The 144179-nt window shown below is 35.7% G+C and overlaps 3 protein-coding genes and 1 long non-coding RNA gene across 18 annotated transcripts in view; 2 read left to right on the forward strand and 2 right to left on the reverse strand.

Annotated features, from left to right (window-relative positions):
• Nucleotides 1-36454: 36454 nt before the first annotated feature.
• Nucleotides 36455-42559, forward strand: LOC122568819. The gene is made up of 2 exons (XM_043729014.1): nucleotides 36455-36551; nucleotides 41596-42559. Coding segments are annotated over exons 1-2 (381 nt in total). The 5' UTR covers nucleotides 36455-36550; the 3' UTR covers nucleotides 41976-42559.
• Nucleotides 42560-46109: 3550 nt separating this feature from the next.
• On the reverse strand, nucleotides 46110-83348 carry LOC122568027 (unconventional myosin-IXAa-like). Of its 10 annotated transcripts, none has more exons than XR_006316950.1 (16): nucleotides 81314-83348; nucleotides 80189-81083; nucleotides 79800-80101; nucleotides 79087-79704; nucleotides 78711-79009; nucleotides 78384-78643; nucleotides 78004-78311; nucleotides 77583-77920; nucleotides 77424-77484; nucleotides 76146-76472; nucleotides 73971-74894; nucleotides 73807-73884; nucleotides 71492-73737; nucleotides 70417-71424; nucleotides 69838-70096; nucleotides 46110-46126 (listed from the first exon to the last, which is right to left on the reverse strand). XR_006316950.1 is itself a non-coding variant. In XM_043727309.1 (16 exons), the coding sequence occupies exons 4-16, from the start codon at nucleotides 80090-80092 to the stop codon at nucleotides 69999-70001; spliced, it is 6858 nt and encodes a 2285-aa protein (XP_043583244.1). In that variant the 5' UTR covers nucleotides 80093-80101; nucleotides 80189-81083; nucleotides 81314-81701; nucleotides 81853-83348; the 3' UTR covers nucleotides 61620-69998. The 10 variants fall into 10 exon arrangements, 8 of the variants coding, with proteins under 8 accessions (XP_043583244.1, XP_043583245.1, XP_043583242.1 ...); XR_006316949.1 differs by lacking the exon at nucleotides 46110-46126 and adding an exon at nucleotides 58711-59823; XM_043727309.1 differs by lacking the exon at nucleotides 46110-46126 and having other exon boundaries at nucleotides 61620-70096; nucleotides 81314-81701; nucleotides 81853-83348.
• LOC122568028 lies at nucleotides 55347-61487 on the forward strand. 2 transcript variants are annotated; one of them, XR_006316952.1, is made up of 3 exons: nucleotides 55347-58125; nucleotides 58231-58342; nucleotides 60418-61487. It is a non-coding gene; the product is annotated as an uncharacterized LOC122568028 (long non-coding RNA). The 2 variants fall into 2 exon arrangements; XR_006316951.1 differs by lacking the exon at nucleotides 60418-61487 and adding an exon at nucleotides 58693-58823.
• A 4952-nt stretch (nucleotides 83349-88300) lies between the features above and the next one.
• The window catches only part of LOC122568091 (potassium voltage-gated channel subfamily KQT member 1), an 83466-nt gene continuing 27587 nt past the window's right edge, over nucleotides 88301-144179 (reverse strand). For 2 of the 5 annotated variants that reach the window (XM_043727442.1, XM_043727446.1), the window contains exons 3-14: nucleotides 138892-138982; nucleotides 133180-133306; nucleotides 131181-131356; nucleotides 130773-130913; nucleotides 127513-127623; nucleotides 126697-126903; nucleotides 122818-122838; nucleotides 117695-117942; nucleotides 115231-115323; nucleotides 111130-111286; nucleotides 105151-105273; nucleotides 88301-104264 (exon numbers count right to left, since the gene is read on the reverse strand). In XM_043727442.1, the coding sequence (XP_043583377.1) occupies nucleotides 104163-104264; nucleotides 105151-105273; nucleotides 111130-111286; nucleotides 115231-115323; nucleotides 117695-117942; nucleotides 122818-122838; nucleotides 126697-126903; nucleotides 127513-127623; nucleotides 130773-130913; nucleotides 131181-131356; nucleotides 133180-133306; nucleotides 138892-138982 (1597 nt within the window). In that variant the 3' untranslated portion in view covers nucleotides 88301-104162. The remainder of the gene's footprint in view (nucleotides 104265-105150; nucleotides 105274-111129; nucleotides 111287-115230; nucleotides 115324-117694; nucleotides 117943-122817; nucleotides 122839-126696; nucleotides 126904-127512; nucleotides 127624-130772; nucleotides 130914-131180; nucleotides 131357-133179; nucleotides 133307-138891; nucleotides 138983-144179) is intronic. The other 3 variants (XM_043727443.1, XM_043727445.1, XM_043727444.1) reach the window with 3 other exon arrangements.

Below are 144179 nucleotides of genomic sequence, written 5' to 3' on the forward strand. Positions count from 1 at the left end.
TCCGCACGGAAAGAAAAATCGTCGTATTCGTCATTGGAGTGTCTGCGCGAGTACGCTGCCGGCGATTTATGGATGTCGTCGTGCCGCTGTCGGAGCAGATTTTCCATTCGACAATTTTGTCGTTTTTAGCAAAGCAGAAAGAGTGATTGATCGATTTTTACGATTTAAACTATTTTATACCGATAATAACTACGACTACGAACGTTTATGTAAAATCCAGATTTTTATGGATACCAACGAAGGAATGCGTTCGGAATAGTGATTTGTTTCACTCGCTAAATTTTATATCGTGTATAGTGGCTGCTCGATAATACAATTGCGAATGATACTCCGAAGAAATTGCGACGGTACTCGTAAAATGTGATAAACAGCGTCGTATAATATGGTATAAGTAGATAATTCTAACAGATTTGATTCTCTAGGGAAATTAATAATTGTAAAGGATATAATAGTTTACCTTTTATATCTGAATTGATTTATATTATAATTCATGTAGCTCGTGTAACACGGTCCCTGATAATTAATTTACTTTGTACTTAGAAATTTATACATTTTCGTATATTATATATCTATGTTCTGTTATATTTAATTTCGTATAAATGCAACAAACATCTGTAATTTAATAACAGTGTATACGACTGACCAAAAAAGTCGATTAAAAATTCTACAGTTTTGCATAATGTTTTGGTTAAACATCTATCGAAATAGAGGAATTGATAAAGACTATCGAAAGATTCAATTTATATAGACCTGATAAATCATTCCACGTTTTTGGCCATTAATGTTACATGATTTTTTTTTATTATTTTCCAGACGATAATGATTAATTTATGAAATTCTATTACATTGTTATTCTTACATCTTTAATTCTATTAAGAGTTCCTTTTATAACGTCTAATACATGTTCTACAATTCGTTAAACGTTAATATTCTGTACGACAAGGCTATATAAATGGTTTCTGTAGATTTAGCCGAAGGAATTAATGGGTAGATGAGAACTTGTAACTAAGATAGCAGTTAATGGAAGGATTTCTAATCCTGGTAAGTAATAGAACAGTGAAATACGATATAACTTAAGATTATTATAAATTCTACCGGCTCTGGAAATAGCTGTCGACATTGTACAGAATATTTATTAAATCGTTAAACAGATTAATAGTCTCGTCTGGAAGTTGAATTTCTATAAAAGCATTTGTCACGTTGATTTCCAAAGATCGGTGACCGATTATGATAAATATCGAACTTGTACAAATTGGAAATTCTTTCAACATCCAAACGTCTTCCTATCTAAGGCAGGATTTGCCAGATAAGCTTTACTGATGAGTTCAACTGGGAAATCCCGGACGGAAAGGAAACTTTCTTTCCTCTTTCCTTGCCATCAAATAGGAATTTTTCCACTTGCTCTTACAATTCACCGAAAATAGAAATTCATATTTCAACGATAACGTGGAATTACATTATGTATTGTCGTAATAAATAGGAAAGATTACGACGTGAATAAAAACAGAGGAGTTGAAGCTACCGTGCTTTGAAAACGTTATCTTCGTTACGATTCCTCCGTTTACTGGCGTTAATTGCAGCTTCGTAGTCGACGATCGTACAACTAATCGTAAGTTACTTGTATCTGGCGCAATATTAATTCTCCCATGTTCCCGATACTTGTTTATTATCGAGTGTAACGCGTTCTCGTTTACTTAATTGACCTGCTAATCGCTGTATTGATCACCGGTCGTTAAACGTTCTAACTTTATGCGCTGTATTTTATACGTGTATCGATACTATCGATACGTCATTTGTACGTCAACTTCGTTAAACCCTAATTATCGCTTTTTCGTCTCTCAACTTCTATTTTTCTACATTCCAACGATCAATCACCGTTTTACTCGATTATACGTGGAAACTGAATATTCGTTAATTTATGATGTATAATCACGTGAGCTGATGTGGGCTGCGGAATATAAATTTTTAGTTGGAACCCATTTGTTTAACATCGATATACAGTCGTGTCGAACCGCGTTTAATTGATTCATAACGAATTGATTGCAAACTACTCACTTTTTATCTCAGTTTTCTCACAATGTTCATTGCAAGACTCTCTCTCTCTCTCTCTCTCAACAATTTTACTTCTCCAATTATTTTTCGATATTGATTAATAACGATAACACGAGCTTTTCGATACATCGTACACAGTGCACTCGCTTTAAATCAATTGGCATACTAAGTTAACTACCCTAAAATTTCTATCTAAATATGCCTGCGTTTAAAACAGCGTGAACATTTTTCAATGAAATACATCTGATACTCCATACTACAATAGTATACCATCTAACGATAGAACGTCTCGAACCGAGAGCTAAACGGCAAATCTTCAAATCGTAGAAGAATCTGGTTACTCCCCGCGAATCTCAATGTCTGATAAACGAACGATCTCGGTGTAGTTCTTCACGAGAGCCAACAGCTTGGTTAAGCAGATACTTATTGCCGTATAGATCGTTCAGTTCGATCTTGGTACAATGCAAATCGCCCGACCAGCTACTTTCGAGGCAATAAAAACGATCTTACCGATCCCGCGGAGCTCGCTAACGACCATCGCCAATTCTTTTCATCCATTCAATTTTTCTTCCCCCACCACTCCCGCGTCCACGGTAAATGAGACACGAATGATGTGAAGAGAGGTCGTTTGACCCATATCCGGGGCGAGGCTGCCGGTTAATGAGTTTCGGTACCGCGACGACAACGTCGAGTTCGCGTACGTTCCCTCAGCTCGTGCCACATTTTTCTCTTCTTTTTTTTCTGCAGTGGCATCGACCGTCATGTCGATACGAATTTTAGTTATTTACGGCGTCGGGGTTCGGCAGTTACCTCGCCGGTGCTGGCATGATCGCCGCTTGAAATTCGCAAAGGCAAATGGACAGAGAAGTTATGATAAACGGGATCGTGCGAAGAATCGCGAGATACGCTGCGACGCTTTCACGGAAAACCGGGAACCGATGCTCCGAGATAATGTTGCGAGTGCTATAGTCTGACGTTGCTGTTTAAGCACCCTCGTCTCAAATCGATATGTATAGAGAGGACTCGTGCAGGGAAAAAGGAGAAAGAAGGCGCGGAGAGTAGGGATGCGACTGAGAAGTGTTGGGAAAAAAGAGCAGGTGAAGAAGAAAGGTAATGATAACGAGAGAAAGAGAGGAGCAGAGTATAAGGAGAGTAAGGGAAGAAAAAGTTGACGATAGATGAGGTATAAGGGGAAAGAAATAAGAGAAGAATGGAATAAAGAGCGGAATATATGAAATCATTTGTTGGAAGATAAACGATCTGTTGGATGATGCTCGTATCTAGAATTTGATTTCTACTCCAGTCTATCTGGTTCGGATAAGTTTAACCATATTGATCGGTCTGGATGGTGAACGAGAAGGCAAATAGCGAAGCGTGATAACATCTGTACCGGAAGCCTCCGCAGTTGATGGATGTCGCGCGGAATACGCAACCTCGCCAAGTCAAGTATCGTGTTTCAAAGACAGAAGAAACTACATAAAGGTACTTTATCGAAAAGAAAGTTGATAACGAGTTCTCGTTTTCTTTATTATTTAACTGGAAATTTCTAGTGGTTGTCAATTTGTAGCTACCGCTCCTCCTTAAATGCGATGATCCAAGAGAGAAAGCACGTATTACAGAATATCTATTGAAGCAACCGAAACTCTTAAAAGTACCACAACCACATTTCACAGGTCAATTTTCTCTTATACATTACTTCAGCCTTCACGAAATGTCCACTCTCGCTTTTACCGCATGAGCGCACCCTAAACGAATCCTCCGACATCGTTTAAAGCTATACGTGCAAGACTGTAGACAATCTCAGATCAAATTTACCTTTGCCCACTAAAATATTAAGCTGCCCTCTGTACAAAGTACTTACAAAGTTAATTAACTAATTCGAAACAGCACTGCATTACGTATATACAAGTATTATCGCACTTAAAAAATACATCGTTCCTTATTCTTCAATGAAGAAAAACGCAAGTACGTAGAAGTAGTGAATTATTCGAGATTTTATATATCGTTCTTCGTTGTATTTTATGGTACGGCTATTTGTATATCAAGGTGGTTTTTAATACCAGGATCGGTAAAACTTTGTCTTCTTGAGAAGGATTCTTATCTATACGAGGGAAGATTATTACCATCATTTCAATGTGCACGAGCTGTAACGTTGGTATGCTATCACGTGACGTTTATTAAAGCATTACGGCATGCTTTATTTCATCTCCACGGTTAACCATGGTTTTTATCGAACCCTTCTATTCTCCCTTGTTCACGGTATGCAAATGAAGCTGACCGTTAATATCGTCCCGATAAAATCGTTAGATAGCACTGCATGGAGATTTACTCCCCGTTTTCGGTTCAAAGAGGTAAAAAGGGGCGATACGCGTCGTATATCCAAGGTACCTTCAACCTTGCTTAGTATAGGCACGCACTTGGGAAAAATAATTTGCACCAAAGTGTCGAACATAAATCCATCTTTACTGTCGTTATTTCGTAAGATATTGTAATACCGTGAGAGCTACGAAAAATAACGCGTAGATTATTGGCGTATTACCGGCGTAAAGTTTTATGGAAAGTTTTTGGTATATCGCTACGTATTTTACGTTTTCAATCGTCGCTTAAGGTGGCCTTTTTAACCGAGAGCAGAGCACCTTATGTTAACAGTATGATAAAACGAAGAATTCACAGAATGAAAGGTTTGGAAAGTACAAAGTATTTCTGCTTCGTCAAGATTTTTTCATTTCTGACAACAAATATGGAAGATATATGTGCTTTCCGTTGTCTATAATAAATAAATATCGCTAGAACGAACATAATTGGTTCTGGAATTTTCTTTGCTATAGCATTTATCCGATCGTTTTAATATATATTGGAATATTCTATGTAGAAATAATTCGTTCACAGATCCAGTTTATATAAACGAATTATCGGAAAAATGACAAAGTAAGATTTATTGATTCGATGTAGAACATTGTATTATTCCTAGAGCTTTCTTTTTAAATAATATTCGCGATACAGAAGTATTTGAAGTTTTCAGGGAAAAATCGTTTTATAGAGAAAATGGCGAACATAAGGCGAGCTGAAAGCATATCTCGCGCCATCATTTTATGCAACACATCCTCAAGCTTAATTTTCAGTTTATGAAGAGGATCTATCTTCAACGATACTCTATTACGAGCTTGTTAATTTAAATAACCTTATCGTGTAAATTATCGAACTTACTTTAGAAGCGATTAATACTTCGCCAACTAAAAGACCATCTATAATAAAAATTCAAAGTAGGTAATAACATGTAAACGACGACAAAGGCAGTAGATTTAATAATAAAACATTGCGCGTATTAATTAAAAATTCTAATCGTAATCTGTCGTGTCCGCAATTAGATCGCAGAGCTTGTTAATTTAAATCTCAGTAGAAGCTAAATTTGAAAAACTAATTTTTATTAATATTAACTAAGTTATTAAGAACGACTATTTTCCCTTTATTTAACACGAATAATACAACATTTTAAAAAATATTAAATTTAATGCACGTCATAATAATTATTTATTCCTCCTATTCTCGTCTCTAAATTTCAAGAATTAATTCTACCACTGTTAAAAACGCCTGCGTTTTCACTTGATACGAATAGCAACGTTACTCTGTACAATGTTAAATCTAATTCACGCCATAATAAACTTCTCTTCCTCTTAATTTCCTTCCTTTCCTCTCTTTTCCTTATTAAATTACCAACACCTATGCTACCTTATTTTACGCTCGGTATCGGTACCTACCCTATTCCGGACTCAAATTAACTTTCTCTCTCTCTCTCTCTCTTCTTCAGCCACTAATTCAGTCTGTTGACTTGCAGTTAGATATCAAAACCCTTACCTCCTTCTTTCCTATTTATTCTACTCGCAGAAAAACAGACGTTATCTCCACGCATTTCCTCCGCTAAGAACCTATCTGCAGAAACGTCGTATCCAAAAAAACATCCGTCCCTCGACTTTGTCCGACGAAACTAAGAATACACGATGGGAAGTTCGTGGAGATTTTCGAGTCGTGCGGAGGAGCGAACGCGCACCAATTAATGACGTTTCCCCGATCACTTGCCAGCGAGTTACGATCGAGGAGGGTTCGGAAAACTCATGCGGGTGAACTACCGTTAAACAGAAAGTAGAAGTCATTATCCACAAATTACCGAACACCCGAGGCTCGGTGCTCGTTTCAAGAGGCCACTAAAGCGGTATTAAAACTTTTTTATTTATGGATTTCTCCGGAAGAGTGTTTCTTGGCCCAAGGACTCCTTGCACAAGCTACACGGTCTGTTTAATTTAACATTTTAAGGCGCGTGGAATCACCACGCCGCGCTGACTGCACGGACGATTTTTGTTGTTTTTTTTTAATGCATCATTAAACGCACACCGCCACGATGATAAGAAGAAGAGAAGCTTGCGAACGGAAAACGGAAGATCGAGCGTAATATTGCAACACTGCGTGGACGAGTGCATAGAGAGAGAATAAAAAACAGAGTGGAGACTTAGCCAAGTACGGAACGTTGCGATTGTATTGTATATGCGCGTTTGCATAAATAATCCTCCGTTTTCCACCATTTTGTTTTTATCGAGAGATGTTCTCTCCCTTTTCCTTTATTCCTTCCTATTTCACAAATTCTGTTCCCTCCTCTGCTTTCACTCTTTTGTAACGTTTTATCGTTAAGTTGATTTATCGTTCGTTTAATATTCCAAACGAAGGCGACGGCAGTTTCTTTTCCATTCGACAAGTAAATACACGTACACAAGCAAACCAGGTGCCGGCCTTTGAACTCTTTATGTACCTTAAAGACTTTAAGGCATATCTCGTAATACCTGGCAGGTGATAATTACACGGTTGCGAAATATATTAACGTGTATTAAAAAAGCGTTTAAAAAAAAGGATGAGAAGGTGACAAAACATTCTGCACTGAAATTTTCTGAAGAAAATTCCGATATGATTGCATTGAAAATCCCATAGAAAAAGAAACGGAACAATATTGTAAGTGAGAAATCTTTTTCTCGTTCCGTTTGACGGAAAGTTTAACGCGAGGTTGGAAGACGTTTTAACGCAGGGGCCAAAAAGTATTCGCCATCTTGACACTAGCAAAACGGTTCATTAATTATCGACGGAAGCGCCAGGTTGTCTTTCGTCGACGAACCCCACGGCGAAAAATCGAATCGGACGCACAACCAGCGACCTGTCAACGTCAACCGGCTGAATCACCAATAAAATACGAGCTGAGCTCGGAATAGCCAGAGGGTTCTTTCCAAACAACTGTACGGTTAACGCGGGCCTCGCAGTAAAAGATAAAAATAAAATAACTCTAGCGGCGAAGCCGATCCGTTGTTTCGTCATCGATACTCGGTTTCGTCGATGAAAATATCATTCGAGTGGTATACCATGGCGATTCTTCGTTGACTCGCTCCATCGAACTTCCTCTGGCTACCGCTGTATATCTCTTTCTTCGCTCGAACAAGTAAAAGAGAAAGACAGAAAAAGACGAGTAAAAGAAGGAACACGTTGATTTTGTAGTAGTACGTGACCGACCTACGGTTAAATAGTCACGCTCTAAAATCGCCCTTTTCATACTGACCGGTTGGCCATCGATCCCGTGTAAGCGAAAGGAATTAGGCCAACCGACGATGACATAGCCTCGTATCCCTCTCGATCATTCCTCGTATGCCGAGTAATTATTCGTGTATCAGCCAACTACTATTCTGTTCGAGTTCCAACCTTCCCATCCTTCGCTCGTCTCTCTCCTTCTCTTAGAGATAGAAAACCCATCTTATGACTTTCATAATCGTATTCACCTCGTAACTGGTCGCTGGCAACCAATGTAAATTTATAGTCCAAGGGACTCATGGTACGAAAACGTGACGCGTGCTCGTTACTCTTCGCTTCCATGACACGTGCGTAAATCGTTACGCGTGGAGACGAAGCGAACGATCCGGGACTCAGCCATTTGTCGACGTCCTCGTTGCGGTAAAGATGGAATTGCAGTTAGGCCACTAGTCCTGCTATCTTCTAAACCAACTCCCTTCCTCGTTACCTGCTCTTTCACCACTCCCAGAGCCCTCCTTCGCTATGCCCCCCTTGTAGAACTTGTATTCCCGTCACGGAAGCGAGGTCGCGAGTATTCTCGACACGGAAACGAAAGGTAACGATGTCTTTGCGGGAAACGACATCGACGTGATATCACACGTGATTCCCAGTGTAGCTACATGCGGTACATGCTACACGCCGAGGCTTCCTGCTGTTCTCACCTAAACTCGTATTCGGCCGAAGCGATACCAAGACTTGATACAATTTGCTTCCGTTGTGTTTGATCGATCCATTAATAAATAATCGAGCCCCTTCTCTCTGTCGTCCTGATATATCGTCGTACGATTCACTCGATTACGTTAATCACCGGATGGATGATTCGACTCATTTCTTGATGGAGCAACGCGTGCTCGTTTCACCAATGGAACTGCCAAGGATAGGGAGAACCGTGTAGTCGTTTCAGGGTCCGAAATTGATAAGGACTTTGGACAGAGACAAAAGAAGGGACATTAGTTAAGGTTGGGAGGAAATCAGGTCGATTTTTATGGTTGCGTAGATGTTCGCTTGTGTTAACCCTTTCAGCGTGTTACTGTGACGAAGGACGTGGGAGGAATGCTGTGAAAAATGTGCTTTGCTTGTTTATCGTCCACATTAGTTGTCTGTCTCTAGTGAATTTTAATAATTGTTTCGGTTTTAGAACGATAGGAAATTTTAAGATGTTCAAATGCCAAAAACGTAATAGACAAAAATGTGCAAAAGTGTAATACTCATTAAATACCATAAAAAATTGTTTTAAGTTGAAGCGAAACAAACCTATGCGTAAATTCCATCCCCTTCGATGTGTTCGTAAAAATATAAATTTGCACAAATATTCGCAGTTAGTTTAATAACATAATTTGAATATAATTTCTTTGTTACTCAATTTCTTATTACGCCAGACTTATTAGCGAGGGGACTAACTTACCGAGAGTGTTTTTTGAAATCGATAAATCATTGTAAATGCTAAAAGTTGCTATTCCTCAAAGCATATTTGATAAGCGTATAAGAAGTATACCGAGTGTATGCATAAAAAGCAATATGGTTGCTCTGATATCAATCCTCTGCAATATTCTCGGAAGAAAGTCGTCGTATATTCCTTTTGATGGAAACAAACATGGAAAGTAAGTCGCCTAGAAACGTTAAAAGTGTCATCGGGCTCTTCGATCCGTTTTCCTGTTGCTATGGTTTACGACATATCGATGTAAAACTTCGACCTTACGTTGTAATTTCTCACATTTACGAATCACGATCCTCCATTTCTATAATTTATTCCTTCTTTCTCATTACCCTACTTGGCACCAAAAATTATATTTCTCTCCTGAGGGATTCGTGTAAACAGGTGTATCTCGAACCGGTTGGATTTGCTAGCTGCAAATTTGATCCCTGTGCTGATGTTTCGACAGGAGTTGGCTCGCACAGCATCTATATCCCCTATGGTGCGTGTTCCAGAGGGTTGACCACAGGGATAAGTTGTACAATCTCACGCATCAACACCCGGTCATCTGACAAATTCATGCAATGCTACTGTCTAAGATTTATTGAAACTAGTATGATACAGGCAACGTACAATAAGAACTCTTCATTAGAAAATTGATCCTCGTTGCCAACTATGATTTTTCGTTCGTATAACGCTAAATGCATACATTTTGCCGTGCGATCTCGCTACGATCATGTATCTCTCTTTGTTTCCCTGTTAAGAACAATAAGGACAGACATGATCTGCGCGATATCGCACGTTAAAATTTCGCTGGTGGAGTCCCCGCATAATAATTCACGTTCAGATAAGTGGATTAAACTGCTAGAAATTCATCTCATTGGACATTAACTAGAATTTCGTTTAAATAAATGAAGCTCGCATAAATGGAGTTTTACTGCACAATGTTGAAACTAAATGAAGATAATGTTTGGCGAAATCTTTAATGAGATCGTATAAGGATTTTACCTCTATTATTTTATAATTCTTGTAATTAACAACTTTGTAATTAAAACACTTTGATAATTTCACAATAGAGAAATTTTCTGGAAGGGGCTCCCATAAGACAAAACGAATCATTTATTCGTTCGAATTGATAATTATAATGGCTTCTAAACAATTTTCATCTTTATATTTCTCCCGATTAAACAAAATATTCATAAAACGCTTCAGCTATATACCGACTATAAATTACACGTGGCGCCTATACATTTACCACAGACCTATTTTCTTTTTCAGGAAGCTCGTCAATTTAATAATTAATGGCCAATGGAAAATTATTAATTTTCCTTTGAGGCATCGTATTTATTCGGGCAAATGCAACACGCGATGTTCCACATCATTATTACGTAAAATCAATGTGGTATATTCGACCAATTACTAGATATACACGTCGTCATTAAACACAATGATAGATAGCATCGAACCATCATTGTTGCTAAATTACCTCGTTAAAATCGAATCGTTAAAATGTTATTTAAACCTCGACATTTGTTATCGTTATCACTGTGCTTTTGTTCTTGTTTCAACAAACGTTAGATCTGTTTATCCGGTTGGCATATTCACTGTCTCGTTGTGTCGAAAATTAAACGGTGATCACACACGAGAATATTACAATTTTTTACGGAATTTTATGGTAAATGTTAACATCGACGACAGAACAAATATACACAATGTCTCTGATGGATAAACGAAGAGCGCGAGTTCAGGGGAACAGTTCATCGCCGAGCGATTACGAGCTGTCCATCGGCTTGAACGTCTAACACATTTATTGTAAAGGTGTATCGATAATCCCTTGACAAGGTTCGGCCGAGGCTGCATTTACCCCTGACAGCGTAGCACGTGACCTCTTGATCCCCCGAATCCCATTTTTCTTCCGTCGTTCCGCGTTCACCACCGTATCGCTTCATCTTTTTCTCTCAACAGCTGTTCCTGTCTTCCAGTTCTTTCTGCTCGTTCACGTAACTACCAGTCTTTTTAGTTACGGCAGTCAATCCTTCCGTAAATTTCCGGGAACGAGCAGAGACCGTTTCTATTCGCTCTTCGTTCGCTTTTCTATTTCTCTGTTTCTCGCTCTGTTAAAATCTTAATTCTTTGGAGTTTTTAATGATGTGGAAACTGTTGGTAATTACCTGATTCAGTTCTATTTCTTAGAGAATAAAAGTATCCTTAGGAAGCAGGTTTTTACCTTTAGACAAATTAGAATTCGCCCTTTATATTTTTCTGCCTCCTTATCGAAATATTAATTTTCCGCAGCTTTATTATGATATGCCAAGTGATGGTAGTTATTTGGCTATTTCGTATTCTTAAGTGAACGGCTGCTTTTAGGTAAGTTTGAGTTCGTTCTTTCTATTTCTTTGCTCCTGTATTTTATTTCTGTGGAGCTTTGTATTATATGACGACTATCGCTGGTTCACTTAGCTTTCTCCTGACTGAATCCTATTAATTGTCATTAACACTAGAACTACCACACCAGTCAAATTGACCGGTTTCACAATTTTATTATAAAATTTTTACTTCTACTGTTATATCTTTTTCCGCAATGATATAATGACTATCGCAACGATAACTAAAAGAATAATATAATGAATCTTATTTTGTTTTTTATGTATTTAAACTCAAAATAATTTTGTATCAAGGCTACTTATATCAATACCAGTCAAAATTACTGGTACTTTTCAAAGTGTAAAAGGCTCCTGCAATGTATTTATCGAACCCAAATTAACCAGTTTCCTCGTTTTGTGCAACTTCCCACACGTTTTTTAAATTTTTACCGCGTATCATTCAATATGATGATATCAGTTATTAGGAAAATTCCGGATCGATCGCTAGATCGCTAGATGCTAACACTAAAAATATCACACCAGTCAAAATGACTGGTTCTACAATTTTATAAATGTGTCAACCCTCATTTAGGGATCATGGTCCCAGATCGATTAATAATACGAAAAATGCACTACATAATATGGCATTCCTTCTGTAAGAAAGTAATAAATCAATAAATATACAAATATTTTATTATTACGTATCTTTTAAAGACCAGTCATTTTGATTGTTTTTGGTAGAAATAGCTTCGTGTTAACTATCGGTAGTTCTAGTGTTAATGTATTCACATTATTTTCATCAGAAAAATCTTTATCAGAAATAATAATATCTGTTTATTACACTACTCGTTATTTTGTTCATCTTCTTTAATCATTTTTACGTGACATACAAATTAATTATAATTAGAATCTAACGAATTTATATTAATGCAAGTGATGATTATCTATCTCCTATGATATGTTTTCCTCATGTCGATTGAATATTCGAAGAGGCAATGGTCCCACCTCCCATTCATCTTTCATGAGGATGGAGGATATACAAAATTCTTGTTCCTGATAGGCACTTGGATTTTAATCAATCGGGAATTAGCAGAATTCTCGAGCATTAGCAATGATTATGAATAATTGGTTATCATGAAAATACCAACGCGATGCATGCCTCATTTGATTTAGGCAAAATTCAGGATAATAGTATCGATCGCTTTTGATAGTAGAACTTAAAATTGCATAAGTTTTTCACACATTGATCGCTATTGCTAATTATATCCTATTGCGCAATTATTTACTAGATATTATTTATTAATGGTCAATATTAGCGAATTGATAAATTATAAGCGATAGGTTGTAGATATCCAGCGAATAATTTTATAGATTTACTTCAAATAATATAATCAGACGATTAATGATTTGTCGAGATTTGTAAAACTTTCGTTACTACAGTTATAACTGTTATACAGGAGAATTTATTAATACCGGTAACCCGTAATTTGTCAGTTGTTAAATCTCGCTAAATTGAACATCAAACGCGTATTGAAGTCTTAATCTCAAAAACAACGAAAGAATCGCAACTTCAATCAATACGTTAATTACTCCTAAGACTATTTTTCTCCACTGCATTTACTTACAACCAGCGTCGAATAATGGCAACGGATATCTGTTTAATTCCGATTTTCCTGTGTATTGTTTCGGCTTTACATAATTAATAACCATCGCGAGGCGCGATTTCGTATGCGATTTAATTTCCCATTGTATCGCGATCGTCGGGTTCCAATTACTGCGGTTCAATTTGTACACGGTTTGCACGAAGAAAAAAGAAGAGAAAGGGTTTCTCCCTCGTCGATTCCATACACGCCGACGGCGTACATCGTTTGTTGTAACGCAATTTGCAGGCTGCTTTTTTTTCGATAAAGATCGATTCATCGTACATGCGATTACCCGCGATATCGCGTAATCGTATTAACCAGGGCATCAGCGAGCACGTCATTTATTGTAATAATGGCCGATATCGGTAATTTGCGATTGGATGCAATCAGGGAACGGGCCGCAGACCATCGTTTCTCTCGTACACGTGTTTATAAAGCGGCGACGTCTGTAACGGAAGAGAAACGATGATTCTCTCTGCAGCAAATTTCTGAATATGTACATATATTATAGAAGCTACAGTTCGCGTAATACAATGACACACGGGGTATGCTTTAGCTTGACATCCGGTCTGATAATTCCAATTCAAAGTCGACACAGTCAGGTGCGTGACTGGGCGAACCCTCCAAGTCTGAGGAGCTCTTCCTTCGCGAGGAAATTTACATAATCGATCAAGTACGTTCCAGCGGAGCAACGTCGATCGTTTCACTTTGCCTCGAAGTATCCAACCGCTTTGCATGATCGCGAAAAAAGCGAGGCTTCCTTTGTATGCCATTCGCCGCATCCTCTTATCCTTCGTCATTCGCCTTCAATCCCCGTCTCGGTCGTTGCTCTCTATTTTCTCACCTAGTTTTCGCACTCCTTCACTCTTTTTACTTCGGACTACGTGCTCATTTCGTTCCTCGTACACATTTGTCTCGTTCAACCTTCGCGTCCTTCCTCCCCTCCATCGTTCCTCTTCTAATCCTTTATCTCTTTCCTTCCTCCATCTCACTAACAGAGCGAATCACTTATTCACTTTCCCGTTTATTTACCGTCTTTCGTATTTTCATTTGCCCTATCTCGAATATTGGCTCACTCTGCTTTGTTAATCGTCCGAATTGCACAGACCATCATTCCTTCCGCTTTTTAGGAATTTTATTACTTGGCTAGCTTTTTAAAACTAAATACACAGAATCGCGCTCAATGTCAATTAATTGTCGTACATATGTATTTTCTATGGGATATACATTTCTCTCTTTATTTCTCTTCTCTTACAGTTCATAAATTTTTATTTCAGTCCAGGTAAATTACCAATATTTCCAGGATACATCCGATCGCGTTCGCAAAGCCTTGGATGATATTTACTTCTCTCATACCTCAACCTCAACTACTTACTATCACTCGCATCTCGAATATTCAAAATTTATAATCATCAAATTAACGCTCGTTTTTCACAAAACCCTGAACCGTATCATTTTTCATTTTATTTTATCAATTAATCCGTATATATTTGAGAACAGTTAAATGTATTAATTCCAAGTTGATTATACAACGCATTAGATAGGATAGACATCTAATATGTCACTACCCTTCTTTTTTCGTATCCTCAAAACGTAATTTCCGTATCATCCATCTTATTTGTATCTGCCATCTACCGACCCGAGCACCTTCGCTCATTTTCAGTAGCAGATAACAAACCCAACCCTCACGTTCCTACAGTCGCAACCATTTTAAAGGAAAAAATGCAATGCGCATCGCATGTTGCATTGCTCCGACCGCGGCCTTAAACATTTTCACGTCTCCTCTAATTCCCCCCCCCCCTACCAAACTATACGTTCTGCCTTCCTGTTTCGTTTGTCATGCCAACTTCAATTCAGACCTGTCCCACTTGTACGTTCCAGTTTACGTATTTCTAAATTGTCCTGGCAATTACATCGTTATGTCTATACTGTTCAATTAAGCCTAGGCCAGACGAGGCAGCCAATTACGCAGGGTGGAGGATTTAATTGCGTCGGCCTGGTCGGCACGCTGCCTCCACGCGGGCAGGTATCACCACCGCCTCCGAGGCCGCCTCTCGCGATGAAGGTATTTTCGTACCGCGTGGTGTACCGTGCCACGGCCGCGGCTTATACCGGAAGTTACCGTCGAACGCCGCCATACCGATGGTCAGACCGGTGATTCTCCCGCGGCAGAATTCACTGCCACGTATAATTGATGTGTGTATGCGACAGGCATAGCGATGCCTACGGTCTCGGTGTTGATACAAATTGCAGAGAAACTTGGAATTATTGCCGTCGCCCGTGACACGAAAGGCTGGTAAAACATTTCAGTACGCCAATTACGCGTGCATATGTAGCGAAATAAAATGTCTACTAGTGCACACATAAAAACAAAAAAGGGAAAAAGAGAGAAGGAGGAGAGGAAAAGGCTAGACGGGCAATTCACTCGCGTCGTTTTACGACAAACTCAAATTTAACGTAGCTTGTCGTGGCTTTTCGCATTTAATGCCGCTACCGTCGCCATGGTCGCGACAACAATTATTTTGTTCGAGATAAATGGCAATCGCTACTATATTCGATCGTTTCAGCTTCTCTCTTTTTTCGTAGCTCCTTTTATGAATTGTACAAATATATAACGATGATTTAAAGCAAATAGATAACGTTGAGTTTCACCGCGTCGCGTTCTATTTGTCACGCATACTTTCCTTCCCCTTCAGCTACGTACCATCTTTCTATTTTTTCGGCTTTTTCCCCTGCTTTCGGTACAACATACTAAATAAGGTTGCGTATAAATATTCTGCTTTAATTAAAGCGCCGTGTACACAAAGCGCGTCGCTGCGTGTACAAAATAAAATGAAATCAACATTAATGCTTTCGCGAACGCACAATCTCGCATTCATTAGGACGTAAAGCCGAGCACAAATCTGAGACGGGGTGAGAGGTAAGGGAGGGAATGCTAAGAGAGAATGAGAGAGAAAGATGGGGAGAGAGAGGGGAAAAAGAACTCGAAACAGAGAGCCGGTTAAAATACAATTAGTACAGCATGGTTTCCAACAGGATGGCAGTCGGACTTATTGCTACAATCATTCTCCGGTTACGCAATATTGCTAAACACCAGACTCCGCAGCCAGCGTGGTCGAAATGAAGCGCGTTCGTTATACTCCCGGAACGAACTAATAAAGCGAACCAACTATGAATTATTCCTATTCAATTCCCGTTTCGCTTAATTAATACGTAACCCAACTTTCATTGAACTTCCGTCCTTGGATCTCGCTTCTCCTTCGAAGACACGCGGTCCAGGATAGCGCGTTACCTAACGTCGCGACGTTATTCTACAACGATGCTACGCTAGATGCTCGTTCATCCTTCCTTATTTTTCTGCTACTCTCTTGGTGAAAATTTCAATTTTCCAAAGTTTTGAATGGCACAGAAAACTATTGGTAATTGTTCGTCTGTATTTCCGAGTAGATAAATGCTCCCCTAGGGCGCAGTTCTATTTTTATACGAGTTCATGTTTATCCTCTACTATTTCATCGTTCATCCCGTTTTGTTAAAATCCTCTCCTCTTAGAGCTTTGAATGATACAGCAACTATTATCTCGCTTGTGTACGTATTTCTGAATAATCGTTTCTCTAGGATACAGATCTTCAATCTTCCTATTTCTCTTTTATTAAGATCTTAATTATTTAAATGTTCAATAATACGCCAACTATTTGTAATCGCTTCATTTGTCTCCGTTTCTCAGCGAATTCCACTAATCGTCATTAAGGTCGACAAGTATAAGTTATTCTCGTTCAATTTCCGTTTCGCCAATTTAGTACGTAATCCAGTTTTCATTGACATTTCCCTATGTTCTGTCTAGAAATACGTCCCACGGTTGCATTCGTTATCTAATAGCACGACGCTATTGCCTGATGGTATACATAGTATATACCACTATATGTATATATATAACATCTTCTTTTTTCTTTTTTTTTATTTAATTTGTACTTTACAATTTGTCCAGCTGGATATTTGGTAAATTTTTCTAACTTAATTGCTAAATAACATGTGGATGGCTACCCTCAGCGGGATACCATCTTCGAGTTTGACTATTTTATTTCTTTAGTGAAGTCAATGAGGTGTTATATATATAACGTAACAACCACGATTGGCCCTTCTTTTAAACGTGTTTCTTCGAAAAGTGTTTTCTTCTAGATCCCTTGTAAATATCCACCGCTTTAAATTTCTTTTGCCGGCTGAGACCGCTTATCCGACAGCCAGCCGTGTCTCGGTATCCGTGTCGCGATACCCGTGTCCCGTGGAAGAAGCCTCCGTGCGAAAGGCGTCGGAATTCAGCCACTTAAGTATAGTTAACACGAGTAGGCGAGTTACGTATATCTATACGAGGCTAGATACAGTTACGTAGACTCGCGGTAGCTCAGACGACACCCGGGGAATCCTTATCCCTCTCGCTTCAGCATCCCTTTTCAGTTGCCCTGCCATCATCCGCACCCTTGTCTGCCGTCTGCCTTTCTCCAATGTTACGCGCGACTCTCTTGCTCTTAACGTTCTCTATCCTTTCTACGCCAGCCTGCAGTCGCCTCTCCCTTTCCCTCTTCACAACCACGGACAATCCCTAGTGAGCCACCGGCGCCTCTACTCTCGACGGCGCCCCGGGTCGTAATTAGTTTGTGGCTTCACCGGAGTCCGTCGTCCCCCTACTTTAGCTCGGGTGGAAGAGGGACGACGTTGGCTGGCTTGTTCGCTGGCTGGCTGACTGGCTGGCTGGTTGCCCGCCTGGCCAATCTACGACGGCAGCTGGGAAAGAAACGGACGAGCGGAACGACCGCGACAACGAAGATGACGACGAGGTTATGCACGTTCGACGTTGCGAAGAAACGGCGAGCGCTAAGAACGAGAAGAGCCTCGAGACGAACCTGCGAGAGGGTACTGTCGTTGGAAAATTAATAAATGGAGGGAGAAAGAGGGAGAAGGGAAGGAGGCTCGAGTAGCTCTTGTGAAACAGTAGGGTTGTAAATATTAGGTAGTTCTGAGAGCTACGGAACTCAGTGGAGATTTTGGCGGCATTTATTGTATGCAATTAACCCTTTGATGTTAAACGTTCGGAAAGGAATGTATGCTCGGTTTATTGCATCCTGCATCCAATGAAAGGACGTTTTGTAGAAATGTTGTTCCTTTCCAGTAAGAGGAACAAAAGGAAGTGCACGAGGACAATGATTCGTTTGTTGTGCTAGATGCGTAGTTGAAATCAGAAGTAGAAAAGGAATAAGATATACAGACTGTGATGTATATCTGAAATGACCGAAAACTTGAAGCTTACATAAAGGTTTCTTTTACTTTTTAAGTACTATAACGAGTATTTCGCAGTTTAATTGCGAAGATCTTATCATCAAAGTTAGATACGTACTTTAGATATATGTATGTATATATGTATCTAAAAGCATAATAATCTAACACGTTATAAATATATGAATATATAAAAATATCCGGGATCTGTATTTTCTCGTTATATCTCGAATGTATAGCGAAATCTTTATAAAACGGGCAATTATCGGAACAAATAGAAAGTGCATTTAATTATTTATTCATTCGATGTTCTCGCGGATATTTTCACGTTTGCGAGAGCTTCCCGCAAGTTTCACGAAAGCAGTCGAATTGACCCGTGCGCATAATTATATTTAAGTTTATCGATACGTTCGCCCGTTTCCATCTGGATCGTGTTATTAGAGTTAACCAATAGTTTCTCAAAAGCGTACTTTAAACCAACGATAAAAGCAACTAATTAAAACACAAAAGACCGAGTAACCAGCGGAATATCTAAACGATGCGGCACGCTCGATTTCCTCGTCCCGGAAAACCAGATTCGCAAATTGAACAAAAGGTTAACACCGGCTTTTAACTCTTTCGATCCCGTGCGTTCTCGTGATTTGTCAAAGAGCCGTGTATCTCGCTATTTTAAATACAAATGAATCAAATTAGAAAACCAGGTCCCCATTAAAATCGCTCTAATTAAGTATCTCACGCGATCTGTCATCGATTTCTCGCGGCAACGGGGGTAACGAAGCAACCCTTTCGGCCACGTCTCCGTGTGCGTCACGCAATTTCCGCTATCGGCGTGTGTGCATGCGCGATTATACACAACGGAACGCGATATCAGCCACCAATCAATGCAACGTCGCGTCTCCGTGTGCCTCGTAAGACGTAACAATAACCAGTGGCGCGACGCCTGTTCTCGTAATCAAGAAGGTAGAAAAATATTCCCAAGAACCCGGGGGGAATTGTCGAGGAAGCGTGAGATCGAACAAAGGTATCGATGGTTACCAATACCTCCCAAAGGAGACCCGGGCTAAATTGTTCCCGAAATGCAGCGTCTGTTACTTCAACGTTTTATTTCATCCTCCTTCCACCTTTCGGTCTTTCTTTTGGAGAGAGGACTTTCCTTCCGTTTCTCGTACATCCTCGTCCCGTTGATTCTGTGTGAGTTTAACGATTGTCATTCGGCTCCTACAGTTTAAGAGAGATAGGATGGCGTCGCCTGGCTTACCTAAGCCCTTGGCTAGATACTTGGCCAGCCTCTCTTGCCCTTCGTCCAATGCCGCTCTATCTTAGATATAAACATGTCGCTCGTCGTGTATAGCTATTGTATCTTAACAACAAGATAGAGGATATCCGTGAATCTCTCTTTCAACCCTTTGTGTAATGATGATACATGGAACACCAAGTTACATAAGGTTGTACCTCCAAACAACGGTTTCTCCCCTCAAAATATAAAGAAAAGAGAGCTCGGTAAGAGCTGATAAATCTATTGTAACTTTCCATTTCTGTAACTTTAAGGAGATGACTTTTAGGGTATATTTCTAGACTTTCTTGATTAGGTATCACATCATTTTTCAAATTGAAGCTTTTGCATATTTCTATGATGTTTTTTCGCTGAACGATGGGTAGATAAATTTGGAAATAGGAAAGGTATTTTCGAACTTGCCATGGTAATGCAGCGGATCCAATATTAATGGAACAACGGAAGACATCGATATTACGTGAGATATCACTATTTTTGCATTAGATTCGCCTATCTCTTTTTCAACTGTTTTTGCTTCGTAGCAACGACGTTAAAGTAATTCCTACATTTTATACCTAGAACAAGGCAAGTTAAATACCTAAGACTCCACTTAGACATACAGCTTACATGGAAACGGATAAAACGGATAAAAAGAAGACAGATGTACTGGCTAACTAGTTGAAACTCTAAACTCAGCATAGAAAATAAACTAAAAATCTATAAAACGATAAAACCAATTTGGACGTACGGAATACCACTATGGGGGAGAGCAGCAATGAGCCACATAAATAAACTAGAGTCGCTACAATCGAAGATACTGAGAACAATAGTCAACGCCCCATGCTATGTCAGAAAGAAGGATATACTCAAAGACTTAAAAATACTAACGGTCAAAGCAGAGACCGGCAGGTACGCGGAAAAATACAAGGAAAGAACGGCAACACATCCAAACCAGTTGGTTGCTGAAGCGAGCAAAACTCTCACAGAAAGAAGACCAAAAAGAAAACACCCCACTGACCTCACTAAAGAAATAAAATAGTTAAATTCGAAGATGGTATCCCGCTGGGGTAGCCATCCACATGTTATTTAGCAATTAAGTTAGAAAAATTTACCAAATGCCCAGCTGGATAACTTGTAAAGTACAAATTAAATAATAAAAAAAAGGAAAACATTTTATACCCAAAGTTCCCATTCCTACGTTAGATTCGTCGATTTTTCCCTCTATTCTCGTTGAGCAACAACGGGTTCTGAACGTACACTAAGCATACAAAGGGTAGACATAGTCGGCGGAGATGTTCGCGAATGCGTGATAGTCGCGCGACACCGAAGCACACCGGATCGTACCCCGTGCAAAACAGGATGAAAGTTTGTCGCGTGGCAAGGAGCTAGGACAGGAGAGAGGAAACGAGCGGAAGGCTGAGTTTAGTAGGTAGCAGCGGCAGAGCCGGAGTTGGTTGGTATGGGGTTATATTCATGGCGACAGCGCCAGATGTGCAGTAACGCCGCTTGGACGTTGAACGTCCCGCTGCTTCCAGCAGGATATTTATTGTGCCTCGGACACGTTACTAGCTCCTTGCCGAACGAACGTGCTGGCACGTTCCTACCTTTGCTCCTCGCTGCCTGAATTTTTCGATACCCGTTCGATCTTCTTGCACGATTTGCACGGATTTCACGCTCGGAACGATTGACCGATGACGATCGTTCACGGACCCTTGTACGGCCGAATTATTATACCGTTTTATCGAATGGTCCTCCATTTTAATTGAAATCGACGACAGATATCAATACAATAATAGCGTCGTTTATTCTCTGGCTCACGGTATTCACAGCTTTGAGGAAAATGGCTAAGATATTCAGGGATACGAGTGGGAAACTTGAATAAAATCTTCCTTTCCGTTTTCGAAATACGAAAAGTTTACACTTAGAAATTCTTCATTGTATATTACTTTACGCGCGTTGTTTAAAACGATTCTTTTGTATCTTTATTGCGTAGCAGTTCTAGGATCTATCTTGATCGTCTATATTCAACGATCGTGCGCCATTGTTAATCCACTTATTGTTTTCTGATATGATCGCTAAACATCGATATATTGAAATCAATTGTTACAGAAAGAAATATATTTAATTAATATTTTAGTTTAAAAAAACATAACCGCTGTGCAGAGAACGAATAGCTTCTCAGACTTTAATCAGATCGAGCATTTTGATCTTTACAGTGAAAACTACGATCTCTTAATAAGTCCACTTCTCGACAAAACAAAATCGTATCACAGTCTATATCTTTTTTACTCAAGACAACTTCCCAAACTTATCGACTATGTTCCTCGGTCTCGTTGTGGGGAATGTTCTGTATCTCCTCAAAGTGTTTTCTCTTGAAGTGGTTTTAATGGTATTGGATGTTAATGTTCTGAAAAATCGCATGAGCTGCCCAGCTGTACTCTCTGATATCTTACGCTCGCGCCGTTATTTCATTGGCAAGAAAAAACTTTCTGCTGACTGTGTACAAATAATGAAAGTTATTCTTTCCTCTCGCAGTGGTTCCTAGAAGCTATCGATCAATTCTTAAAAGCTGCTTTTTCGAAAGCGATGTGCTTGAAAAATGAAGAGAAATTTTGAACGTAGTGTCTTCTAGGGTGGTTTATCTTCCCCGTGATCTTAGTGGATTTACGATGCATGGTTCTTGACAATTGTTACCTGCCTTGTATAGAATCCGCTGGGAATATGTACAATGCTTGAATATAGAGTTTCTGTTGCAACGATGCCGTTTTCGCGAGTAAAATGATGCGGCAGAATAGTCAGTGTAACTATAAAATATTATTGGAAACCTCTTATCTTTACGATGTATACAATATTGCAACTGGGATACTAATTTTATGGAATTTGTAATAACGTTACCTTTTGCTATTTGTCGATTTTACTTAAAATTGTCTATTGTTATTTACGTTACTCTATAATATTGTAGTTCGCGCTCCTTTTTCTCCTTTCTGCTTTATCCATTTCCAACTTTCATTTCTTTCGTACTATCATTACGTAATTGGTGCCTCAAAGAATTATCATTATATAAATTCATTTATATTTGTCGATGGATAATCGATACTACCCTGTTAAATTTTCTTTTACGATTAATTAAATATATCGAAGAAGATATTTGTTACGAATCAGGTATATTTGATATTAAGAAAATTTAGACGAAAAATATTAAAATTATGTTATCGAACAACAGAAATAATTAGAATATTCGTGTTATTCTCTTACGTGAATTCCAATTTAAACAAAGTGTCGTGAAAGTTGCTAGAAGTATAATGTTAACGTTTGTGGAAGGTCCATTCTCCAGTATAGTGTATAAATTATTTTGTAAGATACAGTAACAGCACCATTGCAAGAATTTTTGAATTTTAAATTTAGGTAACATAATATTTTGAGGAGCCTACGTGAGGTTGCAGTTTCATTTTAAAAAGTTCCATTTAGTATTTATTCAACCTAACCCGTTCTTACAAAAATAATTAATGTTTTGATTAGATTAATAATATAATTTCAATATTTATATCTTGAAGCGTTTAAGAAGAAATTACGAAACATCGAAGCAGCGATCAAAGAACATTTCTTATTCTTTTATCCTTATTCTTATATTTCAAGTTTATCGTAACTAATATTCATCGCGAAAGAACTCGTTCATCGTATTGTTTGCGTTATCGTTTACATTATATGTCACATCTGAACGTAATTGGCTGCGGGTGCTCGATCGGCATTATTCCGTGGCAGATTTATTTCTGTCGGTAGATTCAATCTGGTTTTCATACCCGCTCCATCAGGGACAGAAATTGCCGCGAACGCAATAATAATTCTATGAACGGTTCCGCAGTTATGCAGTCGAATCTATCGGGATGCGCATTTATTGTTGCCCGCGAGTGCTATCGCGATTCTGGTTTCCTCTAGTTCTGTTTTTCCACCTCTCCCTTTCCATCGCTGTTTTTTTTTTATTTTTTCGTTTTCGTCCGACTAGTTCGATACAGATCGTTCGATCCATATTTTACAATATATTTCGGCGCACAAACAAACGCTATTATTTTTTCTAGCCTCTCGAAATAATCGAGAACACAATTTTAAACTGCGTACAGATTTCTACATACGGTTTGTGAAACATTGTAAGATCGTGTAGAATTTTAACGTATGTATAACGTGGAATTCTAGCTGGAGGCGTTGCACGCTGTTGCATTTATCGAGTTTTCTAAACGTAACAGTTCTCTTTCCCTTTTTTTTTTTTATTGTTTTGGTTATTTTAACGTTAACATCGATGAGTATTATCAGATCGGTTATAAAGAAAATCGATTGCGAATTTTCCGACATTTCGACCGATTTTTCTCCTTGTTGCGTTTTTGCTAGACGGTTAAACAAACGAATTACACGGAATATCTCGCACGACACTTCTTGAAGTTTGATACCTGCAACCAACTCACCGGAAAGTTTTCACTACAGTTACAGGGAATTTGTTACGATTCTCGCGCTCTTTTCCCAGGAAATGAGGTAAACGTTAGGACAACTCTGCACGGTCAGTAGTTTACGACGCGTTTCGATTTACGACGGTGTCGCGAATTTCTTATTGCGGTTCTGGAAAAACTGCAAACGCGCCGCTTCTTAACTCGTACGGAATGACTATTTTAAAGTGACTCGCGTGATGATGTACAAGGAAAATTGTTTCTATACAAAATACTTTGAATATCTTTTCATTTTACTATGATCTTTGCGTTGTGTGCAGAATTATAACAATTATTGTATTTGCAAAAGAAGAAGGACATCAGATAATAAAAAATAGATCTTACGAAGAATGTAGTCTTTTCTTTCGTTATTTAAGCGTATAAACATTTTGTTACCCTCTAGAAGATCTGTCTAAACATTTGTTGTTCATGAAAGAAAAAATAGCTTGATATTGCAAAAAAGATTATTCATTTTATCGTAAATTTGTAGCTTGAAAATTATATTTTTTTAATATCCCAGTTGTATGACTTGTATTGACCTACATTCAATATGATTTAAATTATACCTCGAAACTGCAATTTTATGGCGTTCTACTTTAAATTTTCAATAATTCCGAGTCGAAAATTACGAATGATTTTTTCTGTTATTTTCTATAAACTTGTTTAACGTGGCCTGATGATTGGATAAAGTATTACGGTAAAAATCCATCTCAACGATACTGTATCAGAGTTTATTCGATTTGATTTCCTGTTCTACGTAATATTCACCCTCCCAGAATATACCTTTTTTGTTTATTTTTCAAAATAAATTTGTTTTTCTGTGTTTAATTTATATACTAGAAAATAACGTAGATAATCAAATCTCCAATATCAATATCCTTGGTGACCACACAAGTTCCTCATCCCAAATTACTTTTTGTCTGAAACACTGTGGCCCTACTAGAATCCTTGAAATCTTTATACTTTAATTAATCTTGCCTTCGTTTCAATCGAATATCACACAAAGGCTGATAACGTCTTAGACGATTGTTGATACGAAGTTGAAACGAAGAGAAATCACGCGTATCGATGATTCTTCGAGAAATACAATTCGGTGAGAAATGGTGGAGAAAACGCAATAGGGTTAATACACAGTTCGTAAAGCACGAATCGCGCATAAACGAGTCAAACAAATCGATAGCCCATCAAACAGAAATTCGGCAAACCAACGGCAGAAGGATAGATGCTGGAATTGCTACATTCGACAGCACCGCTTTCAAGAAGTTTCGAATGCAAAGCTGAATACACAGGTGCGGTTTGACGCACTCGCTCGTAATCCGCATCTAACCCACTTTACACCTTCCCATGTAACTTCTGTTTCGAATCACGCATGCATAATCGCATGTTTAATAAGCCACGTCGATGGAGAAAAAAGAACTAAACCAATGCACAGCTCGTTGCTCGTTCGATTTTCTTTAAAGCGTGCTTTTCGTCCTCGTCGCCTTATTTCTACCATCTAACGCGGGTAGTAATCTATGCAAAACCTCGCTGACGACGGCAAATATGAAATTAATGTTTTCTCAGTTCAAACTCATTTGTAGAATAAATCTGAAAAGCGTGCGATCGAATTGGAATTTATAAACAGCGAACAAATGGAGAAAACTGAGCATGCACATGGTTAGAATCCACGTCGACTAACTCGAAAATTGGAATGTAGAGAAAAATGGTTGTATTACAAGCGTTATCTTTCAAATTTATCTGTAAACTTACTATTATTTACATTATCTCTTTACAATAAACGAATTTATGGTAGTCATTTGTTTTTTCAGAATTGAATGCCAATGCTGTACATGGACGATGAAATGGAGAAATTGATAGATGCAAGTTTACGAAATGAAACGGCGATCGTATCGTTGTGAAAATTTCTGTGCCGATATTACGGAATTTGTTTATGGCACACGATGCCATTGGAAAAGGAGAGTGCAGAGTTCTAGAAGCACGTAACACGTGTGAGGTATGTTCGGTTGACAGAGGTGAAGCTGTATAAATCAACCCTGTCGGGTTACGTACGAGGTATTTTGCTCTAACGACGCACGTATCCTACTGATCTTTACTCCGTAAATGTTATACGACGCGAACGGACATGTTAGTTGCGTCAAATTTACTTATTACACGAAGGAATTTATCGTGATACGTAACTATAACATACGACAGTACTACGCTGGCCGAATTCATATCGATTTATTTTACAATTTGGGTGGAGCAATTTTAGCAAATCGAAAGACGAAGAAAAGACGAATAGAGCGATTAATTTAGCTATTTTCTTCTGAAATCAACAGCCTTCAATTATTCGGAATGCCACGGTATTATATCAGTAATACTTGTTTGCGCAAGCGAGCGTTAAAAAAGAAAGGCAAATAATTTATCGGGGGCAGGGACAAATAAAAGTATCGTATACATTCGGCGTTCGATAATAAAAACAAATTGATTCGCGTACGTATTCGCAGTCGAACATGGTTTATATCGTTTGGCCGACCACTTAATATTCCATGCGCAAAACGAAATCGATTTACAAAAATTATCGCGCCGCCGGTGAATAACCAACGAATGCAATGTATCTTTTCGCGTTATCGTTTCCGACGGTGGCGGTACACACGGTTTTCCACGGAACGATTTCAATTTCATGCAATAATTGGCATAAATGGCGCGAATATGGAAATGCATCGTTTTACGCGTAGCCCAAGTTTCGGCCAACTTGGGGAATAGTCGACGGGATAATGACTCCCACCCCATATAGAAAACTCAGTTCCCATCTATTCAACGTCTAGTTCTGGCGCGCGGAGAAAATTCAGGAAACACGCATTGCTTTGCATATATTAAAACTAAGTGTTCAAACGGCGTAGCCTGCATCGCGTTCGTGATATCATAAGTACATGCGGGGCGATGAATCGCTCGTTGGGTTCCGAGAACAAGTCTTCCGTGCCCGGCGAAGTCGTTTAAATTGTGTTATTGCGGCGCGATAAATTACAGACGTGGAAAGAGAGGGAGAGAGCAAGAAGAGGCCACGAACGCCACAAGGTGGGAAAAGAAATTTTTCGTAGCGAACGCGTGAAAACTTCTCTCTCACGGGCGGCGATAACTTTCAACGTTAGGAAAAGTACCGAGCCATCCACCGCCACTGCCGCGCCGCGTCCTGGAATTTAACTTTCGTCCTGATCCACCTGAACCCTGTTTAATCTTCAGTTTACCTTACCTCGATCTCACGAGCCGCCGGTGAACGCCTCGACTTTTCCTTTTTGTAGAAATTTCTTATATCGCTCGTGGAACTCTTGTTTCCTACATCTTACACGTAACACATCGGTCGAGCTGAATTCGTTTCGAAACTGGACGATCAAGCTTCGAGATGGCTACGTATTATATGTGATAAATATGGTGGTGGATGTGTGTACGCTGGTGGCTGAGGGCTGGTATAGGATAACTGTGACCTTTCAGACAGTAATTTCTTAAGCTCCGGATCATATTTTTCTCGAGAACTTGTGCGCGGCTAGAATTTCTTAGGAAACTTTCTCCAGCAAGTTTTCAAGTTAGATTCTCTGAATGGTAATTAATAAATCGTTGGTACACGTGAGAGTAAGGATTGACGATTTGTGACTGCCTTTCTTTTAGCGCTGAATGTGAAATATTGTTGTTTCAAGATTTGGATATTGTAGAACGATATTGGCTACTAAAATCTATTCCATCGTCGATTGATCGTATTAAAGGAAAACGAATTTACTGTAAGTAGGAGAATAAATTTGCTAGATGTGGTCGAGTCGGTAACAGAATGACGATGTGTTTAAACATTGGTTTAAAAATATCTCGTTGTCAGCCATCGTAAACAATGAGGATATTCGTGTGATATTTTTACACGGATTTAAACTTGGCAAAAGCACTGTAAAAGTAGCTGAAGGCATTAATTTAGTTTATCTAGTAAATATAAAAGACAGACATGTAAATGTTAGGGCAGTTTAAAGTAAAGCTATGTTTCGTTAGAAGATGAACCGCGAGGAAGTCTGGAGAATGTCATCGACGTTTGAGATAGTCAAGATATATTACTGGAAATAATTTACGATGAAAAGCAAGAGAAATAGCGTTTCAAGCGAAGGGAAACCATTTTACCATTAAGCAGATTAAAGAAATACGTCAAAGTAACGAAAATGGGCTGCAGAAGCTTAGACGAATGGAGATAACCTTGTTCGATTCCAAAGGAATAAACAGGATTCGTTTTTGAAGCGTATTATCGCTTGTGATGAAAAGTGGATTTTATTCAATTACTGAAAACGTTTGAGATAACATTTTGATAAAGATGAACATGCAAATTTCATGCCAAAACGTTGTTTCGCTCGGAAAGGAAAATAATCGTGACACAATATAGAAATAAAATCTTGTTAATATTAAAATCAATCTCTTAATTCGGTTAATATTCAATTCGTAAATTAAAATAATTACTAGTAAATCGGTGTATGAAAGAGCAGTTTTATTAATTCATTATGACGAATTATAATGAATAATGAAACATCTCAAATACGAATTAAAATTAAATAGATTGTATAAAGTGGAATAAATTTTATCGAAATTACTAATTATTAATTATTATTAAAATTATTATTGAAATTAAAAGGCCGGACAAAATTATTTTTTGCGTATAACATTTGAATATTTAGTTAAAAAATCGTGACAAGTTATTCTCTTGTAATATTCATCGTCCGTATCCTATTCGTTTCCTACAAACCGAGAGCGCAATTATCACAGGAATATATCGTAAACAAACAGATGGAGTTAATAAAGAAATAACCATGCGTTGGCTAACAAATGGAAATTAAACCTGCTGTATTCCTCGTGCATATCGGGAATGATCATACGAAAATTCCAGGAATCAGAATATGAAATATAGTCACATCTCGTCTATATTCTTTTCACGAAAAAAATTTCCAAATTTGCAGTAGAAAATTTGTTAGCATAAAAGTCGTTTCAAAATGAGGGCGCTGTAAAAATAGTATCGCGAATATTTTCATAAAACTGAAGTAACACAATTAATTAGCAATTAAGAAGAGGATATAGAAAATACAATTTGGAAGGTGTACAAAAGATTTATATATAAACATATGCATCAATCTAGCAATAAAAATATAGCATGCAACGTACCGCAGGAAAAGCATAATGTCTTGCAGGGGACCCATTCAAAATCCACTTATAGAACGACGACGTTTTTTTAGCGTTTATACGAGAAATTATTTCAAATTTTCTATTGAAGTTTATTATCATTACAAAGACTGTTCGTCTTTGACTTGTCCAAAAAGACAATTTAGTTGCTAGAAAGACAAAGGCATCATTACATTATTACTAGGATCGACTGAGGAGCTTTCTGACGATCGCATTATTATCAACTTTCTATCTTTGTTATACGATGGAAAAGGACAAAGTGCTGTAAAAGCTGCTATACAATTATCGATTTAAACAGAGGAAATATTAAAAAGCCAGAACTAAAATTTTCAATGCTATAAAATAAAGCATAAAGTTTCTCAATCTCGTTTACCTCGAAGAACGAGCATGAGATAACTTGCAGATAATATTTTTCAATTTCGACCCTGGTATTAATTAAGTTAGTCGAAGATCCCTACATTTCTATATAGATCAGGTATTCCGGTGTCTTGTACTGCACCCAATAAAGATCAATGTATCGTAAAGCCACGACATGCTAATACAGTCGGTAGTTCTGACAAATTTACAACCCTTCAGTCCACTTTCCCTAAAGTTCACCCAGTGTAATACTCTTGCGTAAGAAACTTGCAGGCCACGTACCGCGGTATAAGCCGATGTTGCAATACGGAAAACCTGTTCAACGATAACCATTTCGATCGTGTTATTTCTGTATGATTTGAAATTTGAAGCAGACACAAATGTTGCCGCATCGGTAGCATAAATTGCTCGAGAGCGTACTTGGCGAATTTTCCTCCATAATTTATATGCTGATGTAGCAAAGAATTTCAAAAATATCAGGAGACAGCCAATTAGGTTAAGAGCAAGTAAGAAGAAGCTTTTATATCCGAAGTAAAGTCGCGACAAAACTACACAAATACTACTAGCTGTTTTCTCGTATTGCTCCTATCGTAGATAAGTACAACAATGTATCTGGTATGCTATATCGAGATTAAATTGTTGTAGCCTTATGATAAGAACAAATTATAGGACAATAAGGAAATATATGAAATTTATGACGGCTCATCATTACGGAACGATATGTACTGTAATATTATTTTGTATAATTCATATCCTCATAAATAATACAATGTCACTCATTGTACAACAGCAAAATTGACTATAGTAGCCAGCACGTTGGGTAGTTAGGGAGTAGTTGAATTCATTGCACAATGTATACGCGTTGAACAAGAGTAATTGGACTCCCAGCGAATTTATCGAACGAAAATGCTAGAAAATAATGTATCATTTTCAACGTCGCGTTACAAATTTTAACAAACTACCGGCCAACGGATTTAAAATACTTCACAAACGTGACTGATATACGCATATCCTTTTAACGGAGATATAAAAATATAAAATATGTAGAAACCGCGAAACGACGCCGTAATACCGTAATATCTTTCATAGTCAGAACTCATAATCACCGAATTCCAGGATCTCCATCGCTCAAACACGAAAGATATTTGACCCTTCAAATTAATGAAACGTTAGATATTATCTCAAATAACAACGAAGATAAGGAAAAGAATAAAGAGGATAAAAGATCTCGTCAATGAAAATTTCAAGACCGTCGAAATTACAGGCGCATAGAGCTAGATTGAACGCGCAAGTTGTAGAAAAGAAGATGAGGTCTTACGACTATGGCTACGCGTGAGGTTTCATGACCGAGATCTGTTCGAGTGGTGTCTTACTGGGCAACTTCCCACAAACAACTCGTAGATTCTTATTGGGCAAGATTCCACGATTTCCAGATCTCACTGGCCAAGGTCCATCGATTTCACAGTCTTACCGTGCAAGGTTCAACAGTTTCAGAATGGTCTGAGTCGATGATCTGCGACCTTGGGGTCACATTGAACGAATCAGTACGAATCTAGTATGTTATAGAAGAGGATCTACTTAATTAATTACATAAGAATCTACATAAAAGTTGTATTGAAAAAATTAGAATGAAAGGTACGTGGAAAAAGTACGTAATACAAAGGAAAACACAAAAAGTCTTGATCAATAAATGTCCATAAAGCTGGGAAGAATGCGTCGTTGTAAATTTATAAAGCTCCCGTGAAAAATCATCATTCTGACTACTCTGATAATTCTAGCGTTAATGAACGATATCTCACGACTCCTCGATCTAACTTGGAAATGCATTTTATGTCTGAGTAACACTTTGACTGCCACGTTGGTCATATATGACCAGCCATGGCTTTTCCTGTGATGCCACGGTGGTCATTGGTGACCAGAGCGCTTTTTCTTACAATTGTATGAAAAATTGTATGAAAATTGACAGTTAGGGCATTTTGAATATAACCGATAAATAGAAGATACTTTGAAATAAAGTGTCCCACTGAACAATGAAACATTTTTATTAGAACATCAATAAAAAAAAATGAGAACAAATCTCGCATCTAACGATGCACTGTGTTTGCATCCATGTCTTTGAGGGGCAATCTACGAATATTATTATAAACACAGCTTAGAAAATAATCGCAAGTGCTGCTTTATAATCATATAATTGAACTTAGAAGTGTGCACATACCTTACTATTATATATAGAATGAGCAAATACCGTTTACTAACATCTTCTACGCGTTTCGACAATATATTCTGGACGTATTGCTTACGGCGAAACAACGAATGCGAATGGTTTGTTGAAATAAACGAAGCCTTGTTATAATATGTTGCTATCAACTGTTACCAAGGTGTCACGATGGTCACTCGTGACCACCAATAAGGTAAACGGTCCATTGGGGAAGAATGTTGTCTTACATCATCAATTTATTATTATTTTGCCATTATATGCTTTGAATAATAAAAGTACTCCCGTGGCGTCCTGAGCGAAACATGTGATCTCGGCGTGGCAGTCAAAGTGTTAAATAAGATCCTCGAGTCTAGAGTCTACGACATTGTTTAAAGTCTCGAAGGTCCACAACAGTTAAGTGCCACCGTGTCAACGCGTCGCCAACTAAAATAATATGACACTGATTGTAAAATCTAGTCGAGTATTGCGCGATTCTGATTTCTCATTAAGTAGAAACTCACGACTCCAGCATTTTATGGGCAAAATCTACAAATGTCAATGTTTATCTATGTCCCACAATCTCAGAACTGCCCAAGGCAAAGTCCCACAGATTTGGATGGTTGCGGATAAGATACTACGATTTTAGGATCTGGTCGGGCGAGATTCCACGATTCCGGAGATTTAGTGGGCGAGATCTTGCAAGCTCGGGATGGTCCGCGATCGTGTCTCACGGTGGTAGTGTCTAAGTAGGTGAGGTCCTATGACCCAAAGTTTGGCCGAGGTTCTACGACTTCCTTGTCTAGTCTGCTGGAGTTCTATGACTCTAAGTGTGTTCGAGGTAAGTCTTTTAACCTCATGGACATCGAGAATCAATTAGCGTCTAATATAAATTTATACGACGAATAGATGACACTTATATGATATAATATGAAATATATGGCAATCTATGCTTTTATGAAAACAGACACAGAAATGAAACCTAATAGGAGATTTATTTTATCCTTTATGTTACTCGGAATATTCTTGATATCTTTTACTCTTAAAATTTTATTCATTCTTGGAAAATCTTAATTGAAAAATTTCAGAAAATAATATATCTGTAACCCGTACTTTGTTCTACAACAAAGAATGTACTACAAAATGACCTCTTCGTGGAGATCCAAATTGCTTCAACGTAAAACAGACTGCAATATTACTTGTAATTTTTCAATTATAGTTCGAAATATGAATATCAACTTCGCGGACGCTTACCAACGTCTCCTCCAATTACTAACTTCACGACAATTTCACTTTTGTCGTAATGATAAAATAATATTAACAGAAGCGACGTCAAAGTATTCTTTGTGGGAGAGCAGGAGCGCCGTTTAACGCGTGCTACATATTGGTTGGTATAACAAGGAGAAGCTCTACCACGTGCCGCAACTTTATGGCACTTACAATGGCGGAACGATATTCATTAATCAGAATGTCCAACACGTGTTATCGAAACACTGCTAGTTTGCATTCGGAAAAGTTATTGCCAAACTAAATTTGGCGCTGCGTTCGGTCATGGCTATGGAAGGATAACGAGCAAGTTCGTGCCGAAAGTTTAGCTCCCGTGGACCGTATCAGCTCGACCGTATTAGTATTTCTAAACATAACGATCATGGTGTTGTTGGTCTTGCAGCTTGATTAACTCTTCGTTCGCCATAGTCTTCGCGGAACGTGGAAAATCTGACGACCCGAAGATTGTTTGGGATCGTCGTGAGATAAAACGAACGGAAGAGCAACAGAGAAGCAAGGACAAAGCAGAGAATGGTAAAAGATAAAAGAACCAGGTGAAAGGTAATGGAAAAAGGAAGAGGCAAATGAACTCTTCTTACTCTCTGATACTCAATTAATGTTTTTATATAGGAAATGCGCTGCAGTCTGATAATTAGCGAAACTGGAGTAATTGGAAGCGAACGCTGAATATATAATATTCAACGTGATATTATCGATATCGTGTCAGAATCGACGATATTGGAATATATATATATAATAAAAAATACAACTGATAATCGGATCAAGCGTTATTTTTTTCTCCATTCTTTTGTTTGCTCTTATTGTTGCATTCTTTCTTTTTTTTTGTTTTCTATGTTGGTTACTTCACCACAAGCGAAAAAAATGATTAAATTTTATTAAATTGCATGACGTAGTGGTATTCGGGTTTATAGGGGAATAAAAGAATGGCGGTTAACTCTGTTTCGCCGCGAAATTGGCTATTCTAGATTACCAGAAAGGAAGTTTTTCCATAACGGCGTACTGTTGCTCGCCTTTATTGCCTCGGAAACCAAAATGTAACTTTCGAAAATTGAATGCGGACGCGAATTCTTATTGTATTCGCGTAAAGATTTACTAAAAACGGTCGGTGCAACAGATGTTCTCGCGCTGCAAAGTTCCGCTGCTGGTACATACATTTGTACGCTCGAATACGAGGAAAATCGGGAAGTTCTACGGGTATCGTAACACGGGCCGAAAAACACAGCTCGTTAGAACATATTTTTTAGGCAGATTACGTAAATACAGTGATTTAGGGGTTTCCTGTGGTGGAGACGTAACTGGAAATTTAATGATGCTGAAAAACTGAAAACTGCACGGCGCTCCCTACTCGACGAAAATTGTCGAGAAACATCGAGGAAAATTATTTCCCCAATTACTTGGTATTGTCTCTCGAATTATTTGATGTACTCTATAATATCCTCGAATAAACTCCCGGCAGCACAAGTTTCGAAACATAAAATAGGTTAAACTTCGTAGGAGCGAGGTAGATTTTATCAATAACGAGGTTTGTTGGTTCAAGACTAGGGCTTATCAATTCTGAAACAAGACTATGTTGGTCTTAAAGGTTTCTGATGATGAACCAAACCGATCTTTGTTTCCTAAACTAACCTGAAAGTAAGTCGAAATACGAACAACGTTGAATTCAATATTAAATATCCTTCAGTATACAATATAGCACTATTTTTATACTTACTATTTTATACTATACTTTTTATACTTACTATTGTATAGTATAAACTACAAATCGAAATATATAAACAAAAATCGTTTACTGCGTAGTTCCTACAAAATGCTAGATAATTAACTAATTCATATATTCCCAGATAATTCTTAAAATATGTATGTACCACGCTCACAAATGCTCTTAATCACACCGATAAATCACTATAACAAACTTTCGAAACATATAACGAACCAAACTACCGTAAAACAGCAACATCCTGATACTACAGCCCCATACTTTACTCATATCGTACTGGAAAAGTTAACATCAGCTATGAAATAACAACAAAATTATACGGCATAAAAATACTACCGTGAGCGTCGGTTAATCAATTTAATAGCTGACAGCTAGTCTTAACGCAATAGAAAACCATTGTGGATTAATAAATAATCCATCTTTTCTCTTTCCCCCACATCGTTGTATAAGCATTTTTTTCAGAGATTCGCTATTTCTATAAAAATCATCTCTAAATATCCATACGTAGTGTTTTAGTAAATGTAAGACATAAAAATGTTGAATGCAAAAGTTGTACTTTGTTCTAGCTCAAATCGTAATTAATACCAATTACAATGGCTGTAAAAGATATTTGCACACGTCTTTACTACCCGATGAAGGGATGTTTTATCAGATTCTATATTTCGTGTTCATTGTATTAATTTTTGCAGTCATATGAAAATGTTACCAACAAATGCTGATGAAGTATTTAAGCATTTGAGTGCTAGGGGTCTTTGAAAAAACAGAGTCGAAAAATCCCGAACAGCGCGATAGCGCTTGTCTTAATCCATTGCGACGAGAAACAAGCGACGCAATAGCGCTCGTCATATTTGTTATTTTTATGAAATACCTCTACATTATTATATATTCGTACTATTAGTTTATAAATATTTCAAGTTTTGTTCAATAAAAATTATTGAGAAGATAACGATGAAATACAAAATACCGTCAGTCGTCCGTAGCGTTCAAATGTTTTCGACATAAAATCTAAACAGCGCGATCGCGCTGTTTACGACTCAAACGGTTAATATACCATGTCATATACAATTAATATCGCAACAAATAGTGTCACGCAAAATTCTTTTCATAGTGTCTGTAAATGATCACTTCGTGATGTCGCCATAAAGCAAGTCCAGCGTAGCTATCTCGTTCAACAAAAATATATTTGTATTCCTGAAGATATAGATATAACGAATCTCGACCAAATTTCTTTCCACAAAATTCCTCGATTTTTTTTAAATTCTAAATCTTACCTAAAAAGATCTTGCAAAAAATTCCAAAAAATTTCGAACGCAAGATTTGACTAGAACACAGGCGTACGGACTCTCCGACTGACCGATGACAAGAATAATAAGAAGCTAGGGAAGACGGCAAAAGAAGGGAAAAAACAGGGAGAAACAAAAAGAAGGTTGGCTTTCATGAACCACAGAAGCTTGAGTGCGCTGCTCGGTGGCGAGCGAGTGGCGTGTGTTGGTATGACCCACCCTGTTCGGGAAACGTGTCGAGAGGGATGGCAAGGGTCGGAGTTATATCGGGTTTCCACCACCTCCGGGCGAACTCCGCTTCGATGCCCGCGTCGTAAACAAGCCGGACAGACCGCACGAACACACGAGGAGCAACGTGACGTTGGAAGACGACGCTCCAAGCGGAAAAGAGAAGACGAGAAGAAATAAGAAAGCGGGTAAAAAAGAAAAGGACACAGAGGAAAGTAAGTAGCAGAAACGTTTTGCAACCGAGATACTTTCTCCTCCTTTTCCCTTTCTTCGTATTGCGTTGCGTTTTGCCCTGACGTAGCCGGTTCACCCGGACTGGACGTTTCTCCTCTGCTTTTCTCCAGCCCTCGGCGACCGCTCGTATATCGCGATAAATAAATCATGGAAATTTATTTACCGAATTATTGCGACGCGCTGAATTCGAATACGTTCGGAGAAGGTGGAAGATGTTCCACTTCGGTGGAGGATAAAACGTACGGGGATAACGCCTGCGAGAAACGGGGAGAAAATGGTGATGTAGGAAGATCTTTTGTATGGGAGTTAAGTTACTTTATGGTACCAGATTTAGGAGGTTTTTTTCGTGGAATGAAGGGTTGTTTGATTTCAAAGGTCGTATTCTGGTGTTTTGGTAAACCTTATTTATGGTATTCGGTGGCACAAGTAGATTTTTTCCACACAGCAGATAAATATAGGAAATAATACATAATGGTCGTATTCGTGTAGGGGATTTTTTATACGCACAGTCACTGCTTCCTTTTCATGTGAATATGCTCGACGTAATATTTTATACGTCTTTGAAAATTATTTGTTGACTCTATCATTTTCTTCTAATATGTTAGAAAACGCTTCGTTTTTGTTAACAAAACATTTCTTTGTATCTGTAGCCGTTTCTGAGCTAGCTTTCATGGGGTCGAACTTTGGAAGGTGATTTCATCCCTTAAACATGAGTTACCGCAAATAAAAATATACGTATCTGCTATTTTTGCCTCTTCTTCAAGCCTATAAAGTTTCATCCAAATCGGGGCCGGATGTGACCCTTCCTTGAAGGTAAAATTACGTTGCTATGCTGTTACAAAGTAATAGCTACGTATTTCATATTAAACGAAAAAAGGCGAAAATGGTGTAAAGAATTTGACCCAACATCAGTTTTGTTCTGTTTTGGAATGGTAAGTAGAACATTTAAGCTAAGTATGGTAACTTATAATATTCAGAAACGTATATATATTTATAATATTTATATTTTTTTTCTTTTTTTATTAGACCTCAATTTTACCTCAATTACTTAAGTTAAGTATTTTGTCACCCGTACCATTTTTCCTCGTATTTGATAAACAATTTAGCGGCAGCTGGTAAGGTAAGGAAGTAGTAGAGGTAAGAAATATCGTAAACCCAGAGGAAGTTATCGGCGTTAAGATAGCCGTGGCAGAATAGTAAATTAGGTTTCAAGATCAGCCGATTTTATTTCCTCGGACTTCCATTCTTTAGATCGCATCGATGTAACCATGTATACGGAAAAGATTGGACATTTTCGGATCGTAAATCAAAGAATAATCGAGCCGTTCAAAGCAGCAAAAGTCAGAGTCATTAACCAAAGCTCGCGCATCCGTAATTCGACGGACGGAGGTTGTGGAAATAAGAGCAACGCGTACAGCTATTTCTAAGTTAATGAAACGAATAAACCGTGACCATCTGTCCCTGTTTAATCCAGTGCCTCGTAAAGTGGTGCGGATAAAATACGAACGCGAGAACGTTTACGAAAATTCCTAATACCTTCCAGACAGGCGATTACTTTAACAGGGTTTCGTAAATAAAAATCAAAATCACTAAAACAGGCTAAATCTCTACTAAGCTAATTTAATTCTGCACGTTGCTTCGCGAAACAGTTTATTACAATCACTGTTAACATTTCGAAACTAATCTATGCCGATTGGCCGGTATTTCGCCTATACAGAGAACTGTATTCCAAGTCGTAACTCGTCTCAGTTAGTAACAGTTAGTATATCCGAGAAGCATATCTTATAAACATAAACACGAATCGCGTAAAGTAAAAATGTTCCTACATGTCTAAACGTGTAACGGTCTGTTTCTTTAACGCTTTGACTACCACGTTGGTCATATATGACCGGCCACAGTTTCTCCTGTAACGCCACGGTGATAATTGGTGACCGGAGCGCTTGAACTTCTTACAATTGTAAAAATTGTATGAAAATTGGCAGTTAGAGCATTTTGAATATAACCGATAAATAGAAGATACTTTGAAACGAGAAGTGTTAGAACATCAATAAAAAAATGAGAACAAATCTTGCATCTAACGATGCACTGTGTTAGCATCCATGTCTTTGAGGGGTAATCTAGGAATATTATTATAAACACAGCTTAGAAAATAATCGTAAGTGCTGTTTTATAATCATATAATTGAAGTTAGAAGTGTGCACATACCTTGCTGTTATTTATAGAATGAGCAAATACCGTTTACTAATATCTTCTACGCGTTTCGACAATATATTCTGCACGTTTTGCTTACGACGAAACAACGAATGCGAATGGTTTGTTGAAATAAACGAAGCCTTGTTATAATATGTCGCTATCAATTGTTACCAAGGCGCCACGGTGGTCACCCGTGACCACCAATAAGATAAACGGTCCATTGGGAGGAATGTTGTCTTACATCATCAATTTATTATTATTTTGCCATTATATGCTTTGAATAATAAAAGTACTCCCGTGGCGTCCTGAGCGAAACATGTGATCTCGGCGTGGCAGTCAAAGTGTTAAACTTCCAATTACTTAATTTATTATTTGCTTAGATAAGGTGTCGAACGATAATGTAATCTGTCCCGAAATTTTCCATTTCTTCAAATGAAATATACCTAGAATTGCTTCGTCGCATCATCCTCTTTTCTATCAATAATTATCTCGTATCAACGTCAAGGTAGATAAATTTTATATCATCATATATCACCCTCAAATAGAATCTAATTTTAATTATTTATATGCATCCTTCTATATGATAAATGGTTATCTTCTAGCCATAAATAAATAAGTGGACAAGTAAATACAAAACTGACGTCGTCCCCTTCCTATTTAGAAAAATATTTGTAGAACAGAGGTTCTACACCTCGTATCTACAATTTTAGTCCCGGTCAGTGCACACACAATCTTTAACACAACTACCGGCACGAAGAGGAAAGGCGATTCTGGGCAGAGCGTATAGGAAACGAGACATTTTGCGGAGAATTCTAACCCCGGCGACTTTCCACGGAATTACTTGGCGGCCGTGCACGTAATTGTTAACGGTGCTGGCTGTTTTCACGGAAGGGAAATAGGATTGAGTTTACCTTTGACGTACAAACAGAGCTTTCAACGGATTTTAATCACATACGCCGTGTCGGCTTCCATGGAAGCGGATGTGTGTCTTTTTTCTTCGTTTCTCTTGTTTTATACGCTGTTCCGTGCTCGCCTTGGAACAACATGTTTGCTTGCAGGCTTACACGTCGGCCGTTTTTACGCGTGTCCAATTTCTACGCGGTTCTGTCTGTCGAATCCGATATCGGGAACCTTGTCGGACGCGATAGCCGCATCGAAGGAAATACGTAAACGGAAAAATATATTAGAATCACTGGAACGAATAATTTCTCACGTTTCAACGGTCGTATTGGTTTTATATACAATTTACTGAAACGTATCAACGAGATGGAATTACCGAGGTAAGCGAGCCAAGCGAACATATCTGATTTTTCCGATCATGACAACGATGGCGATTTTTCAAAACGTCTGAACGTTATTCTAAGAAGAATCGCAATAATACACCAAGGACAATTCTAGGAGAAAAGGCAATTCTGCACGTCGTTTTCAACCGTACGATGGTTGCATGCAAAACAGATTTGAAACTGGATACCAGTTCATTTCTGCTGAAACACCGGAATCGGAGAGTTTCATTCCCTTTGTTTCTCGTTGGCCATATTTGTCCTTTTCTCGTTTCCTTCTGTATCTTCTTCGCCTTTTCTTTTTTCTTTACCTTTTTCCCTTAACTGCTTTCCCTTCTTTTATCTTTTTCTTTTCCTTCTCTTCTTTCTCATTTTCCTGCTTCCGAGTTATTCTATAAATCGAACATTGCGAAACGATCTCAGCTATTCTTTTACAAATAGACGAAAAGAATTTTCACGTCACACATTGATCCTAGGAGTTAACTGAAGCGTTAGTCTATCCAATCATAAAAGCAGCTGAATTTCATTTTTAGGATTCACTTATTGTTTCGACGGTGCAACGTGATCTCAAACGAAGACAATATGCATTGATAATGATAATGTTGATATAATATAACAATATTTAGATATTTCTCAATGTTTGGTTTCATACGCGAAATACTCCACTATGTCTGAATTAAAGATTACTAATTTATATTTCTATATGAGTTCGTGCTAACTATTCACACGCATTTACGTTACATACAGTCAAAACTTATATTAATGTATAACAACGTTTGCTAATTTCAGTTGACTTACCGTGTATTAACCCGGTACATATTAATGTAGCTGCGTATTATTCCGTAGCCACGCTTTGTTGATATAATGTTTTCAATCTGAACACGTATTAACGTGTGTAATTTCAAATTACACGTGTAAACCATTTCAATGTGTCTGCATGTTTGTCTCCATGTTTCAATACGTGTATACATTTTAATAGAAATAAATATTCTTCTTCTCTGTTATCTATAGATCAATGATTAAAAAATACATCTCTTCTGCTTTGAAGCATTATAAACACAGAACAAGTTCGAAATTCCAATTTCCAGTAATGGACATTACAACTTCAATTACGTAAAATTTGATGCACAGAAACTATTTGTATTTTCAATATTCCATATTCTATTTGGCTTATTTTAACCAAAAATACGAATACTAACATAAGTTTGTTCATTGCCTTATCCAAAAACAGACGAAAAGTTTTCAATTTCCAACTTACAAAAGAACATCTGTAATAGATTAACCGTGTGTTCATGTCGTGATTTAGAAACCGAGACAAAATCAATCAGAATCGCGAACAAAATCATCCTAACATAAATTAATCGCAAGGCGAATGAGATATGACGAGGTTTTTTTTTTGTTGTCAAAAACACGGAAGGATCGAATAAATTAAGCGAGGAGAAATTTCATTCCACGCGTATTTCATTGTATTTAACGAAAAGTGATAGCACCCGGCGAGAAGTTCAATTCTCCCAAGCTCCATTGTAACAAGTATTTGTACGTTTCTGGAAAGTGCCGACAGTTCGAGGGGCTGAAGAAAGACCGCCGCCAGGTGGAAGAAATTGCGGCACGAGCAATTTGCGAACATTATCCGAACGGAGGTACGAAGACGTTTGGCAGCGAACAGGAAGGACATTCTTTCGAATTACACCACCGCCGTTGTCGGGTGCCAACGGCGAAATTACATTATCACGGAATTGCATGGTCCCGGGACGAAAACCGGATGCGATGAATACGAATTCACTTGTACGTATCATCGAGAAGAAACAATTATCAAAATACGAGGGAAAAAAAAACAGAAAGCTAATGTTGGACCTAAATACGTGGCAGGTGGATTCGACTATTAGCAAACTATATGACAGTAACATTATTTTTCAAGGAAACTTTTTTTAATCAAGTAGCACATTTCATCTTTGTAGCATTAAATTTCTATAATCAATCGTATTATACCAAAGTAGTACTTAATACTTAGTAGTACTTATAAAACTTAATATACTTGGACTTAATTGATTATAAATACTGTAATAAATACAATGGTGTACAAATACTTTTTGTACCGTAGATTCGAATTACTCAGAAGGTTTTCGAAACGAAGAAAAAATACTTTCAAGTAGATTGGATCTCTGCGTGAGTACTCTGAAAAATGATAAAAGTACTCGTAAATAGAATCGAACATTGGACGAACAGAATCGAAACTTGATCAGTATCTTATTAGAAATTCTCCATTTTCTTTTAAAATCATTTTTGTTGGTTATCATTCGCTATTGTAATTTTCTACAAAGCATTGTAGATCAAATATTATTTCTAAATAGTTGTAAAAACAAACAGTAAAATAGAATGTATAGCGATTTTCTGATTCTCGTGACTAGATTAGTACTTGTAAACCTATCGATCCTTTCTAATGTCGAAGTAAGTGGATTTTCGAAACTTGCGAGTACTCGTTCTCAGATTCGAAACCAGCTTACGAAAGTCGAATATTTCACAAGTTCAGTGAACGAACCATTGTATGTTATGAGTACTATTCAAATCTTATGACGCGAACGTATGGATTTGATTCGGATTTGTAAGTGAACAGGCTGAACTTGATCCCGTCGCTAGAGAGCACAAACTAGAACAGATCATTCGAAGAGAAGGGAGGAAGCGAAAAATACAACAGAAGGAGCCAGAGAGAAATAACAGAAGAAGGAACGAAAGATGGAAGAAAAGCTTTCTCCGAGTGAGAAACTTTCGCTGTCTATTGAAACACACGACTGTTCAAAAATTTAGCCAGACCTAGAAAAAGCGTAGCGAACTCGTCCCTTCTGCAGGGCATGAGCAAGCCCTGTCTCCGACAGCTGTCGCGTAAACGTCTACTTTGAAATAGTAGCGGCCTTAGTCGACGGGAAGACTTAGATACGTGGGGGCAAAATTCTTGAAGTTCGACTTTAATGGCGGCGACCCCATTTCGAAATAGACCGTCTATTAGCGAGGTCTTAATATTTCAAGAGTTTTACGGAATTTTTAAAGAAGTGGTTCAGCCTCGCTAGCATCATCTAACGTTACATTAACGTTACGAGCCGACTTACATTCTTCTACAGCCACGTATAGAATGTACGTAGCCACCGAAAAGCCAAATAAATTTTATTTCGTCGTGACTCAACGAATTCCTTGGTTTGTACCTTTTTTCTTTTCTTTTTTTCTGCATTTACCAGTATGCAACGTATAGCAACAAACATAACAGCTAAAGACTAATTCTTGGATATACGTGTTTGCAAATAAAATCTTTGCTTGCGATGTTTGCTCGCGAGTTGCCAGCTTGTTGAAGCAAAAGTAATTGATATGGATTGCTAGGAAATCTCTTGTATACCTAGGCAGATTCTATGCTGTAGGAGTTTTCGAAGGATAGAATAAATTATAGCGCTGTAAGGCAGTTTAGCATGCCGAGAATAACTTTAAAATGTACACATAAATATAAGATTAATATAAATAAATACAGTAAATAATTCTCATTTATACTATCCAGTACAAAACTGCAGTTTAACAACGAAAACGATTTATCGATTTAACGCTAGTTCTTGTAATCAGTATCATTCGATAGTAACTCATCCTAATAACAATAAATTCTCTGTTCGTCTATTTTAGAATCTCTTTTATACAATTCAGGCATTCTCGTGTCTTATTCAGTTACATCCGTTTGAGATCTTGGACAACAATGTATTCTTCTTCCATTCTAATTTCGAGCAGTAGATTATGGATCTTTCACATCTGAAATTCACTCGCTTGTAATAAACACTAACACGAAATTCTTATCTCCGTTGTATTTTATTCTTGCAATTGCTGCGATCGAATTTATCTTTTATTAATTATAGAAACTTAAAAGCGATAAAGGTTCCAAATATAACCGAGGTCGGAAACGAGGTTGTAAACAAGACGCTCGAAGTCGAACATAATTTTCCATGTATTTCTGTACGTAAATCGCGAATTGAAGTTCCCTCTTTGATCTCAGTGTGCGAAGGTCGATTCGATAAGCTCGTGAAAGACAGAATCTTGACAAATCGGCTGTACCATGTATGTACGCAGGCAAGCGAACCTTTAAGAGCACTCTCTACTTTTATGGCAAAGCTCTTAAGAGTACATAAACAGAGAAATCATTCGTGCTGCAGTTAGTGTGCCGCTTATGTACGTTCGCATTAAAATCTCTCTGCCTTTCCGGTCGGTGGCCTTTCCATTAAAGAGAAAATCTCGCTATAGTCGAAAGAAGCGAATAGGTCCGTTTCATATCCGGGGATATATTAAACACGAAGCGATTAGAGAGAATCGATCGCGCAAAGAACTCATTTTCTTTTCTCAAAAGCACACACACATAGTATTTAGCTAGCAACTTTTTACCGGCAACTACCTTATACTACAATTTCTGCGTTGCTCTTTCAGCATTTTCTTCAAATTCCGCTAGCGTTTCATGAAAATCAACATTTTCTTACATTGATTCGATATTCTTCCTCCGTTCTATTGTGAGGAGAAGAAAGAATCACATAATGCTCTTGTTAGCTTCTTACAACGTAGGTAATATTTTCTCAACGTCTTTGCTGGTACGAATGAACCATTAAGAACTTGTGACTTTCACGGCCTGCTCCTACGCCGCTACGACTATTCCAGACTTAATATCTACAAATAATAGAATCTCCTTTAACAAAACTGACATCCTACCAGTCTAAGAATCGCTAAGTCTGTTGCAGCCTAAGTGTTCCACTTGAAGATACAAGAAATGCCTGTTTTTTGGCTCTTCCTCTGTAGGGAAATAAAGAAACATAGAAACAATATCAATAGAAATGGCGAACACTACCATTAACTTCTCAGCTAAGTAAAAAGCACTTGATTGATAACCAATGACCCACGATGTGAACAAAAATGATGCAGAGTTGCGATGAAAGAGAAGTTTTAAAATTGGTACACTACGATGTATCAGACATATTTTCTTCCATGTTGATAACGATCCATTTCTAAAGCACATATTATATCTATTCGTTGCTCTCACCAAGTATAACTCCATTTTCTGAAATTAAAATTTTTTTTATAACCTTCTATCGTCCAGATACGAATTCAAAAAACTACGTATGATGTCTGCAAGTTGCAGATACCATAATTTAATTCGAACGCCGCTGCTCCAACTACAACAACGTCTATATTAACATAATTTAGACATCCAGTGAAACAGTGTTCGCGACTGCATCAACCGGAAAGACGCTCTCCCATTCTCGATAAGTGACACTTTTCCACGGTGCTACAAATCGGTGAGCACGTACGCAGAGCGAATTTTCGAACACGAATCAATATGGTATGCATCCGTAAAGTAGGACATACTTCCCGATGCATTTGCCGGTGTTCTCGTCGCCGTGCCGGTTACGGTAAACACATCGATGTGGTTAAATCGACGAGGTACCGAACGGCGTAGCTTCGCTCGAAACGTCCACACAGGAGGTTCGGAAGGTATAGCAAAAGTAGAAAAGAAGATCCACGGCCAGGAACGAATTTATTCAACGACGTTTGTCACTTGGTTCGATCGATCGTGGCTTAAGGTAAAACCTTAGAGCGCGGCAAGGCAGAGCATCGCTTGTGCTCGAGCAGATTTATAGCGTTATCGAGCAGAGGTTTTCCACGGGATTCGAAGTCTCGAAAGACGTCGATCCGGCCACCACTACTCTCGACCGGGACCTTATCCCGATTCTTCTTATATCCCACTTTACCTGACTGCACCGCGCTACTCTCGTCATCGTGGACGCATCGGGCCGGCTCGATGTCGACATCGATTTTCTCATAAGAGTACGGTGAAACTGATACTCGAGCTCCCCGGAGTATCCCCAAGCCCTTGAATCTCTTAAAAAGTACTTCCTACCTGACCGATCTTCTTCCACTTGTCCTTGGAACGGGACGCTCAGTGGGTCGTTGCAGATCTCGAACGTCGTGGCCGCCGTTTCGTTTCACCGTATGCGGAGTTTTGTTCGATCTTCGACTTTCCCTTTGTCGCCACGATTTCTCTTTAACGCTACTTTCAAACGTTTCATTTTCTGCAAAAATTGCGACGAACATCAATGTGCAATTTTTTCAATTCCTATGAAATTCTAGATACTAATATGGATCGAAATACAATGATGGATTATTGGCAGCTTGATACGTCGAATCTTTGATACTAGAAAGGTCTTGGAATCCGGATTTTTGTGAAATTTTGAATATCTACGTGAATTGAAAGCGTGTCGGGTCACTGACGAATTTTATACCTCGAAGATTCGATTCTGAGCAAATCGTCGATCTTTGTATCATAAATTAGATATCGCTAAACGATACTTGTATTCGATAAGGCTGCGGACATTTATTTTCACTCATTACAATATGATATGACATTTGCATTTTTATTTTTATATAAAATATGAATTTGCATAAATATACGCAGTCTATTGATAAATCTGAATATTTTTTATTTGAACACGGCCGCTGGATACGTCTCGTATCGGTGTCGACATGTATTTTTATGATACGCGTAACGATGCTGACTCGAATGCGAAATATAAATAAAAATCAGATTTTGTAAGCAACTTTCAACGTGTGCAAAATTTTGCGATGTGCAAATAAAATTCCGCATGAAACTTATTCGTAAGCATATAACGTGAATCAATAGAAATATATAATCAATAGAATAAAACGGAACAAAATCAACGGTAAACGTTTGGAGCAAATAATTTGTGGCTTTGTAATTCAAGAGTTTGCTTAAGATTCCAGTTACGCGGAACTCTGTACGATTACACGTTTATATATTGGATAAAAGTTGCGAAATTTGTTCGATGCAATATATTCGACTTTTCGAATCAACTAATAATTACCATAAGGATTTACGACTTGAAAACCGATAAGGAAAGTTTATCGAGTCCAGTTCATTAACGTTGTTTCAAAAGTACAATCATTCCTGTCTTTTTCTCAGCCATTGAAATAATACAGTTTGAACTGTTTGAAGTTGCTCGGTGAATCACATCGGAATTTCTTCTAAACGAGGACAATAAGGTCGCCAACAGATTTAAACAATTTTCTACTTTTTTACAATACGTCAAATGAATAACAAGAAGTTAATTTTCATTTCGTTGTAAAGATTTGATCCGAACTTTGCAATACTTTTTTTTTAATATTTCTCAACGAAATCACATTTTAAGTATATCTATTCAATATTCTATCAGAGAGAATGTTACTAGTGTATACATATATTAGTAATTTTTGTATCAGAGATTTTTTACTATCTAACACATTTAGAAACTAAACTAATCAACTTCATTTCCTTCGAAAAATTTCTTAATCATAATATTAACTGAATATTAATTTAATTCTTCAGAAATGGAAACATTAACTGGAAAGCTTTAATCTCGCATGGAGTTGGCGAAACATGAATTTTGTTTCTGTATAGTACAGATACCGCAGTTGTTCGTCGCTTCTGTCAAATAAAATTTCTTTTTATAAAATTATGGCGTTTACATCTGTTTTTATATCTATATATATATGCTGTACTGTATATTCTTGAAACTTCCTGTTGCCCGCTGTTGCATATTTACCAGTCGTCTTGTACGTAATAGTTCTCGTATTCCGCTGCAGACAATAATAAGCAGAAAAATAAATGTTGAGTCGATGTTGTGTTGCAAGTAACTGCTTTTCATGCGCATACGAACAGCAAGTATAAATCCCTGATTGAGAATCGGACTAAGCACGTCAGCAAGCGACTCTGGAAACCCAATGCAGTAACGTCGAGTTCATGATTCCCAAGACGTGCAGAACAAACTATTTTGCGGACTCGAGATAAATCACGCCCAAGACTTTGTTGTAAGAAACTTGGGGTTGCTAGATTTTGAATTTGTATCGATATAACAAGGTCTCTACTCGTTCATTTCCCGATCCTTCTTATAGCTCATGGCAAATATCTTATATCGTGTCGTAACATAGAAGAAGGACAATCGGTTAAGAACAGTATTCTACGATATTAAGAATTCATACAATTTGTTTATTCTACAAATACGAATCTTTATGTTCTGTTCCTATTTTGTCTACGTATATCCACGTATATTTCTGATCTGATGATAATAACAGGATAACATTTCTCCAATATTATTGACTAAATTAGTCCAGAAATTTAGAAATCGAGTTTTATGTTTCATTAGAAATTGCTTTATAAGTCAAATATACAGTCGAATTAGTAATCGTCAGACGAATTGAAAATAATAGAAATATCATATCAAATTGTACATAAAAGCTAAGTGTAAAAAATGTAAAATGAAGAATAAAGCGGGTTTATTCCAAAATAAATTTTGTAAAAGATGTATTCTATGTATTGTATCTGTACCGGGGCGTGCGGCAAAAATAGTATCTTCGTTAATTTACAGAGTGATATTGCTCTGAAATATTTTTGTTTCCTACGTTAACCGGGTCGCCACTTAAATAGAAATTTTCGTAATCTAGAAATTAAGAAATAAATAGCAAAAACAACGAAATTTCGATTAGGCCGGTTTTTGTTTCCTCTATACGTAGGTATACGATATTTATTTTTAAAGGAAATGCCACGAAGATCTGATATCTCTAAATATAAAAATTATATCCAGCAAATTAGCGATCTGAATAACGAGTTAATCAGAAAACCGTCAAAATAGTAGATGTGACCAATTAAAAATTCTACACAGAAACTTTCTAGATATTCATTATTTACAAGAATGTATTTTTCGAAAATTTACATAATTTTCAGAACGATATATGGATATTGGTTTGTAACTTTTCATACGTTTCATATATTTAAATATTTTTCCAATCCCGTCTCTTCGACACAGATTTTACATTTTCATTATAATCCCAGTATTAATGATTACCGTACGTTCTCAAATTATTCGCGCGTTTTTCCAATTCGCCCGCTATCGATCCAATTCGATGAAAAAGAAAAATTGTTTCTAAACGGAAATGTGTACACGCATTCGTTCTACGATCAATCGTTTCTCGGTTATTCGAGTTTGATTCCCGGATTGACCTCCTTCCATGCTCAACTTACATATATTTCCTTACGAGCTTCCGTTTAATTGAACAAATACTATCTCGGTCGAATACCGATGCGGATAACATTTCCCTTCGTCTCCGCTGTCAAGCTGGGACTTTTCCCTTTTTTCAATTACTTTTCGGGGGCTTCGGCGGCGGATAACATTTCAAATACTGATCACTTCCCTTGCGTTATCAATTACAATGGTTGCCGGGGGAATACCCTCAAGTACCGGCCTCCGTTATCTTACTGCTGTTGTTCCTCGAGTTTATTATACCATAAGGCATTCCCGTAAAACATCTTGGGACAATTCGCGCGATATTTGTTTGGTACTTTAGCAAGCACGATGTTCGAAACAATTACGGGACCACGTTTCTGGACAATTTAGAGGAACAAGCCGAATGTCGGGGATGAAGAAACTGCTATTAGTAGAATGGTATATGTGATATATTGTGGTAATGCAGCGGCGTAGTAATATAGCATTACGATAATATAGGATGGCCTGGCAGCGGGGAAGAATGTGATCCCTTGTGCGAGAGTAAGTCAAAAGTGGAGAGTTATCTAATAACTTGAAATTATTCCCGTGAAATTGCTTTTCACCAAAAGGTCAGGCTTATTGATTTTTGCAGCGAGATAATAGTACGCCACGGATAATAGATAGTTTGAATAATGTGGACTATTGTTAGATTTATGAAATACCTTCATCACGAGTATTTTATGTAATTTTCTGTTGACGATGCTTCGCAGAAAAAATTGGACACACATATTCAGATACGTGAAGCTCAGATGTATGTACGATCCCATCTCGTATAATAATATAAATGTGCTATCATATATCGTTATATTATTTTCGTAATGATAATATACGAAGGATGCCTTTTAAACATTGAAAGCTCCAAATACCAAACAGTAAGCCCTGCTGGCCCAATTTCAACCACGATAATATTAACCAAACATCGTACGAACTAACCATCCTCCGTTAACAAAGGAAAACCTATTGTAAATAATTTAAATTTCCTATTAGAAGAAATTTCGTACAAAAAAGTAGAAAGAAGGAAAACAAGCGAGATCTGGAATCTTTGTGACCGAAGACAAATAGCCGATAAAAGGATCCCGGAAATAGGCGATCTACTGATGGACGCTCGACGACGCGACGATCTAATTTGGCTGGCAGAAGGCGGTATTAAGCGGGGGCCCGAGGACTGTCGGTAATTAATTCATCGACGCAATGCTGGTCCTCGGTAGAAAGTCTGAAGGATCCAACAGTCGATTCTCGGCTGTTTGCTTTTATCCTTGTCGCCCGACACCGATCCTCTCGTCTTCTTCTCGCCAACCTACGCCTCTTTTCCTCACGGACCATCGGCGAAGTTCGTTCGCAGAGTTTAACCAGGGCTCCGCTATCGACCTGGCGAGCAACCTCGGCGTCTGCGTCGATGTCTGCGTCGCGCAGACGCCCCGACACGGGCCGGGTTCCCTCCAATCGATTTCAGATTTTCCAGCATAACGAGGCCGACTGCTGCCCAAAAATTCCTCTACGCGCACCTTCCTTCTCTGTCTCGTCTTCTCCGCCAGGGCTGTCAACCCCTTTCACTCTATTTCTCTCGCCTGTTTCTTGCACTTTCGCCCCCGTCCTTCTCACCTCTCCCCCTCCTTTTATGCTGCCGCTCTGGCTTTTCTACGGGGCCACGAAAGTGGCCCCTGCCGATCGATTTTCGATACGGATAATTGTGGATCCAACGTCCAACGTCTATTGAAAGTTTCGTTTTCTCGCTCTCCTTTTTTCTTCTCTTCTCTTATCCCCTCTAGTTCTTTTCCTTTCTTTCACCTGCTTTCTTCTTTCTCGTTGTCACGCTCGCGGATTGTTCGCGCATAATCCGAGTTCGATTCTTTGACGAGAGTCCGATTCATCGGGATGCTCTTTCTTCGATTGATTTCCACGAAACTTTGCCCGGCTTTTTTTCTTCCTCGAGGCGTTGCTCCGAAAGATGACTAAGAGCGAATTGTTCTCTGATTCTGGTAATCGAGAGCACCAGATTGCGCTTCGAACTAGTTATTCCGTTAACAATTATCATCATCTGGCTCTTACTAATTAGCTTTTTAATTCGATCAACAGTCTCGTCACGCGTTTAAATAAATTTAGATGGCGTTCGATATTTTCCGGTTGGCAATAGGTTCCCTCGTAAAGAGCAAGACAAAGGCATCCGGCCAATCGTAGGAATTATGTCGACGGTGCAAAGGCGGACTGGAACGAACGAGTCGAAATAAAAAGGCAGAGGGTCAGTGGGTTTCGAGTATCAGAAAAATCTTTTCGATCGTCCCTTCGCGTCGCTCGCTGTGTCCCTCGCTTCGTGTTTCAAGAAGATAGTAGAAACGTTCCGATTATGGTCAGACGTGTGCCGCATATATTCTCTAGTCTTTCAACGGTAAAACGATCGCTATCGTTTCTCTTTTACCTCTATCATGATCTTGACACGTTTCATCCTAACTGCTATCGACGATAGAGAAGGTGGATGCATTTGAAAAGTGTCACGGGACTTTTTTTATTTCGCAAACTACGGAACCCGGCTGAATTTGTAATACAAGACAAGTCGATACTAGATGGCTCCTTCTAACTCGTCAATCAGAAACGCAATGACCCATCCATGTCGACGATTTCTCACATTTCTGAACGCAACTTCTTCTTCGCTTTTTTCTTCTCGCCCTCTTTCTCTGCTTCTCTGTGAAACGTACAGGTTTCTGTAGCAAGTTACTTGGCGCGTTTCGTCAATTTTTCCTTCGTAACGTTCACGCGCTACAACGTGCCCGATAGCTCGCGAGACTCGCGTAAATATTAAAAAGCCTTTCGAATCCGCCAGTAACAAATATCACGCTAGAATTTTAATTTTCAATATTGCCCCGAAATTTCAGACGCGCCATCCGTTCGTCTCCGATATCGTATCTCATTCCGTGCATGTTTATGCATTTTTATTTGCATTCGAGTTGCCGGTGTATTCAGGGTTAAAATTTCGTAGCCGTCACCTCTTCGAGGATCTACTCCACCCTCTCTTTCTCTCTCTCTCTCTCTCTCGTCCTGGATGCACCCCTCTATACCATTGCGAGAACACGCTTAACCCGGCCGAGCCGCGCAATGGAAATTCTGATTGCGATCAATCAGCTTCCGCTGCTTCAGATCTTCTGCTACTAGGAGGAACAATAAAGCTGACGTCCGCCAAATGCGTCTCTGACCTCCTTTGTACTTCCATCATTGTTTTCCACCGGAAAGCACTCGTCTGTTTTGCCCTATTGCTGATGCGGAACGAACGCACCGTGGGAAGCTTGTTACACGAATATCTTGTGCCCTTTCCTTGTTTATGGATTACAAGTGGCTCGGCTTGAATCTCTATCGAAATCAAGGGTCGTTCTTCGTTTCGTCCCTTTCCCTATATAATCTTACTCGAAGGAGGGATACTTAACCAAATCGATCGTTCATTTTTATTGACTGCCCGGTGGTAGATACGACGAATGAGCATCAGAAGCCACGGAGAACGAAGAGACGAACAGATGGAAATTCAATTTGATTCGATTAGCGGAACCAAATTGGAAGGGTAGGGAGGGAGAGAGAGAGAGAGAGAGAGAGAGAAACAATTGTGGCCGTGGTTCGAATTCTCGAGTGACCCTATCTACTCTGGATGATCACGACCCGAGATTTCGATAGTCATTCGATACCAGCCATTTAGACGGTTCTCGATGCTTCCAGTTTTCCTGTAATGATAGATACGAGCGCGGCTAGAGGCCGATTCTCATCGAGAATTTTCCGCGTCCGGGGACAGACGGTTCTGAGAGAGGAATGCAATGTTTATCGACAACGTCGAGAGACTCTTATTATATTTTGACGCGCGAGAGACCGAGCTTAGTCAAGTGAAAATGACGTTAATTAATAATATCGACGGGATAGATAAAAGAATTTCTCTTTCCGATTATAGCGACGATTTTAAAAAGGGGTAATTAAAATCATTTTTTTCTCATTATGGTAAAAAAAAAAAAAAAGAAAAAAGAAGAAGAAAAAACACGTCACGGTTGACGTTCGCTCTTGTTTTAAAGCTTTCCCCGCAGCGATCCTTTAGCAACGTCCAATTTTATCAAATTAGAGACCACTTTGAGAACGAAGACGCGACCTCCGGCCACGAGTTTCTGTTTGACTTCTATTTAAACCTCCAGAGAGTTCGTCCACCCTTTGGCCATTACCGTGGCCGCAGTGTATCCTTTTAATAATCCACCGTGTATAGTTTCGCTGTTGATACTGGCACGATCTCGCAGTTAACGATAAATATCTGATACGCCGCGATGGAGAACAGCGTCGCTGAATATTTCGCGTAACGCTTATTCACCGAATAATAAGCTTATTCGCCGAAACGAATGCTTTCTGGCTGAATAATTGGACTGACCTATTTCAAAGGGCTCGCTAATTACGTAAAGATATTATCTTATTCGCGCGGAACCAAGTAAATACAACCACTACGGCTCATCTCCTTCAATCTCGGAACGGTTTACTTTTCGGTTCTGGATTTTGATCCTCTTCTACTACGTGTTCTTTACTTTAGAAACACTTGCATAATGTTCTTGGAAGGTTATCGATATTTACAGCATATGGGTTTCCACTAAACTCAATTCGGATATTTGAACGAATGTGAATAATTCGAATGCCGGGCCGCGTACTCTGATTATTTGAAAAAGCTTGACAAAATTGGATCCATATGAATAATTTAAGCGGTTTCAAAGCTCTACCGGTTCGCTTCTGCTGAAGCTACTCGAATTAAAACAATCAGTCGAGTCCCTTTGTAGTACATTTGCACAGTATGAAGTTGTAATATACGAAATATGTCTACGCAATATATATTCGATTAATTTAACTTTTGCAGTATAGCACGAAAATGAGTGAGATTAAATTTCACATTTTTTTTTTAAGTTATTATAGATACCGAATTTATTACGATTTGTTTCTTATGAAAGAAATTTCGAATATATATTTGGTGCTCGATATCAAAACTGCAAGAAATATCTTGACCATGAAGAAATAATTATTTTCTAAGGCATTCGTTGTCGATTCAATTTTATTTTATTATACGTATCTGCGAGAGAAAAGAGATTTCTTATGGTAACGAAACGAATCAACATGCTGCTGTGCCTGAAGAATGAAAACTCATTATCTATAACACCAATAAGCATTCTCGTTATCACTTGAAATTTTTCAATTGTTTCAAAATCGATCGAGCATATCGGAGAATTCATGTTATTCGTTTGATCTCGAATAATCTGAATATAAGCAAATTTCCAATCACACGAACCAATCATTCAAATATGAAATTATCCCGTGCTTATTCGAATATTCAAAGTATTAGCGCGATAATCGAGTGTCGTTCAGTTTGAATTTCAAATATCTAGACAGCTCTATAACAGCGTTCGCTTTCCACCCCTGTCATACGTTCCCACGGATAGAGTATCATGCTACATGAAACCTGTACGGCGAAAAAGGAGTATCAATTTCATTTAATTAAACTCATTTAAACGTAAATGAAAAGCGTTCCCGTTCGCGCGGCCGTCCGGGATTCTATTTGAGCACCATAATCAAAGGAGTTAATTGACTTCGCCGCGAAGCCAGTAACTTCTCGTCTTCTTCCGACTTCGAATCGTATCGACAGGATATCGATCCTTTTATTCCCTTCGAACGGAATAAATCAGAAAAGTGTATTACGTTCTGACGCATGATAGCCCTAGGTCCCAGAATTCGTAAACCCTATGGGTCACTCCATAAATCAACCCCTTCGAGTATGCCAAACCATCACCCTCTACAATAAAACTCATTTCTTGCGAATCAATATTTCATCCGCTGCTCAAATCCTTTAATTCAATGATCGAACAGCTTTCTGGGGAAAGCATACGTAGGACAAAATAACGAATTGCGAATTCAGATTGCGACTTTTAACACACGTATACGTTACACCTAATTAAGTAGAATTAAAGCAATATGAGAAAAATAAGTACAAGTTCTCGGTAAAAGTAAACATTCGTGTTATCAAAGACAGTTAAATATTATCACTAATTGGAGAAACAGTGGTTTTGATTAGTTTAGCCATGACACGTTTAAATCGATAATTTCTATATTTTATATCTACATATTTTACATTTGTATTGATAATTCTGTATGTACCAAGGAAATAAAAATTCTATAATAATTCGACCATTTGATTAAAAAATACGCTCCACTCCTGTGTATATTTACCATTGACATATAGATCTCTTTTTCAGGAAGCTTTTCAATTATTTCCTTCGTTGATTCTAAATTGATCAATCACGCTACACTATGACGCACGTATATATAAATACTTCGCTAAGTCAATAAGAGTTAGATTTTGTACTAAATTCAACTTCGACTTTATCTCGATTAAACTGCAATCCTATTTTGTGTGTCAACGTTGAAACAGCGAACAAAGCTGGTCTTAAGGAATACATATTAGCACAAACCGCGCACAATATCAATCAGTTTCGACGAAACTCTGCTACATCCGAGTGTAACAATGACAACGGGTCAGTCGGTCGAACTTACAACTTGTCATCAGCCACGTTCATCCAGTGTTTTCGAAGACAGTTAACTAGGCAAGAAGCTTGTCGGTTACTGACGTTTCCGATCGTTTCGGATTTTATAGAGCTGGAGGTCGTAACCAAGGCTCAAACGTTGGCTGATTTCCACCATTTAAGCCTCTCTTCCTCCTCGCAAAATTAGTTAACGCCTCTGAAAAACATGACCAGGAGTATTGCCTTTCGAAACGAACTTGGAAAACAAGCTTGTATCGGTACACCCGTACAGAAGCCATAAAAGGAACGAGTTCTGACGCAAGACGTTAATCAACTCACTGGTGAAGGATTTGCTGTCATTCATCTTGTTTATCGTCTATTGGTGAAAATCCATTGCCGATATATGTATGTATAACGTAATGGATAGGAGAATACGAAGATGAATAAGCGTGAAATATAGCAACTGTAAAATATAATATAAAGATATCGGTGGAACTAAATGCAAAATAAAATGGAATAAAAGAGTTTTGATGTATCGTTTCGATATATTGATGTTTTAAAAAAAAAAAGTAAAAGAAGATAATTGACCCATGGGAAACGAGTTTAGGGAGATTCTGTTGCATAAAGATAAATATTATACGAAATAAAAATACGAGTGTCGATATGATCTCATTTAGATACATATCGGCCTGTTTCCCAACCGTCTTCCTAGTTATACATAAATATTGATTTTCTCGAGCAATCGAGAACGCTCAATGCGGCCGTATGTAACCTCGAAAGGTCCTTGACATTTTTACGTGCTTCAAGAATATAGATACTAATTGCGGCGAGCGAAAGTATTGTTACAGATATGGTAGGATCGCTCATGAAAAAGTCAACGAATGACATAATCTATCCATATTGTTTCATTTATGTATATGTCACAGCCTAATACCTTCAACAGAGACACATGAATCGCACGTATAAGAAATATAGAAATGAAATGTTGATGGGAAATAAATGATTGATTGGAACAAGACCGTGTTCACTACGTGATTATCGTAGCGATTAGCGGTTACTTTTTAATAATTTCGATATTGCGAGTAAGATGAAATTATCTGGAATAACACTTGAAATGTATTCGGGATGAAATTATGAATTTTAATATCTTTAAATGAATTTCTCCCTTAATAAAGAGTTTTACCGGTACGCGCCATAACGTTCGCTTGTTTTAACGAATTATTACGAGGTAATTAATTAAATTCAATAATACGTTTCTGTTACTTCCTGCCTATTTTTCAAGCTTCTTCCTAGATTGACATTACGCTTTTAAATACTCAGATGATTAATTACAGTGGACAAACTTTCCTAGGAAAATTATGAAAATCGACATCTTCGAAAAATACGTTGTTTTAAGCTTCGAATCTGTTGCGAGTAAAATAAACGAGCTTCTGAGTTTCATAGTAAACGAAAAATGAAACACGAATGAATTACACTGATTCAGCTCTGATATGTCTGACTACGACTTATGAAAGTATCTGCGCACATTAAATACGAAGTATCAAATATGGAAATTATAAAACAGCTTTAATACATTTACTCTTCTCATTTACTATGAATACTAATGCAATATCCACGACATTAATACCGATTAAATTAAGCTAAAGATTAATACGATATCAAGCAACGCCGACGAGTCATCAATCATGGTCAGGAGGCAGGTCCGTACTGCAAAGGTTTAAATTGTGAACGTCGATCGGTCATTTATTTTCCACTGCTCTAATATTATAAAAACTATTTCGATACGACCGAATTGTAATTCGTTCAGTGCACAAACATGTCTGGCGAAGGATTCGGATCTGAACGGAACAGATTCGATGTCTTCGCCACATCGATCGCCGTACCACGACAGAATACATATACACGATGTCGAGGTATTAAATCTCCATTGCCCGACGCGCCGTCGATACTTCTGAATTACGCTCGACTGGCTGTTCGCACGTCACCATTTGCAAAGCATAAATTCGCTTTGATTCGCGGACGATTCACGACACGTCGAGCACATCCGGAAACCGCTGTGTGCTTTCACCCTTTTCCACGCCACGTTCCACTCTCGCTAGACGCACCGAGAGCCACGGCCAATCACGAGGGACAGAGCAATTTGTTCAGCAAATTAGGTTAAATCTGAATCTTGGTGGTCTCGTTTCCCCGCGGCCTCTTGCCATCGATTATCCACGCACACACGCGCCTCTTCTGCCGGAAGAAGGGGACACAAAGGACGAAACGGGAACGCCGCGTGTCCAACCGAACGGAAAGTGGAGAAAAATTGCGGGCAAATTACTTTGAGTATATGTTACAAATGGTGCGGTAATAGGTCGGATTTTTATGTAAGATCATTTGGCAAATCGAGTAACCCCGTAAAAAGTGGAGAAAATTGATGAAATTATATAAGATAAGCGTGGATGCTTTGCGATTGAAAAGGTATTGCGCCGGTTGTCTAAATATCGTAATTATACGTAAATACAATATTTCCCTTTGATCTGTTTCATATTAAATTTTTTAATCGAGCGTGTTGTGTTTTTTCAGCAATTAAGAAGAGTAATTATTATGTGAATTTTAATATATAGGAATTGCTATTAAAGGAAACCATGAAGCCTGCTTGGGAACCAGAGAGTAATTTACGACTGAAATATTCAAGGTAAATATTAAACGCAGAACAGTTGATAGGAATCGCGGATATGAGCTTCGTGTACGAAAAACAGAGAATAAAATCGTATCAAATTCATACAAATTAAATATAGCATATAAATTTATACGACATAAGTATATAATAACGAAATACGGTAGCGCCGTTATTTTCATGCATAACATAATTCAGCGTATTTTAATCATCACCGACATTAAAAGTCTGTTTATATTTCGAAATTGTTTAATATCCAAATAAATTAACTGATTAATTATTCCGACGTTTAATTAAATGATTTATCGTTATTATATGACAACACGTTATTGACGGCAAAAAATGGATTGTACGGAATGATGTTGCAGGTTAATAACGTCTGTCAATATGGATAAATGGGTAAAAATGGATTTGGCTGTATTTTCTTCTTTATTTTATAAAAGCATTTAAATGTTTATGTATATATATGTAATCTTGATAATACAAACTCTACATTGTATTATAAAAGAAGCTGTCGTAAAATAAATGATCACCTTGAACAATTTAGAGCCATCTTTCCGAACGTGGGATTATACAGATTCTTTTTTCTCTTTTTCAAGACGTATATAAATAATTCACAATCAAAATTTCGACTCATTTGCAGAAACATTGCATGTACGCTGATGCCCCTCGAGCCTTAAATAAATTATCTATAGCGGCGAACTACTGCAAAGTTTATAATTTTTTCAATTTTCTCTGCTTACAAATCCTCTATGTACATAGATGTTTTTCAAATTCTAAATAGTTTATTTACAGCAGCATAATTTTCCCTAATTTCTAATCTGCTCCGGTATTTCGTAATTTTCAATTTTCCTCTCTCGATAGTCCCTAATTTCAAAGCTTCCTTTGCCTGGTATATATATCGTAACCTCCAATTTTCTCTTCTTAACAATATCGCTCCGTTTCAACCCTCGTATTATTGTTTCCCTTGCACATTTTCGCACCGGCGTTATCTCGATCCTTTCCAACACGTATGTGCTTCTCGTCAGAAATCCATATTCCATAATCAACCTTACGTCAGGCCACAGAGACGAGAAAAAAAGGCAATGCCATCGACGAAGGAACTGAAAACCGTTGTCATCGGTCGGCGAGCAAAAAGGATCATCGTCTTCGTACGTGGCTTCGAAGAAAAGAAGCATACGTGGGCACAAGGGAAGAAACGGTGCACGTACTCGGGATAGAAGAAGCGGTGTCGGCCATTTATCGGCAGGATTTACTGTTCTACGTTCCTCCTCTCTACCGATTGTCCGTGAATTCGAACGGTTATATCACTGGAATTTCATTTCTGTCCGACCGCGGGGCATTACCGTCCGTTTGCTCTGTCCCACGAGTTGTGAGAGATTTTCCTGTCCGCCACCCTCATAATTTCCCCTCTCCGCCGTCCCTGCCATCCTTCAAGGACCACCGGGATACCTCAAAACGACGTACTTAATAGCCAGCGAAAGAACAACCATATATATCTGCGGAAAAAATGCAAATCATTCTCGATATGAACGAAATCAATCATCACGGTTTGATTTAAATCTTTCATCGTCGAGGAACTAACAGGATGTTCAGAGTTTTAAGCAAACCAAACACTGTTCTGTGCTAACTAGACGAGTTTTTATAGGCGATAGTATCGAGGGACGAATGGTTTTTTTGAACCGTTCAACTTGGACTTTAAGCGACGAAGTTTTATTCCTTGTTGGTATAATCGCGAAATCGACGGCAGTTCCTTAGTTTTATTAATGCTGCGAGCAGCTTTGTTAAAACTTGAGAGCGGGCGGGCTCTTTGTAGAGTACACCAAGTGTAACGGAGAGATTATCCTGACACGGTTGCGTTAAAAATCATATCGAAATTTTTCATTCTCTACCGTTTTAATTCAAAAGTATAAGCGCTGGCAAAAAGATATTTGCGTTACATAAATAACGATAGACAATTATTGCGCACTTGATTCCGTTGAAATTTTTCTTAAATTTTTTTCAAAAATTGTACAAGTTCGACCTCTGGAATTATTCGAATACGATGTTTCTAACAAAATTCTGATTACCTAATTCACTTTTCCGATTCGCAGATGCCCAACTTCTCCATACCACGAGTTCAATACAGCATCAAGCCGCGGAGGTCTGGCCAGTTTGCCTATCATAGTGGATAATTAATCCGGCAAATCATTGGCCAATTGCAATTACCAATGCGACCACGTTAATTAACGATCTACGGTTAATGGATAGACTGCAAGCAAGTGCATTGCGTAAAACGTTGGTTTGCCGAACATTTTCGGCAAGTATTATTCCATTGACAATTATCACGTGCATGGAAGCTCGTGCATGTACGGGACAAACGGAATCTCCTATTTTCATGGGAGAGGACAACAGCGAAGCCACGTACCAATAATAACATTGCAGTCTATGACGATGCTCATTACGAACCCGATATAGTGCACACGAAGTCGGATACTGCAGAAGTAAAACTAGACGTTCTTGTAAAAATGTCTCATACAACAAAGAAAAAAGAAATTATCGTAATTAGGATCGTAAAGGATAACAGAAGCTGTGGCAATCGGTTTCAATCTCTTGCCCACCTTTTACCTATTTTCTTCTAACGTTTACGAAAATTAACACGAACCTCGTGTATCGTGCAAATCCTTTGCTACTTTCAAGATTAAGAACCGTCACACGCGCTTTCATTCGTAGATTTTCAAGTCGAACTTAACATGTTTATACACGTATAAATATATCTATGTGAAATATAAAAATATATAAAATAGCCCACGAAAATGTGATCCAATTACTTTTATGGACGGAAGCTTGACATTAACACGGACAACAGCTACGAGATTTATCTGAATTTCATCTGGATGAAAGTCTAGGAAGTCGTTGACCTTAACTTTGAGATGTTAGCGTACGGCTTCTAACAGACTCAAGGTTCCGTTGATATCAAAGTTTTATACATAGAATCCAATAACTATGCGGTGCACGTGTACGGATTTAAAGGATTGCTTATATTCTTATAACTTCAGTGCCCTGGTGTAACAGTCTAATATATAGTTCCAAGAACCTTAACAAAATTTTTTTTTAAATTTTAATTTATCAATTTTATAACAATAAGATGATCTGCCTTAATAAATGCTTTTCTTCGATTTATTAAAAGAAAGAAAATAATATGAAATTTAATCTCCGTTGAAACTGCATCTTTTTACCGTAAAATTCGCTGGTTTTCTTTTCGGGAGAAAAATATCGAGTAAAATATTTGCGAGGATTAGACGAAAACGTGACATTAGGTATAAGGTAGATACTTATTATTTACTGTCAGGTATACTGTACATAATATTTCTTTTGCCTTACAAATATTATATAAAATTACAGTCGATCACGGAGAGTAACCTCGCACACAGTCTCACGGACGTACTGATATACCCACACGCACGTCAGGCGACACGACACGCGCACACATGCATACTACACGCGAAATACTCTAACTCACATACCAAGTAGACGTTATTACAGATTCGCGGATCAACTCGCCAAACCTTCCTCCTAAATTTACGTACAGATACGTGCACGTTATAGCTAACTTGCCTTGTAATATCAGAACACGTGCATACCTCGCGTCCTCCCGCGATCTCTTCCCCTCGTTGGTTCACGCGTTTTCACTCCCCTTCGATCAAATTTTGCCACGTGTTATCGTTGTTTATTAAATGACAAAATTTGGAAACAGATATTTTTGCACAATTTGTACCGCGGTTTCTCCTTATCGAAACACAATGAGGATAATAGTATTAAACTCATTTAGAAGCAAAAGAGTCTGAAAATAGAGAATCAAGTTACATGTAATGCGCGCCACGTTAAATTTGAATTTCGATCATTGATTCTTAATTCGTTCCTTATCTCGGTTTTTCAGGTCAAAAACAACCAGAAAGAGTTTAGGTCACACATCGCCCGATACCTCTAGTTTCACGAAAGACAGCCTAACGGAAGAGAAAGAAAGAAGAAAAAAAAAAAGGAAACTCGTGGAAAATTACGTTTTCTAGTAAATCCGAACCGTATAGAGAGAAGAACAAGTGCTATCCACTCGGCAGACACGTAACATAACCGTTCTATCGCGTTCCCGGCGAATACTACGTGGGACAACCGAAACAAAGAGACAGAAAGAACTAAGGCACCGGTAAAAAGTAGGAAAAAAGCGAAAGAAACGCGTTCGTTGTCCCTCTCAACGAGTGGTACTATCGTCGTCGTGAGTTAACGGCGAAAAAAGACTGGTATTTCAAGCGTGTACGAGACAAGCTCAGGACTCTCTTTCGCGTTTATTGCCAGTTTCTATGGGTTGTGCTCGATGGAAGGAAAGAAGGAGAGGGACGATAGAAGGTGGAACAAGGTGTCGCGCGTTACGTGCATCACCGTGTTTCGATCGTTCGTTGTGTTCTTCGTCCCCGTGGCGGCGCCGGCTATTTAGCTCGTTTCACGGTGCTTCGTTCGCTAATCCCTGCTCTGATTAGAGTGCGAAAACACGCGATCGGACGTAAACGAGAGGAAAAAAAAGGTCTATCTTCTCAATAGAGATTTCTTCGATGGTCTGTAAAAAGAATCGGATGGACGCAATGAAAGGAAAGCCGGAAACTCGCGGGATCAAAGAGGAGAGCGCTGTTTCGTGGATCGTCGCGCAATTATCCGCACGCGCGGCCAGAGAAACGTTCCTTCTTGGTACACGCTCGAAGGTTCCCATTGAATCTATCGAAACTGTCGTACGATCGTCCTGGTTCCATGTGTCCGGAACGACCGTTATAGGTGCAAGTTTTTCGCTTCGGGACCGGAAACTTGCACCATAGAGAGACCCGTTACGAGATACATCGAGGGAAGTTCGAGTTGCGAGAAGAAACGTGGTTACGTCTACAAGACGCGTATTCCGATTCGTGGTGCCACAGTCGTAACGGAGAGTTCTGCGATACGCGTTATCCGTCCTTAAGGTCGAGTGGCTTTCCTCGTGGCGGATTTTCGCTCTTCGCGTATTCGTCTCTCTAACAGTACTGACTGATCGTTTCCCTGGAAGTCTCGTGTGATTCTGTAAACTCAATCCGACCATATCTTCGACACCCACCCACGCACACACGCGCGTTTAGTACGCGCGACGCATCGCACCCTTGCAACACACGCAGCCAGGCAACGACACAAACAGATAGCGGAAGGATGACCGCGCGAAAGAAGGTCTGAACGCAGCGCTACGATACGCTACCTATGGAAAATCGCGACGGAGGCCGTGTTTTTTGGCCACGCTGGATGGACGTACAGGAGGATAAAGGGAATCGAAAGGACTGAGAGAAGTACGCGCCGAATGAGAGCGAGTGGAAAGAGAAAGGTGAGCGTGGCAGGATCGTGAAATCGCTGAGAAAATCGTTCCGTTTCGTGAAAATTCGCCGATGGAAAAGAACGGAGATTTTCAACGGACCTCGTGACCTACGTGAACGAAGAGAAAAAAGATTGAAGCTATGCCGATCGCCGTAAATTTCTCCGTTCTCTTCGATCCTTCGCGTGCCTATTGTTATTTTTATACAAATATACATACATACATACACGCATATACATATATATATATGTGTATATATATATATGCGTATGTGTATATATGCGCATTTTATTCGGTTTCCGAAGCGTTTTTGGAAAACGCGCGATCTCGCACCGACACATGCACGCGACAATATATCGACTCGCGATGTTCGAACCGAGCGACGTAAGAACGAGCTTATCGAAATTCTTTTTTACGCACACCTACACAATTTTGCACACGTACTTCTACGTATTTATATATTTATATATATATATAATCATATATTTATATATGTATATGTATATCGTTCTTCGTCTGCAACACACCATCATGCCTGTCTCTCTAACTCATTCTACGTTTATCACACGTACACGCTCACTATTTTGTTCGAAGAAAAATAACAGGTATGTATATTATACATATATATGTACACACACATATAATATATGTATATATATGTATAAATACAATGAACGAAGTATCCAAGCACGTCGCACAAACATCTTCCTTCGTAGAAGGGAACTACGAACCGGCGCATCCGACGCCAATACATTTTTCTTCTATCTAGGCAACGATCTGCTAAAACGAAAGATCAGAATTCGATATATCGAACGATCGACTAACTTCCTCTTAACAGAAAGGCAGATAACAGGGAGGAAGAGAAAGAGAGAGAAAATGCACGACGAAATTGGATACTCCGATCGCGCGATCGTGATCTTAGATTTTACGCCAAGACACAAAATGAGAAGAGCCTTTCAATACCCAAACGTTTCGGTGTATAATCGTTGAACATTGGATGATTCCGTTCCTTCGTTTTCCCCTCAGCCCTCGATCGATACCAGACACCTCGAATTTCGCAGTTTCGACAACCCTCGTCGACTCTCCTCGACCACCTTCCACGGCGTCGTTCGCAGTATATTTCGTGCATTTCTCACGCACGATGCTCGTAAAACGAAAAAACCGACCGCGTGTATACTGCAGGTACTTGGCGCGAAAGTACGCCCTCACGTTGGCGACGATCGTTCGACGAATGGTTCACGAACGATCGCCGACCAGATCGGTACGGGTGAACGATAAAAGACAGGTTTCCTCGAAGACAGAGTCGAATCGCTGTCGCATCTGTAATTGTAATAAGCGTATTTCGTAGAATTGGGCCAAAAAACTAGAACGATACTTTCTCCTGTTGTCTCCGTAGTTATTTAAGCGATTTCAATTCATCGTTTTACTTAGCATCGTGTTCGATCGAGCTTTTATTTCTTTAGAAGAGATGGAGGAGTAAAGTCGATGCGGGTTTAGATTCTGGTGATCGTGCTCTAATCGTTGGACCAACTCGAGCGAGTATGATCCGTGAAACGTGATGAATCAAGATCTCGAAGACAAAAATATAGAATGGAGTATGATGAGAATCGTCGTCGGCGTAGCCGCACGCGATGAAGCTAATTAGGACTTTTAGGGGCGATATTGTCATGAAGAGTTCCGTTTTCTCGCGCTATCTTATCGCCTATTTACAACGCAGGGCGGCCTAACGCACGGCAGAGTGAAAATCTCATACGAATCGATCTTATTCGCTCTTCGACGCGACCGATCGCGAAGAAAATCTGATCGATCGCGTTTCCTTCTATATTTAATCGACGACTCGATTGTGAATCGGACACGATTTATTAAATGTTATTGCATCGATAACGCTGATTCCTTGGAGAAAGCAATTTTCATCGATTATTCGACGCTAGACAGATTTCGAATACGTGAAATTTTCGCTCCATCTCGAGACGGAGGGTCGTCGAGAAAATTGCCGGTGTCGCGACCCATATGTCGGTTCTTTTTCGTTCTCGTTCGCTTTCCTCCCTTCACGATCGAGATAGATGATACGTTTTGTGCGTTCGATACTAGCACGAAACACCTTTTTTTTTTTTTTGCACAGTAGAAGCGTAATGTGTTTGCGTAAAACGATCATTTACAGATACTTTTTTTTTTATAACGATTAGTTCTTACTCGTTACGCGGTTAAAAAGACTACCCAGCTGCGCCACGGTGAGATCACTAACACGATTTACAAGCTCTAGATCAAACCGTGGCTGGCCTTCCTAATGATAAATTTCTCGAGAAGATGAAAAACAGAAAGTGTTGCTTACGGGCGAAAGAGCCGACGATTCAACAACCGATCTCGATAAAAGAGACAACAGACCAGCCGAAACGAAAATCAACCTACTTTCTTTTTCTTTTAGTCAACTTTTTGCTTCGAGAACGCACGATCAAACAACAAACGGACTTGTCCAAAACCTTTACAACATACTTTACACACTGAAATTAACAGTAACGTTTTCAGCATAAAGAACGTTTAACGTTAACCAACGTGTGTTCTCATCGTGAGCACGTCCATTATCGATAAAAAGGAAATCCCGGAGAAAACGTTTGATCGTATTCGAAAGGTTTCACAATCGCAAAGGAATAAAATACGGCAGTTCAGGTGGTGAAAAAATTGACAAAATTATACGATTCGGTAATTACTTCGTGAATTCTCCGTCCCATTTAATTGATATTTACTGTGAAATTGATTACGAGCTATTAAGCCGCTAACATTCTAAAGCTTTAATAAGTATCATTTAAGAAATAATTGAAGGAAATTGTGCTGGTATCAAGTACAAGATTGCTAGGAAAGCCTGAATCGATATTTGAGAGGAACCCCATGGGACGGAAAAGAACGAGTTTCGCTGTGTACGTGAGGCGTATCGTAGGTAAAAGGGTGAATAATACTGATTAAGATAAAGGAACCTTTTGCATAATAACGCGTATGTTTATCGATCGATAATGTACGCGCCCGTGCATACAAATCCGTATACTCTTGCACGATACTTTCACGATGATTACAGAACACAAGGCGCGTCGAACGAAGAATTGTTTCGACATAGAGGAAGAGACCGATCGAATAGAATTCGTTCGAATGGCCGTGGCCAACGTCACAGATGTCACGAACTCGAGAAAATGCAATAACATTTCAACGTTAAAAGACAGGCTACTACTGCAATCTGCGTAGTAGAACAAAACGTACGTCACAACGATCCTATCCTAATCAGTGTAAAAATCGATCAACCGTAAAACGAAAGATCTCACGCTCGTTCGGCTTGAGCGTTAAAAAAGAACGACGCGCGAAACATGAACATGGACATTTAAAAGAGTTGAAGTCGCTAATCGATCATTCTAAAACGAACGTGACACGAATTACGTAGATTTCGCGAGTCGATGAAGAAAAAGAAGAAGAAGAAAGAGAGGAAAAAAGACAAGAAGAAATTGCAACGTTTTTGAAAGAAAAGAAGTCGCGTGCCCTTCTCTGAATTTCTCCGTTTTAATGCTAACAGTTACTTGGATAAAAGTCACGCGCGATCCGATGTAATTCAACGCGAAATGATTCGATTCGACCGTTCAAATCGCTCCATAACGCGTTCCTAAAACATATTTCTACAGCTTGGAACATGTATGTATACCGCATAAATATTTCCCCACCTCTTTTCCGCGAGCAAGATCCTTTCTCTGTCGTGGCCGATCGTTCAACGAGATTTACAGCGAGCTAACGAAATATCGGTAAAATCGTGGGGCATAGGTGAAAAAAGAAAGGAATTTCGATTTAAAAAAAAAAAGTAATAAAAAGTAAAGTAATCGAGTGCATGTTATTCTAAAATATTCTTAATTTCCCGAAACAGAGGGAGGGAGGGAGGGAGGGAGGGAGGGGAAAGGGGAATATGATTTTGGTAATTCGGTGAACACAAGCATAACTGAAATATGAAATTGGTGGGAAATTTTTACGCTTTGTCGTCGAATTAAAATTAAAATAGCACGATGGAATTTTCAATTAAATGCAAAATAAAAAAAGCTAGATAAATTAGAGATGTTGGAATAAAAATAATGTTTCTTTCTTCCTATTTTTGTTTTTACTTTTCGCGAAACGCGACCTCGAAATATTTTGTTCCAACGTCTCGCTCGAATAACTTCACGACTCTTTCAATTGTTGGATATTCGAGTCTGACACGAGGACGCACGACAGAAAAACAGACCAACTGTACGCTATAGCGTATTAAAAAAAAAGGGGGAAGATGAGCATAAAGAAAGCGGAAACTAAAAAAAAAAAAAAAAAAAAAAAAAAAAAAAAAAAAAAAAAAAAAAAAAAAAAAAAAAAAAAAAAAAAAAAAAGACAGAAAGAAATAAAAGAAGAAAAAAGGCACTGGACGACAGGGGAACTAAAACGAAATCGTAATAAATCTCAAGTAAAAAAAACCGTCTGCTCAGTCCGGTGCATACAAAAAAAGTCTTTGTATATACATAAGTATTCCTGTATACAAATGTTTTCTACGTGTATGTGTAATCCGTGTGTCTATGTAATATCTATACATTAGTACGTATTCGCTCGAACGCGTTTATGTATATAAAGGAGTCTCCCTGTATGAAAAAAAGTAGCCTAAGTAAAAACTGATACGAAAGTACATAATTGGCAGGCCGTGTGTGTGTTTGCGTTTTATGTATTTTATCAACGGAATATAGGCGTGCATAAACCTTACACGGCATATATCGACAATAGAAATAATCTTGGTAACGACTCTCGTAAAGATAACAATAATAACAGATTATTACGAGATACTCATTATCGTATATATCGGGTGACTCGAGAAGTTTACGCCGCATTATATTTACCTAAAATTGTACGGGTATGTTTAGGCATTATCCAAAACGAATCGCTATTCTAGTGAGAAAAATTAGAATTGCACTCTATGAAAAATACTTTTTAACGGGTAAACAAATTTATATAATAATATCAATATATCGCAAAGTAATATCAAGGGAGATTTTAATGAAAGATTAGAAAAGATCATTAATGATTAATATGTTTCTGCCAGAAAGAAAAAAAGGAGGAGGAAATAAAGGAAAAACAAAAGAAGCTGTGGAAGAAATTGGTTGATTACGCTTTTCATAGCATCCAAAGATACGATTAAAATATTGATCGGAACAACGGTATAAAAATTGGCACGAACTTCTCGGATAACCTAATAATATATGTACAAGCTACAATTTGGTTTCCTCTTTCCCTCTTTCCGCGTGATTCGAATCACTTGCTTGAAGCAGCGATTCGATAACTATCTATTGCATCGCGTGCGCGAGTATTCTATGTAAAAAAACAAAGTTAACGGAATATGTCTGGCAAAAACAAAATCTGACGAGGTGACTCGTTATCACTTCTTTTCAAGCCAACGATCAATGATATTGTTCTATACACCGTCTTTTCCATCGTCCTTTTTCCATTATTCTGCTAACGAAACAATACGAATACCTTCCTTTCTAAACCTGCAGTTGACAAAAAACTCAGCATGAACTTGCACCTTTTCTAGTAAAAAAAAAAAGTAGTTATTATCGTGTTGATTCACGCAACAGTCTATAAAATCTGTAAGAAGAGCGAAGAACAAGCATAGATTGTTTTCAAACGAACCGATAAAAAACTTGAAGTAGAAGAATTTAAATGCGACTAAACATTTGCAACAACAACCGATAATCCTTGTCTAGTTTTCCGTTTTTCTTGACAAGATAACTATCATAACTCTTCACGTCGATGGTACAGAGAAATGAAACATGATGTATCAAAATGAAGAGATATTCTACTATAGAATACCTACAAAATGTAAATGTTCTGCTTCGATGGAATTTTCAAGATATCTAGCCTGATTGACACAGTCTTCAATAAAAGGAATGCATTCCAGGAGAAAAATAGTTTATAAAATGAATATTTAATACATTTCACGTGAAGCTATATATTCGCGTAATTTGTTAAACATTCTTTAGAAACCCCTGAAAGCTTTGCGACAGAGTGGAAAAAATAATATATATATATATATATATAAAGTATATATATATATATAATGTTTGATCGAATTATCAGCTGAACTTCGTGTGGAACAAATTACTAGACCTACCTAATATCGTGTTTACTACTTATTTAAATTACTAGCGGCTTGCCGATGAGACCAGAAGTAAGACTCGTCGATTCGCTGCCGTCAGTCAACGCTTCACAGCGTGTGTCATGTTGCTACACTTGACGATCATCATTCTTCGTGGTAACGTTTATCGTGGATGGTCATACCATTACCATGTCTTCATCGACACTGATGATCGTCGGAAATGCATTGTCTGCGGAACTTTGCCTCTGGATAGGTCTCTTTCTTACGAGTCCGTCTATTGACAGACATAAAGCAAAAACCATAAATTATAATGATTTAACTTAAGAGAAAAGAATCTAACTTTAATCAGTGCTGCTTGCATCTATGTTTCAAAATATCATAAATCTTCTTTAATTTGTCTTTATTATCATAATATAAAAGATAATGATTTATATCATATTATTTGAAAAATGTATATTAAATCATGCGACTAAATCTTTTCTTTATTACACTGTATACACGTGCACACAGGCAAAAATGAATTTCTTTTTCTGGACGCATACGTGCATAAACAGTATTCGAAAGATCAAAATTAACGAAATCATAACAATTTACCGGCAGAAGATGGAAGAAGATCATCGAGAGATCCATCGTCCAAGTCTGTGGCAGATAGAAGTAGGTCGTCGTCTGAAGAAGCTCTCGTTAGGCTGGGAAGAGTTGAAGTTAGTAGGGCCTTTTCCTTTTGGATTTCCTGTATATGATCGACGAGAAGCGCCTCCTCTTCATCGCCTCGATCTCTCTCTCGATCTGTAGTACCACCTCTGGCAGTTACACTTGGGGTCGCCGCGTTTAACTCCTCTGGGCTGAAGATTTTCGAAGATCGTAAACTGGATAAACGATAAGTCGCCGTATGACAAGCGGATTCGAGTGTATTTATGTCGGCTAAAGTTGTTCGCACGATCCTCAATTTCTCTTGTACGATCGTTTCGACGCAACAAGTCTGCCTGCCAACATCTTGTAAAGAATCTTGCGCGGGCAACGTCCTATTCGTCCTTAGAATGCACGGCGCGAAGACTATTGCTAGGGCTGACGGAGACATTCGATTGTCGACTTCATGAAGCGCTACTCTAGCTAGATGAACAATCAGTCGTTCCATCAAATCGAAGTTTGGCTTCGGCAGCTTCCTCAAAATTGCAAATAGCGTACTGATTCGATCCCGGTGATCCGTTAAGTTCGCAGCGTGCAGAAAATCATCGTAATACTCAAAGGTGAGGAGAGGCTCTGGCATATCTCGAAAGAAACTTTTCAATACTGCTGCAAGCACGTGTACTTGATAATTCTCAAAGTCCACTTTCTCTAGATCACCTTCGTCCATTTTCACTTTTAATTCCTTCACTTTGGAACTGACACCGCTCTTTCGATATATACCTTCCGTATACAGACCATGCATCTCTATGGTTGTAATTAACCGATCTACCACTATCGGTACTTTACCGTCACCACAGTCCAATTTATACAACGGTACACCGAATATTTTCCGTGAGTTCATTTCGTGCGACGCTTCCTTTCCGCATTCTGCCGATGCTTTTATATAACACTTTTTGTGGCACGTTAACTTACAATCTAAACATAAAAATGTAAATACGAATAAATAAATGCTATAAAAAAGGGGAGAAATATGTATACTTACTCTGACAGACAAGTCCTCGCTCGATAGGCCACATAAAGAAAGACGTACATACTTCACAAGCTGTAGGGATGTTTATAATAGTTAACTGGAACATATGATTACCATGACGTATTGGTTCTTCATGTTTTCGTTTCTTTTCCTTCTTACGCTTGCTTTTACTCTGTTTCTCCAGTGCTTCTGTTTTGACTAGAGTCATAAATTCATTCATGAATCCTCTAAATGCATTTACTCCCATCGTCACGGGAAAATCTTCACTGGTATTTTCTTGTTTGCAGACTGTTTCTATTACGTGTAAAAAGTTTGCAATTAAGTCAGTGTATTTGATGTTGCCTTCCACACCTTGCTGAATAGCAACGCTGTAAGTGATCACTAGGTCGTCTTTAAATTTACGCAAAGCCTGCCTAAATACACGATCGACTTCGCTTGGCTTCCTGCCTTCCTCTTGTCCTTCCATTACGTATATCTTCTTCGTAATAAAATCTTGCATGAGAGCTAACTCTTTTGCGTCGGATATAATCTTATCGGTACTGTCAGAGAAAGCGGATGTACCGGTTAAGCTGAATTTCGATACCACTACTTGTTTCGAGGCATCATACGGCGTTCGTGGTGGTTTCCTGTGTTTTCGCCTACCTGGAGTGTTCGCTAATATACATGGCATTTTAAGTACTCCGCCATTCTGAATACATTTGACATGGTATAATTGTTTACAGTCAATACATTTGTACCCCTGTGTTACGAATGCATCCATCTTTTCGTGGCAACATACGCACACATCGTCTTTGGCAAACCTTGCTACTTTTCTAAAACAATGACCGGCTAACGTGAAAAGATTGCCTTTCCATTCTAATAGATTCATTCCAGGTGCGAGTTTTAGGTCATTGGGACTTGTATCAGTTCCAGGTTTGTCTTCGCTAAGTCCTGATATTTTAGTCGCCGGGTCCGAGTTTCTTCTCCTCAGCTCTAGTGTTGTTATAGCGTTGGATCTCATGCGCTTTCCAGGTTGTTGTGTCTTCGATGCAGCTTCATTTTTGTTTACAGGCCAATCTGTTATCGATCTGGATGGTGTATCATGAGGACTATCTTTCCGAGGCCTAATAGTTGTTGCTTTATGTAGGTCACTCTCTTTGATTGTACCCAAAAATAGACTTTTGGTTTCTCCACTATTGGTTTCTGATACACTCTCGCCCATAGATCGGCACTGGACTTCCCGAGTGGGACGATTTCTTCTGGCACTTCTGACAGGCACGTCGGGTTCGCATTTTTCCTTTGGTTTCGAATTTTTCTCCTTGGGCGAAGTTCCTTTCAACAAGGGACTTTTTAAAGCATTTTCATCGTTCACAGCATCTAATTTCATAGATGTATCTCCTTCCGAGTTTTGCCTTCTTAAGTAACTAAAATCTTTCATTTCTTTACTGTGGCCATAACCATGATCACGTCTGATAGGTGAAACTGGAACGCTTTCAATCCGCTCGCTCGGTACACTATTATCACTTAATCGACGTTGTTCTCTAGCTGATGAACTATCCATATGAATAAAACGGTCACTATCCAATTTCACATTATAATTCGATGCTTCGTTTGGTTTGTCTTGTTGCACTTGCTCGAACATGTTATCCGCTATACTTTTATATTGAGAAACGTTTGCAGAACGCGTCAAGGTTGATTTTTGAGGACCAGGCAGTAAATAATCACTATAATTAATGGACGAAGAAAAGTCTGCTCGGCGACGCCAGACGTCTGAATTTGGACTATGCGTTAAACTCATGTTAGATTGATGGTATGTAATTTCTCGTGGACTTGGAAATGATGGAGTTGTGTTAAAAACAGGTGGAGCACTTTGTACTGTACTCGGAATTTCTGTATCAGTTTCTCCATCGCTATATCCCGTCGATGAACTGTCTGCTCGTTTATTAACAGACGACAATCGGCTCGAAGTATTTACTAAGTTTGTATTTGCGGCAACTACTGGAGATTGATCACAGCGTTTCGTTCTAGTGCTCGGTACCGGTTTGCCATAAGAATTGTCTTGAGATTCAGAACTGTTGCTCACTTGAGATTCATAGCTTCTTAAACTAGTCAAACTTTCCAAGCTGCTTTTACGCTCATTAAATTCATCCGAAGGAAAAGAATCCGTGTTTCTTAAGATCGAGCTAGATTCTTGTAATATTCTTGTATTTGGTATAATTTTACGCTTTGAATATGACATACTCGTATCAGCTGTACTATCTCGAAGTACATTATCCATTCTACAATTAACACATATTATTGTGGTTAAATATCAAAAGTTTTAATGTAAAAAATAGATATTTATTTACCTTGCTGACGTAAGACGATTCTGAGACTCCGTTTTACGAATCATATTAAATTCCAACAAGCCCTGATCTGTGAGTGACCTGTAAATTAAATACAAGCATTAATAATAATACAAGTACTTGTAAATATACATATTATAGTTTTAACCTCTTTTGCAAGTACTTACTCTTCGCTATTCCTGAGCCTAGGATATACCTTACTGTTATCATATACAAGCTCTCCTTGATTTTGAGTTTCTTTATACTCTCCGATTTTATCAACAAGCAATTTTTTCTGTTTTTTTAATTCTGCGAAAGTCTTCCTCGCTCTATTACCGCGAATATGAGCTTGAAACATAATTACACAGGACTTAAGTTTCTTAAACCAACTATGCTGTCTATATGCCCTCCAAGCAGACTGGATGTGAATGACAGCCTCGATTCTAGTACGTAAAGAATGTGCAAATCTTTGGGCAATGACCATCCTCCAAAATGACTGTATTTGCACAACTGCATTTTTCAATCTAAGGAATTTCCTTCTTTCTAAACACGCACGGAACCATTTTTGTATAGTTGTAATGCTTGTAATGATTTGTTGGTGTAATTCAATGTCTAGTTTAATTTTTTCTGATTCTCTAAGAAACACTTTAGTTGTTCCAAGTTGATAATTATCTCTATTTAAATTTAGTGTCAATAGAAAATCTCTAACGTCAGACTGAGAACTTAATAAGCCCTTAGGTAATAACATTCTATACAATTGAATAAATTCTTCATATGTTAATCTAACGTTAAATCCAGCTTGTCTTATTCTGACTGTTTCTAACATTCCTGTATATCTTAACTGTCGTTGCACTGTTTCTTCATCGAACTCGTTTGGTACCTTGTTAGCATTGCTTTTAATGCATCTAATGAAGAAAGGGTTTGCTTGGTTTAACGTATCCATAAGACTATGCAGACTTTGTTGAAATTGTGCAGATACTGTCATAGGCTGCTTTCTTGCTTTTCCAGGTCCTGAGCCATAACTTTGCGTTCTTCCAGCAAGTGTTTTCACAGTTTGTAGATTTTTTAGACCCTTCTTACCCCGTTCTCTTGGTCGAAATGATTTATTTTTCCTGTAAAAGTATTAAATTTTAATGTGTTATTATTGAAAATTATTTCACGAATTCCTTTTCCTATTTTTTAATTTCTTATCAAAATAAAAAATATACATAAATTATATGTTTAAATTTTAAAGGATATTAGTATTATTCTAGAATTAATTATATATTTTGATATTTCTTTTTTCTACATTAGTATTAAATATCCTGACATAGAAAAACAGGAAAAGGAGAATTTATGATTCCTATAATGACATGTATGGCATTGCAAATAGTAACAATTAATTATTACAAACGTACTATGAAAGAGAGATAGCAAACATTGAGCAGAATGTCATTAGAATTTAAATGACTAGATTATGACAGCAAGTATAGAGAAGCATACAATATTAAGATTAATTGTGTACAAAAGTAGTTATCTGCAAATTTAGAAGTTTTTAGAAATTCTTAGTAATATAAGGAAATATAGTTTGATAATTGTGCACTAAATAAATACATGGATTAATATGAACTATTAGTGTTAATGATAAGCAATTTGCATTCTTTACGAACTACTAACTTTATGAGTTATGGTTTTCATTAGTACATAAATGTATTCTTATAAAAAATTTGCAATTCGTTAAATTCATAAAAAAATGTTATCGTGCAATTAATTGTAATTAATTGCTAGCAAGAAAGGATATGTTTATAATATTGGGAGCTTAATGCTATAGGATCTTTTTGAATTGAATATATATGCTGTATCCACCAGCATGTAATGTAAATTAACCCATTCTTAATTTGTATTGAAATTGAATCGAAATAAATGCATTATCGATTTTTAAACATTTCTTAATTAAGTTTATTGTAGGGAATAAATGGGTCAATTTAAATATTATTAATTCAAAAAGTAAAAAGACTACTATTGTGAAATTAACATGCATTAATTGTAGCTAAGATTATGAACAAATAAATCATTAAAATGTGATGACTAAAAGACGACCGGCGATAATGATCGTGAATATTATGGTACATCAAATAGAATGATTTTGATGACCTCTAAAAAATATGTGAAAGCTTCATAAAATAATGAATACTTGTAGAAAGCTGTGTATGACTGCATGGGAAGACCATTAATGTCCTATTGAAATGCTATTACCTATGCACAAAGAAATCCTTCACCCAGAATTACTATAGAGCACACACTACCTTTATTGTAGAGCAGTGAATTTTTGTAGCTTAAATATTACAATGTTATGGAATATTAAATAGGTGCTGTTTACATACATGACTATTTGATTAGCGCGTTCCATGACGTTTGCTTCGTCTTTTGGAAGCACCCTCTCTAGCGGGTTATGAGTATCCCGTCTGAGTTTATTATTACTATGAGGCTGGTCTTCCCTGCCCCTTATTAAGTAACCCTTCATCGTGGTTACATTTGTCGGGTGTTGCGTTTGATTAATGTTTCGAGATTGTGGCCACGACAATCGGTTGTTGTTTACATTGTCGTTGTTTTCGAGTTGTATAGAAGATAATGTGGTAATGGGTATAGTTGATGGTATGCAGACACTGCGCTGCTTCTGATAGCTTGGTGGACGATTATGTTTGTGCAAACTGAAAAAGTCTCTCATGCTTAGTTTTTTTTTAGTAGTTTTATGTATTTAAATAGTAACCATATATTGTTCAATATTAGTATTTAATTTAAACTTTTAAACTTTGCTTGTTGGTGACTTTAGGAAGAAAATGATTTCATTGAAAACAATCTGTTTCACGAATGATGAAATAATGTGAATTTTAATGATTGGCATGAATTGTATAAATAAAAAATTATTGTTGAATTGTTAATCATGCTTACGAATAATAGCAAGTAAATTAATATATTTTAAATGACAGAATGTAACTGTATTACGAAAGTTATGAAGATTGCACTCTAATCACATTTAATACAAAAAGTGCACACAGAAAACTCTAAACAATTTCTCACACATAAGATTGGAAAAATTATATGGATTTACAAGCTGTTTATAACTTGCAATCTCTACTTTGTATTATTATAAATCGAGTGAATTTGTACTTTAAGCTTTGCTAGTACACTTTTGTTGTAAAGCTAAAGATAAACATTGTAAATCCATAAGACATCTTAGCATAAAAAAAGGTAATGTTTGCCAAAATGACACATACAGTGGATCAAAAGACCACTTACGCGATTCGGTTAATAGTTAGATTGACGGTCGACAACGTCACAAGATGGCTACAGGGACAAAAGACATGTGGCCAATGTAAATATAATTAACGTTTGCTTCAATTATAAACACATAGGAACCTCTTCAGCTTGATGCAAATATTATCAACGCACAACGTAGATTTATATTTTGTAGGGTGAGATAATATGCAGATAAAACATATTCAAAAACAAGCGCAATAACATTGCCATTTGTTTATCACGATCATTATTATATAACTAATAAATATTGCTCTATATTATGAGTATACAAGCACTCAAATATTTCGTCACCCTTTACGAGAGTAAAGATTATATAAAATTAGACATGAAAATTATGATACCTTATTAAATTCTCGTTCGGTGTCCTATACCTGTTTTGTATAGATGTTTTTGTACCATCAGCTAGAATAAAAAGAAAATATCTCCATATTATTAGCAGCATTATTTTATTTAAATATAAATAAAAGAATATTCCATATCATTAGAAAAAAATACTGTACCTCGACCATGTCTATGAGCTCGACCAGCTTCTTGGAAAGCAAAATGAGCGCGAAAAAATGCTCGAAGTATTGCCCATCTAAATACCGCAACCGGATCTGCACCCACTAATTCTCGAACAAAAGCAAGGGAAGAATTCTTCAATACACCAACAACACCATCGGGTCGCATTAAATCCAGATTTTTTTCTCTCATATTAGCAGCTTGGTACTTAACAGATCCTGCATAATGACGTACAACAAAGGCTGCTTCACGTCGTTGTGGTGCTTCATAAAATGGATTGTCTTTATGTACTGTATTAAATTTTTGTAGCAGTGTCTCATTCGTTGCACCCGGAAAGCTGCAATAAAAAAAAATTTAATTGAAAGAAATGCGAGATATTACTTGTGTTTTTAAAGAATAAAGCCAATGCTAAATACTAACTTGCATTGATCATCTAAAAGACAAAGGAGGCCATTCGGTTTCCCTTCTATTAAATTTAAACAACCTGAATTATCACTGTAGCCTATATCTGTCCACCTAATCCCCTGTTTTCTGTACTCTCGTTGTTCATATTGGAAAACATGCTGATTGAAATAATGTTGTAGTTGTTCATTAGCATAATTTATACATAACTGTTCGAAGCTATTGCACATTTTAAAGTCTTCAAAACCAAAGATATCTAATACACCTATGCTATTGCCTTGATGATCTCTGAGGGTATCTTTCTTTGAAAGTAAAGCATGATTCACCTATCAACAACAAAATATTATCTTATAATTTTTCAAAAGACAAATTTCAAATCTAAAACCGTAATATCTTACCTGAAGCACAATCCAATCAAATAGAGCTCCATATAAACACTTAGCCATAGCATCTCTTGCTGCAATTGCTTCTGGAAGCCTATAGTTAATAACTAATGTTTCTCCAGACGCTCTTGCACGTTTAGCAGTAAGTGCAGCCAAAAGAGTTTCTTGTTTTACTCGAAGAAGTTCAGATATCAATGCAACAACTTCAGGATTTTTAACTCCCACAGCTTCGTCGTGATGGTGATAAGATTTTCTAGGCTGAAACTCCACATTACCTAAAATAATGTCATCCATGTCATTAGATTCTGTCATAAAAAGTCATTAAAATAATTTATTAATCACCAAGTAAAAGAACAGCTGACAGAACTGCAAACAATCGTCTCTGCTTTTCTGGCGTAAATCCAACCATTTCCATAGACTGTTTCAACCTTGAAAATTCGTGTCGTTCATCAACATTTTCTAGTCCATAGCAACCACTTTTATTTAAATAATTATAACGGTCGCAACTTTCTAAATGCAAAAGTTGCTTTTCTTGTTCACTTGCTCCAGCCAAAAGATAATAAAATACATGATAATTTCTTTCATTTCTTCCTTGAGAAACTATTCTTGATTTTTCCAAAAGATATTTTTGTACGACCGCCCTAAAGATAATTTTATCATAGTCTTTAATAATTATAAAACTATATAATCTTCTACATCTTATGTATAAGAATCTTACCCATGGACCATTCCATTTTCTTTATAATTCACTTGGATAAATTTACCAAAACGGCTACTATTGTTGTTATGTGCAGTTTTTGCATTTCCAAATGCTTCTAGTACTGGACCAGCACTGAGTATTGTCTGTTCAACACCACTACCATGAGAACCTTTCTGACTGAGTGCTGTCAAATGATGCAGTAGAAAATTTGTTGACTCTGTTTTACCCGAGCCACTCTCACCACTAATAACAATGCACTGATTTCTTTTTTCTTTAAGCATGCAATGATAAGCTGCATCAGCTATGGCAAATATATGTGGAGGTATATCTGGCCCCAACCTTCTATTTTGATAGAGTTTTACATATTTTGGATTGTAAATAGGGTAAAATTTAAACGGATTCAATGCAATTAATATGCTTCCAACATATGTATATATGTTTCCAGCTAAAAACCTAGCCCGAAGGTTGTCCAATAGAGTTTGTTCATTAAGATCTGGAAGTTGACATAGATCTGGATACTCCTTATCTCGTGGTTGATATAGGAATCTATTAAAATAGTCCTTGAGGAGTTGTGGATCCATGGGAAACCTACTATCTGACCATAAATAATCTGGTTGTTTTTTGCGCAAGTAAAACCTAAAAATAATAAAGAAGTTAGTCTAACACGTACATATTTCCTTATATAAAGATAATATTCATATAGTTATGACATTGTAAACAAATATATTTACCTGTAGTACTCTTGTTGCGCTGCATTTTTTGGCCATAATAACATAAGTGCCACGGGGCACTCACATGGCCCAAGTCTTCTTTCTTTACATTCTTGGCCAACAGAGTTTCCTACTACTTCTGCTAACTCATAACCATTTGAAACAGATGCATCAACTAATCCAAGTCTCTCTATAATACACTCCACTATTTCAGCTGAGGAAGTTTGTTTTGTAGCTTTAATTGAAAGTGCTTCATATTCTGGGCTCCATTCACCCACAAATACTTGCACTACCCCCGAGATACAACTGTCCATTTTTTAACCCTATAAAATTAATAATATTCAATTTTAAGCCTACATCTATGCATATTGTTATTGATTTTATTACTTTGTGTCCATATGCTATTTTACCTTGTTTTATATAGGGTTAACAAATTTGTCCTCTATCATCCAGGCAAAATTTCAAATGTATTGTTTCTTCTTCTTTTTGTTTCTCAATTATGTACAACCACTGATGTAAACGTTTAAAATAATTTTTATACATTTTGTTTAAAAATAATCAGTTACAGTTTCGCTAATTTATTTACAGGTAATTTTTACATTAATTTAAATTTGTCAAATGCACTCAAAATTACCCAATATTCATAAACTAAAAGACTTTATTTATATACATATATATCATGTCAAATCTTAATCATGAATTGGTTCAACAAAATAAAAGTTTGTATTTTTTCTTTCATTGCAGTACATAACATACAGAAATAATTAAAGTACTCCCAAACTTCTCTTGAAGGTCGCATTTAATTTTACCATATTATTTCATCAATAGGACAGAATACCACAAAGTATTGTAATCATAAATTAATATATCCTTTCTTTTTGTATAATAAAACAGAATCATTAAAATTATTCTATTGTTTCTTTGTTTTGTTTTAAATTTATATATTCAGTCAATTTTATAGAATCCTGTTGATTTTGTTCTTCAATAATTAGAGTATTCTGAATTTATAGGATGATGTGTTTAATTCAGATATCATGTATTTAACACTGAATGTCCAACAAAACCTTTCTGATAGCCATTATATTTTATCATGACATTTACTGTATAGTTGCAAAGAGTGTAGGTGTGCTATTGTTGGCAGGCAGTAACTCAGTATCTCCACTGAGACAATAATCCAAGGTTTTCAATGTTTTGTAAACATCCTCATGCCATTTGAGTATTTTAATACACTTATTGCAAAAGATTACAGATGTATTTGCATTTGTACGTATTATAGAACTTTTGTGCGTTAAAGAAGTATCTTATCTGAAAAAAAAAAAAAAATGTATGACACATAAATATCTTACATCAAGTATTTGTTGCATTGTATAAATAATGTCATTGTTGTATTTCTCTATTACACGAATTTACTTGATTCAAACAATTTCATAATGTAAGAATATTTTATTTTCTTTTTATATTTGATTTTACATATAAATACAAATTATCTATCAAATCCACAATAAAATGTGAATTCCAGGTAATATTGTTCTAACCTTAAAACAAAAAGATTATATCTATACGTCTCTTTGTTACTTTAAAATCCCAATCCCTTTTTTTGTTTTTTCTCTATGAATTTGTGTTCACCGAATTTAAAAATATCCCCCTAAATCCTTTCGTCATTGCTGGTAATTTTTCAATTAAACAGTAGCGGATTTATCTCGACACAAAAAGAAGGAACAGTGTAGAATAATATTCTAAATAATCTCGAGTGAACGGTAATCGTAACACATCGATCATTCGTTGGATACACAAAGGATTGCGAAAAACGACATACGTTCCCCAGATACCGATTGCCTCGGACCTGACGGCTGACATTCGCAGGAAAACCGTCTTCCGACGCCGATTGGCGGGTCATGGACCACACCACCAATCAGCAACGATCTGCGAGTGAGAACGTCAACAGAGTAAACCGGGCTTAAATTCATCAAGAATTTCTCATCCACGCATGACACTTACTGATTGTTACATATCATCGTTAAAGAATGTAATGAAAACATGCAAGTCTATTCAAGGAATATGCTGCTTTTGTTACCTCCTTTGCTGATAACAAGACGCTCGGTGTGACACATTCTTACATTCTTATAAATCATCAAAACCTTCGCATTCTTGGGCATGCTATCACGGACTGAAAATTTCACTGTAAACGCATTGCCGTCTGTTTTCACGATTTCGAATTTCCTTCTTTTTTTGTTCGTTTATTTAAAATATATCCCCTTTACTTATAAACCGTTACAGAAACGTACTATCGAGAGAACGATATGATACAGCTGTGGCTCTCGCGCACTCGACATACACTGTTCTTCTGTTTTCTCGCACCTAGAGAACACACGTACAATACGGGCGGATTGACACTTCAGTAAACAAGGTCTACTGTCACCGATACTCCTGCGTTAGTTCAGTTGTCGCCGGTTCTGCTGAAGATTACACTAATAATCGTGAATAATCGTGTTCTTGGATTGATAATACCGATGACACGGATGATGGGCCCTTGCCCAGTTTATCGTCCTTCGTCTCCTCTCGGGATCCTGCGTCCCGATACGTCCACCATTTCGATTTTTCCGATCACGTGGTATGCAACGTTCGCTTTGATTGGCTTATTTCGCGGAACCACGTGACTGTTCGCTGAAGCACAAACCACGGTTCACGGGTATATAAACAGGTCTCAACATTCGTTAGAGAAAACCGTCTGTTTTTTGAATTGAAAAGGATGGAGACAGATGGCAAGAAAAGGTCTTGCTCTGCGAAATAGACAGAGATGAATACAACGTATCTGTCTTTGCTGAAACATTCATAGTGCCTATATATATATATGTATATATGTGTCACGCATGCGCAGAACGAAACTTTTCCTTACCCTCCATGTTGATTTTATTTAACTCAAACGACGGATGGTTTCATCAATGCTTCCACTATGGAAACTCCAGACCTGTTCATATGACCGCTCTATATATACATAAGATCATATACATAGGTATACAGGTCTGGACAACCGTAGTTTGGCGTGGTCTGGACACTCCTATATTGAAAGCATAGAGACAAGTGTCCGTCAAATGAAGACAAAGAAATCAATATGGCGTCGATATCAGATATTGTTCTGCATATGCGCAAGATATTGCGGTTCTTTTGAAATATAATTAAAATTCACTAGCTAGTTATTTTATATTATTGAAACAATTATAATAAATCCAATCTATGCCGCAAATACCTTAGTAACGAGTGTTGTTATAAACGAAGTATTTACTGAGGAGGATATATAACTTTTGTATGCAAAAACGAAATTCTTACGTTACTCTCAAATACTCTTGCTCCTACGTTTTCGGTATAGGAGCGTCCAGATCTGTTTGTATGACTGTGGTTTAAACACGGAATAAACCGTTTTCCTTTGTATTAGAAACAGTTAAAAGAAAAATACATTTAATCTCAGTTTGTAATCTAAAATAGATTTAAAGTAAAATAGCAATTTTCCAGTAAAGTACAAAACATTTAATATTGCAAATTGGCGTAAAAACTATAGAGCAAGGTTTTTTAATGGAGGTTGAAATGTAACAAACACAAAGTTTGTCTTGGAATTTTATAAATGTATATATAAATTGTAAATAACTGCCATTATAAATGAATTAAAATTTAATTTTAGAAGCGTAGTTCAATCCTGCTGTGGAAGACCTTCCATTTTAAAAATGGAAAATCAAATGTGATAAAGAGCTTTACAGCTGGAATTCTTCATTATAAAATATATTTACTAACTACAACAGATACACCAGCCAATAAAGCTACTACAACAGTTAAATCTTTTCCAAACCAAGCGACAATAATGGGAGAGAAGAGATTAATGTATAAAATAAATGAGAAGAAATTTTAAAGCTTTCCCATAGTCGCCTAATATACCATTATTTGGCGGTGTAGTCATATAAAGTATATCATTTTAATATTTCGCCCTTTTTATCTTTTTCTCTGTATTTGGTGGACTTACAGTTTTAGATGGGTTCCGAACCACCAGAAATAAATAAGACCATCAGAAACGCTAAAAATAAGCACAATACAACTACTAATAAATTAAGTTTCAGAGGCAATCGTGCCGTGAGCAACTGAAAATTCGAAAGCTGGCTTATTCGGTCACGAGTACAAGCCTTAGTCAATCTAGCCAGCTCGATTCTAGTATTGAGAAATAAAATTTGTAAACTATAGGGATAAACATTTATGATTTGCCGCACGAATCAGCAGGCAAGCGGTTTTTGAGAGCTATAAGCTATAAGCATCATGTTTCACGTTCAAAAAAAATTCTTATATTGGTATTAAATATTTCTTTTGTCTTTTCTTCTTACAATTAGTTCATTAATGTTATTAATGAAGAAACTTTTACGGTAAAGTTGGAGGAAAGTCGGAAACGGAATATCTTTTTATTTCTGGTAGATTAATATCGGTAAAGTATGAAATTTGAAAGGAATTGGTAAGATAGTTTTCATTTCTGTTGTTATTTTAATTTTGTTTAAATGACACGGTCATATAAACAAATCCGTACCATGGTCGTATACATAATATTACCGGATATTACATAGACACGAGTGGTCCAGACCTGTTTATATGACCGTGGCACGAACTTCCATTGAGAAGAAAGTTGTATTTGGAGCTATTTGTTGATTATTTCGTAGAGCACTTCATATTGAGTGTTCTGTATTATTCCAACATTGACTAAGGACAGGATAAACGTGACATTAAATAGGATTTTATGTCTCAGATTCTGATGTACCGACCTGGAAAAAATGAGACTGTTCTTTACGCCCTCTATGATTCGCTATAGCGAACATAGGAATTATGTACATAAACAGGCCTGATATGCAATTCTTTTTCATATCCTACGTTTTGGCGTACATCTGACTTATTTACCATTTTTGTGTCACATGCGACATTATCGATTCGATATAGTAGCTATAAAATATGAAAAGGATATTCTACAATCACAAAGGAAGTATAGAATTTTATACTTACACATACCTCTGCCCCAGAAAATCGCAATACAATTTAATATAATTTAATTGTCAAGTAGACAAATTACGCCTAATAAAAAGAGTAAAAGACCAATGAAATAAACAGAAATATCAACAAAAACTTGCTTCTGTGGATAAGTATATCGATCAAGTACATCAACCTTCATAAATATGCTAAGATTAAGGTTTAAGTCTTACGTGATGCTTTCCGTGATATCTTGCGCAATATTTTACATCTTACACAATGTCTTCTGCTATCTTGCAATATCCCACAGCGTCCCATGATAAATATTACTTCTTGCCTAATGAAGAAAGAATTTTGGAAAGATATACACATTATAAAAGATTATACGTATAAAAAGTGTGTACATATGCTGTATATGTAGAATATACAATTATATATATTTGTATATGCAATAGACTCTGGACTACAGCATGATATCATTTTTCAAATAGTAATATTCGGAAAAATTAATACTCGTATCGCTTTCTTAATATGTAGTAATATTACAGAATATTAATATTTGAAAAGCGCGATTCCAATTACATTTACTACAAAATTTTGTTTTATTATAATATAATACATAATCTATTAGAAAGAATTGAATAACTTACGTAAAAATTTCAAATTTTTCACGAATTATAGAATTTCACATGAAAATAAGTATCAAGAAAATGCAATATCAGAATACTAATAGGACATAATACATACTCAAGTCATCTGCATCCTAGTGGCAGAAATAAGAATTAAGATTTGAAATAGCACTATTTCGCGCGGTGTCATATTGAAAGGTTATATTGAAGTAATCACAGAAAGTCCGTTATAAATATAGAAAATTTAATACACATCGGCATGTCATTACTTCAAAATGGTAAGAATCTTAATCACAGTTTGTGGTCATTTATTTTGTGATATTGGGATCATATTATTCTAGTGCTTGAGGCTAATCACAAAATTTCTCATATTTTTATCGCATTGTTATTTAAAGAGAAACAGTTTAACTATACCCTAAATATAGTTAGCAATAAAACGACTAGTCCGCAATATGTTAACACAATTTGTAGCAATTTATGATATTTTCATATAAATAGGTGGATATTGAAATAAATTTCAAGAAAATTTAAATAGTATCCGAGTACTGATTGATGTAATACGTTCCTGAACCAAGCGCAACCTGGTGGAAATTAATATTTGAAATTACACCATTTCGCGCGGCATCATATTGAAAAGAGGAAGCAACTGCCGAGAACTCGTCATAAATGTGAAAAATTTTAAAAATTACTAGATTGTCAACTTAAATTTTTATGTTAAAGTTTTAAGTTTTATAGTAATTAGATTTTAGGTATGTATAATACCCGCGAGAAGCAACATTTTCTTGTCTGTACTTTATTTATTAATCCAGGATATCTTTTCTTACACATCGCATTGTTAGATGTTGATGATAATGGATTAATATATGAGTACAATGTTCACAATGTATATTAGAAAATAGGGAATTTGTATGAACAATATACATAATGTTGATAATCAGACAATGTAGATAATGTTGATAATAATGTTCATTACAGAATTCATTATAATTATTTATGAAATCATCTTATATCCAATATGACTATTTATAAAGATCAAATATTCATATAAGCATATACAGAGTGGCCGGATTTTATTTATAAATGCAAATTACTCGTACACTATATGTTGTATAACAAAATAGTTCAGATAAGAAATGAATAGTTTTGAGGGGGACCACAATCTACTGTAAGTAGATTTTTTGTAGACGAACGCATAGAGATCATATGAAGTAGACATACGTTTTTTTAAATGGAATTGTATACCTTTTGTTGCACTAATCGATGCAGCTTGTTATTTTCTACAAAATTATATTAAGCTAATAATGTTGACAAATCATTAGTTTCGGAAATATGTGGCGGCACTTGACAGCAACTACTACCGGACGACGGCAACGTAGTGGTTAGCGCCTTAGGTTACAAACGTTCGGGACCCGGATTCTCAAATCCCGGCGCCCGTAGTCCAATTTTTCTTCCACGACACCTTAATGAGAAGAAAGCAGCAGTAACCCAGCAGCGACATCTACACCAGTATCATCACCTATCACGACGACTATTATCGCACCTCAAATTGGTGATCCCGACGTGATTTACAGTGAAAGAGAGGGTGACCGTGATAGTGCCACTGAAGTTTCAACCACCGCGATTCTAAGTGTGGTTTGTGAAACGGAAAATAATAACCAAGGAAGTACCAGCCAGTCAGATGGTCAGCATGCCTCCACTACAGCCCATGAACACCACGGCATGGTTCGCCCTATTGGAGAGGCAATTCGAGGCAGCGGAGGTCACGAACGATAAAGTAAAGTTCGTGACTCTTGACAAATGTCTCGACAGTCGGCACCTAAAGGATGTCGAAACTTAATGACGAATCTGCCAGCCACGGGGCGCTACGAGAAACTGAAATGTAAGCTCATTCGCATATTAACTGATACAGACAGTGCTCGGGTAACAAAGTTGGTGGAAAGCGATGAGATGAGCGATAGGAAGCCATCTCAATTTTATCAGCACCTTAGAAAACTCGCTAGCCCCTCCACGTCTGATGATTTACATATAGAGTACATATAGAGTATATGTTAATAAATATATATTTTTAAATATACTCTAGTATTTCTTCCGCACCTATCACATCCTATCCACCTCAAATATTTCAACTTTAATTTTTCAAACTTAATGTGTGTAAGACAAAGAGAACACAAGTATATTCCTTCACGTCTTTTCTTATCTCCTACATATTGTATATCTCCTATTGATAGTGAGATCTAAATTTCATCATTTCCTAATATGGCTTTTCCCAAATTCAAATGTATTTCTAAATAGCCGAAATCAAATTCAATCAAACATAAAATTTTTTATCGAAGTAATATATGATAATATAATATTATATATTTCTGTATATTATAACTTAAAATCGTCTGTATAGTACGTAGACACAATTCTGTTGGGATAGGGAACAAATAAAGTACACTAAAGAATAGTAGATATAGTATATTCAACTTTAACTAATATCTCATAATAATAATAATAATAATAACAATGATAATGATGATAATAATAATAATAACAATCGTAGTGGTAGCAGCAGTAGTAGTAGTAGTAGCAGTAGTAGTCGTAGCAGTAGTAGTAGTAGTCGTAGTAGTAGTAGTAGTAGGAGTAATAGTAGTAGTAGTAGGAGTAGCAGTAGTAGTAGTAGTAGGAGTAGTAGTAGTAGTAGTAGTAATAGTAGTAGTAATAGTAGTAATAGTAGTAGTAGTAGTAGTAGTAGTAGTAGTAGTAGTAGTAGTAGTAGTAGTAGTAGTAGTAGTAGTAATAATGATGATGATGATGATGATGGTGGTCATAGTGATAGTGATGATGATGATGATGGTCATAGTGATTATGACAACGACGACGACGACGATGACGATGACGGTGACGATGACGATGATGATGACGATGACGATGACGGTGACGATGACGATGATGATGGCGATGACGACGACGATGATGATGATAACAATAATAATAATAATAATAAAAATAAAAATAATAATAATGATATACATATGTATAGTCGTATAGACAATATCGGCGCAAATGTACAATATTTGAGAGATCGAATAATTACGCATAATTCATGTTAAAATAGTATTAGCGCTTACATGTACATATATAATATAATAATCGCAATACGTAACACATACATCATACATTGGTTCATCCGTCATTTATCGTTTTTCCATCACTTCTTTTTTCTTTTTTCCTCATTTCGAGTTTTCTTCGCTCGTTTCTAAGAAACGATCAATTCACTCGAATATCTCTCGTTTTCATTTTTTTATTTTTATCGTTTTTATACTTCACAAAAAAATGTCGGAGGATGGACCGCGAAAAAAATATATATGTAGTTGTACAAGCTCGACTAATTAAGTTACTTTAAGATCTAAGAGTGTCGCTTGAATCCTTGATAGCGCGCTAACCAAGTTCATTTTCGTTTTTTCTTTTTTTTTTACTTGTTTGTTTGTTAATTGGAAGGACACTTGCAAAACATTTTTGCCGCGGAGAAGATCAATCGCGTTTGATCGTGAGTGTCGAGAATCGTTACACACCTTTCTGCTGAATCAGTCGATAAAACAGATTGATCGACGAAAACCGATCGCCTTAATATTATTGTAAAATCGACTATTTATTACTTTTGCCTTTGTCGGTATCCCACTTTTAGACTGGCTGTATCGTAAGAGTAGTTTTATGCAAATGTTGTTGTAAATATTTAATTTATCGTGCAACAAAGTTATATCAAAGTGTTTCAGATTCTAAATAAGTTATTTTATGATACTTTAGGTTTTAAAATATATAATTGTGTAATATTATTTAAATTTTGTGGCTATTTAAACCTTTAGTTGTATCGTTTCTAGAAATGTTCATGAAGAAATATCTCGTGAATACGTTTTATAGAAATTTGTTTATAATTGTTTACGAAGCATAACAATGATGCCGTCAGCTGCATTTATGGACGAATAAATGTTGTATAAATGTCTCCTTTCTTTCACCGAATATTGCTACAGACTTAGTACACTTCCTGCAGACAGTTTAAAAGTTATTTATTAAAAGTTTATTACACAAACTGCTAAAGACCTGTGTAGTAAGGATACTATACCGTATCGTATATTAGTAAGGATACTAATCATTGCGTTCTTGAAAGAAAGCTTACACAGCTACTCTATGAACAATTCCTTAAAAAATATACCTTGGTTGAAATTACAGTGATTGGACTATTCGTCTTTGTTTGGAACTTTTGTTTCCGACTAAATCGTTTAGTTTAGAGACTATCCGTACATTATTTTTGTTTCCTCCGGCGTATAAATTGAGAGTTCAAAGAAATTTTCGCAATATACTGCGACACACATCGATAACATAAATTAAAACCATTACTCACATTGGCTAATATTAAATTTATTATTACAAAGAGAAAATAAAACTTGTGAGATATTATAATAAATTTACAAGAATAAGGGACTCTTATATTAATATTACAATTAGACAATACAATGAATATTTTCCCGATCTTCTAATAATATTTGTTCAAACACAAATTTCTAGATTTTATAAATATTTCACATTAATAATATATAATCAAATACATAATTGAAACAGTTCTTCCAAAATAAACGATTTCATCGTGAAGCATAACGAGTTGCATACTTTTATATAAATCGGCAAGTCCGGTACCTACGAATTTACAAATATGCCCAGTCGATTTCCGCGGCGGACTATAGTTTAATTGCTCTTGAAATAAATACATATGTATTTATCACAAGTCATCTTCGCCTATTTACACTTATGCACGCACTATAATATAATTATGAGTATTGATAGGTAGTACGCCTTATACATATATACCTGTATAATTATATTTTTCAAAACCATGTAGTGCGCTATGTAATACAAGGATTGCTCTGATTTCCTTTGATTTCTAACGTACGAAAAAAAGGGATATTATATATATTAAGCATAAAGTTCTTTCAGCTGAAGCTATTTTCTAATTTCGCGCGTAAATTTATATCCTAATCTTAAAGGCGGTTCAAACGCTATTTACATTTTTAACATTGAATTCGGCACAGATCACCTGTATAGTTAAAAAATAGTATATAGTTAATAAAGAAGGTAAAAGAAGTCACAGAACCAGCAGTAACTTTATGTTATAATTTATAACAGTTTCACTTGTCTATTAATCTCGTTTTTCTTCTCTTAAATCTATCTAGTTAACAAGTTTTTCAATTATATTCCTCAATTATATTTGTAATTACGATTTACAATGTCACCTATTTGTATACATTAAATCATAAAATTTGATACTAGTTATTTATCTACGAACTATTATTTGATAATAGTAAATTAAGAATTCTCTTATCAAATGTTTTCTGGTTAGTAAAACAAATGCAAGGGAATGCACACGATATGGTATTCACCGTCGTATCAAGATTTTTATCAAAACCTCGCGCCAGGTTGAACACGTTAAACTATCAACGAACTATATAGTATTCTTAACGATTCTAGTATCAAGAGCACTAAAATCGAAGAGTATTGCTGGATTTGTTATTTAAATTGATTTACAAAGCGGGCGCCTTTGTATCACGGATCGTTATGTTCAGTTTCTCTAATCTCTTGCTTTGAATTATTCTCACATTGCCATTTTCTTTAAATAAACGGCGATGATTCGTATTTCTTGAAAATTGCTTCAAAGTCTGGAATTACTTTTATCGAATAATTATTGCGTTAAAAGGGATATTTTTTTAATATACAATTTAAAAATTTTATATTGAAACTAAACTGTGAACTTCGAGGAAAACAAAAGATACGAGTTTACAAACGCAATGGATCAATGATGTAAGAATATTTTGTTTATTTATATTCCTAATTATTATCGTTTCCAAAATAACAAAACGAAATATTTTTAGATTGAAAATTTTCGTGGAAAGAAATTCTAAGCTTGTCAAGTTATAAAGAAATATTGTACTAAATCATTAACTCAAGTGTACGAACGAACGCGTATATAGGAATATTTTAAACAAAAGCACACGTGTAATTACACGAATTAATTTCATAAACTTAAACTTTCTCCTCGTCGTAATACCATTTTTTCACCTTCGAATATTCGAAATCAACCACCGTTAAAGATCTTGGCCCCACTTTTACTGGATAAAGCACGTGTTTTTAAGAAACATACAAAACAGAGATGCGATCATCGGAATAGACTCCAATATCTTCGAAGTAATATTTTAATTACGTACTCGCAATAATGATCGACCGACAATTTTTCGAACGTAGAAAAAGACACACAGCCAGTGCAAAAGTTGGACAAACTACAGCGTACAGGTTGAATTGCCAATTATATTTTTCAATACGTCGATCTCTGTATTTATCGATTACGATTTATCGGTACAGCGATAGTATAGTCTATTTTATATTGCACAGACTGTTAAAACGAATAATGTTGCTCAAGAACCTTTCGAGATTTGATTCTTAAAGTTTATGTACATCATATTATACAAATATTTGGTGATGTGCCATTGGAACGAGTTTAGTAATTTGACAATGTGTCTGTATCACAACATATCGATCTGCAATATTATTAAATCCCTTGGAACGTTCGTGTTAATACTTAGTTATACATTTGATCGTAAATATTCCGTCTTGTATCATAGCTTGCTTAATCTACCTTCATTTTAAATACGATTCGATTTAGAAATAATCCTAGAATTTCTTCCATATTAAATGTCTAATTCCGGATAGCTTCGACATTATTTATACAAATTACCGTATATCGTATTAAATATTAGTGCGAACTTCCCAGAGGCTCCATCGATTGTTTTACGAGTTCTCATAACGCCACTCTTGGGCAACACAATTCGCTCGAAACGTCTGTATTCGTGTATAGTAACCATAGTGTAAGTAAGTACATGCCATGTATTTACAGTAGAAGGAGTTAAAAAACCAAATGACGAGAATTCATTTTTATTTTTCCAATGATATTTCCAATGATATCTCACGCTATTACACGATTTCCAAGTTTTGTCTGTTACAGTGTTCCGATTCTTACGATCCTTTAACAAAATATAGATATCATGCAATAGCGGGAAAGCACGTGTAGCTTATTGCAATACCTCAATATCGCTAAATAAATAAATTCTTTTAATCGTGCTATGATTCCTGAGTATTTATATGCCAATTTCGGATCTGTTTCAACAAACCAGACAAATTTCAATATAAAATACAAATTTGAAATTGCTCTTATCGACGATTTGTTTCACAATTCCCTTAAACTTAAGGAACCTTTTTAACATTAAAAAACACGATTGGACTAAAAATGGCGAAAACGTCACAAGCAGGGTTAATATACATAGCCATTTTTTCGAAGAATTTATCATTTAGCTTTCCAACTCTTCAAGTACGATCTTAAAGATAGTTTTGCGTGATCGTTAAGTATAATCGTAATTGATAGTCACATTAGATAGCTCGTTTATTCGGTAACTATAATAGAGAGTAGTAGTAAAAACACAGCGCGTGTCAGATCGATCGCGGAAATCGGATTGCTTTTAAAAATTTCCGTGATTGTTCCAACCATTTAACGTTAAAAAGTCAACAGTATTGTCGACGAGCTACTATTAGCGGATAGTAGAGGCAACTACGGTGATATGATTGAGTTTCGTTTATCTCGTTTCCGTAGCTTCAAAAGATTCGATCGTGAACCCTTCTCGCGATTATTTTACTTTCTTTCTTTTATTTCGCTCGCAACGAATACGTTTCCTGCATCGCAAAATTGTTCAGCTACTTTCATTTCCCACCTTATTTCTAATCGATTTGAGAATCACAAATACATTTACACGTTCCTCCAAGAAAATCCGATCGAGCGTGGATTTTACAATGAAGTTTGTTTAAAAATTGAAAGTAGATATTCGATTTTCGTTGGTTCGATTAAAATTGATTCTACTGTAATGAGAACTTAATTGTGATTGATTTACATAAAATTTGATTTCATTATGGAAATAGGATTTAGTTTAGTTAGTAGTTTGTCTTTCATGATTGTTCGAAAATATAGAGTAAATTATGTCTTTTCTTCGTTCTTTTGTTTGATTTTATCTTTCTCTCGTTTTATTTTACCCAGTGTATAAAATCACATGCATTTTTGTAATTATGGTACACGTAGAATTCGCTTTGACGATTGGAAAAAATCATCCTTCGTGTATCAGGTTCCTTTCCTTTTCCATAATTTAAAACACATTTTGATGCACTAGATTTCATCTACACATAAAAATATAAGAAACGTGAAACCAGGATAATACAGGAAACGTATTGATCCTTGATCCAAAAGTATCACGACTGAGGATAAAAGGAGATTATTTCAAGTATCTTTGCTTGAACTTTTGAACTATGTTGTTAGTTACTATCACTTTGTGCGTTCGTACCAATGTATATTTAATTAAAGAGAGAACAAGATTCACTATAGTAACAACGCAGGTTTAGCTGTTTGATTTTACATGATCGAGGGCGTGAGAGTAAAAAAATGGAAATTATCTATCTAGTAGATGAAGAAACATCGGTAGCATAATTCTGTAATTAAGCGATTATTGCTTTCGATTTCGTTGCTGATATATCAAAACTATCGAGGCAGATGTTAATGAACCTGACAAACATTGCATTCTAATGAAGTTTCTATCTCAGTGCATTATAGATAATTGTAGGTACCTTTTCGAATATACAGTAATTTCTCCACTTAAGAAATTTTATATTCCTAAGGCTCTTTAAGTAATTGTTCGTGACACTAACGGATCAAGGACATACGAAATCACGTTCATTTCAATAAAGACAGAATGAATAAGAATTAAAAGTAATTAATTTTAAAAATACGGCACTATGTGGACAAGTACACAGTCAATAGCTACGTTCCATTGTACGAGCAAAGTATTCTGAAAAATTTTTGCGTTTTCTTACATATACTTTATCGAATGGATATATAAAACAAAGCACTAGTCATTTATATAACAAAATTATTACCATATTCATTTATCGAATTTTCTAATTAATTTCTTAATATTAGTCTTCAAAGAAAAGCTGATTTGTTAGAAACTTATGGAATGTTTTCCGGGAGACTTGTGAAATAAAAATAATTAAGGAATTACGTTAGCGTATTAGCAAATGTTTCGCGATTTTTGTTATAACATCGTACGAACTGAAACAACAAGAATAAATTTACTTCTACAAAAATATGAATTTACGAAATGTAAGATTCGGTGTGATTTAATAGTCTTCACTTGCTGATTTAATATACAAATCTTTGCATGTCATAATTTTCAAATTCCTAAATCTAGCGAGTAATCGAAACTCTATAAATTTTATATTTCATGTACGTACTACAGAGAATCTATATTAAGAAGAATTAACCTACAATATAAACATCATTTTGCAAAACGATGTTCTTTCCATACAGTTTACTATTAAAGTTTAATTTTATTTCGAAAATGCCACTGAAACAAAAGACCAATTTTTTGGGAACAATAAATAATTGACAATACTAGAATTCTGCGAATATTCTTGTGTTTTGATCACTATGGCTGCTCCATTTTCGAATTATATTTTCGAACAATTTCCAACACGATCCAAGCTTTCGAAGCTAGACCACGCCAGCCGTGAGGCGAACTTAATTCGAAATATATAATTTAATAGAAAGCTCAAATTCGATTAAATTCGTTCTGTGACAAAACATTTTTAGGTCCATCCTGTGTAGGACGCGATATTGAAATTATCTAGCGTAACACGCAGCAAGAATTATAATCTGCTTATTTATTACTTTATTCTCTAGCGAGATTGATTGTGACGCGATGTAAAAACGCGAAGTAATTTCGAACTTTCCTGAACTAATTAAAAATAAACGATATAAGATTTTCAAATTAAACAGTTTCAGAAACAAAACTTCTGAGATGTTTCTAGACGAAATAAGTAGAATTAATTTTATTGGGTCAAATTCTCAGTGGCATACGCTATAATTTTGTCAAAAGCAATAACAACAGTTAACGCTAATTATTGTTTGTTGTTTTGATACTGAGTTATAAGGATTTACAAGAAACGACGTTTCAGTATTGCTCGCTCTACAAGATTTGCTATTTTTCGTTCGATAGCAACAAGTATATATGTAATTTCACAACACTCGTTACTGTGATTACGTTTAAATTGAAAACTAGAAAAAAGAAACTACTATTATTTCTAACTATCATAAAACTCTTAAAGATCCAATAGCATGTTTTATTTTAGAAATTGCGAGCAAATAGAGATTGATCGAAAGAACGAAACTGGTTCGTGTCTGCTAAGAGAAAGGAAAAAAATTTCTAAAGGTTATCACACGTTCTAATTGCGAACTGCAAGAACTTTTGCAAAATTTGTTGAAATTTTAATTCGTAGATTTAATATTTCTCCCGTTTATACACGCTACGATGCCATTTTAACACATTGCGTACGGAGCTATGTTTCTCAAATTTCTTTTTCGAAAATTTTGAAAAAAACTTTGATCATAATTCATATAAAGTATGTGTGTAAAGGTTTGCAATATAAGAATATTATATAAAAGTATTGAAAAGTATGGAGAAAAGAATACTGTATAAAAATTATTTTTTGTCGTATTATAGTATATGTATTAGTATTATTGTATCATACGATCAAATTATCAATTGATATACCCAAATAGAAGAAAATACGATTAAAATATCTCATTGATAGTTCATTGGAAACTATGAAGAGTAGTATACTGTACAAGTGTATATACAAATGGTTTTCAAATCCATTGCAACTCTAATCAATCTTTCTCAGCTTTCAAAAACGAGAATTTGTTGAAAAACAAAAAATTTTGCTTAATTTAGCTTGGGCAAAATTAAGTAAATTTCGTCTAAGCTATAACTAGACAGTTGAATGTTAGTTCATTCTCCTTTTTTTTTTTTTATTAGAATTAAATTCTTTTTTAATACCAGCTGTCTAATGAAGATCAACGATATTTCAATTTGTTACTATGTCATTGTTTAATCTTATTTGCATGTGATTATTGAATAACGTCAATATTTTCATTATGTGAAATCGATCTAGCCTTAAATATGCAGTGTAAAATTTAAATATTGCAAGATCAGTACGCAATGTATTAATATCGTAATTATCGTATTATGTTGAATTATAACTCGCGTAATACGAGTACGTCCGAGATATCTTAAAACCACGATTTTAACGCTTTACGCTCAATTTTCTAATTCTACTATATAATATTTTTTATAATTTTCTTTTTCATCTAGAAATATGCATTCATTAAATGTTTTTTCCTTCGTTGAAAATAAACTCGGAAGAACCCGAGGGTATGAACAAAGCGCAAATATACCATTGTTGTTTATTCAATTGTTAATTCCTCAGTGAAATGAATTTTTTTTTTAAACCGCAATGGAGATTACATTTCCTGTAGATATCACATTTTTTCTACGTTTAATTTCAAATTCATTCTTTGTAAAACCGAGAGGCAGCGTGCTAAATAAAAGTTACATTCCATCTTGTTTCAACCGAATATCCGTGAATAATTTTGTATAATTACACGAAGCAAAAGCGTCTATTTACATGTATATCTATTTATACGTTTTACGATATATACGTTACACGTACACTATTAACAATCGTATTACATGTATTTTCGGCCGATTCGCGAACACTACTTGCCTTCCAAGATCCTCGCCATAAATGTTCTACAATTTTTAACAAAGCTATAAATACAACATATCAACCATGTAAAAGTTGTAAAACATTATCACGACTGTGATAATATATATTTTTATACTTATCCTTTATAACATTTCTTTACAATTCGCAAAAATCGTCTCTCTATGCTCGGAGTATATAACGAGAAACATGTTGAATTTTGCAAACGAAGATACAACCTACTTCTCAAGCACATTTATGGTAAAGATTTGTAGACGATTCGATTAAAAAATAATTGGAAAAGTTTTCCTGATTTCACATGATTTTTAAGATTGAAGTTTAAGATAATTTTTATTTCTTTTTCTTATGCTTTTTTTTATGTTCTTTCTTTTCTTTAATCACTATGGTTTTGATGAGCGTCGATTAATACTACCTTCCTATATGAATAAACATGATAATATTTATGCACAATTTGATTTTATTCGAAGTCTCGTAAATGTTTTCTATTGTAATTAGCAGACATTACGGTGGTCCAGTTAAAATGTTGTACAACGAAAATAAGATATACCGTTGTAAGTATAAGTTTTGGACGCTTCGATTGCCCGTGTTTCGATACTTCTTTTTGTATAAATTCAGATAAAATTCTTTGTATTGACCCTCATGACTGGAATATTAGATAAATAACGTGACAACAAAGTGAAAATGAAATTATATCGTTATTTACTAGTACATACTCGTAAGTTATTCAAGAGATATATGTCCAGGAAAAGAGGCCGTATGAGATAGATGGCTAATTCACGTGAAAAGCTAAAACTTTCAGAACCATCGTTACCAATCCTGGACAATGTTGACATTTTATTGTTTTTATCAAGTAACTGAAATAAATAGAATTGTATAATAAATATATAGTTATAAAATATACCGATCCATGTTTCAACTGAAAATTAAACAATATGAAAACCATTGATAATTTATAACACTTTACTTTTCATATTATCGTAAAAAAATGTCATACAAATTTAAACGTTTTAGTTTTCATCTTGTATAGTTTACGTTATAGTAAAAAGAGAAGGAAAAGCTTAATAAAAAAAATATACATATAAAATTATCTTTGTATGTTTACCAAATTTCTCAAGTTACTTAAATTTGACTGAATGGGTCAATTTGGAGATTATTGCAATGTCAAATAAGAATCTACCCAGTACCTATCTAGTACGGGTTCTCATTATGATCCAAAAACGTACCTCGAGTTTCATCCCTTAAAATTAATCACTTTTGAAACGATTTTCAAGTATGACTTTTTCGGTTTAAACTTAACACGATTCTTTCACGCCGTTCTCCCGAGATTATCAGTTAGTTAATTTATAATAAATGTTCCCAGAGTATTCTCATAGAATCGAAAAGTCGTGTGTTCCAACATTAATTATTAATCATCGTTCACAAAGAGATTCTATCGGAAAACGAAATCGTTAATGTTTATATACTCTTTACGCGCGTATTCACATTATTGATTGTCTCTACTTGTGGTCGGCAATATAATAATCGAGTGATTTTTAAAATTCATAAACTCTTAAAACGTTCTCTTGAAACGATTTTAGGATTAATGACATAAAAGTTTCGAGATCCTAAAAAACGTTTCTCGTTGAATTTTCATCAATGAAAAAAATAATCTGGGTAGTATGGGAGTATTATTATCATAATATTTTTTTGTTTATATTGCATGAATAAAAAATTAGGTTGCATTCTCAAAACTTTCGCAGTAATGTTACTTTCGAACGATATTTGTATCCTCTTAAATAATAATTTCTTCGCGTATTCTTCATAAAATATTCCACCCATATAACACAAGAATTGCATGCATACCTCCCTATTTCTGATTACTTTTTTAATTGTAATATTAACAATTCTTTTGCAGCATAACACGTCTTTTTCAAATAGTTTTCATCGTCATATGAAAGCATGAAGCTTGTTGCGTACAGAGATATTGCTATTTAAGAATTGCTTTCGAGATTTAACTTCACACTTCTTTCGTACAATTTTCTCCATTCTTCCCCATAATCTTGTCTCTGTGAATTATTATTTACACATGTTTATTTATGAATTATTAACTTGCTTTATTCTTATTTATATACTTATCCAACGAGAAACGTTTCATTGTCAGGGACGAAAGAGACTAACGTCGAGCGACTTTGCATTACGAAATTGAAAAATTCGTGCTGTACCTTCGGAGCGTACCTACATGTATGTATATATTGCCATTATAATATAGTTTAATAGTCCTACGATATCGCCTACGTTATTTATAACGCTATCTTACACCTAATTCTATCGTTGATATTATTAATTAGTTGCGTTATAGTGGAGTTAGTCGAGTGAGAGGCACCATAGAATCTTTATATCATACGATCTTAATACGTTGGAGCGCGTTTTACAGAGTATTTTTCCGTTTTCATCGAAGTGTAGCGACGTTTTCCAAGCTACTTACAAACCGAGAAATCTACCACAATGACAAGAAATCGAATTATGATCATAAAAATAAGCATTACATAACTTAATAATTATTAATGGTACACTTACGATCGATCGACTAGAATATGTTTGTCTTAATTGGGCAACTTATATATTACAATTAGATAGTCAACTATAAAAGAACGAAAACTCTTTAACAACATATATTTTACAATTTTCTTCGTTATCCTATTAATTTTATCATCCGAAATAATATTTTTACATCTACAATTTTTTATATATCCAATTGCATTCGAGAAATTACCTTCTTTGAAAATTTTTTAATGATACTAAAAAGATACTCGATTAAAAATACTCCTAAAAAGCTGCTTCGTTTAAGTTTCTCTATTCTCGCTATATATTCATATGATATTCATATGTATGTATTTATATATATATATATACAGAATTGCGTTACGTTAGACTCTAATAATAACATAGTGAAGACGATAGATATATTCAGTGCAATATTTCGCCCGATTATGTACGTAATCCTAGTTATCAAGAAACTGGTCCTTCCCGCACAGAGATCGATTAAACTGAAAAATTTTCGTGCATTTCCAAAGCACACGTGCGTCTCAAAGAAACGATCCGCAGAAGATGCCGATTTGTTTTACCATTCGAATGTATAACGATATCCTCTGTTTCTTGTTGGTTTAATTAAATTCAAACCGAAATGATCGAGTATGAAAGAATTGATTTATCACAGATTCATTTGCTGTATCTTTGAACATGGATACATTGCTTGAAATCTTGAACTCAAAGATTTTGATGAAGATTTCTTCTCTTTTAATTATAGGATATAAATTATTATTTTGTTCGAATCAATATTTTAATTACTTATAAGCGAAACGAGGCCACTTTATTTTGTTAGCCGAACTTTCGATTTAAATTACACTTATCAAATAAAAAATATTATCAAATACTTAAAAACTTATCAAATATCAAATAAAAAAAATAATCATTATCATTATAATTAATTGGTAAATTGCAATAGAAATAGAAAAAAGGAGCAACGAAGATAAGTACTGTACAAAAAAAGAGATTCTCTATAATTCTTTCATCTTTTTGAAACTTATTTGAGTTCTAATTATCGTTTAAATGGTGAGCCCAGGATTTTTATAGTCATAAATAAAATATAACCCTTATGTTCTTTTACACTCGAATGGTCATTAAAAAATGAACAATAGACAGAAAAATGCTTCTTGTTGTACGACATACGTACGCACGCACACGTCTAGAATCGCTTAGAAATTAGACGTGTCAGTAACATTACAATTTGTTATATGCCATATTCGATAGCCTACGTAGAAAATATAAATGTATTTATACATGCAGAATATAATCGAATTTCTTTTTCTCTTTCTCTTTTTATTTTTATTTCTGCAATATTTCCACTACCACTATTCTTTCGTCTCCTGCGTTTAAATGCACAATCCTTTATGCATTCACGATCAACATCGATATAAGATATTCGTGGCGTGTTATAAATATCTGAGATTGTACAAATATGTTAGAAAATGTATCGAATAAAATTTTTTGGATATTTGGACGTCCTTAATCAGAGATTTATAAGGCAATAATTCTCTAATGTCTCTAACAGAGACGAAAAGATTTAATGAAAGTTACAATTAAGAAAATTAAATAGCCATCAGTTTATATTGTTCTCCTATATATTTTCTGTCGTGTTTCAGAACAGTTTTCGTATATAAGATGCTTCATTCTATTACAGTTTGAGTCTGTGGAAACCAAATATTTGTCAGTAAATCGCGACTATGAACGTTGGAAAGCAATTCGAAATAAATATTTTAAATGATTAAACCATTAAATTTCTACAACATTTAAATAGATTTTACGACAATTCATGATAAAAGATAATCTTTTTCGTAATTTCCTGCATAGTTTTTACATTAAAACATATTCGCACAAAACTTGCGGAGTGAATTAAAAACCACGAACACCCTATATAGCTACCAATTCTACATTTTCATCAAAGATCATTTAGGAGAAGATGATATTTCAACGATTTCAAAGTATAGATATATATATATACATGTATAACATTTTCATGTAGTCCGGCAAAGTTTGCGTTAGAAATCGAGAAAAAATAAAGAGAAAGAAAGAGATAGCGAGAGGGAGGGAGAAAAATGTTCGTTTCGAGCAAAAGTATGTATAGAACTCGACATCGCGTTTTTGTACAATGCGTGTTCCCGCTTATCGTCCACGCGTACACGCGGCTATACCTCGATTTCCTTCTAACTAGCCTAGCAACAAGTTTTGTAAAGTCCGTGATTAATTTTAAGGCTTAATAATTGATCATTATTACCAGCAGAGACTAGAAGTTGTATCTGTATGTGTATATATATACACACAAGCACACATGCACGCGCGCAAACACACAATGTATATAATAATAAGTATATTATTCTATATATATATATAATATATGTATATAAGCCTAATTATAGAGATATATCTTGTCTAGGAAGTTTCTCTTTATTTGCTTATTGTTCCTCTCTATTATTCCTAGTTGGCCCAAGTGATGTTCCCAATACGTTTGCGTACGTTTCTCCGGCGTATCGTCCCACGTAGCTCTTTTGAAGAAGCTTCTTCTATCTTCGGTTTTCTTATTTTAACACTTCCCCTACTCCGATTACCAACTTTCTTATCACGTTTCTTTATAAAACACATATTTCGATAAATTCTTCAATGTTCACCTGCAGATCCGATTAATCCGACTCGTTCGGAATTTCGATCTCTTGGTTACATCGTGTGACGCGAAGAAACGCCGATCAGCCGAAGATCGACGTAGTAAATCGATTAAATCTCCATTAACACCAACGAAGAATCTTCTGTACCTTTTTTCTATTTTTATCTTTTTTTTTTAAATTCTCTTTATTTTCCTTAACTTTCGTTTATTTTCTCATTTCCAACGTTTCTAACGCTTCTATCGGCTTGGCAATCATTCCTCATTCGTGCGAAGAGAATTATCGTTTCTGTGCGTTTAGCGTGATCGTTTTGCGAAGGCTATTCCCCGAGGACCATTGATCCTGCGTAGCGGAAGTATCCAAGTGACAATGTTTCCATCTTCAGTGAGCTTTCGTTCCCGTTGACTCATACCAATTTTCAATTCCTTTAAATGTGAACCGATTTCTTCCGGGAGAAGCGCGTCCTCTGGGCTGGGGAAAGCGAGTTCCTCGAATCTTTGGTGTTCTTTTTCTCTTTTGTCTATCGACGAGGTGCGAATAAGTTTAAAGGAAACGATATCTTCCATTCTTTTTTCCCTTCTTTTCCGAGTTTTTAACGTTCTTTCTTTTTCCCTTTTTCTTTTTGTTCTAAACGAGTTTCGTATGATCTTCTGATTTTGTGAATGCTTTGCTTCGATTCGTCTCTATTCGTTTAGTTACAGTCCATGTCACGAGTCATTGAAAATTAAAGCAATTTTTATAGTTTGAAGTAATGGAGTTATCAAAACTTCACTGTTTCGTATCTTCTATATTGTTTTCGATCTCTATTTCGTAAATGTATTTTGTTTCCGGATTTATTCGAAAAATAAAACAAATTGTAGTTTCGTTCTATTAATCATTGCACCTTATTTCCCTTTTTTCTTTTTGGGCAGATATTCTTATCAATTTTATCTTCAAAGTAATTTTAATCAATCACTATTCTGACATTCACGTTATATTACATTTATTTATCTTGATGTTTTCGCAATTCATATCAATTATATTCCAATAACAAGCAACAGATTATTCATTTAGTCTTACTCAGTCAACATACACCACTTCCAAAACAAATCCAAATCTGTTTTTACAACTACCAATTGTATGTTTAATGACAGATTCATTCCTTCTTTAATTCACTGTATCTTCTTGAATCGCGTCTTAATTAGCCAATCAATCAACTAATCTATCTTTCGTTTTTCATTTATTTCACAGCTTTCATTTCTGTCAGCGGTTCTTTGCTGAAATTACTTTAAACCTTCGCTACCTTCGATGCATCCACCATTTCCTTTCACCCACGTCATTCATTGCTTTTTCCCATACTTTTTTTCAAATTCTTTACGATTCATCATTTCTTTCAATGCCCTTCCAAATCCTTCGCGATTCATCGCTTCTTCCAATATCCATCCAAATTCGTCACTCCTTCCGGTGGTCTTCGAAATCCTTGACGCGATTTATCACTTATTTCGATACTTCTCCATTCCTCCGCGATTCATCACTTACATCGATATCTTTTCAATTCTTCGCAATTCGTCACTTCTTCTTATATCCTTTCATCAACGGCGACAACAGTAAGAAAAGACGGGAAAAGAAAGAAGAAAAAGAAAACAAATGGGAGAATAATCCGATAAAACTGTCCGCGCCTGCAGTTTCCTTTATCGTTATCTCCACCTCGGTTCGTGACGCGAGAAGTCTCACGAATCAGTAAATATGTGCCGCGCTCGAGGGCTATCGGAGACATCGATTCAACCGCTTTTGCTGAGCATGTTCGAGGCGACGCTGGTTATGGTAACACGGGGCAAAGTCCACGGGATTGCCGGTGATCGCGAAACAGATGGCACGAGCTCGCCGGGGGCTTTCTGTTACACGTCGTCCTCTATACTCCTCAGAGGTATTTGTTGCTTTTGTGCCACTGCGTTCAGCACGTAGACCAGCTGGTCCAATTTCTTGTCTATCACGGACAACTGCGGACAGAAATGGTTTCCATATAAGAATCAATCTTCTCACTGCCGCGCTTTGGATAGAAAAATCTCTGCCTTTCTATCTGAGATAGTTTCCTTTGGACTTTCTATTTTCTTTCTTCTTTTTCCTTTTTTTTTTTTTTTTTTGTTTAATTTCATTTCAGAGATCAAGGAGAGAAGATTAATAGATGGAGTTTGTCGAGACGAAGAATAGGTAAGAAAACGGTTTGTGTGCTTACAGTCGTTTTCACTTATAAAGGGATGTTTTATACTGTTATATTCTTTGCTTTATATTTTGTTTCTCCTTATTTTTAAATCGTACAACGAAGTAGAAATTCTGAGAAGGAATCGATCGATGATTTTAGATTCTGTTAAATACCATTTATTACGGAGAATGTTATGACGGATTTAATCAAAGGAGACGATTAATAACATGATTCGTAGATTTCATAGAAAAATACAAGGAGAAGATGGTTCAATCCAAAAGTTGTAACGAAAATCGTTGTTAATTTTAAAGCTTCCCTCGAACAATCTTTAAAAGAGGAAGGGAAAAGAACAATGAAAATTTCAACTTCCATTTAATGATACTCGAATTACATCTTTCTCGAATTCGTCAACTTTGAAACCCCTGTTATCGCATTATATTATTACGATGCAACTATCCGTGTTAATTCGGTCGAACTGAACTCGAGTGCCTCAGCACGATGCTGCGCAGGCACCCAACAAATTGAAAATTATATCTCCCGTTACATCTGTTCACCTGCAATCCTACAGTGAAAGGAGATATACTGTGAAAGACTAACAAACTTTCTTCCTTCTCAAAAAAGATAAGCGGAAATCAGTATTAAGGACGTAATGGAGCCGGAAAAAGGGTCACGACGGAACTCACCTGCTGTTCGACCCTGTATAAACGTGCACCTATAGTCATCGGTTTCACGTTGCCTGCTCGGTCGATTCCTGCTAGGTAGCTGCCTGGTTTGCCCAGGGTCTGGTCCAACCTCCTCTGCAATTCCTGTGAAAACGCGCAGGTTAAACGCTTAACGGTGTAATGTGGTATAAAATTGGGAACAAACGAGTTGCTTCTTTCGAATTTTATAACATGAATATTGTTTAACGTGAAGATTCCAGACTTGATACAAGGGACGTATGTAATTAAATAAAGAGACGTAAGAGTTGTTAATAAACTTGCGGATTTCTATACACTTACGGGGATTTTGAAAATACAGAAATGTACAGAATGCACATAAGATAGAATACTCTGCAACTAGAACACTCGTTATAATATTTAATAGTTGATACTTTCTGTTTAAGTTCTATTTCTTTAATAGCGTTTATAAAAATATTCATTTGTATAAATATCCACAGTCCAGTTATTGACATGTTTTCGGAGTGATACTTTGTTTTAATCACTTAATATCGCTTAAAATAATTTAGTTATTCATTCTAAATGTGAAATTCTGTGCAGTTTCAAGTAAGAGGAATTTAAAAGAAATAATGCAGCCTCATTGTACTTATATCTAATCTGTAATATAACTTACTTATAATATAACTATGACGGTTATAGTCATTTTTCTTTCTGATCAATAAAAGTTTACTTGTTGAAAACGATATTATTTCGTATTTGTACGATCTTGTATTCATAAGTCTCATAATTCTTTTTCTATTATCAGAGTATATAATTAACTTGCGTTTTCCTATTCGTGGGTCGAATTTTCCCTCAAACTTAATATACAATTATACGCACGCAGAGACCGTGCTCGCTCAGAGACCGACATTTTGCCAGGCACCGTGCTCAAGTACATCGTATTATGTATACATGTACACGCACGCACAGACATATGTACATACATACATACACATCAAACGTATAATTGGATTTTCGAATGTGAATATTGCATTATCCGTTCATTATCCTTGATCGAAGAACAACATTCGATGTTCATACGCACATTATCGAGCGAACGAAATGGATTGTGTTGTAGAAATGTTTAATTAGCCTTATTAATTAATCGTATTTCACGAGTAGCGAGCCACGGCAAATACTGCCGATTTGCTTGATGCTGGTGATAAATTAATATTAAAAAAAAAAAAATTAATGTTGGCACAGAGATTGGGAGAAATTATGAAGTAATACTTTCTTCAGGTCAATAGATATATTGTATAATATATACATATTAGTGAAGATTATGGGGCCGTCGAGTGAAAAAATAATACGAATGGAGCGTACACTGTTAGCAGTTACTAATACAAAAGAAACCGGTATCTATTAAACAAGCAATTTGTTGCAAATTCACATTCACTTGCACAGTTTAATGCGTTTTGTTTAAAGACAAAATATACATCACTAGCTTCTTTAAGGAGAATATTATATGTTACTGCCTTATATGTTACATAATATCAAGACCTAAAATGTTTATAATTATTCAAAGATACAAAACTCTCGTTTTACACTTTCGTAAAGTTATTACGTTTCTTTGATTGTTGGCCAGTTTTGTATTAGACTGTGCTCGATTTGTATTAAATTATTTTTATCGATATCAGTAGATATTTATTATCAATAACATCAATCATTTATAATTTAAGTATCAATAATTAATGAATCAAAGAATGTTGGTTATCTTCTATTTTCGTTATCAGGAATATTGTAGGTATATTATATGCAAATTGCACAAAGTCAGCAATTCATAAAGAATAATTACGAGAATTTAATCCGAATTAATATCAATCCAACTTAATAATATAACATATCGAGGTTCATCGTATCTCGGCACGCTATTGAAGATCTCAAGAATTGCAAAAACAACGAAATATTATCTGTCTATTATAACGATATAGCAAATCGATGTTCGTACAACTACCATAATGCTGGGAATTATGTATGAGAATAAGGAAACGCCATCTTAGCGTGATACCGTGAAGGCTTAAGAATACTATCGATTTCCCGAATATATAACAAAGCCTGGTTCTCGCTCGAACAAAGGATGCCTCGTTCGCGTAAGCTGGATCAATATGATCGATGATTCGCTTTGAATAATCACAGTGTTCCACATCATTTCCGGATGAGTTTGTTATTCAGCATTTTCGACTCGTTTCAACGCTAGGAAAATCAGGACAAATTGTAGATATCCTTTTTCGTAGATAACAAGCGTGCGATCTACCGTAATGAATTTCGTTGGCTTCGTTAAATTTTCTGTATTAATTAATCACGAGGAAATAAATAGTTTTCGTGTGACGAATGGCTTAATAATGAAATTTTCAAATATATGAGAACATAGTGATTTATTCGGAAAGTTCGTAACGATGTTTGAGAAGAAATTTAACGTAATGTATTTTTATAAAATACTTAGAGACAATCCACATTTATCGAATAATGTATGCATCATTTTTTATACCGATTTCGGAACAGAAAGAGGAAGGTATCTCAATTCCACATATATTTCTTTTTTTATGTATGTTCGTCTATTTCTGCAAAACGATTTGACCAACCGCAATCATTCCTTTTGCATCTTATAGGGCATATCTCCCGGTTGGTTCGGTTAAAATAATTTTTGCATTTATTTTTTGTCAACCAGTTTTTCTTTTGCAAAAATCCAATTTTCACGTATGTTCATCGATTACTCAGTATTGGATTGAGCTATCGGGATGAAACTTTTTGCAATTTCTTGAATAGTCCATCGATCAGCTCCGTTTGAAAAATTTTTCCAATTTGTTCATTATTAACTATCGTTATTGTAAAGAATTCGTTCGTTAATTTCATTTACTTGCGTTCAGCGATTGCTTTGCGATTGTTAGACAGATGTCGAAATGATTGTACTGTAGCGACCTAAGCAAGCGCTTTGAAGTTACGTTTCTCAAGATAGGCTTTAACTCGCGTTTCCGTCGCGGGAAACTTTGTTCTACGGATTCGTTTTCGGCTATAAGTCTATCTTCATTGCGCAACGATTTGGGACACAATATTGAGTTACAGAAATATCCTTCTCTATCGCTGTTCATATTAATAATATCAGTGTATAGCTGGTTTATTCTTTATTCGCATACAGCCAATACAATTTTTTATTCATTAGTAAGAATTAAAAATTGAAATAAATAACAAATAGATAGAAATAAATGACCGCCTAATCAATGTCAGTGAAAACCATTTTACGTTGGCCCTGTAATATCGATCGTTTCCATTAAAAAATGTAAAATAAAAGATTTTTCTGAATTGAATGAATAGAAATGAAAATAGGCCATATATTAGATGTATTTTTAATTTTGTGTCACTTTCGAGAAGATTGCGACATATTTAATATACAAGTTATGTTTAGTAAATAAATGAATAATCTTAATCGTTACACCATATGTGTCTAAATAGAATACAAATTTTTTACGCACTTCAAAGTCTCTAATATATTGTTGGTAAAAGATCTTTTATTTGTAGTGAACTTCCATAGAGTAGCTTCACAAATCCTTTCCGAAAAGCTTCTCGAAATTTCCTGGCAATGAAATCCTCTGAATATTTCATGCAAGCCTCTAGAATAGTCTAAAATATTGAAGTCCTGCTGTCCTTGCAAAACTTGTAAAGAGCAGAATAAATGGTAGTAGAAGTGTATTATATTTGGAATGGATTAAATGTTAATCGATATCTCAAATAAATTTAATAGATTAGTATCATATAATTAATTAATAAAATATTATATAAATAATTTAATCAAATTGAACTTGATGCAATATCATTTTTTTTTTTTTTTTATTATTAAGAAGAACATTTGCCGAATGCTTCAAAGCGGAATTTTAGAAGATACTTGCCATGTAACATTTTAGGAAACTTAGAACGCATCCAAGTCTTAACCATAATTCGTACAACAGTTCAATTAATTTTATAGCATCCTAATGGCAACTATCTTCTCATAATATATCAATATATCGATATAATATATCAACGTTATATAGGCCCAATAATCGAAGAAAATATTCGCAAGCATAACGAAATAAAGTCATATTAAAGAGAAACGGTTTTCACTTTCTATTAATGAAGGGTTATCCCTTAAAACATGGCAAAGTTCAAGCACACGAGTATGTTTGATACAATTCCAATTGGTTACGCTATTATGTCGACAGCCGATCACGTAACCTAGACCTGTCGTTCCTTCTATTGACAACTCCGTTGTCCCGTGGTCTGACATTGGCTTTATTCGCCCGCAGCGATTGGCAGAGACGTAATAATTGTCGACAACGCGAAATCTGCATTTCTCCGATGAGAAATGATACGCGACGTAGCAGCTGCCATTGTCTCTCAGCCGCAGCTCACAGCACGTTCTATCGCGAAATGCTAAACGCTACTCGCCTCGATGACCGATTTCCTTTTTTTTATTCTCTTTGCTATTTTTCCTTTTCCGTTACTTTTTTTCTTTTTTTATTTTTGCATTTAACGGAGAATCGATGAGTATTCGCGCAGATGGCGATAAAGAGAATTTTCAATAAGCGTCGATACGATCCGATATTATTAACGTGTCCTTTTTTGTTACTTTTTCAACCTCTTTCTCTTTTTTTTTTTTTTGCTCATTAATTAGTTTATTAGAGAAATGTAATATATTTTAATTTTCGAAATATTTGTCTTTTTGATAATCAACGAATATAAATTTGATTATGTGTGAAATTGATGTATGACCAACAAAGAAAGAAATCATATTCGCATCAGTGTTTTTCTTCAGTTAAAAATCGAAAATGATGCAACTTCTGATGTGTTGATTTTCGAATGCCATTGTTTCTACTATTTTGTTTCTTTAATAAGATTTTGCTGTTGGATTTGACAAGTTATACATATGTGATTTCTTAAATATTAAGGTTGACGCTTTAAGGCCACAAAATAGCGGAAGAAATTTATATCTAAAATAGAAATAATTTAATTGGAAGCTAATATGTTAGGAAAAAATGCTTTTCGAATAAAAAATATTGATGCGCGATATTCCGTTTCTCTTTTTCTATTCATAACTCTTGTGCTTTTATTCGTTCGTGTAATGATAGAACTTTCCTGCTGTTAGCAAATATAAAAGTTTCCTTCGGCCTCTTAGCAATTTTTTCGAAAATTACCTACGAAGATTTACATTTGAGCATGAAGGATATTTTCGTCCATCTTTTATATCTTTCCTGCTTTGCTCAAATATTTGACTTGCGTGTGTACACAGGTAAACATTAATATTCGCATTAGCGATAGAACTTGCGAGCTTCGCGAGTCTCTTAAAGGATTCAGCTTTCCCCTTAATCAAAATTCCTTCTTGAAATCTTTCTCTTCTTTGCAATAGGGTTCGTAAAACGAAAAGATGAAAGTCTAAGGCACTATTTCTTGTTCAGAATGCCATAAGGAAGAATGTTTCGCGAAAATTTCAGCTAAGAAGTTACATGATTTTTTACTTTCCTGTTTTCTAGTGTACAGTTTTTGGATCTCGCAACGGTAACTTGACGTTTCATAAATTCAAGGAAGGAAGTTGGCATGACAAATGTGCAACTTGCGAATTGAGTTCTCTGATAATGTTCCAGAACTATAGTTCAAGTAGAACAATATGATTTGAAACTACAATGTGGACAATCTGTCCAAAGGCAATTGTTTCACCTAAAAACCTTAATTTGTTAACAATGTTGCTGCAGTGGTAACTTTTTAACTTAATTATGGAATATAGTTGTAACCAGAGGTATATGTAATTTGGAAGTTACACAATTTATAGATTTACATATATCTAAAGTTTATTTTATTTCCTCATCCCTGTACTATTATATTGTATCATAGTAATTATTAATTTCTATATTTCAAACTATTTCTGTCTATCAGTAACTAACTCGTATACAATCGTTTCATAATAACACGAAAAAAGTAGCAACAAAAACTTACCTTAATCCGAACCATCATATTCAAGTGACCTTGACTATACTGTTCGATCACATCGCGCACGTCGTACGGTTTCCGTGCTTGCTGAAACTTCCTCCTGGCCACGAAGTACTTAATCTTCCTGATCGCCCTTATGGCGTTTCGATGTGCTTCCGTCAGCCTGAAAATTACAATGATTCTATTTTCGGTCAATTTACTCACACTGGTAACAGACAAATTTTCCAATATACATATACGTCATTGCATAATGATTCACCATTCGCATCACAATTAATATTTCTTCGCTTCCGTTTACACGAATCTGTCTTATACATAAGCTTATGTTTACTTTATGAATCGTTTACTATTCCATATTGAAATAAAATTTGTTCCTCTGTTCGAATTATTTACAAAAACTCGAAGTCTAAGAAAATCGAGCTAGATTCGATCCAAAAACGGAAAAAATAGGAGGGAAAATATAAGAACCGTCCAAAAGAATTTGATTGAAAGTGATAGAAGGAAGAGGAATTTGGCACAAGTAGAGAATTTATTTTATTATCCAACACCGACTATAGATCGTCAACATTCGTATAACTTTGCTTATCGAAAATATTTTCCGTTGTCAGCTCACGATTCTACTGACTGTTTTAAATGATACGCGTGCTATCTATCTCACAAGGACATTCTCGAGAAAAGTGGCTGTCCTTCGGTTGTTTACTATTCAATGCTGTCTTACTGCGAGTAAAGACGTATTCTCATTGAGAGACGTACATAAATGGAACAGGGAGGATTTTACATGCATATGTATTCCACTAAGAAAAGACTCGTGTTATTCCAACAATCTCGTCAGTGGCACACTTTCGACGTTTATTAGTGTCGCAATTGATGATGCGAGTTTATGCGAAACGATTCGATGTTTGCTGGTTGTTCCTTGTTCTGTGTCATGGAATTTTATGAGTAATTTGCGCTCTTACTGCTTCTTATTCTTATAACGCTAAATTACTCGATTCAACTAATATATTTCTACAAATTATGTGGACACAGAAATTTAATTTAGTTAGCCATTGATTGAAATACGTATTATGATGTGGTATTTTTAAATCTTGAATTATTTTAAATTTATAATAGAACAAGATAATATTTAAAGAAATATTGAACTGTTCGGGCAACTGCAAAATTGAATAATTACAATTTTTACCATTTTTTGACCATTTTTACCATTGTGCATATTTTCCTAGAAACTCGAAAATGAAACATTAATACAATAAATTCTTTGTTTTGTGACTACGTTTTCGGTATTAAACGTAGTAATGAGAAATTATTCAAATGAGTTTGAAATTGTTCCGAACATTGACCAGCTTTCTTATCGTGATACTATACAGTAAAGACTCGTATTACTCGCGACTTTTCATTTGCCAAAGTCTGCATTGCAAAGATTATATAGATTTTATAGATTTGATTTTATAGACAAATTACAGAAAAATTACAGTGACATTACCAGATAAAAATAATATACAAAATCCGGTTATTTAATTCAAATACTAAACACCCTTTCTCTAAACAATCTGCATAAATGGAGAGCATTCTTCAGCACTTTATCCAAATCTAGCGGAAGATGTTTGTTTGCTCACCGGCAAAATTTCATCATTCGACTTATCTATTCTCAATTCGCGAGTCTAAAATTCCTAATTCACAGGAAAAATTGGAGTGGCTCGACAAAACGGTTGGCCAGCCGCCGACCGCTTATTTTCACAAACGATTTCACGTTTCAGCGGCGAAACGCGGGAAACTCGAGCTCCGAAACGCTAGAAAAGCAAAAAGTAAAACAGAGAAAAAAAGGAAACAGAGAGAGAGAGAGAGAGAGAGAGAGAGATGCGAGTCGCGAATCAAACGTTAGGGATGTGCGTGGCGGGGCAGCGAGAAGAACGGGAGAAAAAGAAAAATTCCGAACGCGACTTGTCTTTGTGTCGGAGGTTCGAGTGCCAGGCTTGCAAAGAATGTAGGCCGTCCATGAAGCGAAGTAATGCACCGGTGAAAAAAGCACTTACGTTCCGTGCTTTTTGAAGTGGGCGAGGGAAAAAGAGAAAGAAACAGACGAGTAGAGAAGAGGAGCTTTTCACGAGAGCCGCCGCAAGGTAACGCTCCATTCCGCTATCGAGAACGGAGACTTCCTCGAAATGTCAATGCCACGTGCTCGGAATTTGCTTTCCTAACATATTACCAACTTTTCTGTTGGTTTACTCATGGCGATAACTTCCGATAATAACACTTTGAGGAAAATTTTGAAAAAATTCTCCCTGGACGAGGCCAGGGGAGGATAATTGTTGGTAGCAGCTTTTCGAGGAAAATGTCAAGATGCACGAAAAATATTAGAAATTAGAACAAGAGATAGTTCATGAAAGTTCAATATCTAAATCGGAGGCACGAAAAGAATTTGTATGATCTATAATGAACAACAGACTATAGAAATTGTGACAAACAAGATATTAAGCAAGTCTTTGATATTCCTTTCGTGATCACAACGTTAAAAAATAAGATTCAATGACATAAATTGATTGAGAAAATACTGCGGATGAAATATTTCGTTAGCACAATCATCCTTAACGAATCGACGCAATTTTTAAAAATTTGTTTTAAATAAGCAGCATATTAATATTAGATTGTCGCAAAATTTTCTTTCGTTTTGCAAGGAAATAATAGATGCACACACTTTTTGTTTTATTTCGTTCCAATAGAATTAAATGGATCATACATAACTCGATAAAATAATATAAAACAAAAAGTGTTGTGTATCTGGTCTTTCCTTACAAAACGAAAGAAACTTTTGCGACAACCTAATACAAAGTTCTAGATTGAGATATTAGAAAGAAATACGTGTATGGTACAAGCTCTCTTTACCCCCACAAAACGAGTTGTTGTTACACTCAATAATTGCTGCTTGCATTCAACAGTGATTCTCGAGCACATTTAAATTTCTGTTCGCCGCACGCTTTGCAGCGGTTCTCGGGATCGATCGAATAGCAGAAAGACCATGAATCGCGGCACGTTTAACATTAACGAGATCCGAATCGTTGAATCGGATGCACACTGTACGCTGCCGTTTCGAGCTGTTTCCAGCATGTATTACAGAAACCATACGTGCTGGACGAAAATTCTCCGGTTAATATCGATTCCGCATGCAAAATGAAAGTAATTTGCATGAAGATGTAGGCTTCCTCTATTCTCGCCTATGCCTTGATTTTGCTTGCTGTTATCAGACCCGACGTGCAAACGAAAAATAGTCGAACGATACTATCGTTGCCAGTTTTTTCAAGGTAGTTTCATTTAGACGTCGACAAAAATATTACTGTTTTTTTTTTTTTTTTTTTGTAATTGTGAATATTTTGGAGATTAATGAAATTTCTATTAGATAATTTTAGAGTGGGAAAAGTCTCTTGACGATTTCACTTCGACATGATAACGATACTTTTTGTATTTAAATATCTGGATCATCTAATAATTAATTTTAATGACATTTGGATGAAAATTTGTTAAGGAATGTTTGTTTTATTTCACGCGTGTTCTAAACATGTATTATTAAAATTCAAATTTTGTTTCCTTTTTTCACGTATGTGCTACATACTTTGTCGACTCTAAATGATATCGAATCGAGCGACAGTTAATGAAAGGATCTTTTTATTCATCCTACAAATTGTTCATAGATTTTTGTAATACTACATACCATTTGATAAACTCTGAATTATGTCAACAATTATTCATTGCCTCGTTTAAGTCTCTACGAAATACAGGCATCAATTTGTTCAATATCGAATTACTGTTTTGTACATTAGCATATATGTACTTACAAATTTCTTTCATTCTTCAAAAAGTACTTCGTAGACGTTACAACAACGCTACATACATACAAATCAAAAGAGTTACCTACATCTCGATTTACATCCAATCAACTCTTCAAATCCGATTTAACCAATCGATTCAATCAAAGGAAGGTAACTTACAAAAGACATTTCCATAGGACAAAATCACAACGTTGTTGTAGTTTGCCTCCATCTCTCGATTAAAATACTTTTCCTCGTATCTTTATACGAAAATCCAGCAAGATGACAGAAAGAAAATCGTACTTACGTGGTGACTCTCTGCGGTTCCTCGATATCAATGTCAATTTCATCGCTGGTAGCCTCCGTGACGGAGCTCGTCTGCGAGGTGAAGAGGCTTCCCCTGCCAACCGGAAATACGCTACTCACACTACCAAACTCAAGAACTAGTTCGTTCGACGTTCAAAACCGCTCCAGAGAAAGTGCCCTTCAACCGGTTGACGTTTCCTGTCACGCCAACTTTCCCGAACCAGCCATTATTTCCCCGCGAAATTTCCAAAGATTTTCTCCGTTCCCGACCCTTACGCACACTTCACATGCTTCATTTTACCGGCGTTTGATGCTCGAGCAAATGAGATCTTATCACACGAGTTATCTATTGTCTAACGTCGGCGGATCAATATAAGAAAAAAAAAAAAAAAAGAAAACGTGTAGCTAGAAGACTATTGTTAGAGAAAGTAGCGGAGGGTTTATAAGGAGAATTTATTTAGATGATTTTGGTTCAAATATATTTTAAATGCATGTATAAATTTTTAAATATTAAATTGTAGGAATTGTTATATCAGCCGGCTTCTAAGCTTCTCTCTGGAGCGAATTTCAAAATTATGTAACTAGATTACTGCTTAGATTACTCTTTTCATTTTCACGTCAACGTTTTATGTTTCGTTCCGCAAAAACAAAATATTACGAGATTTCGTATGAACATAGTAAGAGGATAATATCATTATTCCTCGTTACAATGCAACAATGCCATAGTTAACAAAGAAAATCCACCATAATCTGAAACTCAATTAAATAAATTAAATAAGAATAATGTCTCGACGTATCGTCTCGAAGCAAAGTCGCTCGATTAATTTTACAAAGATAACTAGAATATTAAAATAAAGACAATTATATAATCAAACGTTCTTGATGGTAGGAACAAATATTTTTATTAAAGTCGCATTTACATTAGGCAATTTTTTCTCGACTCATTAAAATGATAGAGCTATAAAATAAAAATTCGTTATCTATAGCTTGTATCTTGTCGATTCACTGGTCATTTCAAAATTGGTTATTCCAGAGGCTTATTTAAAAATTCAATAAGTTCGCGGGACCTCATTTCCAAGCGCAGACTATAGAACTCAATTTGCAAGTTTATTTGAGAACTGAATAATATTGAGTTATGGAACCGTGGCTCGAAGTTTTGAATCAAACGCCCGCATCGATGGTCTGTGCCATAAAACGTTGAATAAAATGTGATTTTTGTTTAATTTCCTCGTATACTACAAAAGCTATTTGTGTTTAATCTGTAGATCGATTGGAGTCTGTGTACGATATTCCAAATTATTTAATCCGAAATTAAAAGTGGCCAGTAAAAGTATTTCACTATGAAAAAAAGAAAATAACTTCATTAACAGATTTATTATTCAAACTGAGATTTGAATAATCGCGATAACCCGAAGATTATTTATCAAATATTGATTGGTGCAAACCTACAAATTCCTTTTATATTATGCCATTTTGTCCTATTTTATTCTACTTAATATGTATTTATATATATATCCACTTAGAACCATGATGAAAAAAATTAGTCTAAGTAAAATACTGTTAGCTAGGTAATAAAGATGTACTCAAAGTCCAATAATGTATAAAAATAAAGAAGTATAAAGAATAAAGAAAAAGTAATTAATTAATATTGTCAGATCAGTGAGCAACAATAAGCAATCTAAATTCGTAGTTTGTAAATTTCTTTAAATCTTCGTCAAATAAAGTATTTTAGTGAAACCTAGAATTGCTTATCAATTTAATAATATCATTAAATCGATATAAATTGTAATAGAAAGATGCAAACTGAAAATTAAAGTTTCTATGTAAATGAATTGGATGGAACTCACATCTGTTTGTTCGAACGTTAATTCATATTATTGGAAAGTGAAATTGTTAATGAAGCAGTGAGTTAGTGAATTCCTATTTTCAGGGCTCAATTCATTATCCGGATTATTTTATTCGAATTATTCAAATGCATACAGTTGCAGTGTAATGAATTTAAAGGAAGTGAAACTTCATTTTTAACTTTAACGAGTCAAATCGTATTTATTGATTTAAGATGAGGTTTCTCGTTGATCTTAAAATCAATTGCAAAAATTGTATACTTTTCACGTGTACAATCAACTGTCTCTACAAAAGGAATTAATCAAAGATTGGCATTGATCTAATAAGATGAAAGATCTAAAATTATAACATATTGGATTATCGATGTCATGATCGTAGATTTTCTATCTTGTTATCAAGATTTACTGGTTTGGATTTTTTTACTTTAAAATAAACTGATCGTACATTATGCAAATATTACCGGAAAAGAATTCCAAGCAAAATGGTTACCAACCAACTACTAAAGTATACTATCGGTAACCGATGGCCAACACGGCTCTTAACATGTTAATTTTCCGCTTCTACAACATTCATCAGCTTCACTAAATTAACAAAAAACAACAATCGATGCCTCGACTCACCGGTTGTCGCGTCTAGCACGATTAGGTGTACCAGCCTTCGGTTCCTCCATGTAAAAGATTACGTCGCCCTCGTTCTCCATCCGTTGGTTGTCATTTTGACCCCCGGTATCGCCAGTAGCACCGCCACTGGACACACCACCGGATATCGTAACCGGCGGTAACTGTTGCTGTTGTTGAACGTCCATCCGGTTCCTCGATTTTCGCCTCTTCAGTACGCTCGCCTTTTTTGCCACCTGGATCATCAGAGACTGAACCCCCGGTGCCCTCCCATTACAACACACGTCGAACACAACATGCACTATCCCTACTAGCGAGCGCCACAGCTCGGCCCCGAACACGGATCCATCTGAAAAGCTCCCTAGTTCGCCAACGGCGGTATATCTGTGCACTGAAAATTTAAGCTCGTTCGGCTGCCCCGATATTATTCAGGATTTTCGTTAATAATGGACGGATAGTATCCATATAGATAGCATCCATAGGTATTGGCAGAAATCTGCACCTGGGTTTTCATCATACGTTCGGAACAGATTATTAACATATTCCGTGTTACACCAATTTTACGTAGTCTGCCATCAAACAGATGTTACGACTGAAATGACTTTATGATTTTGCTTGTCTTTGGAACTATTCCGGATTCTTTCAGCTACGTAAGTTTGATGACTCCGAGAAAAGGGGAATTTCTTGTATTTACTTCGATTAATCTCTCTTAAGAGCAAAAATTCTATAGGTATAATAATATAATGGTCAGATACACAAATGATTGGAATAAAATGCAGACTTTGTCAATAGCTTTGAACGAGGCACATTTACTATGGAGGATGTTTTTCAGTGAAACGAGATCGTGACGAATGACTCTGTAACGTGTTAACATAAATTGAAATAATAAATTAATTACTACGTGTATAGGGATCACAGAGAACGTGTGAATCTTTCTTATAGTTCGACCAAATGCATGATCCGCTTTATATCTCATCAAGTAGTAGTGACAAAGGAAACCGAGCATGCGTACATTGATTCGAATGTGGCAGTTCTCTCGCAATTTCAGTTTTCATCAGATTAATCACACCGTACTATCCTGCTTCGAGATTCGTCCCTGATTATTAGCGCAAGTTTAATGACGACATATTGATAGCGTACAGAACTCCTGATGAGATTGCTAAATGAGATGAGATTGAAAAGACGTGGAAATACTATTCTAAAACGACCTGATCTCCATTTGAAATCCACGCAGTATCAGCTTGTTGGCAATCTTCTTTGTAAGTCGAATAAAATATTTCGTAAATCAGTCATGAAATTGTTTATGTGGATAAAATGGTATTAGGAGGAAATAATGGAAATTTATTGACACTACATTCGTCAATTTGAATAAAAACGAAAAGATATATGTATATATAATAATAATGATAATATGAATATATGTGTGTGTGCCATTTAGGCGTTAGATACCAGACATTTATCAATTTTATAGAATAAATTACGAAAAAATACTGCGGAGGCACAAATATCAATTTCATTAAACTATTTCCTCAGATGAAGAAAGGTCAATTAAGAATTAATAAAACTTTAAAAATAAATCGGAAAACAATCTATCCAAATAAAAAAAAAACTAATCTAACAGCAATCTAATTGCATCTGCATTAAAATAAAAACAAAAAAGGAATAAGGGAAATAAGGTAACTTTTAAACTTTTAGAAATTAATTAACAAGAGGCTGAGAGACTCGTTTGAAATTCTTTTTCGCAACATTCGTCGCATCATATGGAACTGTAATCATTGTACGTTTCCACAAGGGGAGAAAAAGTTGGAAAACGAATTGTTTACCGTACCGGGAAGAAAAAGCAAGACCCACGGTCGATGAAACTGTTCCTCTCCTTTTCAAACTTATCGAATTTTTTCCGTACAGGAACGAAAGTAGGTCAGCATCGGTTTTCAAATCTGCTCTCGGAGTCGGCAATATAACTACGCATTAACGTCATTTTTCCTTAGGCTCTACGCGTTAAGCACTTGTGGAGGGTTTTGGAAAAATATCACAGGATAAGGATTCATAAAACTTCCGTAATAGACATAACTTGTCAACTCGCGAAATCTTTACGAAGAAAGTTTTAGTATCCAGGATGAATCGATCGTGAGTTTACGAAGCTCTTGACGATAGTTTCATTTTCGAATAGTTTCGATAATTTGAAAACTATTAACAAAAAGGTTTATATACCTCCTACTAGCTAAAAATTTAGTATCTTTTGGATGTATCGATTCGGATGGTTCTTAGTTTGATTGAACAATTTCAATCACTTTATACTTATCGATATTGTTAATGCCGATAAATGATATTTATTATGGAAGAACCTAACAAAAATTTCTCACAAACTTATTCTAATTTAATTTAAAAGTAACCGAAACGCTGCACTCGACAATTCAGTTCGCATAAACCGACGCGTTATAACTTTTCAATCAAATCAACGAATCAAACATACGTGAAAGTAAAGTGATAGAAAGACGAAAGAAAAGTAAACGAGTGAAAGAAGTCCGAAGAAACCAGGAAAGGGAAATTCATTGGGAAAAGACGTCAGATGAAAAAGGTGAGAAAGTACCGTCGTGTCTCAGTGCGTTTTAGTATTCAATCCTATTTGCCAGCGTGAAAGCTGTAAATGTTTAACATGGACAATGAAACGTTCTATCAAGATTCAGGAAACAATCGCACGAGACAGAAAGGAAAACGACAACGGAAATATTCGAGCGACGACCGTGACAGCCGACGAGCGTAAATTCTCGTTCCCCGCGAACGCGTTCGTTTCTTTGCTTTGCAAGCTGACGCGAAAATAAAATGGCGAGACGTACACTGTGCACCGAATTGGTGAAACGACTCTGCTTCAAATGCCTCGAAACGATATTACGATTGTGCATCGTTTTACAAACACCACTACACGTTCAATTTTGTTTTTGATATTTCCAACTACATATAAATTTTGATCAATAAATTACAAATTAATGAGAAAAGAAATAGGGAAGTTCTTACTTACGTATATTTTCTATAGAATACAAACTTCTTTTAAAGGGAAGGATACGTAAATGAAATCCTTTTCTTGTATTTTTTATCTGTTCTCCATAGGAAATAATGATAACGTAATAAAAATGGTTGTTAATAGATATTAGTTTATAATATTAGTAATAATATTATGTGATGTAATTAGATATTAGTAACAATGATAGTGAGTAATAATAATGTCATAAGAGCCCAAAAGTCACCTAGAAATGTGTTTAGGTATCCATTGCCCGCACGGCTCTTATATTCTGTAATTATAGGTTTTAATAAGGATAATAGCAAGTATACATATTTAATAACACGAACAAACCAATTGCAGTGAGCTTGTAATATTTCATACATAGGTACTAATAATGTAATTAACTATTTACTATCCATCGCTATTAAATTATATTGTAAGATGAATAAAATCAGAATATTTTTATTTTTTAATAGGTATTTTAATATCATGTAGAGCTATAGAACTGAGTTATTGAAATATGAAAAATGTTCTTTTTTAAGATATTTATGTTTAAAGCAGAGTTGTTACCACCACTGTTGTGTCGGTTCATATTGTGCGTACAGGATGTCAATAATATCAAGAATACTTGTTAAGATTAACATGTAGTGTAACGTTACCTGAAACTTACGAATTTTTCATCTGTAACTGTTAAACTTAAACTTTTTTTTATATTTCAATCCGTGTAACAATTATGCAATATCTAAAGGTGGTGATATTATATCGATTTCTAACATCGAAACATATTTTCAACATTTGAAATTCATTAAAACAATAAAGTTGTTACGTACGCAGGTTTCTCTTAAGGACATAGATTACAACGTCCTAGAATTGTTTACGTTTATCAAAGCTCAATGTAACATACATCTAAAAAAATTATAAAATACTCAGGAAACTGAGAAAAGGAACTGAAAATTGATCGAAACCAATGAAACGAAATAAATAATTCATATACAAGCTTATAAGTAGCTATCAAGCGATACTGCAACTTTAACTTCATCGAACATGATTAAGTACTCTCCACTTAAGCATCGAAGCGATACAAATTGCCAATAGATTACTCACATGAAGCGCGTAAATGTGAAAGACAAAAATAATACAATTGTACGCGTTTATAGAAATTTCTCTACCCACTTTTATTTCTAACAAATCACAATCAAAAAATGTCAAAACACGATATACAAACGATCAGACAACTTTTATGAAATATCCTCGACTTTCTCAACACCCTGTACGTGAAAGCGTCGCACATATATTTTGCACAAAGACACCGCATACACTCAATTAGAATTCATGCACAATAATGTGTGACGCGGTAGAAATACATTGCATAGCGCAGATCATTATTATTTTTCGCGATCCAAGTGGTTAAACGAAGCTTAATATAAGTGCAATATAAAATAAAAACACAACAATATAGATACATACATAGAAAAAAGAGCAATAAGTATTATACGTGGAATAAACGAGCCTTTCCGCGAATTAACGCGAATATCCCACCCCTGCCCGCGTTATACAGGGTGTATTATACTACGTATAGAATTGCCAATGATCGCGTCTTGCTTTTGTAAATACAGTTTTTAAACAAAATCACCAGCGTGTCTATTCTACGAACATGTATTTTACAACAGTCACGTGTTTTAATCACTTGCAATCATTTTACAGCAACATACTTCATTAATAATGCAAATTGCTTCGAAGCTTAAATTGCTAAAAAGCGTATAGAGTAAATTTTGTCGATTTATTATATCCTCGACGATCGAGTTATTTAACACAACGAAACCATATCTGGACAAATATGTCGCGAAAATTGAGAAAAAAAGTAGTCGATATCGATCTCAAATTCCATGTTTGTTTGTTTGTGTGTGTGTGTGTGGTGTCATTGGAAGCTAAAAGTGATTATCGACTAAAATATATCACTTAAATTTTAATATTTGAAACATTCAACAGACTCGCGTGTGGCCAGTGATTCTGAAAACGCGATAGGTTCCCGTTACGTGACAAGGAAAAGTGAATAATAAATTGGTAAATAAATAAACATGCAAAAGAGTAAAAATTGAAATAAATCTAAATAGCCTTTACATACCATCTTCTTTACACAAATCAACTGAAATATATTAGGTACATTTTATATATATCGTATCAGAGAAAGGAGAGATGTTTTTTGTATGTACATGATATAAATTTTAATGGAATTAATAGAAACGCGACAGGTGAGCGTATGAGAGAAGAAAGGACGGAACAGAAAGAGCGAACATAATGGGATATATTGTAATACGCGCGAATTTTTGGCAGCAGATGCGATAGATATTGATGTTTCCGGCGTAGAATTTCTTTCTTTTTCCATGAAATTCCTGTGTGCCGAATTTATTTGAAAATTTCGTATATTTCAAACTGTAGAGCTTTGCTTGAAATATTCACAAAATTGCTCATATTAATTTATAATTCATAAACCTTTGTTTGGCACGATTCATTTATTTATTCATATAGATTTTCTTTATGTCTATTAATATATTACATTTGAAAATAATGTTCTCCCCTTGTATACTCGTTATTCTCTGCAGAATTAATTTATCATTTTGTATATTTCTATTGTCTATAGACATTGTGTTCGATGGCAGCTGAGCAAGAAGAAACAAAAAGGAAAAATAATAATTTGCGTCAGCCACAAAATATTAACAAATACAATTTTCCAAGCGAAATAATTAAATTACTGCCAAGGATATTACGTTTAAAAAAGTTGCATTAAAAACAGCATGGTTAGGAACAAACTTTTTAAATATAATATATTTCTTGAACTGATACGTACCCGAATATGATACAAACTTAAATTAAGTCGTATCGGTTATTTGATACCAAAAAAAAAATTAAATTAAAAAATTTTTTTCATTTTTAAGCAGTACCTAGATGCGAGAAGCGATTTGCATAACACTTGATTAATCAGAGTTTTGAAAGCAAGGTTTATGAGAAAATGTTAAATATTATCGAAAAATGAAAAGTCTTTATTCAGTTGATGACTCAAGTTCTCTTGAGCTTCCTTTTGATAAAATGTTGCATGATTCGTTACAAAGAAAAAATACATAAACAAATAGAATTAAGCATTCACTTAAAATTAAATTACACATGATCGATGCCAAAAATAATAATGGCCCTTCTAGTGTAATCGAACGAGAGATGTTTGTTTATGATATAATAGATAAAACTGTAAATTAATCGTATTCTATTCAAAAATACAATAAAATTTTTATTAACTTTCCTTGTAATTTGAATTTTTATGCTTGTATGTACTTAAATAATCTGAAAAATATGGAGCATTTTTAAATTTTGAAAAAGAGAGAAACACTAATCCTTCTCAGACAAATGAACGTCAAACTATTTTCAGCTTAACAAAATAAAATTCTTCCAATTTAATTGAAATTCTTCAAAACATTCATATAACGTTTATCAGTGAATAAAATAAATTTCTATTATTAATTCACGAAACTAAATATGTACATTAATCAATGGACCATTCAAAAAGTTCTTTCCAGGTAAAAGGGATCTTTTTCGCAATTTCTCTTTTGTTATAGGCAAAAGACCATCCCTAATTCGATTACACGGCAAATTACAGCGCGTTTCGGAAATTCGTGAACAAACGAAACGGAAGTTAACGCTTCGTTAAGAGGCAAACGATCCCTACGAAAGAAATCGATGTAATTCGTTTCCTCAACGATGAAATAATGAACGCAACAGAGGAGGGTTCGGATAAACAATAGAGAAGCGAGATTTTTCTCGTGCCACGACAGAAAACTGAGAAAATATAATAATACAGAAGCTTTCAAGCGTAATTTGAAACTGCATCAACACACGAATAATCACGAGCAACACTCAGTTATTATTATATTTCGAATATATTGAACGGCACATTAAAAACACAGAGCAGAAATCGCATTCTCTGCTTGCATACATCCACTGCCAAATTATTTGCATGACCCTGTGGGATAATCGAAGTCCTGCGATCGATACTAATTTCACGGGACTTCGTGTATCTCCGTATTAATTAACGTTTCTTTTCGTTCTCTTTCTCTTTTCTTTTTTCTTCCATTTTTTATCTCTTCAGTTTTAATGGAAGTCACAAATTTTCTCAATTTTAACGGTAATCAACGAATCAACATGCCAATAAGTACCTTCAATCCAAACAATCCATTATCGATACTAAACTCGAACGAGAACTCTGATATAAGCAGATTGTTTTTGAAATGACGTCGGAAAATCACAGATATGCATTTGAAAAATTAAGACTGCGAAAAATCATTACCTTACTTTACGCGCTTCGTTATTTACTTTTAGTTATTGATTTTGACATTGGAATTTTGGTACGTGTTAGTAATATTTATCTTCACTGTTGCGTTACGCATAAATGAAATTACGTACGATAGAATTTTTCAAAATAACTGCATCGTTTATTAAGTTTTGAGGAATTTTGGAAGGAAAACATTTGGAAAGACTTTTATGCCAAAAAAATTAAATCTCAACTTGTATTTCATAAAATAACAGCATGAGGTGTTGTATAGATTATTATAAAAACATATTAGAAATTGTAGGAAATTTGTTTTATACAAAAAATTATACAAATACTTTATACATAAATTGCAAACTATATTTGGATTGCTTTGACAACAATACGTCTGTAAATTTTCTAATGTCATTTTAAAAACGTTTTATGTTGTATACCGACTCGAAAAATCTCGGCAATATTTAATTAATACAATCTCATATAAAATAGAATAAGAAAACAGTTTGAAATAGTTGAACGTACTTACATAAACAAATTACCAAGTAATATTGTTTCTTTAAGGAAAATATCATGGACTAATGACGTTGTCTTGTAACGAAAATAAAAGCGAATAATCTCTTTCGTAACTGAATTCTCTGAAATTTGGTGTAGTTTACCGAGATCAAACGAGGCAACGCCGTCTCACATACGGCAGGGAAATCAAACGAGATTTCAATTGTGAGAAAGGGACATTCAGAACATAAAGAAAGAAAACTAGCTCGATGTTTTTCCTATCGTTGCAATAGATGAGCGTATATGTTACTGTAAAATTATGAATTTTTATAACTTTTCTCATTCTCAAAATAGTCAGACATTTCATATTTAATTGTTGTTTCATATTTAATCTTCAATCATTGTAATTTTTGCTCGGATCAGTGATGTAAAAAGTCAAATTAAATTACTTTCAAATTTTCATATCCTTTCTATTTGATAGTTATTCGTTTTAAAAATATCTTTATTTGATTTACATGTGTGAGAAGTATAGTGCAGCGATTAGATGATAATTACAAACAAAATTTTCAAAATAATGCACATTGAAATAACTAGAACTTTCATCTATAAACATATATCAGAAATAAATATGTACCAAATATACGACTATACTTGAAACAATGATATGTTATTCTGTACAATAATCTACAAACTTCCCAAAATATATACAGCATTTAAATTCCACATAAAGTTCAGATTCATATCGAAAATATGGAATTTGATTCTTAATTTCTCGACAAAGATTTCCTTCTACGCAAACATTTCTTTACACAGACTTTTACATAAAATTCATCAATAAACAAATTTAATACGAAATTTCTATCAAACTGTCAAACTTTCACTAACGCTGACAACATTCAACGACTTTCAAACATCGACACATTATAACTACACATCTACTATTTTACAGTAACATCCACCGTAATCTGTTCAACGAAAATAAACATCAACCAAGTCTCCAATCGTGATACTCTGAATCCGGTCTGTCATTGAAAACAAGAATGACTGAAATGATCCCGGCCTAAAGAACGGCAAAGAACGAATATCGCAATCGTCAGCGTCCAATTAGACGATTCGTAAGCAACTAGAAACAGCAACAATCAACGGCTACAGTAGCTACTGCCACTGAACTCGGGCCAAAAAATCGCGAAATCTTACCTTTCCCAAAGGTGTGGACGGTTGTCCGGCTGGTGTTGGATCTTTGATGTAGATGTTCCACGTGGCCACGCTGTTGATGGCTTTGTCGGCAGCGTAACACCTCCACAGACATTGTATTAACATCGCAGCGGCTGGTATCTGTCTGTTGAAGTGTTTTTGTCGTTGTTTCTGCTGGACTTTTAGCGCAAAACCAGAGCCCAATATTCCCTGAAACGCGTATTTATCAAATCGCTTAATTCCACGAAACAAGGAACAGAGGGAATTGGTGAAATTATATAAGTTAAGCATCGATCGAGTGTTTTGGCAGTAAAATTTAAAAACTTTCAAAAAGTGGAGTTGGCCACTTTTGCCTGTGAACAGCCCGTTTGTATTTTATATTTTAACACGTTGACTGCGTGGCCCTCCATTGTGAGTGAAATTAGTCTTAAAATTATTTATATAAGTAACTTAATAATCTTAAACTTTTCAATCCGTTTTCGACGGCATTTGAAGATCTTTAGTTACTGACATCGTAGCGTCATCCCCTTTCGGAAGCAACTAGGTCATGACGCCACAGTTGCGTCATCAACAGTCCACGTGTTAATGCGAATGTCAACAATCCAACTATCGGTACAATTGTTATAACAGCTATAAAGGGTGGTTTGTTTTACTACCATTGAAAAATACGTATAATGCTTGTTCTCGAAAATAAGAAATTGTTCCTTTCAGAATATTCTTCTTAACGTTATAAATATCGACGATTAAAATATAAAATTTACGCAAGAAGTCAAAATGGAAAATACGTAGAAGAATGTATAACGCTAGGATTATACTTACGGCTGGAAGTGCGAAAAAGGATATGGCGAATACGCTGAAACACGAAGCGACTATTTTTCCCATCCACGTTTGTGGGACAGTATCACCGTAACCAATCGTGGTCACGGTAATCTGAAAAAGAAATAAAATTACTTCTCGTTAGAAGAGTTCAAACATTCTGAAAATACGAAGAAAGAGAATCTGTACTTTTATTTAAAAAAGTTACTTAAATAATTTTCATCGTAACTTCTAACACTATAAAAACGTGGCAACCAATGGCAAAAACGATTGCTTCTGTTTTTATGATAGCCATTTTATCAACATCACATTTCCTCGCAAACAAATAAAAGAAATATATTTTCTCTTAACACTATATATTGTATAAAACTGTATAAAACAGTTGACTAAGGAAGAAGAAATAATGTCAAGAAAATTAACAAATTGCACGACTGAAGCAACGATTTTGCTAAATTTAAGAAAAGAATCAACAATTGGCATTCGAAGAAAATAATGTCAAAAGTAAAATTCGAAAATAAATGTATAATAAAGAAAAAAGAAAAAGAGGAAGCGCACAAGAGATCAAACTGCAGAAAGCACATGTACACCTGTAAAACCAATTCATTACGAATTTGAAGTTCGCAGCACGATGACCTCAAAGCAACTCCCGATCAAACTGGAAGGAACATAGAAATTGTAATTTCCGATTTCACCGTAAATTTGATATTATGCGTTATTGCGCCACTGCCATTAGCCAACAGGTAATTTATTAAAGCTTGTTCCGGTTGAGCGCAGCGTGGTAATTAACACCAAATTGAAAAACAACCTAATTAAAATTTCAATTCCGCGCCGCGTCCCTTTCAGCCGCGGCGAAACGATTCCAGGAGAATTTCCCGTCTCCTGGAAAATCGGACAGCGGTTGAACAGCGGCAATCCGCGAGGCGACGTTAATCAAGCCCACATTTAAATTCTCGGCCTCGGTTTCATCGATCCTCGGCTCGTTGCTGCCCGTTCGACAACGGCTATAAATACAGACATATTTTCCGAATGATTAACGGCAGTCGCTTAACAAACAATCGTCCGTACGATCGAGTCAGTTCAATTGGTTTCGACGAAAATCTGGAGAAATCCGTGATTCCAATTAATTATTGGCGTTAATAGAAATCGAACGAGTGGAGCAAGAGCTGGAGGATTATTAAGTGGAGCTGTGTGAATGAGCATGGATATATACATACACATATGTAGTTTGATCCTCTGATAGACGTTACGAAATTCAGATGATTCGCTGTCAATTTTGCAGTCACTTTTCAGAGACATTTTTCATACTTTTTATAGATATCTGGTTTCGTTACTTCGAATCTGCTTTATATTATACAACCTACATAGTTATAGGCAATGATCGTTATAAAAATTTCTGAGTTACAGAGTTTATCGAATAACGTCGAGTTTATAAGAGTGATCGCAAGTGATGATTTGCAGTGATTTAAATTTTTCTTTAAGATATATTTCAAGCCTTTTTCAATTTGATTTAATCTTAATTCGAGTTTTATCATTTGTTTCGAAAATTTCTAATTTTGAGAAAAATATAAAAAGGTTGTCGTTAACGTTTGCGTCTCCTGTTCCTTGATATTATCAGAACAAGTTTGATAATTCATTAAAAGTGAACATATAATTTTAAAGGAGAAGCATTCGTTTCATATATTCCCAAAAGTACAACTGCCTTTAACTGTTGAATAATTAATAAGGGAATATGATAACAAGGTTTACACAGATCCTACTGCATCTGTTCCGCTGTTTATGAAATTTTCCAATCGTTCTACATGTAGTCGCTTTGTTACTGTACATGTGTATACCTGAAAAAAGGACAATAGACGAAGTTTCATCGTAGGTAGAATTGTATTTTCGGCGTTCGTTTGTTGCGAATACTCGTCTGAAAAGTTATAAACCAACAACGAATTTGTATTTATTAATTGTTCCCAATAAAAGTAATAAGCTTTTTCCCATGGTTTTCTTTATTAAAATCACTCTGATGTTGTAAAGAGAAGAAATCGATAGAAGTGCGTACTCGTGGATTAAAACGAAAGCCTCCGAATATTTGTATAGCCATTTGCAAAAATATTTCCGCCGGAACCGATTCGAAATTTCGAAATCAAAGATCTGACTGAAAGACACAGGTATTTGTAGATTTTAATTCGAATATTTCAAGACCGTTTGTGAAACAAAATTTTTCAAATTCAGCTTTTATTTCTAAATTTCATTGTCTTACAACATTTTTGACTTGTTATACTTATTTAAACTAAACGAAACTATATATACATATATCTTTATCTTTAATTATATACATCGTATCTCTATCATGCAAGATTTAGGCTTTCAATATACTCGTTATCAAATTAATACGTCTAACGTTTTCAAATTCATGGTAATTGGCAATTGGTTCGAGATAAAATTCGTTTTATTTAATACAACGTTTCTGACATTTATACGTATGTACATATATGTATGTGTCTCATTTAACCGTATTATCCGGCCAATGGAACTCGATGTTACCTATCGATTACCCTCGATTATATTAACTTGCCAGATACTTCAAATAATTGTCGTCCAATTATTTTATCAACTAATATAACGGCGAAATTTATATTCAAACTCTTTCTGTAAATGCTTTATAGACATTTCCCAATAAAATGTAAATTTAAATACGTAACTGTGTCGGAAATGATTATTCCTGCGAATTCGAAGTAATTTCAGATCGCTATTGGACCATTATTATATAAAAGGAAGTAGAAATTATTAAACAAAAGAAAGTAGAAGAGCAAGAAAGATGATAAAAAATGAAAAAGTACAAGAATATTTCTTGCGTGATGCGATCTTCGATTCTTTTTTCCAACATAGTTCTTTTTCATCTCGCATTCGTTCTCGCATCTTCTATTGTTTTCTCGTCCGCATAAAATTGCACGTATCCTATACCATACATACACATATCGTTCATCCTTATACATATTTGTACGTTGTATCATTTCCTCGTGTATATTTATGTATATATACATATGTAAATGTGACCTCAAAAAGACGATAAAAATTGGTAGACAACATTCATACATTTTATACAATAGCATAAGAAATATAAAACTTAAGGAAATATTTTTCAGACAGACTGTGCATAGGAGACGTCAAAATACACGTGCATGATATCGTTTAGAATGGCAAGGTAGTTTGTACCAGTGCTAATAAAGTTATGAAATTGTACAATAAGCAAGCATTTAGAAATAAAAATCACGTACCACGCCCCACCATAACGCATCGGCGTAGCTGGAAAAATCTGTTTTGCCATCGGGTCCAACAACATCCTTTTCGGCAAGATACACGAAGTAGCTGCTGAAAATAAGACCTAGGAACCCGATGTACAATGTCGTGATCAGCTCCTGAAAAGTATGAAATCGTAAAAAATACGATGAAGCATCGCGTCATTTTACACTGGCCAGTGGAATCGTTTCTCGATGAAATTATTTATCGAAATTATTGACCTAAATAACTGTAAACATACATATATATATCGATTGCGTAATAAATCCGATGAGAACATTCGATATAGGTACAAGTATCAAATAGAACGCGAGAAAACGTAAAATATTCTATATAATCAATAATTGATACTTATTGAATCTAAATTTAGACATTGATTAACGTACCTGACGATGAATAAAAACGACAGAACCGAGAAGTCGCCACGTGCCACCTTGTCGATCGACATGAAGCATCCGCAATATTTGTAAAAATCGGATTCCTCTTATAGCGGAAGTGGCGAACACTTGACCGTTGCTTCCCACCGACAACACAACCATAGACGCGACCACCACGATTAAATCTGAAGAGAGAAAGCAGAAAAAAGCAAAAAGAGACAATTAACGATCGATATCACAGGACAGAAAATTCATATGGAGTGGCAATAAATGTTCATACTAGCGTAACGATAGTGTATCAATTTTTATATTGATATTTGGGATACTCGCTGTATTATTACACACACAGTCGAGATAGACTCATTTCTTTAATGTATGAAATAGAAAAAGACATTTTAAGATAACCAAATTCGGAAGAATAGAAATAACAAAAAGGAAATCAAGATAATCAGGCGATCTGTATGAAAAATTTCAATTTTTAAATATATATACTACAACTATTATTTATTAATTTATTTCAACGAAAACAAAGGTACAACAGCATTCATTCTTGAAACATCGCTCCATATGAATACTTGAAACAATTTTTCCTTATAGAACTTTGCCACGGTATGAACTTTTCAAAATATGCAGCATCTCATCCGCGCTTACCCTGAAGCGGATAAATGATATCTCAAAATGATTCAGTTTCACAAAATACCGATTCTATCGTGTTGTGAGTGAAACAGTGCCAGGTATAACCCATGATACGTGCACATCCATGGCCGATGACATTTCCTCGCCATTCCGCGACGCTACGCTGGTTATTCACTCCATGGAAATCGAGCGTGTGTAATCGGCCTTACCGATAAACACGCGATGCCTGATCCGATTAATATCCGGCACCGTGTTACAATTTACCACGCTCGTAAAGTTCGTTTGATCGCGAATCAAGTCGCGCGTCACGAAGCCGTCGCTGTTCATTCTCGAACGATCTCGATTATACTTTCGCGCGATTCAATTACGTGAACAGCACGAGAAGCATCGCCCGTAGCGAGTTTACGTCGGATAGCTCATGAATCACAATGGAATCGCGTACATGATATTAGAATAGATGTGAAACGTTTCGGTATCGATCGGAATTTTATCAATATAAGATATTTTAGCGATAAATATCCTTAATAAGATTATTTAATATTAAGGCCGTACAGATATAATTATAGAAGATTCAGAAAGGATAACGATATTTTGAATTGAAGAAGGAAAGGCAATATACGAGGCTTAACTCGATAATTGGCACTTAATGAAGGCAACGAATTTATCTTACTCGTATGCTTGTAACATAGACTCGAAAGAATTAACTGATCCTTTTAATACGAAGACTATAATTCGCTAAATTCTGGAAAGTTTGTGTCCCGATTTTAATAGGAATGTTTCTGACAATTTCTTAGTAGTAAATTTGTTATACTCGAATATTAACGAAAATCTGAACAAAAGACAAACCATTCGATAAATTTTAAAAATCATTTTCCAAGTAACAAATTTGTCATGTATGAATATTAAATGATATTCCTCATCCTACTGCAGGAAAGTAATTTTGAAAAAAATCTTAACGAATGACGAGCCATTCGATACGTCTCAATCAGAATATAATATCTTAATCGGTAAATCATAATTTCAGCTTTTGACGCTTAATACAAATTATTGTGTCTCATGAATCCATAGACTTCTCTGTTTGCTGGTCAACTCTGAGAATCAACTTAGAGAGTCAACTTGTAGAACTGAATGTAGGATATCCTGATGATATGATGTTCGATCGAACTTGATGAGAGGATATCTCGTATGGATAACGAGTGAATGACAAGTGCGGTAATGAAATCAGCAGGGACACGAGTCCGACAAACAGTTTTGTCACCGGGGGAAGTTTCAATTTCGGCCACGACAATCGATCAACGCGAATATTGGATCAGCCCTTGGGCTGCGGACTAATTAGACCGGGACTTGACGTGCATTAGCGAAACGCACTCACCTATGATACAAATCGGTTTCCGTATGAAACGGAGCCTGCCGCAGCAACCCATGTACTTCGATCTGCATCCCGCACTCCACAACCTCACTATGTATTCCATGCCAAAGAACACCACCAAACATATTTCCTGTAAACACGAAAGAGAGTGCATAATGCAAGGCTTTTTAATTAACTTGCCAAACTTCTCACTCGAAAACGGCAGAAAATGTTTGAGATCGAATGTGCAAATTTTAGAATAAAATAAATCGATGGATACTGAGAAAAAATGTGGAAAATTTAAAAAATGAAGTGCTTTTGGATCTTATCGTAGGTACTAGGATATTTCGTATTTGAATTAATAGGCGGACGAAAGTTAGGAAAAATAGCTTGGATACAAGAATTTTCGTATAATACAACAAGTATTTAATTCAGGTTTACGTACGATGCTTAATGTTAAAGTTGATGTTTGCTTTTATATAACCATGTACATCTAACAGAAAATGTTTGAGATTGGATATGCAAGTTTTAAAATGAAATAAATCGATGAATATCGAAAAGGAAGTATGAGCTTTTAATATTAAAATATAGGACGTATAAGACATGTCAGTTCCCAGATATTATATATAAAATGTAGTAAAATGTGGTTAAACACTGTTAAAACTAAAAAAAAAAAAAAAAGAAATAATTTAAACATCGTTCGAACAGTTTTTCCGAACAGTAGAACATGAAAAATATTAGATAATCACATGTTCAACTTGTATCCACATGCCGTACATTCTGACCATTCAACTTCCATTCACCATTTTTTCCATTCCTCGCAATTCAAACGCCGCTCTATTCTCCACGTTACCATGAAAACTTCTTTTTTAACAGAGATTTGAATAGCCCACTAGATTCGAATGTATAACTTTGTCAAAGAATATTCTAACTGTACATTCCATATGTTTCAATTAGATTGATTGGAATTGTTTACATGTTGTTGCCGCGTGTTTTTCGGTTCGATGTTCTTCTTCGTTATATCGCATATAATAGTTCGTTTTAACGCATTGTCTAATTGTATTATTATATAAAATTTTTTATAGCGATCTTTAGTACAGAATCTTTAAAATGATGAAAATCAATCGTTATACGATTTTAATTTTCGAAACTTAACTGAAATTGTATCTTTATTTGACAATTTTATCTTGTATCTGATTTACATACACACGGACACGTTTCATCACACGCATTTTATCTCTAACATTTCAAACACTTTGTATTGCATTCTGTGCGATGAAATATGTCACGTATAATAAAACACGCTTTGTAACATGAAAGTACAAGTGTTGCAAAATTTACTGATTTACGCGTTCCTTCAATAATAACGTTTAAAAGTTTCAAGAGGACGTTTCATGAAAGCGATAAATAAATTCCACACACATAATGATAAATTTTATTTATCATAAATTTCAGTTTAGCAAGTTTCATATTTATTTTATCGTTCGTATATTGCATGCAGCTTCCAGAATTGAAATTGCATATCAAGAGGATCAATTTAAAAAAATGAAATTAAAATCTCTATTGAATTCTACAACAGAACATGCTACATTTGCTCATATTACAACAAATATTGGCAGTGCAACATTCGCGTGTCCGTTGAAACAGTGTTTGGATAAAGCTCGTCGAAGAAATTAATTTAATTTAATTAGTTTCTTCATCGCGGAAGAAATAAAATTAGAAGAATAATAATTTATTATTATTAGAAAAACAAGGAGGAAAGGGAAACAAAAAAAAAGCATCTTTGAGTTAAGAAGAAAAATTTACAGAATAATACTACACAAATATTTGAATAAACACAAACATCGAACAAATTTCATTGAACGATCAATGACGAATACATTAAAAATGCGAATAAACAAGTCAATAGGTTAAATGAGCGAGAAAAATGCGATGTAAATTGCCTCGAATAATCGATAATTGTAATAACAGGGAGCAAGGCATTTCCTTGATGACTTTCTAGGCAGCGGAATCATTAGTCTCCTGTTCTTAAAATAAATGTACAACGAGCGCGATGCTATACATATAGAGATGCTGTATCGATTGTACGACCTTTATTGCAATGACACGACGCCCTGTAAAAATGGGGACATCGATGACAGAATCGCGATGGTCTGCTGTTCCGTAAAACTTTCACATTTTTCTTTTTTTTTTTTAGCCCTATTTTGCACGAATACTTCGTTGATATTCTGAATGGTGTTAAAATTCAATAACAGATAATAATGGTAAGAGTATTTAACTTACCTACATGTTAAGAATTAGATTCGAGGTTTGGATTAAATTTGGATTGGTTTGGATTTGGATGGTTCATGGGGTCATAGTTCACAGATAGAAATAGCGTTAAAGGACAGAAGGTAATTAAAAGGATGAATGAACTTTTTGTCGGTTGGTATATGTATAATTAAATATTATTATTATATCCTTATATATTTATTATCATAATTATATTATTATTGTAATAATATATACCTATATATAATTTAATTATACCCATATAGTAATTTATATATACCTAATATGGAGAAATAAATACCCGGGCGTATATAATATTTTTCGATATATATAAAATAAAATAATCATTGATACTTTTATCCATCATTTTATAGCTATATTATATCTTAACAAAAGGAACAGAAGATACTATCCTTTGATTAATTACCGATGTTAGTTATAAAAAGGAACTGGTTATTGAGAAATGTACGAGCCCGAACTGTCCACCTGCGTTTACTTTTAGGCCAAGATCTGTCTAAGAAAACCGGAAGTCAGGATGTATCATTAGGGTGAAAATGGTAACTTGTCAAGGCTCGTAATACGCACGTAAAAAGCTTTTTATGGTGTATACTCGTGGTACAGAAGTAAGATTTATGGCTTGTCTGATAATGGCCATGGACAGACGGACACGGAAAATACCTTTTCGAAAAAGCAATTACGATACCTTCCGAATGCCTCAAAATCTATCATTGTCTTTACTTTTTGATGCTTTTTGAGACAACGTGACGCATCAGTATCGGAAGAGAGTGGGTGCACTTCGAAAACTTGCTGGAATTTCAATTACAGTAGAAGACTTTGTGTCGAAATAGTATTCGCATAATTCGATCGTGTTTAATTTAGGGCGAATAAATGGAATGAAAGGTATTTCAGTAGTAGAAAATGCGAAAATTAATTTATATTTAATGCGTCGGTATTACTAAATACCGATAATATTACCACGCATCACGTTATAATTAGAGGGTCATAAAAACAAGAATAAAATAGTGAAACATTAGATTTCAAATCCAAAAAAAAAACCATAGCTCGTAGTGAATCGCCCGAAAGCATAACGTACGTTCTCCAGGGTTGTTCGATTCGAGAATTCAAATTAAATTAAATATTTACGAGCAAAACCGACATGTATTTTTTGCAGAGTTAATTTTGAAAAATTTACGGCATTATTTACTTATTTATTTTCTCTGATTGTACACCAGTCATATTCCATCAACGTTATTCTTTAATCTAACATTTGAACGCACCATCGACCTTCCCGCTCCGACCTCAATACCGTTAAATACCGTTCTCACTGCACTTCTATCTGAACATTTTCAAGTTTCTGTCAATTTGGCTGTGTTTATTCTCAACTGAACGAAGAAACCCTTTTAGCTTGAATGATATTTACGCTCGTTCCACGAATCGTTTCAAATAAACGCGTAAGATAGAGGAATATTTTTTTAAACGTCCACTTCTGTTGATCCAATTATCCACGTCCTTTAGTGCGATAAGAAATGGAAAGAAAATGCGAGAAGTTTAATAGAAAATAGATACATGTCAATACAAATCCATTACACACATTGCAATATAAATTTCTAAGAAAACGAATCTGTGAAGAAATAATTTTTTTTTAAATACAGTACCAAATTGTAATTATTTTAACTGATAATTGGAGCACATAACAAATGGCGATTACTATTGAATTTTGGCTTAAAAATTCATGTTACTCGACATCTTTGAACAAACCATTGATTCATTAACTTCGGTATTCTGATAGTTCGAATCTACTAATGAGAACAATTCGAAGGCCTAGAACTTCGATCTTCATTATCGCGACATTCCACGATATTTATCAAACAGTTTGAAGATCATTAATGGTTGAAATCCACATTGATCACGATTAATCGTGAAACACATGCCAAGCTATACAGACTTCTATAACGAAACATCGATTTACGGAAATTTAGTATTAAAGCATACACATTAGAACGCGCAATTTTATTTTAGTACCGCGTAACACTGAAACCTGCAATTAGAAAGACACTGCAATCGCAATATAAATTTCTATCTATGTTGAATTCGTTGATCATTTTAGATTTTAAGTTTTTACGGTGATTAGATAACATAATTATGGTACTTGGGGTTCCCATCGCGTTTTTATCAGTATGTTACGCCTTGTTCCGACATTTTGCGAATATTCTAAATTCACTTCTTCAGGGCAGACCTGAAAATGAAGCGCAAAATACTAATAAAGCCACGATTGAAACCCGAAGAATCACGAATATGCTCTTTAATTATCACATTCATAAAAATATGAATTTGTAGAAATATTCGCAATGTGAATACGACAGTACACGATAACTACGTTAGAATTCACCTTTCAATATGTAGTTTCGGGTAGTCGATTTAGCAGTGAACAGAAAATAAACAAGACATGAGGGAGAAGCAGCTCGATGGCTTTGAGCTGCCACTATCTTCCACCAGAATCGTAGACAACAAGCGCTTTCAACGAAAAGAAAAGTACGTTGTTTCCTCGAGAACTGTGTAAAAGCACTAAAAGACCGATGGAACGTTAAACGCTTCCCTGAAAGATATATGGAATAAAGAGATCGTTCTGTGTGATTTCAGAAGTGTTTGTTTGCGAGAAACAGCTCAGCCCTTTGGCATTGAAAATTTCCCCTTTCGAATGTTGACGAACTTCCAGCTGACTTTCTGCTTTCAGAGCCGGTATAATTAATTAGGCCAATTTATCTTAATCAAGCTACGCTCGAATTACTCTCCAAACGAATTACTGCTTTGTTTGAGGCGAAACTCGTATTGAGCTTAAGTTTCTACGATTTTGCGTAGCATTCGAAGAATTTTAATGTGCAAGCAACACCGAGGATAAGTCAATTTTTGTTCCCACCAATTGCCGGTAATTTCTCCTATTATTTAATATATTTATAACATAAACATCATTTAGTAATAGCGTTTTAATTCTCAACAAAGAACAGTTTCAACTTTTGATTATTTCTCAACTTACAAGTCTATTTTCTAATAGGAATTTACTTACCGATCTTTATGTTACGTAGATAGCGTTATTTTTATATTAATATAATAAGTATATTAATTCTGTAGTTTCGATATTAGGAGATTACTTTTACTTTTTAAACACTACCATTATCAATTTGAGATAAGTATCAAATGATAATCACTATTGTATAGTTTTTTTTTATTTATTTATTATTAACTATGTCTTCCGGCTTTGGAAGACTTACGGTTAGCCATTATATTAAACTAAAAAGCAGACGTAACTTGACCTTAAACCTAACTTGACTTAATTTAAAACTTATAGTCATGATTACGAGCAAAAGATGTAAAAATTCTCGAAACATCTATTCAAGTGCACTATGAAGAAATTTGTATATAATGGGAGTAAAAAATTGACGATGAATATAAAAGAAAGCTACTTACCATCCAAAAGAGGGTTTCGTTCGCGAAATTACTGTACTGGTCTATCGTCGACAAAACGCTAAATATGAGGCACACCAATACCACCATGAACCTGGAAAAAAGTAATTTCGATTAACAATTTCATTATTTTGCGCTCGTTATTTACCAATGAATTGATTAAAGGATTCCTTCCGAGTTGTCCAACCGTTTAGTACTATGAATTTTAAGATTATTTGATGATGTAACGCGGTAACTCTCTTAGATTATCATTCCAATAATAAATGTAATAAAATTTATACGTTGAAAGTTTAGCACAGGACTGCGATAATATTATCGAAGTATCTGTACGAATATCTTTTAGTTTGTTTGGAAAATGTAGAGAAAAAATTACTCGGTACAAGGTTTATACGCAAAGTTTATAAGGTCTAACAAGTCATAAGGTTTGGCGGAGTGAAGTCTAGTAGTTAGAGAGATACGGTTCCTGTTGAAATTTCCGAGAGATGTTCTACTTGCTATTCGACGTCCTCTGACATTCTGGTTACTGTTTGACTTATTACGACCATCTGATTTCTACTGCTAATTTCAACTTTAAACGGAAACTAACATAGCTACGCTGCCAACTTTACAACTACAATCGCAAGAGCAAGATACAAACGATACGATATTTTCAGACTTCGTGTATTCGCGACTTTAGCATTGTCGAGGGAGATTTTTCGTTCAACGATGAACGTAACAGTGTAATAGTACCAGCTACAATTTGCTCAAATTTACAAACAGATAAATAAATCGCAGTTTTTAGATGAAATATGTAGTCCTACTTTGAATAGAATTCTATGTTCCAGATATTTGTACGCTCTTAATCTCAGTGAAATTATATAATAAGAATCCAATGATTTTTATAACGGTTAGCTTTGTACTTAAATATCTTGTTAATCTCGAAAGGTTTAAATGGGTTTATCTCGTACAATTAAACGATTGAAATAAAAACATTCATCGTTGGCTTCCACTTTGTTATACAGACTTGAAGATGATATCCCGCTGGGGATAGCCATCCACATGTTATTTAGCAATTAAGCTAGAAAAATTTACCAAATGTCCAGCTGGACAAATTGTAAAATATAAATTAAATAATAAAAAAAACTTTGCTATACTTATCACTCTCAGATACATTTCGAATTAGAGCTCTTACTCAAAATTTTTATTTTATTTCCTGTTAGACGTATATAACATTACTATATTATAATAAAAATATATTATTATATTATATAACATTGTGGCAGGAAAACAAGGAATGAAATTTTTACTTCAACGTCACATACTACGAAAGCACTTAAATTTGTTAGTTTAGAATTTTGTATAAAGGTCCTCATGATCTACAACGGCTCATTTTCTGCATCGGAAAAAATCGATCCATCTTGCTACATGGATATATTGGGAAAGATGAAACAGTAGATGATACGCCCGATTTATAATTGCGTCCTGCATTTTATCACGAATCATTGTCATTGAAAATTCATGAGACGCCAAACGCGTTACTTACGTCGCCGCATACATTATCAGTCAATAACAGCCGGGTCATGGAAGAAAGGACTTATTTATAAGCGAACCAATTCATATGCATGCATTACATATCGATTCTAACCGTTTTATCATCGAGACATTTAGACAGCCGCCGAACTGGGACGTCCGCTATACCTTTATCCAAGTTTTGCAATTCATACGGTCTTCCGGCGAAAAGACACTTATAACCGTATGCTATTTTTAGCAAAATCCCAGTTACTATTATGTTACAATCCATCGTTGAAAACAGCTGTCTAAAGTAGCAAGCTGTGCGTATCAATCAGTCACGAGAGTCTCTGCACATCCTTAAAAGGTTCGTTTGATTAGAATAAACCACACTTTACACAATATCATATTTATTTATTAACATGTGGAGAATAAATATTTCTTGGAATAAACATATTTATTTAAGCCGATTATCAGGCAATTACAATGAAATAAATAATCTTTGTTCGTTAAGAATTTCAAATAATAAGACAGTCGGGATTAAGTTGGGATTAAGTAAGCAGAACTTCTCAAACTTGCTTCATATATTAAATAAATCCGATAAATTCGAAATTTGTTAGTCTAATAGGTCAAGTGGGTGCAATAAACTAAAATCGCTTAATTTATTAAACCTATGGTGGCAATTATTTAATATTTCTAATGAATGAAACATATTCACAGAGCGATATCCGATCTATGGATCTAACGTTATTAAATAAATGCAAAAATAATAGGAGATACTATTGAGGTGGATATTAAACGTGTTGGTTTGTTTAATAAAGAGACGAGTGATAAAATTGTAATAGTCAATTAAATTAAAATCACTGCAGGTACAAGTACAGAATTAATGTACCTTTTTCTTTTATTTGGTAGAATTTTTACAATCAATTCTCATTGAGAATTATAAGTAAATTATTTTGGCGTGGTACTGTAACTTGGATTATAAATGTTTATGTTTGATGTAGTATGTTTGATTCTAGTTGAATCTACTGCTTAAATCTAAAGGGTAATGTCTTTTTAGTCTGCGGATCTGATCCGTCGTGTCCAGTAATTGGGTAACTAATGGGTTTCGATGATTGTTAACTCCTATATTATATCTGTTACTGAATTGAGATATTTTTTCTTTAACTGTGGGTATCTTAAGGTCGCGATGTATTGTTTCGTTGGTAAGATACCAAGGTGCATCTATTAAGGATCTTAGAGACTTTGATTGGAATCGTTGGAGAATTTCTATGTTGGAATTACTCGCTGTCCCTCATAGGTCCAAACAGGTTTTAATATAGCTTTACTAGTGTATGCTGATCGTAATCGTCGCTCGCTCAATGATACTATTCAACTCTCTAACTATTTGCTATTCGACTAACTATTCGACTGTATGGCTGCCCTAGAGAGCACGTTCGTTTATTTGTATTGACATGTGTTGTTATAAAAAGTTCAATTGAAACTGCGGTTGACGATTACAAATAACGGCAATAATATTTTGTCCGGAATTCGTTTACCATAAGACCTAGCAAACCAAAACAACGTTGGTATTCCAAGACACAATAATGAGTCTCTCCCGATTCAAATGTTCCGTTGATTCATGTGCCGCTACGTTATTATGAGATTAAGGAAAAAATTGAACGTCGTCAAAAATTAATTAACGATACAGTATCTAAATAAAACCCTGTTCTTTCAAGAATCGACTATCTTTTTGTATCTTGTAGTAATCCAATCTGTAGAATAGTCATTTGCAGCAAAATACTCAACTTAGTAATCGCGTAATTAATCGACTCCCAAAGTTAGTTAAATATATGTATAAGGCTTATAGTATAGGTTATACGATCTCAAGATAGCCACACTATCCGAACTAGCTTCTCTTCTCTAAACTATAGTAATTAGCTCGACGACACGTGATCCTTTCGACTCACGATATGCCCGTCTCGTGTGCATACGATTACTATATACCGCAATACCTTTGAAAAATTTATTTGAAACTTTCAGACAATTCTTTTATCATCTTCCTTTCCTAACAACTGAAATCGAAACTAAAATAATTCTACTGGCTCATTGGCAGACGCTCCAATTTAAACATGTAGAGTACCTGTTTGGACCTATGGGATCCAACTATGGGGAACAGCGAGTAATTCCAACATAAAAATTCTCCAACGATTCCAATCAAAAACTCCTTAATACATGCACCTTGGTATGTTACCAACGAAACGATACATCGCGACCTTAAGATACCCACAGTTAAAGAAGAAATATCCAAATTCAGTAATAGATACAATAATATAAGAGTTAACAACCATCAAAACCCATTAGTTACCCAATTACTCGACACGACGGATCAGATCCGCAGGCTAAAATGACATTACCCTCTAGATTTAAGCACTAGATTCAACTAGAATTAAACATACTATAAACTTTTATAATCCAAGTTACAGTACCACGCCAAAATAATTTACTTACAATTCTCAATGAGAATTGATTGTAAAAAGCCTACCAAATAAAAAAAAAATCTTCTTTTCCTATGTTTCTCTTAGAAAAATATACAGAAAAATCTCGTATAATGTTTTTCCTTCGCGTTTTTTCCCATTATCGAAAATAAGTGAGATATTTAAGGTGGTCAAATTGAAACGAGACACCATATACTTACGGTTGAAACACATGCTCCCCACGAATAATTGAATCCGTAGAGATTTGAAAGGAACAATGAGGATCGTAATTACAATGCAGTGATAAATTACTGGCTGAATTATACTCGTTTAGGTCACGAATGCACACATTATTAAATCGATTCGCGCAACCAGAATCGTCGTTTCGCGTGTTCGGACATTTTCAGATGGCCAGAAAAATATTTATTAAACGTATCGATGAGAATACAATTTTTAGGTTGCGCAAATCGCTTTTCTACACATTGATACATACATAGATTTCGCGATTTCGAGACCTCAAGATCTATCGTCTTTTTCTGAATTGAATTGCACGCAGTTCCTTTTCTGTGAATTCCATCTTCATCTTCTCGCGAATTTATTACAGAAAACAATCTTTTGTTTTTGAGAATTTCACGGACAGATCGCGCCAAGTTGCAGCTTCGCAATTCGATTAGATGTTCCATTATACCTCTCTATCTCTGAAACAAGCTTACTTGACGTACTCGAATCTTGTACCGTTGTTAATTACACCACTAAACAACCACCCATTTAACTGGAACCAGCGCCAAATATTTACAAATTTGCTCACATGTTATTAGTTACACGACGACCGATCATTCATCGTGATTTTCTTTTCCTCAGATTTCATCGAATTTCAGTTGGTTACAAAAGTCAGTTAGAGAAGTTTCTTAAAATTGAACTTCTATGTACAAGTAAGCGTTTGATGTAACACAGGTAGCGGATCGATCTCGCGATATTTCCAAGAAATTCACTTTGTATTCCCTGTGTCACGCAAACGATGAAAATTTCCAAAGCGACTCAACGAATTTTTCCGTGATTATACACAGGCTCGAGTGAACTCCAAAGCAATTTAATTTATGTCGGTGGTTCGTATCAGCACGCGAAGACAATCTACGAAGCGATGCGGAATAACAAACGAAGCAAACGCGATAGAATATGCACGAGCACGATATGTAGGGCGATATTTAACAGTTGGAAATGCAGATACCTCGAAATTTCACAACTTGGCTGGACTACTTTGATTCGATTTAAGGCTAATCTCGCGTATCACCGTCGACCTTATCGTAGCGACTTACTGTCGCTGTTGGTTTAAGATTCTCCGGTGAG

Source organism: Bombus pyrosoma, linkage group LG6 (assembly GCF_014825855.1).
Source record: "Bombus pyrosoma isolate SC7728 linkage group LG6, ASM1482585v1, whole genome shotgun sequence".
Classification (NCBI taxonomy): Eukaryota; Metazoa; Arthropoda; class Insecta; order Hymenoptera; family Apidae; genus Bombus; species Bombus pyrosoma.

Bases quoted from the DNA above. Each gene is read 5' to 3' on its own strand.
- LOC122568027 (XM_043727311.1), bottom strand. From the start codon at position 80,092: ATGGACAGTTGTATCTCGGGGGTAGTGCAAGTATTTGTGGGTGAATGG. The intron at 77,485-77,582 runs GTACAGTATTTT...TTTTTATTCTAG, and splicing joins AGCTCATAGACATGGTCGAG to CTGATGGTACAAAAACATCT. The intron at 74,895-76,145 runs GTATGTAAACAG...ATACTTTTACAG, and splicing joins CGCGCTAATCAAATAGTCAT to GAAAAATAAATCATTTCGAC.